General features: G+C 50.1%; 2 protein-coding genes across 4 annotated transcripts; both read right to left on the bottom strand.

Moving 5' to 3' along the window:
* Positions 1-491: 491 nt before the first annotated feature.
* Positions 492-71,732, bottom strand: CAMK2A (calcium/calmodulin dependent protein kinase II alpha). Of its 2 annotated transcripts, XM_074960300.1 has the most exons (19): positions 71,419-71,732; positions 56,552-56,646; positions 40,191-40,250; positions 32,288-32,342; positions 30,555-30,620; positions 28,792-28,864; positions 26,765-26,867; positions 24,987-25,070; positions 23,853-23,947; positions 22,909-23,031; positions 20,739-20,822; positions 18,860-18,902; positions 14,865-14,905; positions 9,289-9,321; positions 8,158-8,206; positions 6,065-6,140; positions 4,446-4,540; positions 3,762-3,990; positions 492-2,466 (listed from the first exon to the last, which is right to left on the bottom strand). In XM_074960300.1, the coding sequence occupies exons 1-19, from the start codon at positions 71,478-71,480 to the stop codon at positions 2,463-2,465; spliced, it is 1,470 nt and encodes a 489-aa protein (XP_074816401.1). In that variant the 5' UTR covers positions 71,481-71,732; the 3' UTR covers positions 492-2,462. The 2 variants fall into 2 exon arrangements, with proteins under 2 accessions (XP_074816401.1, XP_074816402.1); XM_074960301.1 differs by lacking the exon at positions 9,289-9,321 and having other exon boundaries at positions 71,419-71,723.
* A 12,575-nt stretch (positions 71,733-84,307) lies between these two features.
* On the bottom strand, positions 84,308-94,161 carry ARSI (arylsulfatase family member I). 2 transcript variants are annotated; one of them, XM_074960299.1, is made up of 3 exons: positions 92,957-94,161; positions 89,181-90,619; positions 84,308-87,486 (listed from the first exon to the last, which is right to left on the bottom strand). In XM_074960299.1, the coding sequence occupies exons 1-2, from the start codon at positions 93,274-93,276 to the stop codon at positions 89,218-89,220; spliced, it is 1,722 nt and encodes a 573-aa protein (XP_074816400.1). In that variant the 5' UTR covers positions 93,277-94,161; the 3' UTR covers positions 84,308-87,486; positions 89,181-89,217. The 2 variants fall into 2 exon arrangements, with proteins under 2 accessions (XP_074816400.1, XP_074816399.1); XM_074960298.1 differs by having other exon boundaries at positions 84,308-90,619.
* Between the last annotated feature and the right edge of the window lie 27,735 nt (positions 94,162-121,896).

Raw genomic sequence — 121,896 nt, 5'->3', positions numbered from 1 at the left:
CAGCAGGCGGTCGTCCTGCTTTGATGGTGAGCTAAGCACTTGAAACCACGGAAAAGGCAAAATACACCATTTAGAATTTACATTGAGAATACACTGGTTTTTTTTGTCCAAAACAAGCATTTTTGTTTGTTTGTTTCTAAATACACGCACCGTCTATAAAGTTAAACGTCATGCAAATGAAGAAAGTGCAGTTAGAAAGTCCCCTGCAACGCAAGTGCACTGCAGTAACCTCACATCAAAGAGTAAAGAAGTTGCAGTTGGAAAAAAGAGAACAGGAAATGGAAGGATTACCAAAAAATAACCAGATCACACCTCTCATACCTCTACCAAAAATAGACGTCTTGCCAGCCCCTCCCGATGTCATGAGACTGACATAACGGTGGCGCCGGAAGAACCACTGGATGGTTGTTTATCGTTCAAGAAAATGCACAGGCTCAGAAATGACCCATGCCTGCTGTATTCCTGCCAGCTGGCTCAGATGTCCCTTGGAGATGACCACTCTCCCTGCAGAACCTGCAACTTCAGTCCAGGGATGCCTCACTGTCCAGTTGTCTCCATTCAAATGGGCACTTCTGACATTCAAACATTTCCATTGCAAATAGAAACGACCACGTGTCCCATGTGTCTCAAGGGGCCTAGCGTGGTTCACAGGAAAACCAGCTATGGACCTTTCCCCACCCTGCCTTCTTGGGGCCACCTTCACTATGACCATTGCTTTGTTGCCAAGCCACTCCCACACGTAAACAAAACAAAAACAACCTCCCCAAAATCCAACAACTCCCAAAAAATTCCCCACCCCCCCCAAAAACGTTCAATATTTCTAGTTATTACATAAAGATCCATTTCAGCAAATACTCAAAATCAATTTACGAAATACACGGTAGGTTTCTTTTTCCTATAAAAAGGCATGCGCTCAAAGTAGAAGAGATAGCTAAAGGCTTGTTTGTTTCTTCGAAGCATAATCAGATTCCTCAAAGTTTTATTACTAAAGTTTACATTCGCCATCTTTGCTGGAAGGTATTGTGTGGTCGGTTTATTTTTCTCTCTCAAATGAACAGCCGGCTCTATTTCCTTAAGCACCAGTGTTGTCAATTCTGTGAATTTCCTGAAGCTGATTAATGGGGAAGGGTTTTGGTTCCTCGTTTTGGGTGGCCTTTAAAAATGAAGAGAAAATTGAGTCTTGGAGGGCAGATTGGAAGAGGAATGTGGGGGGCAAAGGGGTAGATTCAACACTAGATGTTTGGAGCTGGTCTCTTAAATTGGCCGAGGGTAAAGAAGACCACCTGCAAGGTGTTGGATGATGGCAGGTTGCCTAAGAGTGAAACAGTTCCTATCACTGAGTCAGGAATGGATAAATAATGCTTGCGGAAGAAGAGCCAGCTACCACACCCAACCTCTAACCCTGGCTATGACTGCCCTCTGCACAGAGAGCTGCTCTCTCAACTTTAGTTGCACTTGGATACCTTATTGTGCCGATAAAGCACTTGAAATTGTTTTCTTAATCTCTCACTCTCTTTTCCCAGCATCTCTAAGCCCCGCTCCAAAGGGAGAAGGGAGAAAGAAAGGAAAATGTTCACATTTGACCAGCATGGTCAAAATTAGCGTGAGAACTCACTGGGCCATGCATACGATCCTGCCGAGTCCAGTGAGTTCGCATGCTAATTGCCCACCCAGCCATTTCTAGAAAGAGAAACAAAGGATATATTTTACTCACCCATCACAATAAAACCCTACTCGCCCTAGAGTAGCAAGTGAGTAGGATATTGAAAGAGTTTAAGCAGATGTCCTTCAGCTGTCGCTGCAAAGAACTGGGAGGGCAGGAGCCCTGAGGGGGAGTGGTGTGGGGAACATGCCAAGGTCAAGGGCATCAGATCGGGTACCTAGACACCAATAAGGCAAAACCCATTGGTGCTGAGAGGACGTGGCCACAGACCTTGGTCAGCCCAAAGTAGCTTGACACTCCGCTCATGCTCCACCCTTTTGCCTTGGTCCCCAGAGACTCCCAGGCAGAGGTGAAGATGGAGGTGGAATAGGAGTCCTACCCCGTCCTATGAGAAATGCACTGAGCCGTGAGGGAGGATGCGTGGAGATCTGAGAGTTCTGGTGAGGCAGCGGGTGGAGGTCTTCGCCTCAGACACGTTCTGTGCGTTGGCCACTTGTTTTTAATTGTCTTACCGCAGATGGTTTCATGCAGAAGCAGTGGGAGCTGCGCACGGGCCCCTGACAGCGCTTGCTGTGCCCAAAGGTGACAGTATGGGGGGAGAGAGAGAGAGAAGTCAATTCGAAGCTCGTTCGGGCCTTGTTGTCCTTTGTTTGTTTTTGGTGAGGAGCCAGGTGGGCAGGAGGAATTCCAGCAAGAGCCAAGCAGTAGACCCAGCAGCCAAGTTCTATAGGTGAAGGATGGGGGTGGGTATTCCCTTCGCAGTGAGGCAGTGACAAACCTGGCCCGAGCGGCCAACGTTTCAGCTGGAAAACACAAGTCGGGGGGGGGGGGGGAGACTTTTCATTCCGTTTGTCCTTCTGAAGGGCCTCTTGGGCACGTCTCTTGTGTCTGCCTGTGCCCTCCCCTTCCGCAGGAGCTAACCAGCAACCCCCCGCAGATCAGTCACCTAACCTGTGTTTGATTTTTCCTGCAGCCGTACACTGGGCCACATTGACTCCGATTTTGCTAACTGAGAATCTAGCCCATGCACATGATCAGGAGGGGACACAGTGCCTGCATCTCCCAGCAGAGAGAGGACATGAGACACTTGACTGCAGTGGGAGTTTGCAGGGGCCAGGCACCATCAGGATCAGGCCCTAATGCTTGTGACTGGGTCATGCACAGAATCCAGACAGAATTTCATCCCACTTCCAAGCTGGATTTTCCTGCCCCTTCCCTCCCTCCCCCCAGATGCCCCCGCTCCAATGCAGAATGGATCTAGCAGGCAGAAGCCACAAGCTGGATGTGGAAAAAGAGCTTAGCAGGCTGGAGGGGGAAAAAAGCATGAGGCATTTAACAAATATGCAGGACCAGATCAGATAACACTTCCAAACCTGCAGTCACAGGGAGACCCTGGGTCATGCTGCAGTGCTGCGGGGGATGGAGTGTGAGCTGTGTGGTGTTGCCAGAGCTCTGTGCTCAGAACCAGAGTCCCCTGGGTAGTCAGGAAGTCTCCTCCCCACCCCCATCACAGCTCCGCCCAGGGCAGGGGCAGGTTCTCCACACCTCTCTTGATCAACGAGGGGGACTGCTAGGTTTTCCCCTAACTCCCTCCATGGGCACACACTGCAGTTCTGGACCTATTTCTCTTCCCACCCTTCTCCATCTGGCCTGGCACAAGAGTTTGGGGCAGATCACACACTGTACCTTGGACCTGGCTGGCGAACCCAACTGAATGGCTCCGCGCGGGGGTGGGGGGCAAATTTGCTTGAATTAGCCCTGACACTATCTAGGATAAAATTACACTGGTGTCAGTCCTAGAGCTTCAAGGCACGAGCTAGCCCCAGCTGGGGCCAGGACAAAAGTGAACTTCCCTCCCCAAGGTGGAGCTCTGCACAGGTAGTTGCATTCTGTGAAGCCTATTAAGCTTCTCTAAAGCATCAGGCGTCAGCCACTGTTAAGAGACAAGGACCCGGAATGACTTGGTCCATTCAGCTCCCTTAGTGGGCCCTTTATCTCTTCACCCCTAATCTCCTCTCCCATTCTAGTCTCCGTGCCTGGCGAACAGGAGTCAATGGGGCTGGTGGAAAGGGCCAGCTATAGTTTCTCATTGGCTTACTGTGGTAGAACGGAAGGTGCTCCAGATCTGTGGAAGTGAACAATTTGCCATTTGCCATCCCGGCGGTGCCAGATGCGGGTCTCCTCAGACTGGGCAGTGCGTGGGATGCCGCCTGCATCAATGTACTGTGTGATGCGGATATAGGCAATGCAGGCCGACTCGTCTCCCATCAGGTGGATGTGCGGGTTCAGGATGGTAGTGTGCACCGGCTTGCTGTTCCTGGACCACACTGGACATGGGGGAAGGCAGGTGGAATTACACAGAGGCAGGGGTCCCGTGTGAGTGGGGAATCTCCTCTCTGCTTGACTAACCACCACAGGCTGTAGCCATATAGAAAGGGGAGATACTTAGCAAGCAGACTTCCTGCCAGTGCCATGGAGCATTGGATCATTTCTGCACCAACACAGCTCAGACTGGGAAGGGGTCGCTCTATAAAAAATTTACGAACCAACAACTAACCAAAACACCACTCCATGAGCCAGCCGCTCCCCATTTCAAATTATTTAACAGATTTGATTTGCTTCCCGCCTAGATCTTTTGGGATGGCCAGGAGACAGCAGTGAGAACATCCCATCCGCAGAGATCCAGAGACGCCCCAGCCCCGCCGCCCTGCTCTTCCAAGCGACATAAAAGCATATCAACACGAGAGGTCAACAGCCTATTGGGGGGAAAGGAGCTGCTTACAGTTTTCAAAGTAGAATCGATGGAACTCCAGTCCTTCCACCAGGTTCCCCAAGGCCTCGGGCTCAAAAGCAGTCATTCCAGGATCACACATCTTCCTGAGGAAGCCAAAGCACAGAGAGAGGGGGGAGATTATCTCATTGTTTCAAACTGGAAGGTCTCCGGGAATGTTGCCACATAACAATAAATTCATCCCAGCTCTGTGGGTCTCTTCTGGAATATAGAGCACAGCATCCCCTCTCTCTGTCCCAGCTCTCTCTCACTTCACCTAAGATCTGCTCCTGCTGAGAATGACAGTTCTCTGATAGCAGGAACAATGTACCCCACTGTTTCATCTGCATGGCACAAGGGCTACACAGATGCATGCATCACCTAGCAACCTTTTAAAAGACATAGTTAAAGATCCCCAAATACTCCTCTGGATTATCCTCACATTTCCAGGATGAGAGTTAATGGCAGGAGCTGCTGGAATAAAGCATCAAGAACTTTAGGGAGACATGAGCCTGTTTCTCATAGTGTTAGCTTCAGAGTCCCTGGCACAACTGTACAGAAAAGCAGCAGGGCAATATGCCAGTCATAATTCATCCCTGTGAAATGGACATAAAATGTTACCTGGGAGATAGCTTGTGGCTGGCACCAAAACCAAGCAGTGGGAAGTTCCATCATGCAGATGGGCCCAAGTCAGATCCATTTACCCAAATCCCCCTGAGCTGCGAAGGGTTCAGATAAAGGGCGCCAGATCTGCATTATGAATGTGCAGAACAACAAGGTTTTGCAACACCCAAAGCACTTGTACTGAAGCTGCTAGCTGGCCCCCCCATCTGGACCCAAGCTGGCTTTTGCACATCCCCCTTAATGAGGGATAGAAGGACTTAGCTGAAAAATCGTGTGCTCTGAGCTAATCCCAAGAATTCAGGGAGAGAATTACGGTACCTCGCTCACCATGTGGAATTGGATCTTTGTGATACACTACCTAAGCTTTTGCAGAGCTAGAATAGGCTTCTGACCTCTTTTCTGAGACAAAATAAAACCCAAATAAAAACCTAACCCTGCTCCATACCAATAAACCCCTGCTCTTGGTCTCTGAGGCAGGAACTGAAATCTGTGTGAGCTCGGCAGTACCTCTTAAATAGGCTTTGGACGCAGGAGCTTGTAGGAGGGAATGTCTTTGAGTAGTACTTGCTCAGCTAGTAGAAACTTGCTACGTTTCAAAGTACCACAAGGCAATTCTGCGTAATAATGTGTGGAAATAACATTCCTCCCTCCATTATAAATCACAATTACAATTATTCATCCTTTAGCAATCCATAAGATGCACCCATCCATTATAATGAGGGGAGAGCGGCATGGTACAGTGGTTTGGTTTGAGTATGGGACTGGGAAATCAGATCTCCTCTGGAGATCAGACCTCTGGAGTCTTGAAATAGTTACTTACCTTTTCAGGGTCTCACCATCTTAGCAATCTGACATTTCCCACCAAATGGCCACACAAACCAGCCGACTCCTTTCTCACAGCCGAGAGCACTTGGCAGTGTTGCGGCTAACTGAACCCCACTTAGCTCGCTGAGCCAAACTCCCCCTCTCCCCATTGTACAGTCAGAACCCACCCCAGATACACTCACGTGTAGGACTCAAAGTCTCCGTTGCTTATTGCTTCGATCAGTTGCTCTGTTACTTTAATAATTTCTTGTTTTCGTACTGTTGGTTTTAAAAAAAACAAAAGCACAAATTTCAGAGGGGTCGCTGTGTGAGTCTGTATCAGCCAAAAAACCGAGGAGTCCTTGTGGCCCCTTAGAGACTAACACATTTATTTGGGCATAAGCTTTTGTGGGCTAAAACCCACGTCATCCGACGAAGTGCCAAAATTGTGCCAAAAGCACAAATGTTGAGGTCCCCATGAGAAAAAGGGCATCCCCATTCACCCATTCGCTTGAGAAAACTTGTCGGGGGAGAGGGGCCCAGAGGATGGAAAGCACGGATTCCTGCCTGGATGGATGGGAGCAGGAAAGGGCCTGGGAACGATGAGATAGAAAAGTTCTAACAATAGCAGGTGAGGAAGCTCCTTCAGAATCAGGGACACTTACAGGAATTCTTAATGTTCATCTCTTGTTACAAAAGTAGAGGGTTAGTGACCGATCTGTGGTATAAAATGGTGGTATGGAGTCTTGAGTGACCTCAGCATCACCATCTGGCCAGTAAATCTCCACCAGTTTAACCATCTCTAAGCAAGTGAACTTTGCTCGACTCTCCCAAGACTTTTTATCCTGCTCACTAGCCGGAATGTTGTGCTGCAGACCCCTAGCCAAACACTAGGGTGTATGGAACCAGCTAACAGGTCCCTCATCTGGTGGCTGGGTGTCCATCTTGCTTGTGATCACAGCTGAGACTTAAATGGGGATCATCCTAGTCTGTGGGTGGCACTTCTCCCACGCGAGCCAAAAAAACACCCCTTGCCTCTGCCCCACGGTAGGAGGAGGTGGGGTTCTCCTTGCATGTCTCAGAGGGAGGTCTGACCTCGGAATCCCACCTCCATTCCATCGCCCACAGAAAACTCCAGGAGAGAACCAGCAAATGTAACTCTCAGGGGGGCCAGGCTGATGATTTGCATCTCCACGCCTGTTCCCAGCTGGATCTGGGATAAGCCTAAACCTACTTGGGACGAGTCCAGTGATACTCGCTGGCACTTCCAAAGGAGCCTGTCTGAGCTACCCCCGGTGCTTATTAATGAAGTCCAGTTCAGATGCAGACCAGGGGTCTGTGTGACTCACAAAGTAGAGTTAATTTTTTATTATGCCAAAGGGGGAAGAGAGAGAGAAGGTCATTAATAAAAATGAATATCTAGCTCTGGGCCTTTCTTGCATGCTCGGCCTGAAGTGTTTCCACCCTTTGAAATGTTAATTTCCATTCCCTGTCTCCTGGGATTTGTTCCCTGTGAGGACGAATTTTCAATTAATTTTAATGTCAGGCCAGAGTCCACATCACTTGCTGCTGGGTTCACTTCATTGGAGAGACTTTACAAATTAGCGCTGAACAATTATTCCCCAGGCTATTCTTGGCAAGCCAGCCCTGACAGGGCGGGAGAGAGGTATTTCCTCCCTAGGCTCTTCCCAAAGGCTGATTAACTTTTCAGACTGTCTCCAGCGGCAGGGACAGGATCAGAAGGGACAGGAACGAAAAGGAGCTAAGCGGGGAGGGCGGCGCTTGCAGAATGGGGCAAGGGATTGCTGAGCTCAAGCACTTGCAAAGACTAGGAAGATCCCTGGTGAAGTGCTGGGATGGATTCTGGCAGGGTCAGACTAACGCAAGGGCTAATTGTGTATCGCCGCATAAAGAATGGCATGCTGCAGTGACGTTCTGGAGTAAAACACTGTGCACTAAAGAGGGACCAAAACTGAGGCCAGTCATCTGCCTCTCCTACAGTGATCCCTCGGGTGTGCAGATAAAACGGGCCAAATTTCTCCCTAGTGTAAGCCCAATATGTTCACAGAGACTTGGGTACCCTAGTAATAATAACACCTAACTCTGATCTAGTGCTTTTCATCTCGAAGCACTTTCAGAATCATTATCCCCATTTTACAGATGGGGAAACTGAGGCACAAGGCACAAATGAGTTTATACTGCATGGACAGTAACTATGTCTGACTTGGGAGGGTCCAGTGACAAGGGTAGGATCTCTGCACCTCTCTCCCTGACGCCTGAAGGCCATCCACTGTACCTTTGGTGTCTTCATCTTCAATGGTGGTGTTAGTGCTCTCCGAAGATTCCTGAGCAAAGAACAGAAAGGAGAGAGGAAAAGTAAGACCCACTCTACGCTGTTTGTTTGAAGGCTCCTGTGCACTCAGCAATCCGTCACACAGGTTCTACCCAACTCTGCAAATGGACCAAAACCAGGTAAAACACCAGCTGACCGAGCCAGCCATCAACCACCACTCTAGCTTAGCAACTGCAGTGTCCTCCCTGACTTCCAACCTGGTAGCCAAAGAGAAGGGGGTTGGTGTCTGTAGGAGTGGACACGCCTTTCCTGCAACCATCTACAGTGACATACAAGGGGCGGATCTGGGGGAAGGGGGGGGAGTGTCAAAGGTTCCTAGGACTGCAGCCAGAAAGGGCGGGGAGAGGCTGTGCAGGGGTGAAAGACATCATGTGGACTGTACAATAGGAAAAGAAATGTACAAATTAACAAAGAGAGGTAACTGCGATGAGAGAGCAAGGGGACTGTGCAGGAGTGAGAGAGACCACATTGACTGCATAATAGGGAGAGAAATGGACAGTAAAACAGAGAGGGCTTCTGAGACCCACATGGACTACCAAAGGCTGAGACAAACCGCCGACCGAGACACAGATTTGTACGGGGAGGCGCCGGGGCCGCTGAACCCATCCGCTCTCCGAATGTCCCAGGAAAGATGAGACTGCCAGGTGAGCTAGAGCAACCACTCCACTAGCTCATCCCAGCCAAGGTGTATTTACGTATTACCCATAATCCACTAGAGCAGGCTGGCAAGGGCTGCCATTGCTGTTATGGCTCCCGTGACCACACAGTTCCAGCAAAGCCAAATGAGGTGTTTTTTCAAGGCTCTTTGGACTGATGCAGGCTGCAGACAGGAGGACTGGGAGAAATGTGTGATAACCTGCCAGCAGGAAGCAAAGCTGGCTTCCCCTTGGCCTTGGGCACCACCAACTCTGTTCAAGGGATCTGGGGGTGATACTGCTTTGAAAATGTTCCCTCCAACCCAGTGTCCCCTCTTCCCTACCCCCCGTGTCAAAGGTAAGCTCCAAGAATGGGGTAGGCTGGCACACGTGGAGAGGCCCAGCATTAGCGGCATTGAGGAAGACGAAGGACACTCACCATTAACTGAACGCTGGAACTGGACTTTCTTTTCTGGAAAAACAAGGAGAAGAGATGGGACAGGGAGAGACACAGAGTGAGAAAGGCAGAGAGCAGCACATGGGAGACAGCAGCTCCTGAGCCACCCTTCACAGTCCTTTTGCAGGGGGGAATTTGGGGGTAAATTTGGCACTCCAGGTGAGAAACCGATGCCACTAGCTAAGGTGAAACAGTGCAGCCAATGCTATGTGAGGTCCCCAACACAGCTCCGCCAATGCCTCTCAGCCCTGATCTGCCGCAACATCTGCTCCTCCAGTTCTGGATCCATGCACACCTCTGCCTATGCAACTCAGTCCTCGCCTTGCTATTGAAAAACGGAGCCTCTCTGAGCAATGACAGCCAATCATGCCAAACTGTGCAGTGGTTTCACAGTGTGGACAAACATCCACTCGGAACTAGCATGAGACCACTAAACTCATTCTACTTGTGACTACACAAGGATCTGAAACCAGGTGAGATGCTACTATTCTAATCCTCTTCACCAACTAAATTTCCCTCTGCCCTGATCCTGCATGTGAGCAAGTTGTGGTTCTAAACACTGGAATTGCTCAGTTGCAGGTCCTCTATGGAGTAATTTTTACATCCAGGAGTCTGCTTCAGAGTGCTTCTTGAACAAACCACGTCAAGGTGTCCTGGATATAAATCTAGCACCTAGGCTATCTCCTTAGAACACAGCTGAGCTCCTCAAAAAAGACCTTATGCATATACTTTGATTCCTACCCAAGAATGCTCTGGACTCCTTGGATAAAAAGACCCCTTGAACAGATTCCTGCCTATCACCCCAAAATACTCCTGCAGATTCTTGGCTTATGCACTCAGCTTCTTTTCACCTTCTATTTGGTTTGGAGACTTCTTCAAAGGGATGGGCAAGATGACCTACCGCCTTTTTCTATCTCTAACTTCTAGGATGTACACCAGGGTTATCAATTCTCTAAGAACACATTCCACTTTGACTTCCATGATGCGAAGTGGTGGTGGTAAAGATGGCAGGAACTGGGAATTCCCACAACAGTAAAGGCCAATGCAAAACGCATCAGATTTGGGAGGTGCCATGCCAAGGTAACAGGCTTGGTGCCAGCACATTGAATTAGGCATAGACATACCTCCCACTGCCAACAGGGCAATGGGCAAAAGCTATGCATGCCCCTTGTGAGATGAAACTCAGTGTCCCATCAGAGCTCACGATAGGCTGTGTTATAAAGAGCCATCCGAATCCACTAATGCTCATTACCACTTGTTCCTCCCTTTGCATCCTAAATGATTGCAGCCATTTCATGAGGTTCCATCCTACATTAGCATAGATACCACCACCCTGTTGGCATCACCTAAATTAGTCTCCCGGCACAAATATACATCCTCAAATATGATGTAAGGCCAGATGGTTGCGACCGCTGTATTTAGGGTGAAACCTGATGAGAAAGTGTAGTGACAGCTACCTTGATTCAGGACATAGGAAGATGCAAGGAGGGTCAAGAGCTTTCATTAATTCAGTCTGGGAGACGAGGCAGTCAGGGTAGAAATTTCAGACGGAACATGATGCAACACAAAGCAGTGACCGCATTAATTTAGGACATACAGTAACAGGATGCAACATGGGGCAGTGACTTCATTAATTTAGGACGTAACAGGATGGGACATGGGGCAGTGATTGCATTCATTTACAATGTAACAGGATGTGACACCACAAAGGGCAGTGATTGTATCGTATCCTCCAGGAAAAGGAGGACCAAAAATGGCCTCCATGCATTGCAGGTAGGGAAATTCTGGCCCTGTGAAAACTGTTTCATGGGTAAAGAACCTCTGGGGGTCGCAGGTTTCCAAGTCCACAGGGCCACACTGCTGGATGTCTCCACTAGCGGGACGGGGGGGTAGCAGAAGTGGGGGAACCCTGCTTTCAACCATTTGCAAGATAATGTGATGGTTGCATTAACTCAGGGATGGGACAGTAACTCAGGAATGGTGGGTCTGCTGCCTGGGACTAGTGTGTTGTCATGGGATGGTGAACCCCCTGGGTTCCCCCAAATGAGGACACAACCCATCCAGCACCATACCAGACCACATGGCCTGAGTTACAGTGATGTTCACTGATAAACAGCACTCCCCCTCCCCACTTAGAGGGGGAAAGGGTACTCACACTCCTGTCCCCAAAGACCCCATGGAGTTTTCAAGACACTGTCCCACTTTTGCAGCTAAGTTAAAACCACAAACCAAAGAAATGAACACATCCAGCACGTGCCCTGATTTCTGCAGATTGCTCACAGTCTGTCACGCCAGCTTCGCCCCAGGGCATGTCCAGCTGCCAGCCTGAACATTTCACTCCTCTGTGCCCCGGAGGCTGCTGGGATGGAAGCCACACCCCTGAGAGAGAACCGTGCCTCCAGGCTGGCCAGGGCAGCGAGGTGTGAGGAATGGTGCAACTGAACGGTCCATTGGGAAAGGACTAACACCTGTGTCATTTCAGCAGGAGCCCTTCCTCTGCTCTGCCTCCCACCTCTACCCCTCCCACGAAGGTAGTACTTCTCCCATCTTCCTGTCAAGTTGTATCATGGCACGGGGCCAGGGAGGAGAGGCTTCCCGCCACCTACCCAGGCTGTCCCTCCTTGGTGCCCAGAAAATGCAGTCATGGCAATCCAAAATCATTAAGAACTCTTCCCCAGGTTCACATGCTCTCAAGAGCTGGATGATAACGTGGGGCAGACGAGCCCATTCACAGGGCCCTCGAGACAAGGTTCAGAATTGAAGGATACAAACCTAAGTGACTGATGCGGTACTGGAAATCTAAACCCTTCCCTCTTGATGGTTCCGAAGATTTAGTTGGTGTTGGTCCTGCTTTGAGCCGGAGATTGGACTAGATGACCTCCTGAGGTCTCTTCCAACCCTGATATTCTATGATTGTTTTCCTAACAATCTACCCACAATTACCCTCGAGCTCTGCTGCATACCTAGGACCGCGTTCACCCTTATGGCCACCACAAAACCAACATGAATAACCTTTATCAAAGAGGTTTCCCACCAGCACAGCCACCTTTGTGAAGTGACAGGTCTAATTCAACACTGCCCCTTAGGGATGGCTAAGGCCCTTTGTTTTCAGTTTTTAATGAATTTTAACAAAACATTCCCAGCTTTTACAAAAGCCATTATTTTGTAATTATTTTACCACTTTTCACCCAAATTTCGGACCACTCAAGTACATGGAAATATTGATAACATTAAGCAAATCCAATGCATTACATTATGCAGATGTGTTTAGGTTAATCAAAAGTTAGTCTAAGGGTAAATGTGAGGCTGTCTGTTAGAGTAAGGCAATGTAGTGGAAGATACACACACGCGTGTTAATATGTGTACACACTGTTAAGGTATAGTTCATGAAATAAACCACAGCATTAAACTGCTTTTACTTTCAATACTCTTACTTTTCTCTATTTGTTGCTTTACATCTGTTCCCCCATCTCCCAATATTAACCCAAATATTTACCCAGAAAACGTTAACGTTATTTTTTGAACCGATTTTCATCTGTTTTCAAATGTTTGTAATAAACACCAATAAATTCCCAGCAAATTTTAAACAAACTAAATCCCAAACATGAAGGCCTTGTCCATGGGCAATCCAACCGAGGAACGCCACTACACAGGCTTCCCGGTCCATCGCCCTCTCTTTCCACAGCTTTAGAAAGCATCTTTCAGTTTGTCTTACCTCTCCCCCAGCCCCTTGCACTGCATCAGCAATGCCTGTCGGGGGATTATTTCCCCTGGGGACCATCATAAGCTGCTGGCAGCTCTGGCAGTGCCAGGGTAGCAGAGGAGAGGCACCGGCTGACAGTGAGGTGCCCATGGTACAATCATGACTCTCCTGGTCCGGGGCCTTACTGTGTCACATCCCACAAGACTAGTGTGCAGGACGTTAACAGAGAGAGTTCTGACCTAGGGCACCCCTACATGTGTCGTGACCTCATGACACAGTGCGGCGTCTTCACGTCATGAAGCAACATTACCTCCTGATGGCAGCAGACCAAGATACAATATTCTCTGGCCTGCAGGTGAATCTCAGGAGTTAGGGAGAGAGGCTGGCAGCAGAGGTAGAATGAGCTGATCTCGTATACAGCATTTCTGTGGTTATAAATGCTCTTAACATTTGGGCTTGGCCTCCTCCAACAGTACCAGGGAGAGAGGAAGCAATCCATTGCCAGAGCTCCTTAGCCCATCCAGCAACTGGGTCACAGCGGGAGGAAGGCCGGCCTGATTCTCTGGCCCTCCCAGAATCCTGGGGCCCTGCACAGCTCGTAAGTTTGCCCCCAGAGAAAGCCCCGGAGAGAAGAGGTCTCCATGGCGTCTGGTCCCAAGCTCTGGTGAAATCAGTGGAAAGACTCCCAATGCATCAGGCAGAGAGACCTTCCCACAGATCACACGCCCTCCTCTGGGGAGGAAGGATGACGAAGGCCCCTCTCCCCCGCCCCCATGCACACACACCAGAGGCCATTAGAACAGGCGATTAATGGAGAGAGCTGATTTCCACTGGGCTCTCACCCCAGGAGACTGCCTGGCTCCGGACGCGGGATTGAGCTCAGTAGGTACCACAAGCACATGGGGCCCCGTCGCTCCCCCTGACACGTCCATACTCTTTTTAAGTAAAATGGGATTTTTTTCTTATTATTTCTAACTCTTGAATTTGGGGCGGGAGGGGGAGGGGTGTGCCCCCCCCCCCAATCCCCTGGGACCAGTGCCACCTGCTGGGGAAGTGAGAGGAATGAAATTGGCAGGCTGTGAAACTCTCTGCAGAGAGCCGGCTCATGCTGCTCATTTATTCCTTTGAATACAGGCAGCCCCTTCCAGGTTCTTGCGCTCAGCCTCCCTTGGGTGACCCTGAATTTGCATGGGCTCTCCTGCTAATGAGCGGGGGAGATTCTGGAATGCCTCTGCTTTGAATTCCTGCTGCTTGCCTGAACCCTCGGCTCTCCCCACCAGGCATAAATTGCAAGCCTGTCTTTCCCCTTCCCCTCTTCCTTTCCTGATCCCTTCTCTCCCCTTCCCATTCATTCGACTCCTCTCCTTTCCCCATCCCTCCTGCCCTCATGGGGAGAGAGTGGTGGGGGCGTGTGGAGAGGCCTGCAGGCAGCTGAGCAGCCGTAAAATCCTCGGAAGGAGGCGAATTTCGGAGTTCTCCTCATGTCACCTTCCTGCTGGGGTGTTGGAGGGGTGCATTATTCAAGCATGAGCCTGTGCATCCATTCTCTTCGCTCACGGATCTGCAAGCTGCCAAGCTTTTCCCTAGAGAGCTTTGCACATTTTACAGTTTTTCCCTTTTGCTCTTGTTGCAGCTCTGCTGACTGACAGCGGGGATTGCGGGGGACAGGGGAGGAAGGGCCCTCTGACCTAAGGACAAGGGGATGGTGGCCAAGGAGCCGGGCCAGCAATGCCTGGCTACCAACCGCACTTTCAAACAGAGGAAGGCCACGGCGGGGCCCTCAGCAGAGCCGAATCCACTGCAGCCCCAAGGAGTGGCCCCCGGGGTGCTGTCCCGGCCGGGAGGGAGCGCTTACCTTCACGCCGTCATTCTTCTTGTTGCCTCCGCTTTTCCCTCCTGCGGAGACAAGATAGGAGGTTAGCAGGGCCAGGCAAGGCGCCAAGGCCAGCAGAGTGAGGATCAGTAGCATGAGGGATGATGGAGTCAGACAAAAGAGGGGTGGGGTTCAGGAGTCCTTCTGGGTTGGCGCGCTCCGGACCCAGAGCAGAACAGCCCCAGGTGCCGCCTCTCTCCACAGCCCCTTGAGCTGCAAGGTGAACGCCTCAACTCCAGCCCTTCCTTCTCCTGCACAGAGACAAAGGCCCTGGCCGCCAGCTCCGTGGAGGAACCTGAGCAAGGGGCAGTGTTGGAAACAGCAGAGGCCTGGGCAGTTTTCTTCCTGCCGGGACTCAAGGGTCATGCAGTAGTATGGCCAGTGAGGATCCAGCGTCCTCCACGGCAGAGCATGAGCCTCAGTCCAGCCCCAGGGCTTCCCCTCCTGCCTTTGCCTTGGGGAGCTGAGTATGAAGCTCTAAGCAGTGCGCCGTGGCACTGCCTGCCTGCCTCTCTCTCTCTCTCTAATTTTAGCCCCATGCTGCCGGGGTCATGTGCTACGATTCCCTGGACCTGACAGCTGCAGCCCACATTTTGACTATGATGAAAAGCAGACGGCCTCCCTTGAGCCCACCTATCACCGCAGGCCTGGCCCCATCCCCCAGGGCCACTCCGGCGCTCTCCCAGCTCGCTGCCCTTGGCAAACAGATAATGAACTTCCAGCAGCCGCCCTCCCACGCGGTAGGGTCAGATGAGTGCGCTGAGGGGAGGAGACCCCTGTGAATTCCCGGGCAGAATGCGGGAAGGGAAGTGGCTATGGGGTGTAGCTTTGAACATCCTGGCCTTAGATGCTCAAGGACAGCCTCTTCACCCTTAGTAGGGCCTGACAGAATATCCTCCCTGGGTGTTTAACTCTTCCAACTCCAGCACGTATTCCCACAACTGCCACATGTCCGCAAAACCCTAACTACCCCCATGACAAATGCCCGGGGCTGACCCTGACCCCCAGCCGCTGGACAATCCCAATGCCCCTTGCAGGCCCCAGCGGTCTTCGACCTGACTTTCCTCCCAGCTCACCTCCTGCTCCCTCTTACCCACCCGACAAGCACCCTGCTCTGACTGTCTGCAGCTACTTCACAAACTCCCTGTGCCAACCATCCTCTGTCCAGCTCCTGAGACTTCCCATAAGGCCCTGCCCCAAGCAAGCTTAATCACTCCTCCATCCTCTTTCAATCCCACCCTAACAGTGCCCTGTCCCAGCCCCCATCACTCCACCTGTTCAGAGAATCACAGGTTCCCAGGCCAGAAGGGACCATTGTGATCATGTACTCTGACCTCCGGTACAACCCAGGCCAGAGAACTGCCCCAGAATAGACACTGGCTCCCCCCATCCCTTAGGTGAACACCTCACAGTTCCTCCGCCCTAGACCAGTGTCCGGATTCCTCCTCCCCTCCCCCACAACTTCCCCGGTTCTCCAGCTCTCCTCCGATATGCACAATCCCTTTGGCACCTGCACACCCTCCGTCCTCCCTGCCTCTCCCCGCCCAGAGGAACTGGCATCCAGCTAACCCCCTCCCAGGCTTGAGACATCCTGGCCTCGATTCACCCTTTGCCCTGCACCTTGTGTCAGCATTTACACCAGTGCAAAGTGTAAAACGGACGGGCAGCATTTTGCACTGGTGCAAACGACTGTGCAAGGAGGAGGTGTTGCAAGCAGCTGGGGCAGGGGCACACTTTGTTAGGACTTTAAAAAAGAAAGTTAAAATGCCCCCTGGCCACTCCCAGCAGCTGCAGAGGCTGGGACTCAGCATTACGCCCCAGGGGCTTTCACAGCCCACATCATGTTCATGCAATTGCCCCTTCACAGGCCTTCAAAAACACAGATTAGCTCCAGGTATGTTTTTAGGGTCTTCCCAGAACACAGGTGATTAGCGAAAGCTAATCTGCAATGCTATTTAGATTGTCAAGACTTTGGGGCAGGAGCTGTGTCTTCTAATTGCCTTTAAAGCCCCAAGCATGCTTTGGGTGCTATGTAGCTAAAAAATGATCAAACAAGAACACTAATAGATCAGAAAACTCTTTGTGATCCCTACCCAACCATTAGCAATTTTCCAAAATTAAGTGTCTTTTCAAATGACAATCCTGCTAATAATCAGCTACAATGACCTCCGCACTGTCTGAGATGGAGAATGAAGAGGTCCCTTGCCTGGAAGAGTTTACAGTCTAGCACGGAGAAGTGGTCACCTGGTTTACCGTCACCAATACGTTGTTTTCCTAACAGAGATTTTTTTTTTTTTTTGCTTCATATTGAATGAGTGTGGAACAAACCTGAGACTGGTCCAGGTCAAAACACACCTGTGGCCACAACAAATCTCACCAATCCCTTTTCTAGGCTGGCTGGGCCCCTGAGGTCAGAGACTCGCCCCACTCTGGGGGACACAGCCAGGCCAGGCCTACAGTCCCGCACATTAAGTACCAGTGCCCTCCTCCGCCTTTTCCGCTCGGGCTCTGAGCAGGTTGCAACAGGGAGCTGCAGGGGCCTGTGTTGGAGAGGGGATGCTTTCAATCCCAGTTTGAGGGTCGAGGTTCAGACTCGTGAGAGATCTCGTTGGGTACCAGGCTCAGGAATCATCTGGGAATTCATGATTCCTTTATGTGAATTCTCACCTGTAGGGTTTGCTTTAAGTCTGCTAAATACCCCACGAGACAGGCGCTTTGAGAGAAGATGCTAGCTAGTTATGTCTGTGCATCCCACAGGAGTAGACAGTGGGCTACAAAAACCCCTCCCCAACTCCCTTCTTGTCTGCTTGTGTGTGCTAGCTGTGTTGTAACACCTGGGAGTAAGGGAAGGAGGTGGAGCCTTTGGGCACAGACCAGACTTCCCAGTAGCTTGAACCCTTCTTGAAACTCTGACCACAGGACTCTCCCCTAGAGAGGGAGAGAAGAAAAGGCAGAAAAAGAAAGGAGGGAAACAGACAGAGACTCCAGCCTCCGGGGGCTGCTGCGGTCTAGTTCTGACCGTACCTGGACGGCTTCCAAAGGGCTTCAAGGCAATTTTTCCATGACTCTCTAACACCCTCCCCCACACAGAGCGGGGTAGGGCTGCACTCCAAGATCAGCCTTCAGGGAAAACAACCTAATAGCTCGCATGCCATGATGGGTAGAGTGGTGTTCTCCCCTCACCGCAGGGCCCTCTCTTTCAGGGCCAGCCATTCGCACCTGAGGCCCTTGGGATTGCAGTTCCCATCCCAGAGGACCCTCGATGGAAGGGGAACTTACTGGGGGCACTTTACATGATTAGGTTCCACGTCTTTGTATTGATGTCTGCAGAGAGGCCCACATGACTTGGGCAATATCTGCCTCTCATTATTCACAACAAAGATAGAGGCTGAACCTAGGACCCTTCCCAAAGGCTTTTTCTCTTTCCTTCTGCTCTCCTTGGGGCCCGTCCTGGCATGGCCGCGGGAGGGGTTATTACAGTGACAGGAGCTTTCCCCTCTGGGCTGAATCTGAGCACCAGCCACTCGCCACAGAACTGTGAAACGAGAGGCTGCACATTCTCCGCCCCAGCACCTCTCCAGGATGTGAACATGGCTGCCCGGTAACTGTGATTAAGCAAATGCATAGAAAGCCCTTCAGGACCAAATCTCCAGGAACTATGATTTTCCACGCCCTCAATTCCACTCCCCTTGGACATACATCTCTCCCGCTTCCCTTCTCCAGGTCACCTTCCCCACTGCCAGCCTGGTGGTGCTTCCCAGAATGACATCTATTACGAACACGCAGCATGTGTGTTCAGCTCCCACAAGGACATGGACGGTGTAAATGCAGAGGGGCCAGTCTTTACCAGTAAGGTTTCTGGGTTTGGCTGGCTTTTGTGAGTACAAATCAGCTCCCACCTAGCACCCGAAACCCAGTGTATACAATAAATGCAAAGCAACCGAGTAAAGAGCGTGAGGTGCCAAGACAACACCTACCAGAGAAATTCCGGGTTGCCAGCATCGTAGTGAGAATAGCTCCCTGAAATACACAAAAGGCAGAAAGGAAAGAGAGATCACTGTGCTCAGAGTCAGGTCCGTCTGTTTGTCCTTCTATTCAAAGGTATCCGGTGGAAAACAGAACCAGGTGGAGCTGGTGGGAGATTGCATGAATGGAGTCCAGAGATGATATTAACAGAAACAGAAACCAGTTTGTAGAAACAGGTCCTGGGTAGGGGTCCTACAATCCGAGTCTCTGGATGGTAATGGGAGGGACAGGATGATTTACAACCTTCTTGCGAAGACCATCTAGATCTCTCCCCTGGGGCTTTTTATGTGCCATGCAATGGCATCATTTCTCTGGCCCTGTGTTCCAAAGGCATCGAGACCAGACCAGCAGAGAGATTTCTATTGGGAGTTTCTGGGAAGTTTCCTTATCTTGAGATTTCTCTCAGAAATTCCCCCCACATCATCTGCCTTTCTGAGATTCTGCCAGAGTGAAAATGGCCAAAACGCCAGAACTCTGCTCACTCCAGTTACACACACTTTTACTTCTCAATAACAGCTTATTCTCCTGTACCTGCCTCCCTAACCACAGTCCCAGGGTTTCCACTGCAGGCCACTAAACTGCCTATACCCGTGAGATTAAAAGGAGTATCAGACAAGCAGGGCCATACTCTGATTTCAGATTAGTCTGTGTAAATTGTAACAAGTGGAATTACTCCAGATTGAAATGGGTGTAGCAGAGGTCAGAATCAGGTTCAATGCTATTAAAGTAACTTCTTATACTAATTACAGCTGGGGGAGGGAATTGCCATCAAAACTAAACTTTGACCAAAAACAGGAAAAAAAAGTACTGCAAAAATGTTCACCAGAAATGTTTTCCGTTTTCCAGTCAACTCCTCTAGCTAGTCAAGTAGCATATAATGAGATTTGAGTAATTAGTTACAGTAACGGATTACTACTTAGAAGTGTAGACCTGAACTAATCTGATTACTTGCTGAGATGAACAGTAAATATAGATTATTGCCGGTTTCTTTTCTTGCCAATCTTGTTACCAGTCTGGAGCCACCTACTTTGTGCTGCAAAGGCATCAGCCCTCCCAGGATAATGCTTAGATTGGAGACCCCCATGAAACAGACGCCTGTCTTGGCAAAGCCCTGGCTGGGATGATTTAGTTGGGGTTGGTCCTGCTTTGAGCAGGGGGTTGGACTAGATGACCTCCTGAGGTCTCTTCCAACCCTGATCTTCTCTGATTCTATGAACAGTAATACGCTGCTGGAAGTTGGTCTTAATGACTCACTATTGTTCCCAGTATGGAAAATCAAGTTCTGACTCCTTCCGATCCCTCGAGATCCAATAGCACTTTTTGTAAGTATATTGAGGTGTTAGCCCCAACCACTGGGTGACATCTTTACTTCAGTATTTGCCTACCTATAATTCCCCCGCTGTGGTGGGTAGCACTGCCATACACCATTAAAAGGGCTGCCCCCTAGTGGCAGATGTAGACACCCTGGAGCACTGTTCAGCTTTGGCATCCCTGTGGCTGAAAGGTGCTCTATATATGCCTATCACCATTCCTACCCCAGGTGGGAATACGGATTTCCCAACTTGCTTGCAACACACCCAACAGACGACTTCCTCAAAATAACTAGCAACCCTGGTCAGACATCCTTTTGTGCCTGGTTTTTAATGTTCAGCCCCTCAGCTCAGCCTCTCCTTTCCCTGGCCAGTCTGGCTCCCCTGAAATCCAAACTCACAGAATAACACAGACTCCCACCCGGTGACACATCTCCTGTTCAGGAAAACAAACTCATCGTGCATTTCCCAACTGGTTCCCAAAGGTACCTGGGTGGCGGGGATGGGCCCTGCGAATTACCTTTAGCTTTCTTCTGGCGTTGAACTTCTTCAGGCAGTCCACTGTCTCTTGTCTGTGCATGCATGACGCCACGGTGGAGCGGTGCTAGAAGAGAGAAGGAGAGCCCGCTCAGTAGTGGAGGGAAGGAGGGAGGGGAGAAACCTGGAGACCCGAGGACCTGGGGAAGGGCACACATGTATACACACACTCTGTTGCTCTCACATGCACACATGCATGCAGTCTGGCTCTCCTGGCTGAGGCAGACGGCCATTGCTGCATGCAGCTGCGTGGGCCTCTCTGGGAGCAGCAGATAAAACTTTAATGGGTAGCGTGAGTTAGCCCCCCTCTTTGTTCATTTGTTCCTCGTTCTGCTGTGCAGTGGGCTGTAAATTAGCTTGCAGAGAGTTTAGCTATGCCCTGGGCTGACTGATTTGTCTGGATGATTAACACTGCAACCCCTTGCTGTGGAGGGATGTGATGAGAGGTCTCAGGCATGGACTATATACATGGCAGTGAGGCTAAGTTCACGGACGATTTATCACTTTGGTCGTTGATTAGACTTTTATGGGATGAAAGGTGTGTCAGTGAGTCTCAGGCTTTGGTACAATCTCTGCCATGGAAAGGAGCTCTGTTACTGGCCCCTGCCTGGGGGACTTTCCTGTTTCTAAGGCCTGGTCTACACTACACAGTTAGGTCAACGTAAGGCAGCTTACGCTGACGTAATTAGGTCAGCGTACGCACTATAGCCTTGTCCCGCTGATGTAAGTGCCCTGCTACACTGACATAATAACTCCACCTCCATGAGAGGTGTAGGGCTTATGTCGGTGTAGTTAGGGCGAGGCAGTGTCTGTGTAGACACTGCGTTACTTACATCTACTTACAGGCTGTTGGCTGTCTTATCAGTTTCAGGGTTCCATGCTGGAGCTGTGAAATCGACAAGAAAGCTGGGCAGCTAGAGCCTGGCTGCCCCCACTCTCGGCGGGGACAGGGGAGGCGAGAAGCCTGGGCAGCTGCCCCCAGCTCCCGGCTGGGAGGTGAGAAGCCCAGGTGGCTGCCCCCCACTCTCAGCTGGGTGTGGGGAGCTGAGAGACCGGGGGGCAGCTGGGCTCCCAGCGAGGAGCTGCACAGAGCTGAGCACCCTGGCTCTCAGCCCCCCACACTACCCCTTCAGTTGGTGGAAGCACTCCTGGTGAGGACACACACCACTGACAAGAGGGTAGTGTGGACGTCAGCCACCACTGGCTGTAAGTTGACCTAACATAGGTCAACTTACGTTCGTCTGTAGACATTCCCTAACTGTTGTTACAGCCCACACAATAGGGCCCTGTAGCCGAGAAGTAAGGGAGCATGTTGCAGATCTGAGGTGAAGCATTAAAGATCCAGAAGACACTAGAGAAAGAGTATTTTTGCCATGTGAAGACAATATTATGACGATCAGAAACCTAGCTGTAAACAGAAGACAGCAGAGGAGAGTGCAGGGCATGCTGGGGTTTGCATTTACACCAGAAGGTGCAGTGCAGGGAGGAAGAGGAGCAGCAGCGGGAGGAGGAGGAGGAAGGCATGGCACAGCCAGCAGCAATGGCAGAGCAGAGCTTAGAGATGATCTCTATGGTCAACGGTCTCAGGGAGCTGGGCAGGTGAGTCTGACATAGCCCCCCTCAAAGAGAGAAGGAATTCCCACCACCCTCCTGCAAAGGAGCCAAGAGCAGCAGGGCTCCAGCTGCCTGAGGCTCCTATGGGGGAGCGGGGGCTGAGACATTAATGAATTCACAGCATTTTTCTTGGTTTGGCTAAGATGGCACATTTCCTCCCATCACCAGGCTGTCTGGGCTCAAGCATTTAATGTGAGTTCGTATTAATGCTTCACTTGCCCTAAGGCTTAACGACACCTAAATGTCTGGTGCTGATTTAGAGAAACGCCTGTCGCTGTATCAGAGGAGCGAGGCCTGGGAGGAGGATTTCATTACACATCAGATAGACAGGCCACACCCAAGGCGATGCCTATTCACCAATATGCAAAGTGAGGTGCCTCATCATTTTCATAAAACTTCCCGGTTTCTGGACCTTCATCCTTAACAGAAATGTTCCCGCAGCACAGAACAGGCCACATCTCCCAACTGCATGATAAGCTGCCTGTCCTTCGGGTGTCTGGCTAGCACCCTGAGTAGCCCACCCTGTACGCCATGCTTACCGATATCCAGGGATGCTTCAGAGCCTCTGCTGCCGTGATACGCTTGGATGGGTTGATCGTTAACATCTTGTTGATGAGGTCTTTTGCTTCAGGAGTGACAGTATCCCACTCGGGCGAAGGGAACTGCAAAGGCAAAGGGGCCGGACGTGAGCGTGCTATCAGCAATGGCATCGGGGCATTTCTGCTGCTGCCCAGCCCCCCAGATAAAGTTTGGCTCATTCCCGCACACTCCTCTTACAAAAGGATGAGCCTCTTCTCATGCTGGGAGGCTGTGGTGGGTTTTGGCCAAAGGGAGAGTGAATGGTTATTTCTGCCAGCTCAGGGAGAGCGACGCCTGGAACAGTGGACACTAGGAGAAAGTCTATCCTCTACTGGAGAGGATCAGACCCACTGTTGTTTTCCCCACTGTAGTCTGGAGTAGCAGCTTACAAAGAGAATATCAACTCTAACGCTGCTCTGTCGCATGGGAATTCTCCTTTGGCTCAGGTGGGGAGGGCTGAGGCAGAAAAGACTCCGAACTTTGAGCTGATGACCCCAGTGTCAGCTAGAGTGTCCGTAACTGTCCCCAACAGACACTTCAGGAGCAGCAACGGCTCCAAGAAGGACTCCGGAGGAAGATCTGTCCAAGCTGCCCCACAGCTGCCCTAGCCTTTTGGTGTTGTGCTGTTTCCTCAGGGGAAACCAAACCGCACACCTTCCTCCCCACGGCCTTGAAATAGGTGTGTTGGTGATTGGTGGATATGGTTTTCCCCATGGCCACTCACAAGCACAGAAGGAACGGTGCTGTTGGTTTCCTTCAAGCCAGCAACTGGTCTCAGCTACTGGTCCTATTTGTATAAAGAGTCAAAGTGATGACTTGGAGGCCAGATGGGTGCCGGAGAGAGGAGGAGGAGAAGAGTGTGAGAGAGACGAGTGGAGAGGAGAGAAAAAACAAAGCTACTCACATCATAGGCCCCGGCTTTGATCTGCTGGTAGAGTCGGTGCTGATCCTCATCCCAAAAGGGAGGATACCCAACCAACAGAATATAGAGAATGACTCCTGTACAAGAGAGGGATAGGAGCATATTATTATCAACCTCCATCAGGCGGAGGTGGGAGAGAGTTTAAATCACTGACTTAGGAGATCTGTATGGGCCCAAGTTCTGTGTTGGTCTAAATCAGGGAAAAGAAGTTAGAGGTGAGGGTAGATTTTTATTAAGTAGGGCTCAGTCGCCTACCCAATTTCAGGCTGACATTCACTCACACACACACACACACAGAGTCATGATGCCTGTGCATGCAAATGACTGGTTAGATGCCATGTATGCGTGCAGCTCTCCGATCTGTGCACGCAGCCACAGCAACTGTGCACAAAGATGTAGGCCCACACTGTGCACAGGCCTCCTTGAAAAGAAGAGAAATCTGTTTCAATCTGCGCCATGCGACATTCTGGAAGCCCAGACGGAGAGCAGTGCCTCTCCACGTGCCCGCGCCGTGAAATCAATTTGAAGGTGAAACTTTGAATTAACTGGGTCACTGGCGCATTGTGCTCCAGATACATGAGGCCCACTGGGTTTGGCCTCACAGGCCACTGGTACGTCCCAGGGAGAGCGCTGGCTTTTCACGAAGTGCTGGCATTATGGAGAAAACTGCCACCCAGCGGCATTTTCAGAGTTGGTCTGCAAGGAAAGGAGTCACTGCTAGAGAGCAGCCTATTCCTGAGCAGTGGTCTCTCTCGTGACATGGGTGGCCTGGAAAGCCAGCATCACACGTTGCTAACACAGGGCCGCTCTAGCTTCACTCGTGGTTTAATGTTCAGAAGAACGTAGCTGTTCGAGACTTAAACTAACCGTACAGCGGTGCCGTCGGGTGCTAGGAGCGATGGCTCATGGGCAGGGAAGATGTGGCTTACAGAATGGCAGGGGCGCACTCTGATAGCGGCCGCCCTGGCCCCCGCAGCTTCAGAATGAGCATGCTGAAATATACACGTCTCTGATACGCTGGTGGGTGTGGCACAGAATGTGGGAAATGAGACGCTTGGCTGCTTCTTCCTTCTCCCAGATGTATCTGTCCTGTTTGCTCACCTCAGTCTGACTTACCACACGCCCACAGGTCCACAGCTTTGCCATAGGGATCCTTCCGGAGCACTTCTGGAGAAAGGTACCCTGGTGTGCCTGCAAAACCTAACAAACCAAACAAAGGCGCCGACTTTCTCAGTCCCCAGGGGGTGCTCGACCCCCCGCTCCCCTCCCCGCCCCGCCCCCACTCCATCCCTTCCCCCAAGCCCCCACCCCCGCCCCACCCTCACTCCATCCCAGCCCCATCCCCACTCCATCCCTTCCCCCAAGCCTCCACCCTGCCTCTTCCCGCCCCCGCCCTGCCCCACCACTTCCCACCCTGTTCCACACGCTGTCCGCCACTCCTCCCGCTTCCCCCCAGCACCTCCTGCACGCCGCTGAACAGCTGATCGGCAGCGGGCGGGCGGTGCTGGGGGGGGGAGATCTGCGGGGCTGCTGGTGGGTGCTGAGCATCCTTTTTTTTCCCCCGTGGGTGCTCCAGCCCCGGAGCACCCATGGAGTCGGCGCCCCAGCCCCGGAGCACCCACGGAGTCGGCACCTATGGAACCAAACCCAGACCACACCCAGTGATGTCAGAACTCGCCAGGAAGTACGGAGCTCCCAAGAGCCGACTGCGAGACAAACGTGTGACTTGGTCTTCTGCCGCAGTTAGTCCATTGAGAATGGCCGTAACAAAGATAATTGGCCATCCAGAGGTCCCACGCTCGCATGATCTGATTACAGGTCCTCAGAGTTCAGTGCCTGTTCATGCGGGGCTGTGAGTGCACTGGGTCAGATTCTGCTTTAAGTTATATGGGTGTCAATCCAATGAGTCAACTGCATTGACGTGGGCGCAGTTACGCCAGATTGACACTGGTGTAACTGAAAAACCAATCTGTCCTGTGGTTAGGAAGTCCTGGCCTATTAGCAGCTAATCAGATGGGTTAAGGAAGGATAGGAAAATGAGTCATGCAAGGCACGGAGCCAGCCTGCTGAGCCGGATGCTGGCACAGCATTAGGAAAGAAGTCTTGGGTTGGCATCCTACACCTGCCTTCTCCCTTTATATTCATCTCTACATTGGCAGGTTTGCTTATGAAGATGTATGTGACACCCTCTCCTGGTGAGCATGTAGCCCACCCCTATTACTGAGGCCTCATTGGGTTTCAAGCGTTGTCCAGAAGACCAGTTTTACACATCCTTTTCCAATTGTCCTGGAAGACGGAAGTATACGGGGACTGCAGCAGTGCAGCGAAGAGGCACTCAGCGACTTCAACATGGTGTAAGCCCCTAGTGGACTGGGAGCACAGCGGAGGGGACACTGGCTGTGTACCCATCATGGAGTCATCATACCCTTATAGCAGCTCCATGACTCAAGTTCCAGCTCTTCACATCCATTCATTGAATCCCCATTCAGTTACTTGGCTTATATCTTGCCTGAGCACCTCTGGGACCCAAGGGTGTATTTTCCCAATGGAATAAAATGGGTTATCCCAAGTGCACAGTAGGATGGTTTCACCTTGGAGCCTTGAAGGCTGCCAAAACAGCTGCTTTGCAAGAAACTAGTTGCCATGTAGCTGTTGTCAAGGTTCCACACCCTCCCCCATCCCTGCTGGCCCAGCTTTGCCTTGGGAGCTCAGTGGAAATTTTTTAACCCTTTGGTTAGATTCAGGGATAAATATTCTAGGTACCCGCGTTGCTCGTGACATTAATAAAACATTCCTGGACAGTGGGGGGGAGGGGAGCTGTTTAGCCACACACATAGAAACAGGAAATGCAGAATGATCCCTCCTCAATCCCCCACCCAACCACTTCCACTCACCAAACCAAGCCTGCTGATCCGCTTCCACCTCAATGGCTAGGCCGAAGTCTGCCAGCTTGACCGCAGCTCCCTTCAGTTTGGATGCCAGCAGCAGGTTCTCTGGCTACAGGAGGAAGCAAGGGATAGAGAGCAAAAGAAAAAAAAAACCTCCTGACACTGTATTCAAACAACGGGGGCCCAAGCAGGACCCCTTTCCTAGGGCTCTCTCTGACTGGCCCTGGGAATGGCTATGGCCAGCAGAACTCCCAGTCCGGATTCAGGGTATGGGACTGTCCCCCATCAGACGCCAGCTGGGAGACACTTAACTGAGAAGCCCAGGGGGTTGCTGTGTTATACTTAGACAGTCCTAGACACAGTGAGATTCCCTTAAAACTATTCCGCCCCACTGTGTGACATAGAAGGGAGCAGACCTGGAGGAGCTGGAAGAAGATGTAAGTTAGAATAAGTGGGTAGCCTGCCACCATTTCCTTCTGACAGCCTCCCTTTAATTGCTTTTCCTGCTGCGTTCCTCTCTTCCGGCCCCTGGGCCTGTGAGTTACAGGTACACTAGCTTACATTGCCTTACACAGACTCAGTGGGCCAAATTCAGGGGTCATGTGTACATGGGGAGGTTACGTTACCAGTGGTAAGTGGATGTGAGTCTAAGAGAGTCTAAGGGAGTGGAACATTCAAGTCTGCATGGCTGAAAGGAGGAGTAACCTAGACCAGCTTAGGCTCCCTCGGACTACTTGCTGAATTTGGCCCCTTGCTTCTTCAGGGAAGGGGAAACAATCACGGACAGCTCGCCCTGATCTCTTTTTCTCTCATAGAAACAAGAGGTATCTTGGCCAGTAAAGCCCTCAGTGCTTATGTCCTTATTAATAGGGTTGGTGGCTGCTGTTCGGGCTCCATGACTCCCTATGTTAGGGCTGATGAAGACACATGAATCCGGTTTCCACCTCCGCTGAGGCGCCCGACTCCGGGCTCCCATTCAGTGGCAATGTTATTACATCTATTAGGGAGAGTGATAGTCTAGTTCTGCTCTTTCGACTGCATTAGCCAGCCTGGAATCAGGGCAGCTGGCTCAATAATCCCCAGACAAAGTGCGGGTGAACAAACTGATGACAGCACTGATTGATTCCCAGGTACTACCAGAGTTATTGGTGTCTTTGTAGGGAGAGACGACACTGGTTCAGACTTGGGCGTCACACTCCTCCAGCATTTGGGCCTGAATTAGGGAGGCATTTTGAGAGGAAGAGGTGGGATGAGCTTCCCCTTACAGGAGAGGCTGCTGGGCCGATCTGAGAAGAGCTCTCTCCAGTGAGAGAACATTATAGACCAGCATGTATTAAGCCAGAGCCTTAAAATCCCTCCTGGCCTGCAGGAAGGGAGGGTCTCTGCTGCAGGAGCTCAGTGTTACTGAATTGAATTCCCTCTATGGGACAGCTGGGGTTTTCGGGCTCCAAGACTATACCAGGATAATCAAGCCCTAAAGAACTTCCTGTTTCAGATGACATGAGACCATGGGTCATTTTTCTCCCCTGAACTGGAGGACGGGTTTGAGGAGGCCCAGGTGGGGACCTGAAGCCTCACAGTCACTTACCAATCTTCCAGCCACAGGGGACTGAATAGGTCTCCACGGAGCCCCCACCAATCGCCACCATGAAGCACTCCCTCGAAACCTACCCATGTCTTCCTCTGGGGCTGATCTTGCTCCCTCCAGAGCAGGAGAAAGGCTTTTTTAAGCAGACCAGCTGCATCCTTCTGGAAGGAAAAGTTGGCCTGACAAGGGACATCCTCATTGTTCCCTTCACCCTTGAAAGTCATGAAGTCAGTGATGCCTCCTGAAGGCCTGACTTTGCTTTGTATCCTTGGCTTTTGGTAGCTCCCACAAGTCATTCTTCTCACAATGTTACAGGGGCACCAGACCTCCGCAGAGAAGGTTACAGCACAAGGGTTCTAGGGCCATCTCTCTCTTTATGATGTTATATCCTGGAAGCACTGGCCATTACATGTATACGTGTAGGGAGTCTCACCACAGCTCTTACCTTTAGGTCCCGGTGCACCACACCCATCTGGTGGCAATGCAGGACAGCTTCCAGGATCTGCTGAATGCAGTGGCTGGAGAGAGAAATCATACAAGTCACATCTGTGCTCTGGGAGAGCGGCAGAGATAGGGCTTCCTTAGGAGTTTCCCTTCACTTTTATCTCTTTTCATCACTTCCCACACTCCACATCCCTTTTCCCACTTGCAGCCATACAGCATGGCTAGGAATCTCGCTCTACAGAGTCCCAGGTAAGTGCTGCATGGAGAAAGGTAGAACAATCAAAACCTGATTGCCAATAAAACTCCCAGTTGGGGGTCATTGAATCATTCAGCCAGACAGTGAACAACACAAAAGGAGCACACAGGTTACCTTAGGAACTCTCATGGTTGTCAGAGGTAATGAGCTAAAACAATCCAAACAATTCCCATAGAAACAACGTGAGCGGCTGCATGGAGAACTTGATAATGGCAGTTGGTGAAATCAGGACGCCAGCCTGAGTTTGTGCGATAACATCAAGCAGAGCAGAAGAACTCATAAGACATAAAGCTTATGGTAATTCCAGCCCCATTTCCCTAGTCCTGACTTATGCTTGTAGGTCTCATCAGATCCATTTGTTATATACAGCTCATTAAATCACGCACACTCTGTTGTATGCATGAGAAAGAAAGAAAAAGAATTCCAGGTGCCAAGAGGGGATTATAACTTTGATCACAAAGCATTTGTCTGCAAAACGAAAGGTCTTGATTTACATTTTTTGCAGGGTATTAATAGGTGGATTGGTTATAAGCGTATTCAGTGCACGCAGAACACTCAATAAAAAGCTCATTCCAAACAAGGAAATAAAGAGAATGTTTTCATGCAGGAGCCTTGAATCGGAAGTTTACTGCATGGCTATGTTTACCTGAAGCTCAGTATTATTCCCAGTGTTTGGGATGGGTTAGACACCGGTAAAGAGAGGAAGGATTGTTTGGTGGTTAACGGCACCGGAGACATGGGTTCTATTCAAAGATCTACCACAGACTTCCTGTGGGGCCTTGAGCAAGTCACCTCATCTTTCCATGCCTGAGTAAAATGAAGCTAATGTTTCCCTTCCTCTCAGGGCTGCTCTGAGGTTTAATTCATTAATATTTGCAAGGTGCTCCGATACACCAGTGATGAATGCCATCAATACACCTTTAAATACATAAAAATAACTATTGCAACTGGTAAATGTCAAGAATTTAATTATCTCTACCATATCTTCCTAGGACTCCACAACGTACTGGCACCCAGACCTCCTTGACTGGGATGCCAGCATGCTACTGGCCTCTCCTATCCCACACATTGGTGACTGAGGAGCGGGGCAGTCCAGCGGCTACCAGTCAGGCAGGTAGGTCGGACACTAACTGCATTATAATCTGGGGCAAGGGGAGTGCCTCTCTGTATTCACTTACAGCGGCCCGGGTTTGACTTTGGAGAATCGGCAGTGTGGTTACACACAGAATCCTTGGCATGGAAAATGAGTTGGCTAGAATAAGCCACTTGCAGTGTCACATCGCGTGGAAAAGCAAGAGCAGCAGATCTCGGAGCGCTGCTATAAAATCAGTATACAGTGTGGAGGAAACTGATGTTCTGATACTGTAAATAAAATAAATACAGGAGTCCTTGGCTGAGGACAGACTTCAAGCTCTTGGTGAGGGCTGGGCATCTCTGCCCTTCCCTTGCCTGTCTGGATACAGCTGCCAAGCCTTGCAGGATCATATTTGATATGTTTCCATCCTCACCTGGCATCTGCTTCACTGTAGTATTCTCTGGCCACAATGTCCTCGAACAGCTCCCCACCCGTGACACTGTGAATGAAACAGACAAAGGAGAATGTCAGCTCGGGAAGCTCTACATGCCACTGAGCTGCGCGGATGTATACCAGCTGGCAATCTGGCCCCTGGAAAGAATCGAAACACAACTGGACAAGCAGCTCAGCAGAGAGTGAGCCGGGGCGAGTGTGGCTGGGGATGAAGGGGTGCATGGAACTGGTAGGTGACAGGCCTTAGGCACCTGGTAATTTTTTTTCCAGGCAACAAGAGAACTGAATTCCCATTTTAACCCCTGTCCCAAGGGTGGATCCTGGGTTCAGGAGCCGGTGTGCTAGTCTCTAAGGTGCCACAAGTCCTCCTTTTCTTTTTGCAAATACAGACTAACACGGCTGCTGCTCTGAAACCTGTGCTGATATGTTTGAGCTTGGAGGGACTGGGGAGAGAAAGATGGAGGAATGGCTGCCGCTAATTCATTTCTCCCAGCTGATCAGTGCTTTCTTCCCACCTATGGGGGGAGAGCAGTATCCAAGAAATGGATCCTGTGACTGGAGGAGAGCGTGCTGGGAAATTGAACCAGTTCCATGCCACCAAAAGTACTAGACTCATCTAACCCACATGCATCTGCTGTGCTCCTGTACATAGCAGGATGTCCTGAAGTTCCAGCGATTTCAGCATAACACCACTTAAACCTGGCAGCACATTCCATCCTTGAAGGGCTAACGGGTTCCCAAAGACCAGGGCTCTCTTTGCCTGATGTTACGTCCTTTCAAGCCGTCTGCAAGGGTGGGAGGGAGGTTCGTTTCCCATTGCAACGCAGCTCTCAGCCAGGCACCTGGAACGGCCAGCGAGAGCCCAGCAGTCTGGCGGAGCTGGACAGAGCTCACCAGTTCCTTTCTCAGAGGAGGCCACCAAGCAACCATCAGACGGGCTGTCTCGGATCTGCTGATTCGGAGCGGGAAAGGGCTGGCCTCTGAGCCATCCTGTCCCCCACCCCAGAAGGATCAGAGAGTGAAGGGGGTCTTTGGGAAGAGATCAGATCAGATGATCACAATGGTCCCACCTGGCCCTAAAATCTGTGCATTCACACACGCTTCCGGACAGGCCCAGATCTTTATACCCTTCCAGCTCTCATTAAATTACGCTCTGCACTTTCCGCATGCTCTGGAAAGGACCCGCCCCCTGCTTCCAGCAAACCCATCAGAGTTCCAGTCCTTCCCTGGACTGCAAGGGAGGGGAACAGCCAAGAGCAACCAGGCAGGGGAGAGGAGGGCAAGGGGTGGGGGGGATGCACCACGCAAAGTAGAGCTTCTTAGCGATTACTTGGATGCAAAGCTCCTCTGTCTTCAAGGGGAAGGAACCAAAGCTGCCGCACAAGGTAGGGTCACTGACACAAGCAGGGAGCAGCGGTAGCATCTGGACCTCTAGGGAGGCTGCATTAAATATGCTAATTGTTGCTCTGAGAAGCCTGAAGGGCTGATCTGCATAGGACACAGAGCTAATTCGACTACAGCTGGAAGCAGGCGCAAAAGGGCCTCTCCAGCCTGCCCCGTTACTCTGTGCCTTCCCCTCTCCGTGGCAGTGGCTTCAGGCCCCGCAGAGAGGTCCCTCCTGGGCAGGAGTCAGGGGCGCGATGGCTTTGCATGGTGGCGGAATAACCTGGCCCTTGGGGCGGAGGATGAAACGCAACGATCACCATTACTTACAGGTCAAATATCAGGTAGTGGTGGCCCTCCTCGGAGATGCTGTCATGAAGCCTCACTGCCGTGGAGACAAAAGGACAGTTATCAACCACAACGTCCTTCATACTCACAGACTTCTCTCATTCCCGTATGCTCCCGTTTCCCTTTAGCAGCAAGAGCTCCCCAGGGGATGGCAGAGGAACAGCAGGGGAGCCCCATAACCCGGAGCGTTTTCCTCTGACAGCCTTCCACTGCCTCATGCTGCTCACTATTGCAACAGCTAAGCGGTGCTCTCACAGCCTTACCAGTGTCCCTCACACAACAGTGATTCTCCCAGCCCCAGGAGGTGCACAGGTTCAGGGTCATTTGCAAAGCAAGGAGCTGTCTGTGGACAGCACATAGTGCTCATCCTTGGTTAAGGCCCTGTGCAGCTGCTTGGTTATCTCGGGCATCGAGCAGTATTTCAGCCACACACGCACTCACACACGCTTCTCTAATTCCCAGGATTAGGGTGGTTTAATCAAGAGGAATGCTGGACTGCAAAGAGAGCCCTGCCAAGGCAGCATTCTTGCAGACAGGGTTTCTCTGCTGCTGGGAATATAATGTTTTTCCTCTGTGACTTCCCTTTCTCCTGGGGGGCCCAGGTGGACCATATGGTGGGGTTGTCTAGGAGCAGCCATGGGAACCCTTTCTTATTAAACATCCCCCCTCTCCTCACCAGTACTGTTCTTTGACCAGAGACCTGGAATGGAAAGAGCAGCACCCTGTTGTAATGTCCAAAGAATAGCCTCTCCCGTCTGCTTCCAGGAGCTTGGGCTCTGGGCTAGTGGCTGTTCCTGAGGAATCCATTCCAAGTGCTACACACGAGTCAGGGTGTGTAGGGACACAATGCTTTTGTAGCAGTGCTTAATTTGTGCCAGGGCTTGTCAGGGCTGAGCCCCGGCACCTCTTGCATTATAAATTAAGCTCTGTTTTGTAATATTGTTCTGTGCAGAACTCTAGTCAGACTGAATGCAGTCAAGAAACGGCTCACCTCTTCCTTAATTCAGAGTCTTGAGGGTCAATTCTGCTCTCAGTTACAAAGTTTGGCATTCCAATACTACGTTGATGGAGATGGCACAGAAATAAGGCGATTAGATAGATAGATAGAATTAGAAGCAACCCCAATACAGTTGCACCAGTGAAAATACGAGCGTAATTTGGCCCTGGTTGTTTTGATTCACAGTCCCCTATGTCCCAGGACCCTACACCTTATTCTAGTGACATTTAGACTGTACATACAATACGTTTAACCCTTTCTGCCTGTGTGTCTGTCACCTGGTCTCAGTACGATCAGGTAAGTCTCAATACTTTTGAAAATGATCTTTAGAAACTGGGGGTAAAAAGAAAAAAATTATACAAAAATGTGGGTTTTTTAAAATCCCATTTCTTGTTAAAATTGAGTGGAGTTTTAGCTACTCGCACTTTGATCACAGCTAATTTGGCCTCGGCCCATATGGAAATTTTCTTCATACTTTATGTTTACTGTCCTCGGTCTAATGGGATAGTGGGAGATAATACGCCCTAAGGCGATATCCAGCTCTGATTTTGAATGCAGATTCTTTGCATTCCTAGTGTTATTTTCCAGATTCAGTAAAATGCTCAGTTGTTAATATCACCCCCAATACACCAACGTGAAGAAAAGCTCAGCAGGCAGATCCAACAACTGATGGTGATTGCAGCTTGTGAACCAGGGTCCTGCTGGGAATGGGGAGCATGCATTGGAGGGTGTAGAATTTGGAGCAAAAGGGGATTTAAGCACCATTTTGTAATGGAAACAATATAAAGAAAGGCTAGGAAGGAATTGCTAGAGTTAAGAAAGCACATGTTCCCATGACCAGTGCTCAGACAACTCAGCTCCTCCAATGACCTTGTGCCCCAGTGCAGATGTATACAGTCATAGTCATCAAACCCACCAAGACCATGCTCCCCAATGGACACCCTCCAATTTGGGCAGTCAGGTGACATCCCCAATGAACAGTCACATCACTAGTGCTCACACCATCCTGTGCCCCAAGGCATGTAGAGAGCCACTTCCAAGACCTCCGATGGAGAACAGTCAGGGGGTTCTTGGAACAGCGACTGGGTTTGCTTTGCCTGCAGTCATGTATTTATTAGTCCAGTTCTTTAGATGCTCATTGCACAGAGCTGCAATTCAGAAGCCACTACCTACTTGTTCTCTTTGTCGTTTTTTGCCTGTGTTCAGAAGAAGGCTGTCACCTGCTTCGACATCCTTTCACCTTCAGTCTCCTCTCAAAGGGACGACTTGAGTCACCACTATCATCACTGCCCAGGAAGACAATGACCCACCAATGCTGATGTCTCGCTGCGAGGCAGAGTCCTCCAGGAGGTTTATTGTTGTATTTTCATTAATAATTATGAAGAGAAAGGAAAAGGCTTGTCATGCCTGAGTGGGTCTTTGTTCTCAGTCCCTTTTGTGGAGCTGATTTGAGCTGTGGCTGTTAGTCTAATTTATTAGTATTTCCCCCTTTCACATTGCTGGTTTATATACTCATCCTCCGATGCTCAGAGACCTGCAGTCATCCAGTTATTCTCACGCTCAGTTACGACTTTTCTGTCTTCCTGTGATGGCCATGTGGGTCAAGAGAGAAACATCAAGTACATAAAAGGTTGTTACGAGGAGGAGAGAGAAAAAATGTTCTCCTTAGCCTCTGAGGATAGGACAAGAAGCAATGGGCTTAAATTGCAGCAAGGGCAGTTTAGGTTTGACATTAGGAAAAACTTCCTAACTGTCAGGTTGGTTAAGCACTGGAATAAATTGCTTAGGGAGGTTATGGAAACTCCATCACTGGAGATTTTTATGAGCAGGTTAGACAAACACCTGTCAGGGATGGTCTAGATAATACTTAGTTCTGCCATGAGTGCAGGGGACTGGACTAGATGACCTCTCAAGATCCCAGCCAGTCCTATGATTCTATGATCCCCTCCTGTTCCATGAAGAAGGTATCCGATTCCTGTGAGGATCCTCGACGCATGTCTTGGGGAAACAGTCAGTGACAGGAGCCATGCCAAGGAATCTGTACAGCCGGAGGGCTGGACGGCAACAGAGGCCTGGAGTTTCACACAGGGCCTCAGAACTGAATGAATTCAAAACCTGAAAGTGAAATTCAACTGACACTGCCCTGGTTTGCTCAGCGTGGGGGTCACTGCCACGTGAAACCCCCAGGTTCCTCCAGGATTCCATCCCAAACCAGAAATTCACCCAGTGTCACTCAAACCTAGGCCCAGGCCACTCCGAACTGCTCCAAATCTGTGGGTTTGGTTACGGAAGTACTGCACAAAGCTTTGCCCTCAGGGATGTTCAGCAGCCATGCTGGGGGTCATGAAGGCTTAAAGCCTCCCATGCCCACCTACATACCACAGCCTCCTTCAAGCCTCCATCCTAGTCTCGGCCACCCCTAGCCACAATGGTTCGAACTGGTATAGCTCGCCACCTGGGAATGCTTTATGTGCCTGGATATTGACCACCACCAGTAACTGCAGAGTCTGCCGTGTCCATGGGGGATGATGTCAGTGAGAAGTTGCCACAGGGAATGAATAAGAACCCTGCTAAGGGGCCCACATCTCATCAAGAAGGATTTTCCGCCTCTCTCTCTTCCTGTGGGATCCAAAAGAATTACACGTTATGGGTGTGGCCCCTGAGGACTAACGACTGTTAGAATTATTCAGGGGTACGGGAGGATCTGACCTGTTATTTACGAAGGAGCTCCAACATCTACCAGAATTAGAGATGGGTCAGATAAAATCCTCAAATCTGGACTCCCCTGAGCAGTAGGGAAGCTGAGATCTGGATCCATGTCATGCAGCTGGTTCCCATCTCTAGAATGGGCCAAAGCAACATGCTAGACCTAAACAGCTTCAAACGTTGGACCTTTGGATCCATCTCTAATTAAAACAGGAGGGGATAGTCCAACCCAGTGGAAACGCCCCAGTCCCTCCTGCGGTGCATCGCTCCTGGAGAGGTAGTAGTGTCCCGCAGCCCATGGCTCTGGCTTCTGCCAGGAATCTGGGCTCCACTGCAGACTGGCTTTCCTTGCATTCCTGATGGCATTGATTCTTCTTTCTCCTCTTTAATTCCAGTCGGCAGCATTCTAGTTCATTCCAGATCATCGGTGGGTAATTAGCCTGTTTGTGCTGCAGTCAGGGGAAGCTGTGCTCCCAAGTTTCCAGGCAGCAGTGAACAGTGGGGGTGCGAGGGGCGGGGAGAGAAGTGCCTTGTGGGTATAAATAGCAACCAGATTGGTTTCATTAGCATCTTGCTCTGTTAACCCTTTCCAGCCCAGCGCATCCTGCACCAAGGCCAGCGGTGCGCGTCAGGAGTGCACACCAAGGATGAGTGGTGAATAAAAAGGAGGCAAGACTTGTGAAGACCAATCTGCAGCATACACTGCCCTCAAAATGCAGGGGGCCTGGAAGACCTGTGAAGCTAATGCTAAAACTCCCATTCACTTCAGTGGGAGTGGGGCCTGGCCCAGAGAGTGTATGGCACAGCAGCTCTACGCCGCTCGAGCTTATGCTGTTGAGAGGCTGATTCAACTGATTGGCCCATCCAGTTACTGATTATCTGTGCTATGGGGTGCTGGCAAGAGGGGAAGGAGAGACCAGCCCCCTCTTGCACCCTTCCCCCTTTCGCTTGCTTGCCATCCTTGCCACTTTGCAACAGTCACCTGCTGCCATGATGGGCACTCGTGTTTCCCATCGGAGGAAGCTTCCCGGAGTTCTGTTGCTGTCCACTGGGGAGTGCACCATGTGCTCTGACTTGGACTGTTTCTTACTCCCGTGACTGGGCTGATCCCTGCACGTGGAGCCTGTTACAGGAAGGTTCCCGTGCCCTGACATCAGCAAACGACATGCCTGCAGGTGCTCCCCCTCCCCCGCTGAGCAGTGGGCAGCCTGCAGGTGTTGGGGTGGGCTGCTAGGGATGCCTGGTCTCAGGGCAGCTTTTGACAGAACTTTCCCCCCCTGCTAACGGGGCGTGGATCTGAACTAGAGAAGAGGAGGAGGAGGAGGAGGAGAAGATGAAGATGATGACTGGCCAGAGATGAGGACTCACGGGCCTGCCATAACTAATGCCCCCTGCCGGGCAGTGGCTTGTGGAGATAAGGGAATCTGCATCTGTTAGCAGGAGAAATGCTGTGTTTCCTGTATGAACTTATACCTGCCTGGCCATCTTCTTACAAATGCCCATGGGGTCATTTTAGTTTTCAGAAGGTAGGTGCTCAGCACAGAATGCCGGCTAGCTGTGCCCAGGACAGAGTAGCAAACCTTTGGCAAGGGGAGACTTCCCTTCCTCTGTGGTCTGTCCTGTTCAAAGGGGCCAGGAAAATGCTCTCTTTGTCCTAGGGTTGCCAACCCTCCAGGATTGTCCTGGGGTCTCCAGGAATTAAAGATTAATTTTTAATTAAAGATTATGTCGTGTGATGAAATCTTCAGAGATTCATCCAACCAAAGTTGGCAACCCGACTTTGTCCCCGCCCCCAGATTAATTGCGTGAATGACACTTTGCACGCCTCGGGCGCTTGCCACTGGAGGACCTCAAAGTACTCTAATGAATCCAGCCTCCCAGCATCCCTGGGAGGGAGGCAGATATTGTCATCCCCATTGTACAGGTCAGGAGTGAGGAGGCATGAAGAAGCACAGGTCACTTGCTCTGTGACTAAAGCTGGGAAGCGAATCTAGTGGCAATCACCTGTTCTAACTACTTACACGCAGGAGCCCTGATCTGTTCCATTATGTGCTGAGTCCAGCTATGTAATAACTGTGATGGCTTTGTCTTCTCTGTCCTGCACCTTTCATCTTTCCTGGAAGTGGAGAGAGCAGCCTGTGTGTCCTGCAAGCTCCATGCAGGGAGCAGACAGTTCACCGCGCTCTTGCCGGCAGACTTTACTTTTGTTCTTTCTTGTGTGGTTTCCCATACGATACTCCTTTCTTTGAGCAGGGAAAAGCACAGCACCCTCCACCTCTGGGGGCTGCGCTCTCTCTCATTTCTAGCCCCAGAGAGCCTGGGAGAGATTTGGAGGCTGTGTCGCTTGGGAGATGCCAGGGTGGCAAAGATTAGTTGTTAAGGAGCGAAATGCCAGGGAAATCGGCAGCATTGCTGCGACGGCCATCACCTTTCCCTCCCTCCCTCTCTCTGCTCTGCCCCCCAGATTCTCGCACTGCTTGGCTGACGCCCCTTCTCATCCCTCTCCCGTTTGCCTTCCCTTTGCCCAGGAGCGTTGTTCCAGCTGGAATGAGGGGAAGCAAATGCCTCTGTTGTCACGGCAACAGCTTGGTCCAGCGTGGTCTGTGACTCGAGCTGATGCAGAGATGACCTGACGCTGCTGCACTGGCTATTTGCCTGAGACAGATTGAAGCTGACAGGCTCTTTATGAGCTGAAATATTTATGAAGCAGGCACCGTGTGTGTGTGCATGGGGGGGGGGGGGGGCGAGGGGGGGGCAGTTCCAGGCAGAGCAGACAGCGCAGGGCAGATGGAATCTGGTCAGCGTGGGCTCACCCACGGGACTGACTTTCTGCGGCCACTTACTGTCTCCCCCTCACCGTGGTGTGCCACAGAACTGCGGTGGGCACTGCATGACGATGTGATTTGCCAGACAGGTGCCTTGGGAGGCACTGGGGAGGGGGAGGACAGGTGAGCGCGCGAACCCAGACCGGCCACGGCTTGCAGCGCTCCGCATTCTGTGGCCAACGCCTCAGTGCGTGGCTTGTTCCAGCGGCCCTCCCCGCCCGGACAGCGGCCGACTTCACCTCGGCCCGGACAGGGAAAGCCAGGCAGTAGCTAGACACGCGGGGGAAGCCCCAGTTCGGAAGGAAGCTGGCTCCATCTCAGCACGGTGGGCCGCTCTGGGGGGGATACCCGTTGCGGAGCGCCTGCTCCCGGCGTCGCAAGCCATTTCCTTTTCAACATGGTGCAAAAACCCACCGACGCTCCTGCCTGGGGGCAGAGTCCCCGTGGGAGGGAAGGCTTTCCCTAGCTCCCGCCCTGAGAGCCACAGGCCTTGCTCACCACATTCCCCGCTGAGTGGGGATCTTCCTCTGGCACAGCCAGCATCAGCTCGGGCTCTGCGAGAATGGGGAGAGCGACAGATTGAATCAGCATCACTGGCAGGGCTTGGGGCTGGGTTTTTTTCCCCTCTCTCTCTCTCTTCTCCTGGCCTATTTCTGTCTTTCCCAGAGGCTCAGGAGTTTTCCTGGAACAGCTTTTCTGAAGGAGGCTACCATCAGATGGACGTTTGATGGGAAAGCCCCCACCCCCTGTTTCATGTCACCCGCCTCCACAGCCCCCCCCCCCCTTCGCTGGTCCCTGATGGGATCTGCTCTCCCTTTGGAGAGCCCTGAGGAAAGGAGCACCTGGGCAGTGGGAGGTGGGGAGGGGTAAAAATGGAAGCACTGCCCACTTAATGGCATGCTCCTGCTTCTCCTTATGTGGCCAAGTGCTATGCACAGGGTCTGATCCAAAGTCAATGGGAAGCTGTCCGTTGATTTCAGTGGACTTTGATCACACCCTTAGACCTCATTGGAGGAAGTCACCCCACCGAGCCAGCCACTGAACGTTCATGTCCCATAGGGAGCGACTGCTGGCCTCTGGGAATTAAGGCCCTTGGCAACTTGTTCTCTTGTCACTTACAAAGGTCTCCTACTCCAGTTGCACCGACCTCGGGGGAGCCATTCCTGACCGGCACAGCATGAGTGGGAGGAGAACAGGCTTCTGCCCCTCAGGTACGCCTTTCAATACCGACAGAGGCCTCAGCTTGTCCAGCCTCTCTCAATGGGAAGTGGAGGTGGGTGCAGGGTGGAAGGAAAGGAATGCAGAGGGGCTCCCGCTCCCCACACACACATGTCCCCAGCATGGAGAAAGACCCTACCTATGTTTGGATGCTTCAGAAGACGGCAGATCCGAGCTTCTCGCTCCAGCTTCTGGTGATCTGGAAAGAAACAAGTCACAAGTCAAGGTTGAGGGAAAGGCCATGCAGGTTCCCTTCATCAGGAAACATGGCTATGGCCAAACTCCCCTCCACTTCCTCTCAGGCTCTAGAAAATACAAAGGCTCCTGGTGGGACTTGATGCTGCCCATGCAGGGGACCCCAGCGGCATTCTAGGAGGCTGTTGGGGGGAACCAGTCACTTTTACCCTTTAGGAACAGGGTTGAGGATATTCTTCAACACCAAGAGGATCTGACATATGTATATTTCAGCCAGGATATCCTTGAGGAGCACACCCCCAGGCTAACCTCACAAGACCCTGTATCACTTTTAAATGAGATACAGGGCCTACCATGCCTCCTCATGGACAGCCTTCTGCCTCTGTCCCCACCAGCCTGTCTCTGCCCCAGGCTCCTTGCCCCAGTCTCTCCTCATGGCTTCTCATCCCAGTTTCCTTTCCTAGCTAATCCCAGTCTCACACACTGAGCTCCTTGTCCACCCATCATGGTTACCCGTCTCCGCCCAGGTCCTCAGGTTCCTCGTCCCTCTCTCCTTCCCCAGCCAGCCCCAGTCGTCCCCATTCCAGGCTCCCCAACAGATCTCAGTTTTGCATTCACCCCATTCCCAGTTCCGGTATCCTCACCAGTCTCAGTCCCAGCTTCTCATCTGATCTAAGTCCCACCCCATCCCCAAGACTGGCTCCGAGTCCCCCCCCCACGCCATTTCCCACCCTGGCTTCCAGTCCCAGTCTCCTTGCTGAGACCATCCCAGCCCCCACCCAACTCCCAGACCCCGCCTCCCTCCCCATCCAGCTCTTGTCCCCCCTGCATTTGAATCAGGCTGCCTCCTCCTTCCCCTCCTCACTGCCTGGGTGCCAGCATAGGTGAGACTCTCTGCTCTCAGTTCTGGAGCCCAGCACCACAGCAGCCTGCAGCAGCCCGGAGGAGCAATTGCAGGGAAAGTCCTGCTTTGGTCCTGCAGCCCCAGGCTGGTGCATCCTTGGTAGCTCTGTGAGGCTGGCAGTCCGGTCAGCAGGTAGGAGCTGGGTGGGGATGGAGCGTGCTCAGGGCAGATAGAATCTTCAGAGAATTTAGCTGCGAAGCTCTAACAAGTCTCTACTGAGCATGTGCAATCTGAGATTTTGCAACAGTTTATAACTTGTTCCGATTTGGCCAGTTTCCCCCTTGATAACAGCAAAAGGCACATTCTTGATATCAGGGTGACCTCTCTGCCCAATCTCAAGCCCTCTCTCCACAGCATGGAGACGCTAGTGCTTTTCACCTAAACGGCTGTAAGAACTTTTTAATATGGGCAACGCGATGTATTTTCCCTTAAACTAGTTCTTGAAAATGGCTGAACCATTTCCACGAAGCCCCCACCCCCAAAGATCAGCCTAAGGCAGACACACACCATCAAAAATGTCAGCGCTAATGATTAGAATTTGGCAAAGTTACAAAGCAACAGGAAATGGGCTCTTATAATGGGAAATGACAGACAATCTGCCTCTCTCTTTTTTCAGCCTCTCTTTTTTGTTTGTTTTTTTGTCCTGCCCATTCTCTGCTCCTCTTTTCACTGGATTTGTTTCTTCTTCTCTCCTATAACCCCTGGTGCGTGCGTGCGTGTGTGTCTCTCTCTCTCACTCAGGAAAAACACAAACCTCATAAGGTGGAATTTTGGAATGCAAGATGTACAGAATTAGGCAGCCTGCATTCTCCCATCCCTAGCTGACAGAGTGTGTTTTGATGTGACAAGAAGATCAGGGACAACAGTCTCACACTGCACCAGAGGTGCCATAACATCAGATTCTTAAGCTCCAGCAGACCATTTATTGCTGTGTGCTTGTGAGCACAGGACCAGCCTCTCCCTATCTCTCCAACATCTCTTTCAATCTCTCTCCAACACGTGCATGTTGACACAAACTGCAATCTAATTCTCCTCTAGCGTCCTTCGGCCCTGATAGTGCTCTGCAGTAACACTGTTGAGGAGCATGACTCAGGCACTAACATAGACACACATGAACCACCGCGAGAACATCTCACCCCGTAAGGTTACCCTGTGTTCAGCGAGCATCTCATTCCACCCAGGCTGCTGCATACGGCTTCCCTTTCCCAACTTCTCTTCCTTTCTCAACACCACTTCAAATATACCTGGTTCAGGAATTCCTGGCCTCACAGTCATCCCTGAACTTTGCAGTTCTTTGAAATCCAGTACAGGGAACCAGATCCAAATGGCTCCTGCGTTCCGTTCTGGGATGTTCTGAAGTGATTTTGTGTTTGTTCCTCTGCATTTTACTGCCTTCTCAGTCCATGAAATGGACTTCCTGGGAAGAGACACGTTCCCACAGCAACCATTTGTGAATGTATTTCATGGTATCAGGCACTAAGCAGCAGCAAGAAGAAACAGGGTTATTATTAGAGCTGGGCAAACCTCAGCCATGACTATTGCTATGATCCATCCTGGTTCACCCCCTGGAGTTTAACTTTTGAGTTTCAGTGAATCCTGCCTGTCAGACTCCCATGCAAGATCCTCACCAATTCCTCTCCGCTCCTGGTGTTTATACCCTTCCAATATTTGTAGACTATTATATGTCTCCCCTTTAGCCATTGCTTTACTAAACTATACAAGTTTAGTTCTCGGAGTCTTCGCTCAGAATTCCTCCCCGATAGGCCCCCTGTACTTGTTGCTTATCTCTCAACTCTTAGACTCAAAGACTTCAAGGCCAGAAGGGTCCATCACGATCATTTAGTTTGACCTCCTGCATGTTGTAGGCCACAGAACCTTGCCCACCCACTCCTGTAATAGACCCGTAACCTCTGGCTGAGTTACCGAACTCCTAAAATCTCTCCATTTCATCAACTTCTTTCCAATTATGTGGTGGCCAGACAGTAATGCATAGTCACATCACTTAACGCACTGCAGGAATGGGCTCATATACTCTGGTGATATGCACAATATAAAAATCTACACAGAATAGAGCAGAACAGAGCATTCCAGGTGCAGTCACAGAAGGCCTGTACAGAGACAATCCATACCACTCCCTGGGATACTTTTGAATGTACAGTCCAGAGCCACAGCAAACTTTTTCATGGTCTTTTTCAGCACAGCCAGTGAATTGCCCTGAGAAGCACATTCCCACTGGCTTTTCATAGATTCATAGATTTTTAAGGCCAAAGGGAAACATTACAGTCATCCTTGTCTGATCTCCTGTACAACACAGGCCAGAGAAGTTCACACTGTTATTGTTTGGGTCAGTCTGAGCTAGTTCCTCTTCCCTCTGTCCACCTGGGCTCTCCGTTATCAGGCATCACTCATTGAGGGTGTCTGCCACGCCATGTCACGGAGGAAGTAGCCAGCACTTCCCCTGGCACACGTGGCAAGAGAGGGCCTGCGATGGGCTACATGGAGAACATTGCAAAAGCCAAGGACTGGGCAGGGATGCCACTTTGCTCAGATAACATAATCACGGGCATGGTATAAGAAGCAGACAGGACACAATTTGCTCTGACACGTGGCCTGCAGTGGGCCCCAGTAATATTCCCACCTCCCTTTATTTGTTTAAGGAAGAAAGGAGCGGCAAAGCCCTGCAGAACACAACAAGCCCTAGCACACCAGAGGGCTCCTCCCAGCCAAAGGCAATTCACCAAGCACAGCTGCTTTCCCTGCCGTGAGCTGCTCAGCTCCAGGCCTGCTGCACGTGCCGAGGAGTACTGAGAAAGCTGCATGCATGAGCGGAGCAGCCCTGGGGGCATTCCCCTAGCAGGATGGAGGCCCCGGGCTAACTCACAGGAGGGTACAGTTCCACCCGTCACAGCGAAAGTCAAAGGCTGCGAAGAGCGAGAGTCACCTCCAATCACAGGGCTGCACAGAGGGGGGCTCGGTTCCTCTCCTCCAGCTGGCAGGTGACATGAGCTTCACTTCTCAAAGTCTGTGCTCTCACTGCCTTGTAATGCCCGAACAGCAGGTCAACAGCACTGATGGGAGTAGCGCATGGGTCACACTCAATTCCGTCTTTCCCCAGCACATCCTCCAGCTACAACACAAATTCTTCCTCGGGTCCAGGCAGCCTCTCACCGTGCACACTGTACTAGTGAGACAGATTTCACCTCTTGGATTCCCGCACACTCCCAGCAGAAGATGAATGTGCTGGGACAGCTCAGGCACTTTCTCACTCAGTGTTTGATCCTGTGTTTGTACTTTGGGATGGGGAGGTAGCGGGGAGTGAGGCAGGAATAAAGGAAAAGGGATTGGATAGAGCACGGGACTGGGCACAGGAGAGCTGGGTTCTGTTCCTGTCTCTGCTGGGTGGCCTTGGCCAAGTCATGTCACTGCTCTGTGCCTCAGTTTCCCCATCTGTAAAATGGGGATAATATGATACTGACCTCCTTTGTAAAGTGCTTTCAGATTTACTGATGAAAAACACCATAGAAGAGCTAGATACCATTATTATTTTGGTAAAGGCCCTTGCTTATTGAGAAGAATTCTTTTGGGAGGCATGGAGTGCCCTTGAAAGGAGAAATGATTAATGCAAACAGCAGTTGACTTGACTGGTCATTTTCTATGTTTCCCTTAGCTAGGGTCCTAAAGCAGGATAGCACAGGAGTGGGAGGCAGGACACCTGGGCTACCTTTCTGGCTCTGCCTCCAGTCTTCCTGTGTCTTTTGACCTGTCGTGCCTCAGTTTCCCCATCTGTGAAATGAAGATGCTAATACTTCCCTATCCCTCATAGGGCTAACTTCATTAATGCTTGCAGAGCGCTTTGAGATCCTGAGAGAGACGGCTGTGCAAAGCATTATTAGAAGTGAGACAAAATGGTAACTATTTATCTGAGCTCTGAGGCCATTAATAAATGGGATGTAGACCCAAACAAACCAGGTTTGGATCACTTGACTTATGAGATTTTGCAAAGCAAAACCCCCAGCCCTGCTCCTGCCCATCCCTGTCATTCTGAGATTCAGAATAAATGTCTCTCCCCTCACCCCCAGCTTTTCCTTCTGCCTGGTCCTGCATTTGTACCATCACAATCTGTCACCATTGAAATGACTGCAAGGTCACAACTCAGGCGTTTGACAGCAGAGGCGGCCAGGAGGGGATTGGCGCTAACTAAAACACAAAAGGTACCGAGAATAAATAGTGAGAAACAAGTGCAATGGATCCGAGATGGCGAGAGGAGATAAAGCAGCAGCCCTGGAGCCTGGCTGGCACTGGACAGAAGAGTTACATCAGCAGTCTGGTTTCCCCCGGGCCACCCCAATCTTGGCACAGAAAGACCAACTGTGGGGGAGGGAAGGGGAGTTAAATCTTCATGTCCCATTCAGTCCGTGGCCTCCCTCTAAGACTGTAACCAAAGGCATCAAGCACTCCTGTTGTTTTGCCACCAGGAACGGGACTAAAACAACAATTGAGTCCACATATAGTAGCCACCGAAGGGTCCAGCTATTACTAACCTGGGTACATTTGATCCAGTAGCCTAAAGGTTAAAAGTTTGTTAGTCCAGTAGGAACCCTCCAGTCCAACTATTCACCACTAATGGAATTGTGTGGAAACCTTGAGATGCTTGAACTGTTTACCCCAGTCTGTTTGACTGACCCCGCACAGGGGAAAAGTAAGTACAGCCTTTCCTACCAATCCTGCAGTCATGCATGTGTTGGGATGGGCGCTCGCAGAAAAGCGCCCCGAAGTTATAACAGAAAATCTTTTTATACACACCACAAAATATGCAGCATCAAAACGAAAGGTGCATAACTGAGAAATGGCTGTGTCTGTTGAAATGAGGCACCACCAGCCGTCAGGTGCCTGGGGGAGTGAATTTATCATTTGCCTTCTGAGCTTCTGATGTTGTCAAGCTATATCCTGCTGTCCTTACTCAGGCAAAGCTTCCAGTGAAGTCACTGAGTAAGGAGAACTGATTAAAAGTGGAGCAAAGACTTCAGAATTTGGCTACTGGCTCCTCTGATATTTACCAAAGAGATACAGACTAAAATGTGGTGGTTTTAGAATAACCTTACTTGGGCCCGTAGCAGGATTTTAAGTGATGATCTTCAGCATTAAAAGTAGAATCTCAATTACCTGAATAATAGGGTAGCTAAAAGAGTAGCTCCATTAGCTGTCGGCTGTAATGGACTCTTATCCTCCCTCACTAGAGGGAGACAAAGATGCAACTTCTCCTAGTATGGGTTGCCCATTCTTTGCTATTCAAATCCACATGTGCTGGACAGTGAGGTCAGGAGACAGAGGGTGGATTCTACGGAGATCAGCCCTCAATCACAAGGCAGCCTAGCACTGGGACAGTACATCCAGGTTGATGGCAAGCACTGAATCCCAGACCATCCGACACTGGATAATATTTCAGGACGTGCATATCAGGGAGATTAACTCTCAGTCCTTGAGTCCGGCACTGGGATGTTGATTGCAGGGAAACAGAACAGATCTGGATTTGCAATTAACATAGTTGTAATCCCTGGCTGGAGAATAAGAAGGGAATGGTTTCCGCAAATTCTTGCCAGCTACATTCCAGTGGCTCCTGGGATTCATGGGGCAGACAGGCTGTGGGAAGATTAGTGATATACGGAGTTTTAGCAAGGGGCCTGGCCCCTGCATGAAAGGAAGCAGTGGTGATTCACTCCATCCAGTCCCTCAGGGAGAAGAAGTGGTCCTCACAGCCAGCCGCAATGACGGTTCAGTTTGGATAAACCCCGTAAGAGCTGGATGCTTATCTGCTCCTTACGGGGCTTTTGGAGCCACAAATGCAGGTTGGAAATCTCAGGAGGATAGATATTTTCTGCCTGCTGTTGAGAACAACCTGAATAAGGGTGGGAGATTTTGACAGACATGGCCCCTGTCCCAGCTGAAACCTGGGGCTGGGATTTTCAAATGGACCTAAGTGAGGAAGGAGCACAAATCCTATTGACTTTCATTGAGACTTGAGCTGCTAAGTCACGCAGGTCTTCTTAAAATCCCACCCTAGGAGGGCGAGGTGCATGAAAAGGAAATCTAGCGGGCGGTGAAAGGTAGTCAAACTTCTCCAGGGCCCCCCAGCGGCGTCATCTGAATTTGGAGTTCTGTTCCACCATCTCTCCAGGTCTCACTCTTCGCTGCTCCTCTCACGCTACATCTCAAAGCTTCTCCTCCCAGCGCTGGCAGCTTTCCGACTCTGGATACTCCCTGAGCCAAACCTAGCCCCATTCTCCGCACCTGCAGAAGCGTCAGGATGAAAACACGAGTGGTCTTTGGATGAATGAAAAGGCAAGAAGAACAAGCCACTTCCCCTCCTTGGGCCTCGCATTCTGCAGCTATCCACCACTGACCTGCCTCCCAAGGGTGCCCAGAGGCTTGTTTTTATTAGTGGTTTAAAAGGGCTTTGAGATGCTCAGGGCAGAGGTGCTGCAGAAGGACAGAGAGTTCAGATCAAGTGGGGAAGACTGTGTTTAGCTCAGGAAGGCTAAGCAAGCGGTCTGTAACACACACGCAATATACGGCACCCACTCACCTTTCCAGATACCTGCACAGAAACACCGCCACATACACCTAACCAGCAGCAGAGAGATACACCCAGACACTTGCCTGTCTCACACAACTACCTGCATGCACTCACAGCCCTGCAGGTGCCCTTACACATCCATGAACACACCTGCTTGCAGGTGTGCACTCTCACAAAATCACTTGTCATGCACACCCCTGCAAGCCTGCATAAAGTCTCCTCCTCACAGCTGTGGAGACACCTGTACACTGAGGAATGCATGTCTCCACACTCATCTACATGCATCCCTGCAGACCCAGCCTACATGTACATAGATATCCACTCCTGGCCGGGCTGCTGCTTGCACACACTGGCACCCACACCTATGCAACAGACACACAGCTCAGTCTTTGCTTCCTTCCTCCCTCACAGGCCACAACCCTCCAGGAATGTAGCAGAGAATTGGCAGATTTCCTGTTCTGGTTTGTTCAGGTTCTTAGAGTGCATCCAGCACCGTGGCATTCGATACCTGACAGTGATGCATTAACCAACACAACTAGCTTGGCCTTGGGTAGGAACTTTGGGTTCAGAGACACACAGGGAGCTGAGAGGGCTCTGGAATTGAGCCGGGGGCATGAGAAGGAAGCACGGGAGAGATGAAAAGCAAAGGGAGTTTCAGTGCAGTTAAGCACAGCATGGGTGCCGTGCTTTCACGTGAGCTGCAGAGGCCAGGAAGGGGGAATCCCTCCTCCTACTCCCAACAAAAGCCGGTGGCACTGAAACATGGCAAGGAGCAGGGAACCTTTGCAAGTGATTTCTGTGTATGGCTGGAGGGGATCTGGATTTTAATCAAAGTCATTGCTTTCAAAGGCCATTGGCTCTTGGGGGTTTCACCTGAATTGTGCGCCCAGAAACCCCCGATCAGGACACCCCTTGGACGTGGAGAGAGAGAGGCCAGATTTGGGGCTAAAACGTCTCCTGACTCAAGAAGCAATGGCTGAAGACACACAGCCACACAACTCACACTCAGTGTCTAGGGACACTGGGCCTCTGGTATTGCCCCCACCCTTCTGTACCTCAGCAGCAACGTGGGGGGGCTTTGAAGAGGAGCATTCATCAATTCTCATCCCCTTTTCCTTTTGCATTTGATCATGACCCCGGGGCTCTAACAGTTAGCAGCTATGCTGCTCCTCCACCTATCCCAGGTATGCTTTGCTCCTGGTAGAGGTCTTGCTGGAAGGATCAAAACTAGCTTCCTGACACTGGTGAAATAGTAGCACTATCAAGACTCTGCTGGGTGGATGGCTGACAAAAGATGCTGGTGACTTGATCCAGGTCAGACGGCAGAGTAAGGCTGCAGGCTCCTCTGTGTATTTAAGGATGAAGATGCTGGGCTACTGCTGGAGGGGTAGACCAACAGAAGCCTGAGAAGAGGACAAAGAGGGAACCAATGAAGACACAAAAGTGGGCGGGGAGGAGGGAAGAGAAAGAAAGTAATTCAATCTGGTCTTTCAGGAAGCCCTGAAATCTGCGATGCTTCCTGCCTGGTGGCTTCTCTGCTGCCAACTTTGATCTGCATGGAGAAGCCAAGCATTCAGCCCTCCAGAAGAATCCGACCATCTGCTCTTGATGGACAGTGGCTTGCTTATTTATTGTCCAAAGGATAAAAATTCTGTTGGGGGGTGGGGTAATTAATGCACTAGCCTTCCACCTCCTTTAAATGAGGCTTGTATGAGACAACAAGATGGGTGAGTTTCCCCTAGACCCTACTGGGTGGTTGTCCATTTCATAAACCCAACCAGCAGCTCCACCTGGTTGGTGGCCTCAATTCAGGGAAAGCCACCTAGGACTGGAGCAGCAGTGGAAGTTGACAAGTCAGGAACAAGGGGCACTGGCAGAGCTGTGCAACGCTCCAGTCTGGTCTATAATGGTGCGCTGCAGATTAAGGTACGCCAGTAGATTTGTATGAGAGTCCAGGTCCGGAGTAGCAGGGGTGCTGTAGGTCGAGACTGAGGAGACTTGGTAGAGCTGGGGCTGGGGGGTCTGGGACTGAAATATTAGGAGGTGCTGCAGATTAGGAAAGAGGTGCATTGGCAGAACTCTGTGGGAGATCGAGCCTGGAATAGCTGTGATTCTTCAGGTCGCGATTGTGGTATATTGGCAGAGCTATGAGTGGGAAGCCTGCGAAATGCTGGTCTATTTTAAGATTTGAAAGGAGATGATTGGGGTTGGGTTTTTTTTACCTTGAGAGAGATGAATAATGGTGCCAGGTAGAAACAACGTGAGAGTTTTGCCCATTTTCAGGGCTCTCATTCAGACTAATTCAAAATCACACAGATCGAGGGCTCTGCTACAGGTGACGACGCCCTCCGAAATGCCAGTCAAGAAGAATTCAAAGGCAACTTGATCAGTACTGCGCATTCCCATCCCATCATCTCCCTTTGTCCAACACAGTGCACGCTGCGCCCAGAGCTGATGCGAGGAATGGCTGCCTGAGCGCACACAGCAGCCAAAATGAAAACACAAATTCCCTTTTTCGGCAGCTCAGAGAGAGGGACACATCTGAGGAGAGGGAGAACACTGCTGCCAGCTGCAGAACTCGATTGCCTTGCGCAGGCTGAGGTGGCACCTGGCCAAACCAAGGCAACTCCCCCAGCCCCTGGTTTCAGATTTGGTGAGGTTGTCTCAGTCAGAGAGAGGGAGCTTTGCTAACCAGCCCAGGACCTGAGCGCTGCATCCCCCGGGCTGGCATCTCAGTGTAGTACCAGATCAGTGCCCTCCTTTGGAAGGGATACTGAACCAAGGTTTCCCACCTCTGGCTGTCCAGGGGGGGCGTTAATGATCCCTTGGCACTTACTGGAAAGAGTAAGGGGTAACCTAGGTGTCCTGGCAAACACTCCCTCTCACAGCCAAACAAGTCCTCGTGTCCAAGGCTGAGCGCGAGCTATAGCTGAGTGCACAATGGCTGCTGTGTTTGCCTACACACGCACTGCACCTACACACTGCTTTATAAAGTGGTTTAGCACTTTGAGTACAAATTACATTACATAAAACCAATTCTATTTTCTTTACAGTATGTGAATGCCATCCAGTTATAAAATATAATACAGCGTTCCCACTTGGATCAAGTGCTTGGCAATAAATCTTCCCTTGCTATACGCCTTTTGTCCTCTGCCTCCCAGCTCCATCAATAACGCATTATAGACTTTTCCTTTATAACACACAGCTCAGTACATACACATCCGAACATCAGACTAGGCCCCTGGTAGAGAGGTCTGTGAAAGGAACATCACCGGTGTAGCTCTCAGAGGCTATGGTAGCAGATTAAACCTTCAGCTTTTAAGAACCCACAGATGGAAATCATGCATCGACCCTAGTGGGAATGAAAATATAGCCAGCTCATGCTCTGTTGTTCTGCATTATGTATAGAGAACCATAGGGATGCATGCCACTCTGCAGATATAATATAAACCAAATTCGTGCCCCAAGGAGCTTACAGTTTTATTTATGCAGCTAACTCGACTAAAGAAATCATCAGCCCTTGAGAGGGGGTGTCGGGGAGAGGGGACTGGTAGGTGGCAACACAAGGGAAAGGGGGAATAAAAGCTCTCGAGAAAACTTTCTTGTCGTTTAAAAGCTTCAGGGGGGCGGGTTGCAGTCATTTGAGTCATCATGTCACTTTTAGTAACCCTACTACAGGAGGCATGTGAGAGGGGAACTCCAGAGAGGAGGGTACTGGAGAAAGGTCAGGCCAAGAAGCACGGCAGAGGAGTGCCTGAAGGAGAGTGAAGTCACTAGGCTGTTCCAGGGTGGGTGGGGTGGCAGTGTTGAAGAAGGTGGTGAAGTCTGCGTGGGAGGAGATGATGGGAACATGGTGGAGTTAGCGGGGGAAGGCCCATGGGGGGGAGCAGTAAGAAATGGGAGAGGAGATGCAGGAGAGCTTTGAAGGTGAGCACAAAGGAGTATGAATATGATACAGGAATTGCAGCAAGACTGGAGGAGGGGGAAAAGCCATGGCACTGCATTGGGAGAAGAAGGGGACTTTTGCAATGGAGTCGTCGTAGGTCGGCAGGGAACAAAGTGAGGTTTGGAGGGCAACCAGAGGTCATTAGCTTAAAGCCAGACCGGCCTGGTGGCCCCTCGGAAATAATTTGGAAATCTCAGTCTAGTCCCCCTCACAGAAACCATCACCCCCTTTGGGACTTGGTTGGCATCAGGGCCGTCCTTACCCCATAGGCAAAGTAGGCAGCTGCGTAGGGCACCAGATTTCCTGGTGCCTTGCGCAGTTGCGTGCTGCTCCGGCCCTTGCTCCGGCTCTTACCCATGCCCCTGCCCGTGCTCCGCCCTGCCTGTTCCTGCCCTGCCCCTTCCCCACCCCTGCTCCGCCCCAGCCCTGTCCCCACTCCCCTGAAGACTGCAGCCAGCCCCGACCCTGCACTCACCACGTGGTAAGTGGAGTGACCCAGCCCCAGCCTGCTCCGCTCCTTTGGCTCCCAGCCGCGCCACCGGCGAATGATGGGGGGCAGTTTCCCCCTCCCCCCAAGCCTGGGAGCCAGGAGAGCAGAGCAGGCTGGGGCCGGGTCACTCTACTTCCTGCAGGAAGTGGCCAGCCCCCGTCCACCGCGGAGGCCTGGGACCAGCCTGCTCCTGCCCGTGGAGGCCTGGTGCCCCACACAGCCCCCCCACAGCGGGGGGGGCTGCCTAGGGCACCAAAATAGCTAGGGACGGCCCTGGTTGGCATAGCGACAACAGGGAGCAGTGTCGGAAGGGGCATGGAGAGCTAACCTCTCTCCCTTCTAGGGGTGTTTGCTCCCAGAGGCTGTTCTGCCATCGGGGCAGCTGGACCATCAGAAAAATGGAAACCAATGAGTCAAAGCTGAGCAGATTTCCCTTCATCCCATCTCCATGGATCATTCACAGCTGCTGTGGTGACAGGAACACGGCTTCCATTACCAGGTGTGAGATCCAGGTCACAGCACCCCTGCCAATGCCTGCACCCCCAGACTGTACAGTGCACCTTCCACTATACAGTGTGACCAGCTCTCCCGTCCATCACTGCTTAGTCCAGGCTAGGGCTTTGGGTGATCAGGGCCAAGATTTTCACAAGAGGCCAGTGATTTGAGCTGTCCTAGTGTTTGGCTACTCAACCTGAAAGGGGCCTGATTTTTATAATTGCTGCATGCCTGGCCCCTGGTGAACAAGTCCTGTTAAGGCATCTCAAAAATTTGAGCACCTAAAAATAGAGACACCCAAAATTATTAGCCCCTTTAGAAAATCTCAGCCCCTCTGTGTAGTGACACTAGGCAGCGCAGATTGGCTTTAGGCAGCCTGGAAGCCAGAGAGAACCACGGGGGCTGTCTGCATCCAGCAGCTTCACTAACAAATCCCTTCCATTCGTTACTGCTGAACCTGGCCTCGTGACTCCCAGGAAGGACGCTGAACCCTGCAAAGCGCAGGGCTTCAGAGAAGGCGCTCGCTCTTCTGTGAACAGCTCGCCAGCCACAGAAGAGGACTGAGGGGTACTTTCAAAAGAGCGAGTGTCGCCACGGAGAGTTCTAGCACCCTGCCTAAAACATTTGGGGATGTCTGCAGTGCAGCTCCAATAGCTATATCCCAGCTAGCTTTCACCTGGCTAGCTCGGGCACCGGTAGCCGTGGCGCAGGCTGCCGGAGCACCATCAGACCACTGGGTACTTGCTCGGGGGCTAGCCTGCATGGAAGCTCGTGCTGCCCTGGCTTCACCGTTCCAGCACCAGATTAAAGCCAGCTCAGGGTGTGTCTGTGTGAGCTTCACCCACCCGCTGTGATTGCAGAGCGGACACATCCTTGGCCTGTAGCGAGCCCGGCCCCTCCAGGTCAAAGCTGAGTCACAGGTTATGTTGACCCTGGAGCTGACGTTGTCACTTCCAGCTCTCGTAGACATACATGCGCTAGATCTCATCGAGCTAGCGGGCTGAACGTAGAAGCACAGCTGTGACACAAGCCGCAGCAGGGGCTAGCTGCCCGGAGGACGTACCTACAGGATCGTCCTCGGGATGGCTAGCTGCTGCGGCTACACTTCTCTTTGGACCGTGCTAGCTCAGTCGGGGCTAGCGCGGGTATGTCTGCTCCAGCTGCAAGTTACACTTCCCAGCCCCAGTGCCGCCATGCCCACGGTCACAGTCGCCATACGGATACATACACTATGTCAGTCGCGAATGCTTTCAGTCCCACACCTTTAAAAGTGACAGCGGGCCACTACATGCCATGGAAGAGCTGGCTCCATGGCATGGCCCCATTCAGCTTGGGGCAGGCAAAAGCAAAAGATGAAAACGGATGAAAACCTTTTAATACAGCTGGTCAGTAGCAGGGCAAAACATTCCAGGGCAGGGAAGCTGCCAGGCTCACCCAGGTGGAAGGTCTGCTCTCAATCTGCTTTCAGGGCCAGAGAGCCATGCAGAGCAGCAGGAGATTGTCAGGGACTCACAAGTTGTTATAGCTGTGAAGAAAAATGGTTCCTACATCGTTCTTGACAGTTTTGGGTCTCGGAGACCCTGACGATCCCTTGCGTAGCCAGTTCCACCAAGAACAGCAACAATCAATTATGCAACTTTTTGCAGGCAATGTGCACCCGTGTGTGTGGCTGCGGACAAGGGAGGGGCGGGGGGAGGAGGAAAGGCGGAGGGGACTGCATGGAACAGCAGCTGGGACCAAATGCAATGAGCCACGCTCTTCTGTGGAAGAGGTTTTCCGCTCTGCAAAGCACAGCCGTTGCCCATGGCAGGCTACAGGGGCTAAGCAGCAAGGCGGCTGTGACAGGCACCTCTGAAGAGAACTGGGAAAGAGGACATGGGTGGAAAATAAAATAAGTTCTTTTCCCATTGCTGGCGGGCCATGTTTCTCAGGGCTTTTTGGATAGAGAGGACAGAGGGGCTCGGGGGTGGGGGAATTATTGAAGGGTTTGATCTCTCCTGCTAATATTTTCACTCTATTTATCATTGGCAGCAGCCTGTGGCACCTGTCTGAGGTCAGTGCATGGTCACTGCTCCCCTGGGTCTGATTCACTTGGGGCAGCCAGACACAGGCTGGTTGGGGGTTGTAGCAGAGTCCCCAGGTGGAAGAGCAAAGCATGATTGGAGCCCTTTGAAAAGAGAGGGTACCCTTAGGGTGCTGGCTAGAAAATAAGAATGGCCATACTGGGTCAGACCAATGGTCCAGCTAGCCCAGGAGCCTGTCTTCCAACAAAAAAGAACAGGAGTACTTGTGGCACCTTAGAGACTAACAAATTTTTTTATTTATTTGTTAGTCTCTAAGGTGCCACAAGTACTCCTGTTCATTTTTGCGGATATAGACTAACACAGCTGCTACTCTGAAACCCATCTTCCAACAGTGGCTGGTGCCAGATGCTTCAGACAGAATGAAGAGAACAGAGCGATTATCAAGTGATCCGTCCCCAGTTGTCCAGTCCCAGCTTCTGGCAGTCAGAGGTTCAGGGATACCCAGAGCATGGAGTTGCATCCCTGGCCATCTTGGCTAAAAGCCATTGATGGACCTAGCCTCCATGAACTTATCTAGTTCTTTTTTGAACCCAGTTATATTTTGGCCTTCACAACACCCCCTGGCAATGAGTTCCACAGGCTGATTGTGTGCTGTGTGAAAGAAGTACTTCCTTACGTTTGTTTTAAACCTGCCGGCTAGTAATTTCATTGCGGGAGCCCTGCTTCCTGCGTTATGGCAAGGGGTAAATAATACTTCCCTAGTCACTTTCTCCACCCCCTTCATAGTCGTGACTACTCCTTAATATGGAGGTTCGCTAATGAGCACCTCCCTGCCTACGGCCACCACAGCCCCCAGTGACATGGAAAAGGCATCTTGGGACAGCACTGAGGAATGAAGGTTAAAGTCTACCTCTGTTCGGTTATAGCTCTCCTGTTTGTATCTGTGCTCTGTGTCTCCTTCTCTCATTACTACTGAATCTCCCTTGGCCACACTCCCTGCTCTCACCTGTCCAGGCCCTTTTGCTCTTTGGTACTCTCCTGTGTTTGCTACTTCCCCAGCGCGGCCTGTGTGTGTGAACGAGGTTACCTGGCAAAGACTGACATGGAGCAGCCCCGCTGGGTGCAGAGAGGGGCTTAGTTTCTGAGTTCAGCTGGCTAAAATAACCATCTAGAAACGCCACCAGACTCCTGGCCCAAGCTGCAGCGAACAGGAAGCATCACTGCTCAAGGCCTGATGGCTGCTTCACCACCGGGAAGGAAACAGCTCCACAGGCTGGGAACCACACTTCAGAGAAACTGAAGTGAGAAGACGATTGCAGAGGTGGGGAGAATTCCCACGCGGGACAAAAGCCATCACCACCACTCAACATGAGGCTCCAGAATTAGCTCCACATAGAAGGCCCAATCCTGGCTGGCGCTGAATGCTCCCCATTCCCACTGAAGTCAAGGGGAGCTGTGGGCGCTCAGCCCCTCGCAGGCCCAAGCCCACAGAGCTGGAGTGTTAGTAGGCCAGGGGGGCTACCTCAGGGTATGTTTTTCATGCAGGTAAAAACTTAGCTTGGCTAACTGGCTTTTCTGTGCTCTGCCTCTCTTCTCTGCAACTCCCCATTAACCAAATACAGGCTGGGTCCCCCCTCGCATCATGGCCCCGGTTCCATGCTGATAAAGGGGATTCAACTGTTCAGGAAAACATGCCCATCTCTCTTCCTTCCTTCCTGCATTCCCACCCACAGAGCAGAATCAGCAGAAGGTATTAAAGGTTAAGGCTCACCTTGGTCCAAGCAGAGGAGGCGTGAGGTGGGCAAGGGCAGTGGAATCAGTGGAAAGGCACCTGCTCCCAGGAGGTATGCCACAAGACTTCAGCGCACTTACCTCTGGCAGTGAGCTTCTTGGTGTTTATGATCTTGGCTGCGTACTCCTGTCCCGCCAGCACCTTCACGCATCTCCGGACGATTGAGAAGGCACCTCTGGGGGAGACAAGAGCGCAGAAAGAAAGTGAAAGGGGTTGGACTCAAAAGGAAAAGCAGGAGCGCCACACGGCACCTGCCAACATTAGAGACTTGAAGACAGAAACACATGTATGAACTCTGGACAAGGAGGAGAGTTCTGGAGGGACAGACTCAATAGTGGTAATTAGCATGATTGGAAAGATAGGGATTATCCTGTCCAAACTGAGCTAGATGGCATGGGCAAGACTGTAAGGAAAACGTTCCCATCCTGAGAGCTGATTCTGGGAGGGCAGGGACAAGGGCTCTGGCAAGGCTGCATCCCCTCTCTGTCACTCTGAGTACAGAAGGTGGGGGCCCGCAGGGATTCTAAAAATTAGTACTTGCCGCTGCAGGCTTCTATTACACTTCCAAGGTTACAGCTTTTCTCTGACCTTGGCTTGGTAAATGCTGCCACCACCCAAATGAAAAAAAAAACAACCTTGGACCCAGGCAGGAACACTTGGGAATTCCTCCCTGTGAGGTACCCTCAAGCCCTTTCACCCACCTCCAGGGAAGAGCTGAGAAGGAAAACAAAGGAAATTAGCTGTGCTACCAGCTAATCAAACAGCATATGCACAAACCACTTAGGACACCAAAAATCCAATCCTGTTCTTAAAAAAGGTAAATTTTATTAAAAACAAAAAGAAAGAAAATACATCTGGAACTTACGCTTTTGCTAGATTTTAAAAGAGCAATTCCAAAAATCAAGCACTCAAAATAGCTTTCTTGGGGGTTCAGCTTAAAAGGTTATAAGAAAACAAAAGCATTTGGGGTTAGCACAGAGGTGATCCACAAGCCAAAATAAAAAATCAACCTGATTGTGCCTAACTAAACATTCCCTATCCAAATAATTCCTTCTAGGTATGGAAGATGAATTTTCATACCTGGTTCAAGCCTTACATAGCATTGCTGCTCCATCCCTGCAGCCCAGAGAACAACAGACAAAGGGAAAGTTTCTTTCCCAATTTTAAAAGTTCTAGCCTTCCCATTGGCTCTTTTGGTCGGGTGCCCACTCCTTTTCTTTTACCTGTGGGTTTGTTAACCATTTACAGGTATAGCAAGCAGAGAACAGACACCAAGAGGGATTTTACAGCTAACTGGCTGGCTGGGTGTCCATCAAAGGGAGCTACTCCCCCCATCCCCTTCATGTATCACAGGCTCTGAGACAAGCAATTCAGTATTAGAAAAAAGACCAGTTTATCTCCCCTCTTTTACTTGGTTTGCTGGAAAGCTCAAAATCAAGTACATTTACGGACTTTTTTCACATTTTCTTCTCTCCCAAAAAGGCCAGTCTTTGATTGGTGGAAACCACTTTCTGTCTTATCAAACATCTTGCACTACAGGTTGCAACCTTTGTCAAAAATATTGACTTAGGAAGGGGTAACAGAAACGAAAGTGGCTTTTATTCACAAACTAATTGTGGCTGCTTTTTAGTCTTTTGATTGTGCTTTCTACTGTAAAATTACTGTAATAATACACATAGGCAGATGCAAACATGGTATCAAAAACCCAGATCAGCAACAGGGAATTTATGGCACAAGAAGCCCCTTCTACTAGCAAACACTCAGAATCCACTCACGGAGAAGTATCTATTACAAGCAGCAGCTCACAGGGTATTTTAAGATGATGGATGAATGAGTAAATGTGTCTTGGGATCACTTCTTGAGTGAGTGTGTCTTGGAATCACATGTGCATTTCAGGGCCAGGTGGAGGAATCTACGTATGGCATCTTGGGAACACATGGGCAGGTTGGTGTGTGTGCATCTCACTTGGGCACACGTGGGAACCTCAGCTTGGTGAATGCATGTCTGGGGTGAATTGTGGGTCATAGATCTTCAGATCACAATTGAGTGAATGAACATGTGTGTTTCTTGGGTGCATGCAGGTGACTAGTGAGCACATGCATCTCACGATCGTGCACGTGTATTGTGGGGGATCATACGAGTGGGTGACTGAGCATATATCAGGTATTTCAACCTTAGGTGCCGTCCATCACACTTGGTCTGCCCTGCAGCATCCTCTACCGTTCCCGCCCTTGGTCTCTCCAGAGCGGAGGCCGTGTAGCATGTTGAGCAGTGCCAGACTGCATGGTACTTTTATGATGTGTATCTATGTCCACTTGGCAACAGAATGAAACCTGCCAATTTCATTGCACTTGTGGTCCAAGCGGATTCTGAACCCAGATCTTAGCTGGGAGCTGCAACAACTCGTACGCTCTGTGAATTGGCACAGAGGGGACCTGCCACACACACTCACCAGTGGGTTACAAAAGGTTAATCAACTCGTTCCCAGCATCACTGAGCCCCGCCTCCTCCAGTGAAAAGCCCATCTGTAAACAGGGGGACCCCCGTAAATTTGGAACATAGTGAATGGAAGCCACCAGCGTGGAGAAGTGCTGAAGAGTTTGACAAATGACTCTCTTACCCTGGCTGCCACAGTTCACTAACAGCTTGGACAGTGCTCTACACCCAAGGAGGTGATAGGTGAGCAGAGTTCCCTCTCCTTTGCCAAGAAGGGGACAGATCCACATGGCATTCTCCCCTTCCTGCCTCCACCCAAAGGGACCACAGAGCTCAGCACTCAAAGAGCTTTTCCAAGACACTGACCTCACTGTCCCTTGAAGCAATGAGCAAAGCAATATTGGAAACCGAAGTCCATCAGAAAACTGAAACAGCATCTCCCTGAACCATCACCTGAGCAGCCTCCCCTCCGTGTGGGATGCAACGACCAGCATCCTCCCTAACAGCTCAATCCTGAGTCTCTGCACCAGATTCTGCAGTGTGGTTTTGGAACACTGACCCAGCTAGATCAACAAACTCACTGCACTTTAGGAATACAGTTTGGATTTGAGCACCGTCTTTCCAAGCTGCAAGGCAAGGCACAACCCCACCCACACCAGGCCTGCTAAATAGGAGCTAGGACTCTGCATTCAGTGATCTTTCTGCCAGATCCATTCAAATCAGTCAATAATCAAAAGCAATCCCCCCTCCTGCCCCCCTCCCTTCCCTCCATCTCCCCGCATAAACGGGAAAGGAATAAAATCAGGAAACAGGCTCTCTGCTGAGCAATGATGACCAATTGATTTTCCCGGTGGGGGAAGGAGGAGGTAGGCAATTTGGGTTTGAATATGAATCTTTAGTGAAATGGGGAAGCAACGGGGTGCGAGAAGCTGCAGTAAAGAACTTATTGAAATCCCAGTGGAGAAGCCAACCTATGCACCCGGAGCCACAGCTGGAAAGTACTGCTCAGGGTCACGTGGCTGCGGCCAGCAGGGCTAGCCACAGGAGACTCTTCTGGAGGGGTTTGAAAGACGAGAAAGCCAAACGGGAACTTTTCCTGCCTCTCTGTCTTGTGGGAGCCTGAGATTTATTCTTGGCCTCTGTAAGATCTAATTTCAGAGTAACAGCCGTGTTAGTCTGTATTCACAAAAAGAAAAGGAGTACTTGTGGCACCTTAGAGACTAACCAATTTATTTGAGCATAAGCTTTCGTGAGCTACAGCTCACTTCATCGGATGCATACTGTGGAAAACACAGAAGATGTTCTTATACATACAAACCATGAAAAAATGGGTGTTTACCACTACAGAAGGTTTTCTCTCCCCCCACCCCACTCTCCTGCTGGTAATAGCCCATCCAAAGTGATCACTCTCCTTACAATGTGTATGATAATCAAGTTGGGCCATTTCCAGCACAAATCCGGGGGTGGGGGAGAAGAAAACCTGGATTTGTGCTGGAAATGGCCCACCCTGATTATCATACACATTGTAAGGAGAGGGATCACTTTACATAAGCTATTACCAACAGGAGAGTGGGTTTGTGGGGGGAGGGGTGGGGAGAAAACCTGGATTTGTGCTGGAAATGGCCCAACTTGATTATCATACACATTGTAAGAAGAGTGATCACTTTGGATGGGCTATTACCAGCAGGAGAGTGGGGTGGGGGGAGAGAAAACCTTCTGTAGTGGTAAACACCCATTTTTTCATGGTTTGTATGTATAAGAACATCTTCTGTATTTTCCACAGTATGCATCCGATGAAGTGAGCTGTAGCGCACGAAAGCTTATGCTCAAATAAACTGGTTAGTCTCTAAGGTGCCACAAGTCCTCCTTTTCTTTTTGTAAGATCTGAACTATTCTTATCCCCGGAGCCTGGAGGGCAAGGGGTTTAACTGGAATGTGGGGGGCAGAGGAGAGAGAGAGAGGAGTAAATGCTGCATTTCATTCCTGTTTCTCCACTGAGGGGCCGCCCATCCATTCTGGGTCCTTGAGGCTCCCTGTGTGCATTTGTCTTCATCACGCCTGCCTTCCTGGAAGTGGGGGATTTGGGCACCGTTTGCTGCGCCTATCTCCACATCAGAACCCCATGCTCTGGTACCTGGATGGAAAGAAATCAGTGCTCCCATGCCTGGGAAAACCTCCCTAGCTTGCACACAGAGCTAGTCTACAAAACCGTCCATCTGTCATTGTCACCCACATCCTCCCTCCTCCTCTGCTGCTCTTTGGTAGTTACACCTGCGGAACATGTCTTACCTTAATTTAGATGGTGAACACTTTGGGGCGGGGGTTGTCTCTTCCTAGGTGTTTGCCCAACACCCAACCCCACGGACTAGTGCCATGCAAATAGGGCTAAGGGTGCCATCCACTGCTGCTGACGCTCGTGATTTTATTGGGAATCTTATATTTGGGGGGTTTCTGAAAGCCCCGATTCTGGATTTGGGCTCATTCCTGGAAATCTCAGCTTTCCTTTGAAAACAATAAGGAAGTGTCTAGCCCTTGTGGGTGTGGAGAATAGCCTGAAAATGTGGCCTGAGTGCAACGTAAAGGCTCATACACCCAGAAGGCAAATGCCCAAGATTGCTTGGGGTTTTTTCAATCTCCTGCTTGTTCAGGTCCAATGATTTTTGGCCCAACTAACTGGGGTTGGCGCTAGTGAGAGTGCCCCCAACTCCCACTGCTTTCAGTTCTTGCTAAGGGAATTGAGATCATGCCCTGATATCTAAGTATGGACAGAAAGCCCATGCTCTGAAATCTGTGGGAGACAGAGTTCTCACACTGATACCTGGCCCTCTTCTATACCCTGGGAGCAGCCAGAGATCCCCCATGGTTCCTGAATGGCTCAGCAGGAAGCTGCCAATACATCATGGACTGGATTGCTATAAATCCTGTAACTTTCCACTGTCTAAATAAATAAAGGAATTAATTCATTTCAATTCAAGTAAACAATCCAGAAAGAGGAAGTGTCGAAACCTCAGAAGACCACAATGCAGGAAGCTGGAAATGTATCCGTCTGGTTCACTGGGGCAGGAACATTCCGCCAACACACTTGATGTTCAGCTCTTCCTTGTCTTTGTAATAGATCACAGAAATACCATGTGATGAAATAAGAAGAGTCCAGAGAGTGCAGCAGGAGGAACAAGGCACTGGCCTTTCATCACAGGAACAGAGAGTTTCAATTTGGCTTAAGTAATAAGTGAAATGAGTCTGCAGGGCTCAGCTGAGTCCTTAGTGAATCTTTATCAATGTCACAAAACTGCCACATTACAGAGTGTCTCTCTGCTTAAGAGAATCTGGGACTGAGGGTAGGAAGGGAGGAATTGCTATAGTGGATCAGACTTGAGGTAGAGATGCCTCAGGAGACAACTTAAGAACCCTGGCAATGAGTTCCACAGTCTACTTATACATTTTGTGAAAAATATTACCTTTGATTAGTTTTTAATTTCTCATCTTTTAATTTCATTGAATGGCCCCTTATTCTTGTCAGGGAGAACAGAAGTTTCTGCTCTACCATCGCTGGACCATTCATTATTAGATATACTTTTATCACATCCCCTTTTCTTCATCTCCTTTGTAAGGTAAACAATCCCAATCTTTTCAATCTCTCTTTCTCAGAGAGTTTTCTCTGCCTTGATCATTCTTGTCTCCCTTCTCTGAAATCCCTTAGTTATGCAATATCCTTTTTGAGATGGTATGACCAGGACTGCATCCCGAAAGAGGCCATACCATTGTTTTCTATAAGGGCATTACAATATTCTTCATATTACTCTCCATCCCATCCCTTATGCAGCCTAATGTCTTGTTTGCTTTTTGACCATAGCTGCATACTGAGAAATTGTCCCCACTGAGCTGTCTGCAGTGATGCCCAGGTCCCTTTCTTGTGTTGATATGGTCAATTCAGAACCTTGGAATAGACTGGACGAGCAGGGGGTGGTGCAGGTCACACTTTAGGTGCACTAGGAGAGCTTGGTGAGGAGCCTGGGACTGGAGTATCAGTTGGGGCTGTTGCGGGTCAGCACCGAGGTGCATTAACAGAGCTTTGCGGAGACTGTTCGAAAAGCAGCAAGTGCCACAGCTGTGGATGGAGCCGTGTGGGACAGCCTTGCATAAAGGTGTGGCTATGTGTAGGTCAACATTTGTCTAGACTAACAGTGCCTGTGTGTATGGCACAGGGAGCAGGTGTGCGTGTGTGTTTCAGTTGGATGGGTGCTTTACAGGGTGCGTGCATGTGTTTGCACATGTGTGAGAGTCGAAATGACGTATTATGGGCAATATCCAGGTTGGCTCTGCATGCACGCTGCACAAGGCACTCATGTGGTCAGCATGCAGTTGCTCAGAGGGAATCAGAGTGCATGTTGCATGATATTTTCACAGGTCTTGGCTGCAGCAGGAAGGTTACCCATTGCTGGCACCGGAGCTTTAAATTGAACTGTAAGCGTAGACAGCACCCAGCTGCTGAACTCAAGAACTCAGCTGCACAGAGTGCTGATGCCCATTAACGATGGGGAGATTTGCTAGTTTCAGGACTGCGCATTGTGAGGTGTTCAGAGGGCCTGTGTGCGCACATGCTGCATGGAGCATTCTTAAGGACAGCATGCGTTGTCCGGTATTCAGAGGGTCCTTTGTGCAAAGGCTGCAGGGGAGGTTTGCAATGTGCTAGTGCTGGAGGAAATATACAGAGGACCTCTGTGTGCATGCTGCAGGGAGCATTCACCGTCTGCGTGCTGCAGGGGGATTGAGAGTGGCAATATTTCAGTCTGTGTGTGGGTGGGTGAGTGGGTGCATGGATCCGTACATGCATTGAAACATGTGCACAGCTAGAGAGGAAGCATGTATTTACTTTTCAGTGCTTCCCTTCCTTGTATTTACGAGCCCAGCCCTGCTCACAGCCCACTGCCTTCTGGGCTCCTGCTGATCACACACAACCTTTAAGCACAGGACAGTGAACCAAGCCAGGGCCAATGCTGGCTGCTCGCTGGGCAGCAAACTCGGCAGAGTTTAGGCATCAGGCCGAGCCCTGAAGCAGAACAACCACCTGTTGCCGCAGGACAGAGGCAAAATTCCAGCCGTGGCAGAACGTGGTGCTGAGCTGGGAGAGCCTCTCTCCTGCCACTTGTTGGCTGCTTGAGAGACAGGCTGGTTGCAGCAAATAGCTCCCAGGGAAGCAATGCTCAGGTCCCTTGGCCTGACCCCTCAGGGCAGCCCCTCTCACAATGCGATTCCATCTGAACTGCCTTCCCCAGCTCCCACGGACCTGGGGTGTCCCCCTGCCAACTTATAGTGTGCTGTACTGCCTGGACACACTCCAGCTCCCACAGCCAGAGGCCAGCACTCCCTGCTCCCCACAAATACAGAATGCCCCTCCCTGCCCAGCTCCCACAACTGGGGGACATTCACTCTCAGTCCCGCCCAGCCAACCACAAACAGGGGTCACACCCATCCGTTCCCCACTCACAGCACACATCATTCCCAGCTGCTCCCCTCGCCACAGCTGCCCACACACAGGGGATACCTTGCCCCTGCTGTTTCCCTCACACAGACTCAAGCAGCTGGGGGGGAGGATTTGGGGGGTGGAGGGTGGGTGAGCAGCTCAACAATACCAGGAACACAGCCCTGCACACATGCTCCTAGCAAAAAAAACCCTTCCTAGAGCCACAGCTAGCCAGGAAGGGGGACAGATTGCAGCATAGGGAGGGAAATCTCCACCTGTGAGCAGCCAGTTCTCCCACCTTGCTCCAAAGCACAGTCCACACCTGCTGACAAGGGTCAGTGCTCCCTCCCTTCCTGACATTAGGTTTTATTAACAAAGTAACTCAAAATGAGTCCCAGCCCAAGCTTCCTCCCACAGCTGGGCAGCTACTGCTGCTAGGGCTCCTCCCTAAGGACTGTTCAGCCCAGCCCCTCCATTCCCAACAAACCGCTTCCACCTCCCTTATATCAAGGGTGGAGTTAACAAGTCACCTGCAGCAGTGAGTCAGCCGGATTCACTTAGCATCTCCCAGCAGACAGCTCAACAACTCAGACCACTGCGAGCACGGCCCACCACCCTCGCCCCCAGGTCACCATGCACCCCCCTTGATCTGTGATGCCCCCATCTTGATACGTTTGGTGGTGCTGGCACCAACCCTTCAGGTCTTGAATAGACATGGGAGTAAGCAAGGTGACGGTAGAAGGGGAGGACGGTGCAGTTATCTTTGCCAAATCTGTTAGGGCAGGTTTTGGTTCTAATAAATAAACACAGGGTGAGGTTTGGATCTGGGCCCTGTTTGAGGGAGGGTGGAGAAACTGTTCCAAGTTAGCGTCAGGAGGCAAGAACTGCTCCAGTTTCATGAATTCATCTTCACGGAGGTATGAGATTCAGGCTGAAATTGGCACAAAGGATCCTGCTTCAACAAAAATGGTTCTTAATCCAGAATCTCTCTCCAAGTAGCTGGTAACCTACCATCTTCTCTCCTCTCAGTCCAAGCAGCAGCTGGCCAGCTCTCCCTTGTGTAGCAACTCATGCACGTTCATGGGTTCAGTCCCTCTGGTGGAGGAGGGGAAAGTGTCACCATCTCCCCCTTGCAGCCTGTCTATATTTGATGGGTGGCATGTCCTTGGCCCCGGGATTTTGAGGCGGCAGCTGGAACCCATCACCTGGGGGGTCACGGACACAAATGCACTCCCGTTTCCCCTCGCTTCAGCCAGAGTTGGGTCTTTCTGTAGGAGCCCCTCCACTGAGAGGTCACCAACACACATCCCCTCTGTTCTGCCCTGTATCTGCTACCCCAGCCTCGCAGACAATGTTTAGGGTCAGCTTTAAGTGTAAGCAAAGCAGGAGGCCACACACGGCCCTGCACCCCACACAAACTCGGCAACACTAAGGCCCGCCCTGGGCGCCAATTGCCATTAGACCATCCCTGTGGCAGCAGACGGCAGGCAACTCGTGGCCTCCTCTGCCCTGGCAGCTTGCAGGACCTGGCTTCATGAGCAGTCACTCTGACACAAGGACACTCTGCATCTCCGTGTTTCACACCTTCCCTGCCAGCACCAGCCTGCGATGCTGCCTCCCTTCTGCACCTCCTCCTCCTCCCAGTCCGTTAAAGGATTTCTCTCCTTTCTAGAAAGAAGAGGGTGGGTGGTGGGGGGGGGTGCTTTTTTTTTTTTTTTTTAATAAAGTCATCTTCTCCTGCTGCTCTGGGAGTGAAGGGGCTGATTATACAGTGCTGCATGATCATTTCCTCCAGCCCCTCCCGTCACCTGCCATGGGGGCGGACTCAAAGAGTTGAGAGGAGCCCGGAGCCAGAAGGAGACATTCCTTCTATTTGTCTCACTTCAGTTCCCTCCCTCGCCAACTGCCTCCCCCCCACCCTGCAACTGTGTGCTCCCCTTGTTCTTCAGCCGCTTGTTTTGTTCCCCAGCCTCCTCGGGGAAGATAGAGTTAGCGATCCCTACGGTGACCCGCAGATGGAGAATGCAAGGTTCTCGTTTCTCCAGTCAAGGTGGCAAGGCTGCCCCGGAGTTTAGTTCTTCCAGAAGGAGCCGGGTTTTGTCTTTCACTCCTGGGAGGGAGGCTGGGAGCTCAGCCATGCTGGGAGGAAGACAGACTCTGGAAATGCTTCCTCCTCCCTCTGGGAGATCTTGGGATGGTGCAAATGGACTGATCCAGCAGCACCAGAAAATGCCCCAGAGACAAGGATGTCTTTGTCAAGCCAATTTCCACCTTCTGCCCCTCTCTACTCCTGGCCATGCCCATCCCTCAGACCCCAAAGTCTCTCTGAGCCTCACATGAACCGTGCTTCAGCTTTCCCTTGGGTGGCGCTCTCCTATACAAATAATGGCTCACCTGGCTGGCAGGAGACGTGCTCAGGACATGAACTCTACAGCCAAGGCTGAGTGGAGAGATGAAAGTGCAAAGACACACCAGTGCACTGTTTAAGATGAGACATCCAAATAAGAGCCAGGGTCCTTCACCTCTGTTATCTCGATGATCAATGCTTGATACTTCTCAGGGAGATGGGAAAACCCCCATAATGCACTTAGGCAACAGTGTAATATTTTCCATGGAGAAGGGGAATTCCTTCTCAACTCCAATGGTGATCCTCTTACACCCTAGATTTGGTTACCACTCCCTTAGCAGGAACAACTGCTGTTCTTGGCCATCAAATTAACCACCTACCATGATCTGGCCCCCTGCATAGAGGGCTCCCTTCAACACCATTACCCTTGGGCTGCTAGGGAAGGGCATCAGTGTTTTGTTATCGGTCCTCTTCACTAGTCAGTCCAAAGGAACGCCACCCCCATCCTCTGACTTATCTCCCCACAGCCTGGTTCAGGCCCGGCTCAGGCCCGGCTCCCTGCGCTTGGGGAGTGGGAGACCAAGCCCCAGACAGCAGCATAACCTATCGCTCTCACAGTGCACTGTCATCTCTGCATCATCATTCAGCAGCTTCAGGACAATGACATGAAACTGAAGATGTGACCCAGGAAATCCAAGCTTTTTAGCTCCTTGGAGGCCTTTGAGTCCTTCCTGGATTCTGCCCCCCATCCCCACAAGAAGGGAGCTGCACATAAAGGACCGTTGCTCCGGATGTAGCTCCCGCCAGAGTCTGTCATGATCGTGGGATGGAAGACCACGTGAAGAGATTCCTTCTCCTTCCTCTAGAGGCAGCGCTCACATCTCCAGAGCTCCAAGCCAGGATAAGAGATGAATGCAGCTCTCCCAGAGTCAGCACTGAAGCTGAGCAAAATTCAGAATTTCCATCCCGCATGTCCCATATTTGAACATTTGTTTTCGTCTCAAATCGGGACAAAAATTAATTGTGATTCAGAAACGTTGAAACGTTTCCCTTTGGTGTTCCTGAAACTGAAATATTCATTTTGGTTTGTTGAACTGACTCAAAATGAAGCATTATGGGTCAGTTCAACATTAAACTGGTTTACTCCATTGTAGAAGTGGTAGTTCTGGACCTGGATGCTCTAATTCTCCCCTATCGGCCAGGCTCCCTGGCAAGACTCCATCTCCCATGATGCACCATGCGGCAGGAACCAAGAGGAGTTCATGCTGCATTATGGGAGATGTAATATCCAGGGAGCCCAGCCATAGGAGAGAATGGGGGCATGAATTACAAGTCCCAGAAGACGATGCACTGATAGGGAAATGCAGTTTAATGTTCTGTTGAACTGAATCAAAATGAAACATGTCAGGTCAGTTCAACAAAATTAAACATTCTGATTTGGGTTGAACTGACCTGACTTCATTTCGATTTTCCCAACAGACAAATGTAACCAGCAAAATTGTAATTTTCCCAACAGAAAAATTTGATTTTTGCAGGAACTCCAATTTCCACTGGAAAACCATTCCAATGGAAAAGTCCCCATAGCTCTAGTCTGCATGTTGTGACTTACTGGGCTGACAAGACGGCAAGGCCCACAATGCACTTAGGAGCATACCCCAGAGATGCAGCTGCGCTCCAACCTCCACCCCCTTCGAGCTCACACACAAGTTATAATCCTTCTGGAGTAAACTAGATCTCTTCAACACAGGCAAACAAAGAACACTGTGGGTGAGTGAAGAATAGGGTCCAGGCTGCCTCTGAACTACCTCCCTTCAGTCGGCTCAATTCTCAACATGAGCAGTACCAAGGGGGAACCTTCCCATCTACTCAGTGAAAGGACAGTCTGGGGTGCAGGCAGGAACATGGCCTTCTTAGAACCATGGGTTCAGATCCTAGCAGGGCTGGCTCAGCCTGTCATCTATCCAACGCAAAGAGACTTGGAGGTGCCATGAAAAGCCAAGGTCCTATCTGCCGCATGTGAATGTTATTGGTTTATTTTTGGATTTGGGAAAACGCATCCATTGAAAATGCCTCTGGTCTAGCGTTACAGCAGAGCACAAAACCAGCTAACTCAGGCTTGGATCCCAACAGATGTTCACATCTGAAGATCAAGCCTAAAAGATATTAATGATCCACTAGTCCTTTCCATGAAGGGAGGGGCTTGCCATAGTGTCCTAGGCTACAGTCTCTCCTGTACACACGGCTATGCTGGGTTTCTGCCTGTGCAATGTTTGGCTGCTGCCTACCCTTTCCCAGAAGCAGCTGCTGTGCAGCAGTGTTGTGTGAATCTGAAGAGCTTTGGGATCCATCAGGACGGAGGGCGATACACAAACAAAAAATGTTAATACCATTAAATAATAAAACAAAACATTCTCCGGGTAACACTAGAAAATGTGCCTTGTTTACTCGAGAGACTGTGGAGGAAACACACTCTCCGGCTTGTGCAAAGGCATGTGCCCATGCAGAGTTGTATCCCATCCTGCCTGTGCCTCACCCTATTATCCTCACATTTCCTATGTCGCACCCCATCCCTACCTTTTCTGTGCACCCCCCCTGCCATTTAGAACCATCCTGGCTGTGCCATGTACCCAGTTTTATTCCTTGTCCCCTCCAGCCATGTTCGCAGCACCTGAGAACACTTCACACGGTTGCAGTCCCTCCCGCCCCGCTCCGCGCAGCAACCACGCAGCAGCGTGAGCGAAGAGATGAGAAGCCTCTGGAAGAAACAGGTTCAAAGCAGGTGTCTGAGGAGAAAGAATAGCTTGCCCCTCTCGGGCCAACCCACCAGCTTTATCTCCATTTATCGCACAGACCTGGTCACCGACTCAGTACTTCACTTCAGTCTGAATCACAGTGGCCCAGGAGTGACGCAGTCACCAAACATTGGTGAAAAATAAATACAGTGTGCTGTGCGCTTCACAAGCCATCTAGGTACACACGCACATCCCAGAGCCAGCTGGACACGGACTTCCTTGGAGTTGCACCTGCTTCAGTGAGCAGCAAATTTGGCCCATTCCGTCCTCCCCTCTCTTTTGCACAGGAAATACTAGTCACTTTCAGTCCAGAAGAAAGCACCCTCCGCTTTCTCTCGATTTCTCCATCCTCGCCCCCAGTTTTGTATCCCCACCTGCCTGCACATAGTCATAGACAAACCCAACACCTGTGCACACACACATTTAATGCTATACAAAATACACATGTGCATGCAGGCCATGACGTATGTACTGGAACAAATAGGCACTCCTACAAATAGGCACAACTTCACATTCAAAACAGATGCACACAATCGTACATAAGATGCCCATGCAGACTCAAACAGCCAAACAAAACCATATGCACATGTATACATCCAAAGATGCCCGTAACTGTGTGCACAAAATTCAAATGGATGTACACAAACATGTGAAAAATTCACTCAGAAAGATGCACCCCCTTATATATATACACACACACACACACACACACACACAGAGATGGATGCATGCACGAGGGCACTCACACACAAAATGCACACCAACGGGCAGTCACACCCCAGCATAGACACATAAGGCTCCATCCTGCCAGGTGCTAAGCTCTCTGAATTCCCACAGATTTCAATGGGAGCAGAAGACATTCTGTACCTCACTGGAATGCTCAGCACCCTGCAGGATCAATCCTACAATGCACACACGATGCACACTAATACAGACCTACGTGTGCATGCATGACAAGTCAAGACAGACATCTACACATATGCACGCAAAGAAATACCCAGACATGCAAAACCAGACACAGCCCACCCTATACATGACAGTCTCATGAAACCCAACTGTCAGCCTCGCTCTCTTGGGCTCCTGGGCACACAGGTTCCTGTCCAAGGAATCAGGAGCAGCGCTACCCATAAGAGGTGTCTAACTACTCCGAGCTAATCAGGGCAGCACAGAAGATGGATGAGGGGGTGGCTGCTGTCCTGGATTCTTCCATGAATTTCTAAACCCCAGTTCTCCTGGGAGACAGTCATCACCAGGCAAGTTGTTTCCTGCTGGCAAGCAAAGCCCTGTGAAATCCAGCACAGAGCATCTCCCAATAAAAAAAACTTAGTGCAACATACAAACGGAACAAGAACTCAGACAGCTGCCCAGATCAGATCCTTCATCTCCCTTGACGCAGCCGGACAAGTTCCCAGGCAGAATTAGCAGCATCGCTTTGGGGGTTTGCTTTCTTAAGCGAGGGTCATTTCACAATTGCCCCCTTTTGCAGAGGCAGCAGCCCCCAAAGCGCGCACAATGCAAGCCATTCACACACCCAGCCCTGGATGCTTGAGCCACTCTTAGCCTTTCCCAGGCTGATCCCCTTTCCTTACAAAAGCGGAGGGCAAGGGAACCTGGTTTTATGTGCCACTGCGTTCATTCTAGGGGAACAAAGCAGGGAAGGTCAGGGGCTGTTTCCCTGGTCTCTGGCTCTGCGATCCTACCCTAGTGCGACCCCTTTCACTCTTGACAGTTTGCGTGACCCCGCTCCCTTGCGAGTTTGATTTTTATGGTTCACTCCGTTGCCTTTTCTTTCCTCCAGAATCCCAGCTGTTCCCATGTCAGTTAATTTCCCCCCACCCCTGCTGCCAAAGCCTCTCTCGCTGCCGATGCGGCACCACCACATTCCGAGCCCTGCTGTCTCCAACTTACTTGCCCAGTTCTTCAAAGAGCTGATATTCCTCGCTGAACCGGGTGCAGGTGATGGTTGCCATCCTGGATGGTGATGCTCCCTCACCAGCGTGGAGTTTTGGACAAGCGCCTCTCCTCTCGTTCCCTCAGTCTCTTTTTGCTCCTAGTGCTCTCTCCTCTCCGAGGTAAATAAGGGAACGTGTTTGATTGACAAGCCCGAAGATAATGATGAGGGCAATTTGTCTTCTCAGCCTCACAAGCCTTCGTCAGCATCCAAATCCCCATAGCAACCACCTCTGGAACGCCCTGTTTCTGTTGCCCAGGCAACTGCTTCCCAAACACCTTCCTCTGCTGCTACTTGCAACTCTCTAACGCCCTGACTCTGCAGCTCTAGAAACTGCAGCCCAGTGGAAAACAGCACGCCACTTGCTAAGAGGGTCCCCAAAGTCTAAAATATAAATATTAAAAGCAAATTAAGCCAGACAACATGGTTAGAATTAACTGGGGCAAAAAAGGGTTACCCTGGAAACTGCAGTTTCCATGTTGCAGGACAGTCCCTGGAAAGACAGGATGATGTTGCCATGGCAACTGCATCTCATTCTCCAGAAAGACAGGTATTGCAGAATTGCCCTGGCAACAGCATAGTTCCAAGGTTTAGAGAGAGGATGCCTCATTCAGCCAGACCTAATTTTTTTAGGTGCCTGCTTTATTAGGCTGCTGCGCATCATTTGTGGATAGAAGACAAGCAAAGCGGGTGCACTTGGAGGACCAAACCTCCTTTAAAAATGAATAAATAGGTCAAATAATGCAAACTAAATGGGTTCAGTTCCTCAATGATTCCTCCTGGGAGAGCTTCCCAAAACCACCCTGGTAGAAAGAAGCCACTGAGCTTTATTCCCAGAAGACCATCTGGCCCAGATTCCACTGCAGTGGGGAGCAGTGTGTTTGCCCTTGGAATTTGTGTTTGTTTAAATCTCATGAGAGATAGGGACTGCATCTCGACAGCCATGCGATGGAGCCAGTATGCGTATGTGCCGTTGAGGAGAAAGGACAGGACAGAGGGGCAGCAGTCGCTTTATAGCACTGAATGGCAGTGCTAGAAGAGGCAGTTTATCCATAGCATCAGCGCAAGCCTTGGATCATGCTGCTGACTCTGAATCCTGCCTCTCAGGTGGCTGGGAGTTTGAGGCTGTCATTTCTCTGATGGGGGACTGTCTTTCCCTTAAAGGTCAGCAACCAAGGGAAAAGTTTGTGCCTCCCCACTATGATTTATAAAGAAGGCTTAAAAGGGGGGAGATTTCAAGGGATGTGTGGTTTATCTTACGAATATCAGAAGTAAAGTGTTATCTTCACTGATGTGCTGGAGGACTCTTTGGAGGAGCTGAGAACTGGAGTGGGAGCTTTCTCAGCCCTTAGCTGAAAAGGCAGAGTGCTGATCCTTTCACCAAGAGCATATTTCTCCCAAGAGTTTCTAAAATGTTTGAGTTAAACAGGTATTTTTTAAAATACAGATTTTTAATCTGGCTGGCTAGAAACCTTTTCCCTGCTCAGATCTGTAAATCTTTCTACAGCTTGCCCTTAGGGACTACTGTTGAAGTAGTAATAAAATTTGGGGGGAGGGATAGCTCAGTGGTTTAAGCATTGGCCTGCTAAACCCAGGGTTGTGAGTTCAATCCTTGAGGGGGCCATTTAGGGATCTGGGCCAAAAATTGGGGATTGGTCCTGCTTTGAGCAGGGGGTTGGACTAGATGACCTCCTGAGGTCCCGTCCAACCCTGATATTCTATGATGTTACAAATCCATCTGTTCTAAAGTCCTCCAATGCTTCTTCCACAAAAAAACAAGTCATGACTGCTCTAACAAAACAAGCAGGAAGAAAAATAAAAACACTTTTTTTTGCGGGGGGGAACCTTTGAGGTCTTGGCTTGATGGTTCCACTTTTGATCCAATTCTGCTCTTTACCCCATGAATTAAATAGTGTGGCCCTGCTCTGACATGATGCTGAGCACTCTCAACCCCCACTGCCTGCAGCTCTTTGCAGGAGGTTCTCTGTCCCTATAGCCTCACGGTACAAACGGTAAGAGGCTCCGCAACTTGCTTCAGGTCACAGGAAGAGAACCCGGGTCTCCCCTCTGCCAGGGCTGTGCTTTGGCCTCCTTCCCTCTGTGCCAGTCTTTGAATTTCAGCAGCTTTATCATCTAGATAAAGGGGGGGCAGGAGAGGGAGGGTTGTCACAGCCTGAAATATTTTCAAAGGAGGGCCCAGCACAAAAAAGTTTGAGCCCCCAATCTAGAGCACTTAAAAAGCAGCCTCAATGAGTTGCATGGACACCAAGAAAGGAGGAAATCAGGGACTGAACTGGGGCTCAGAGAGTCTTGCAAAGCCTGCTGAGAAAGGGTCAGTTTAGGCAGATGGGAATAATTTCCCCTTGTGGTTGACACAGAAGGGTTAAAAGGGAAAGAAAGATGATTTAACCATGCAAAAATACCAAGCAATCTTAAGACACAGCTGCTTCTTCAGAAGCAAACGAGGGAGAAGGAGGAGCAGAGAGAGGGAGAAGGAAAGGAGGTGGAAGTGGAGGAGGACAGCGAGCGAGGAAGGGGAGGGGGAGGAGAAGGAGAGCTCTAATGGCTTTTCAATTAATTGTGCTATTACCACCTTCATAAAAGCCACTCCACTTGATTCCCTCGCACGCTGTACTTCAACTCCCCACTCCCGCGTCCCCAATTGGATTCAAATCAGAGCGGCATAAATTACAGCCCTGCCAAGCTGCGAGCTCCTGCTCTCCTCCCAGGGAGGGGAGCGTTTCTCATGCAGGGAGTCTAGAACGCAAGTGCCTGGGGAGGCAGAAGAGGCACCCAGAGGTGGGAGAAAGGGTGGGCAAGGGCAGCTCAGCACCAGGCACATCCCACCATGTGTGTTCTTGGCAGGCTTTTAGCTCCGAGCTGACTAACAAGTGAGGTTTGTTTAAATGGCAGTGCAGATAATGCAGAGAGCGGTTTGTCTGCCCACACTGCTGCCTGGCTCCTGCTCTCTGGCCCTAGGATGTCTCAAGGAGGGAGGAATCCATGCAGGGCGGGAAGGGAGTGCCAGATGTCCAACACAACAAAAGCCATGTTGCTGGCCCGCCAGAGGGGACCCCAGGGCTTTATTTGCCTTGTATCCTGGGTCACTGTGGTGCAAAGCTGCTCCCTCTCCCAAATTCCTGATCACTTGTACGAGCTCCATCCTAGGCAGATGCAGAGCTCTGTTCAATAGACTGAAAAGCCAGAAGGGACCATGACAACAGCTAGCCTGACCTCCTGCACACAAGGCCAGAGAATGCCACGCAATGGTTTCTGCCCAAGCTCATTCCCCTCCTCCGCTTTATCTCCGCTCCTGAATAATCCAGGCTGAGAGCCCTTCCAGAGCTACGCTGGGCGCCCACTCAGCCTCCACTCCCGAACTCTAACGGAGAGTGCTGGTGTAGAACAAAATGTGCTGATGAGGGCGTGACAGCAGCCCCTTCTTTGCGTATGCCCCTGGGGGACCAAGGGTTTGAGAGAAGCAATTTTCTTCACCTTGGAGCAGTTTGTTGTAGCGTGTACTTTACTGCTTATAGACTTCTCCATGGAACTGGAGCCCCCCACAGAGACATTGTCTGCTTGCCATCAGCAGTCACTCTAAACTAAAGGGCTTTATCAGTGCCTGCCGCAAGACACTGACGTTTGAGCACCTGCCATGGTGATACGATAGGAGGATCCTGCAATGCAGGAGCCAGTCTCTTGTGGAATTCGATCCTCATGCATGAGGACACCCGTGGACATGCTTGAACAAACATGCCAGTATCAACGTGTACAGTCCCTCACACCAAGCTGTAAGTGGGAAGAGTTGCCATATACATCCCCTGCAGCAGTTGTATTTCCAGAGCACAGCTGGGTTGACACCCAAGTAATGTTAAAGGACACAAACCCCATTCTGGGGGCAGCCCCTTTGAAAAGGGAGATGGCTGGAGCGTTGGAGCCTGGAGGTTCCAGAGCAGCTGGCTTGGCACCGAAACAGCAAAGCAGGTTACAGACAGCCTAGCTGGCCTCTGGAGTGACTCGATGAGTACTCAGGCGCTGGAGTATTGCCCTGCTATGTTAAGACTGAGGAGAAGCATTCCCCCAGCCTGCACTGAAAGTGTGGCTAACGAAGAAAGAATGGTGCCCTAGAGAGCGGGATTTGATGAACCACAAAAAAGGCTCTGTGGTGGACAGAGGGAAACAGGAGCAAGATCAGAAACAGTTTCCAGCAATGGATGTCCGAGAGCAGTGTTTCTCCTGTTATTGCACTGGCCCCTAGCAATCAAGGGAGTAACCCACACGGCCTCCCCTGCCCCCCCCCCAGCTGCTTGCTGTCTTTGCAGCTGGCCCAGAAGCCCCGCACAGAGATTTGGGCTCACTCCTGGAAGCTGGGCTGACCCTCAGAACTGGAGTTGGCCTGCCAGAAAGGCCAGCTTCTAGCTGTCAAATTGAAGCCCCTTCATGCCCATCTCGGAGAGCTGCCAGGCTGGACATTAGAGCCCCGGTGACCGTTTTCAGACAGAGTCAGAGATGAGCCCGGTGTCCCAGCCAGCCAGCGTTCCCTCTTTCCATAAGACGGAGTTTAATGGCCAAGGCTGCATGTGAGTTACTGCTGAGCACATAATGGCTTCTGTGTTTGCCTACATAGTCCCTGCACCATCTGGATCTCCCTTGCTGCTGTGTGATGTGTCAGAGCACTGTGCTAGCAGGACGCTGCTGTCAGGGAGGAAGAGCACAACTCATCCCACAGAAAGCAGGTAACGGCAAGGGGAGAGCGAAGCATCTACCACAGCTGAGCTTTAACGATCACTGACCTCCGGAAGGCCGTGAGTCACTGGACAACACCTGGCTCCAAGCAGGGGCTGGATAAAGCTAGGAGCCATAGCGACACGTTTGTACATGGCTCTACCAGCTAAAATAGGGGTAATCGATCAGCCAGCTGTCTCAGGCAGGGCAGAGTCTTACCTGACACCCCCACCCCCCCCATACAGGATTACACAGCTGAGCCTATGCCAAATACTCACAGGTTTCTTCTGCTTTCCTGCAAGGGGTCGGCAATGAAGCTGGTGGGAAAAGGAGGTGCTGCCCTCCCCCATGAAAAATATTGACCACCCCACCCCCTCCCCAAAAAAGAATGCTCATTGTTAACATTTCTCCCCGGAATGGTTTTGGTTTTCAGCAACTGAAAAAATTTTGGATTTTCAATGAAAGTAGAAAAAAAAACCCACCCGAATGTTTCCTGCAGGAATTTCTTCAACAAAACTCCGCCATTTTCTGTCAAAGAGACTTTAATGGAAAGTGTCCAGCTTGCTCTGTTCTGCAGTAATCTACGGCTCCGGTCAGGACAGACTTGCTGGCATGATAAACCCAGCACTTCCACTCAGATTCCTCACAGCAGTGTCCCTTAATCCTCACTAGCCCTTCTCTACACAAGACAGCTGACCAGCTGGGAACTGACCCAATGGGGGTAATCCTGGTGTAAGAGCCAGAGCTAGCAGTACAGCGGGCCAAAACGAAGTGAGGGGCAGTTTTCCCCCAGGTCCGCACCCTACCACACTGCTGCAGCTCCACTGCCCAGCAGGTCCCCGGTTTTCAAAGGGCCTTCTCAGAGCCTAGTAGAATGGCAGGAGAAGTCGAGCTCCCAGCACGTCCCGGGACACTGGGAAGAGTCCCCAGGCACTGGCACTCTTTCCAAGACCTTTTCTCAAAATGGAGGCCGGATGAGAGTTCAGCTCACGCTCCTTGCTCACCGTGAAATGTTTCTGCTGGAGCTTTAGAAGAGCAGTTGCAAGGCAAATCCAGTCACTTCTCCTGTTTTGCTGCTGTGCTGTCATCTGGCCCCCTGATGGAGACTTTCAGCCTGTAGTTCTCTTTAGCACCATGGTTGTACCTCCCAAAATCCATTTTGCCTTTTCCCGGCTGCTCTCTTGCAGGCCTGTCTAGTTTTCTGCATCCGGGCTATAGTGTCTCATGCACAGATGGCGCAGCTCCTTTGTTCAGTTGAGTCCACACAAAACAGCTCTGTAAATATCACCAGTGCTACAGTACCATGGCTCCTCAGCCAGTATCCGTGCCCCCTTTGCTGCTATCTCTGCCCCTTGGAATTTGGGAGAGAGGCAGACACCAGCTCCCCCTGAGTTTTATCTCATCTCAGTTTGTCTCAAGGAATGATCCCAAAGTGGGTGTGATGCTTGGGAGGACGAGGTAGTGGGTGTCGCTGGGGAGCAGAGCCGGATATGGAGTGGTGACATGAGAGCATGTGACAATCATGGCCTGGATAATATAGTTTGTATATGGCCCATCTTCCCATATACAACCCAACTCAACCAATGCTGTCTGGTCTCACTCCTTGAATCCAGAGCTTCCTATTCTGGTGGCAGAAGCATTAGAGATACGTGTGAAAGCAGCAGCAGCAGGAGGATTCATGGAAGGGTCTCAGCACTTAGGACAAGCCTCATCTCCCCTCTGCCTGGAAGGCACCAGCAAGGTCAGAGGGGGATTTCTGTCCAGCCCGGTGTCCTCCCAGCCTGATGGTCACAGTTACTGATGCAGATGATAGGGACACGCTGCCATCTAGTGGCTAGCATTAGAGGGAGGTGAGACTGCAGAGCGCATTGGTGTTTCTTACCTAGTTAAACCCAGCGAGCTTTGCAGTGTATATAATTAGCACACAGTAACTACAAGGCCAGGGCAGATGGCCTGAGTGATAAGAACCTGGAGATATGTGGCCCAAGGCCTTAGGAGCAGTAAGGTCAAGGCAGATGGTGAGAGACCAGGGCAAGGGAAGTTGACCGTAGTAATGCCAGGTCTGGATCACAAAAACACCACACTGCCAGGGTGGGACAGCAAGCAGAGGTAGCAGCATCATGATCCTCAAGAACAGGTTCCAAACCTAACAGGTTCAGCTTCCAGAGGGACACAGTGAGCCTAGGAACAGCATCATTGACTTGGCCAGAAGAAAACACGATTCCTCCAGGGCAGGTCCATCACACTCCCACAGAGGTCAGCAACAGATACAGACCCCATAGAATAAGAGCTATTTATAAGATGCATAGCTTAAATGCAAGTTATAGATTCCATGCGTTGCCAACCCATGGAAAATAATTATAGGGGAAGTTTCCACAATAAGCTGGGGCCTATGAGATGCTCAGTCCCTGTCCCACAGAGGCCTGCGTGTCCGTTATGATTTGTAGATTATTTTCATCGGATGATCAGAATGATCATAAAACTGACCTCACGATGTTCTTAAAGTTCTTTCCCTCCAGACGCCAACTCCACTCACACACCGCCTTCTCTACCTCACCTAGCACACAGTGACTCTGCAGTCAGTCATGAGAACCCTTTGTCACAATACAACCCTGAAGAGATGTACAAGGAGTTCCTCAAACTCCACTGTCCACGTTGCATGGGGGCATATAAAAACCCAGGGTCACAATCCAGGCCTGGTTCAGGGACATCTCTCAAAGGCAGGATGCTTATCGTAACATGTGGAAGCCCCTGCCAGGGCCAGTGGCCCTCCACCACACAAGCACCTCTCTGCCCAGTAGGCTCTGGATCTCCTCTACTTTGGAGCGATCTTCCTGAGAGAAACCTACAAGCTCCTTGGTGTGTATTAGGGGCACCACCCTCAAGCACACCCCCCTGTGAGTGCATTGCCCTTAGCTCCCTCTGAATTCTGTCAATCGTTTACTCAGACCCAGAGCCATCCCTTGGGTATGGCGAATCAGGGCAACCACTCCGGGCCCCGCGCTTTGGGGGGCCCCACGCTTCAGTGTGCATTGGTTGTGCGGGGGGTGCTAGGCCAGCCCAGGAGGGTGTGGGGTTAGGGCTGCCGGGGGGCCAGGCCAGCCCAGGGAGTTAGAGGGGGGCCTGGCACCGGGGGTTGGGCCTGCACTCACCGGCAGGGAGCGTACGTTGTATTTCTTTTTCTTGTTTGCCCGTCGCCACACCAGCCGCCAGCATCCTATCGCCACCAGAACACGCCAGCGCCAGGCTGACCCCATCTGTTGCCCTTCTGCCCCGGACCACTCCCTTTTCCGGGACCCGCCAGCCCATGCGGCCCCCTCACCCTTAGCACAGGGCTGCCACCCTGTGACTCTCCATCATCCCTCGCCCCCCAGCACTGGTGTCCCCTCCCCACACCAGATTTCACCTGTATAAAAAATGGTTATGGGGGGGCCCCTACAGGCTGATTCCTCCCAGGCCCCACACCCTCCTATGGACAGCCCTGCTCAGACCCAAATACTTCAAACCAACACCCCCTTTTGTGTGGGGGGTCTGATTTGTTAGCTCTTTTACAGAGGGCACTCGCCTCTTCTTTAGCCCCTCAAGTCCAAGCCCATCTAAGGTCTGTGTGAGGGTTCAGATGGGCTTCCTCTCCCTCGCCCAGGAGTCCCCAGCCCTCCTTTTCCCACTCAGCCATTTCATCCCTGGGGAGAGTCACAGGCAACCAGCCACCTCCTGGTGGCTTCTCTAGGTGCCCTCTCTCTAGAAGCACTGTCCTCCAACTGTGCTTTGGTATCCTTTATCAGGCCCAGGGCTCATTAGTCAATTAGCTGCTAACCAGCCACCTGGGGAGTTAATTACTTACTGGTGAGCCAAGATGGGCCCTGATGCCTTTAAATGGGCCAGCCACCTGGGACAAGGTGCTCCTCTCTCATGTGAGGCATGTCCTCCTCCTCCTCAATAATCATCATGATTGATGATGGTCCTGTTCTCCCCCTGGGGTGCCCCCACTTCAGGTAGCTACACCCTGCTCGTCCCAGCCAGGCCGGAGCCATGCACGCAGTGGTGCATGGAAGTAAGTGAGTGTCAGCATCCATGGCAACTGCCCCACTGCCCCTGGATGCAGGTGCTGCTGAAGCCCCACCTGTCAGAGCCGGGGGGGTGCCTACTGCTCAGTGGGCTCTCCTGGCTGGACTAGCCTGAGCACATTCAGTACAGGCTGCAGTGCAGAGTGAGATCCCAGGAGCCTCACCTGAAAACCCACAGCCCCCAGATGCCTCTGGGGCAAACACACCCTGGGCCATCCCACATGTCTCGAGGGCTGAGGCCTTCCGCCCACCCCCAGGCAAGAGGCCAGGCTCCAGGAGCTCCAGGACCAGAGCGCCGCCACCTCCGGCTTCCCTGCATGCCTCCCACCTCTAGCGCTACCCCCTGAAGTGATCTGACCAGCTGAGGAGGAAGAAGGCCTCATCTCTCCATCAAATCATCAGTCTCTGGCCAGTCCCAAAGCTGCAGGAGCTGCGGCCCTGCTGGCCTTAGCTCACTACATGCCTGGCCCTCCTCCCAGGGTGTCTGCTGGTTCCTTGCTTCCCTCCCGCCATGGTGAGGCACCTTGGCAGAGATGTCTGTCTTTGCTTGCCTCTCCTCTGGGGGAAGATCTCTCCCTCCTCCCACCCCACCCTGGTACCCCTCTGGGGGTGCGGGACGGGGAGAGACTGTGCTCCCATTGCTGAGATCTGGTAGGGGTTAGGGGATACAGTTGCCTCTTCCCCTTCCCTGCACACCCTGCCTTTACCCAGTGCCTCTGACTGCTCAGCAGCAGTGAGACCAGCAGCCTCTGGCCTTCACAGCTGAAAACTGCACCCAAAGCTATTTGCCGCTCAGACCTAGCCGCTTGGGGCAGCAAGGCAGGAAAACTCACGACTTTCCTGTCCCACGTGGGGCAGTTGGCAAGTATGAGAGGGAGGCCAGCTCTCCTGCTACTGAAATGCGGCTGCCTCTGGGGTGGGAGACAGCAGCCGTTTGTAGTGCACCCAGCAACAATTTAGGGAAGAAGGTGAAAGAAAATCTTATAACCAAGTCAAATGGCAAAACAGAGAGAATGTGTCTGCATGAAGAGTTGTGGCCTATTCCAGTATATGTCACATCTCTCTATCTATCCAGGCCAATTCCTCACAGAGCAGAAAATCCTCATGTATCCATTCATTCTAGGTGGATTGGGCCAGGATCCCTTTGGCTAGACAATACCAGAGTACTGCCTTCTGCCTCAGTTAAGCAGAGGTCACATAGAGGGGAACTCCTCCCCACCTAGACCTATTCCAACCTTCTCCAGCAAACTGTCCTCACACACCCCTGCCCTACACAGTCATTCAGTACAATCTGGTGCAAGTTAAACTGGTTTGTCTGGTGTTTTGCTGACAGGACAAGGCCACCAGCTGCTATTTGCCTGTAAGCCCGGGCCAAGGATGCATCCCTCTATAAATGCCTCCTAGGCCTCTGGACAAAAAGTCAAATGTGAAACCACCGCATGTCGGTGACATGCTGAAAGGTATATTTTATACCAGGAGCCACTAGGGGGCACTGCAACCCTCACTAAACAAAACAGGCGGAAAAGAGCATTGATAAATATGTGTGTGGCTGTTATGTGTGTGTGATGAAATGCAAAGCCCGTGCTCTGACAGTGCCTGGGATGCTGCCTTGTAGATGCTTATAACTCTCATGATATTTCATCTGTATGGGAAGGCACAATGGGCCCCATTCCCGCTTGCCCTGCCCCTCGTGCAGTCCCGTACACCGGTGCACAGAAGGCGTGAAACGCTTCCACTCTGAATTGCTAGCATTTCGCACTCACTTGGCCCTTGCTTTGCGCTGGCATAAATCACTGCATGATTCCAGGAGAAACTGGATCCACTGTATGCTAAATATATAAATACAGCTCCCAAGCACACTTGTGTTCCTGTGTGCTTCTAGCAGCTAGTCGTAAGCAAGGAGGGAAGTCAGGAGTGTGGAGGCCTTTCTTATGGTAGCAGGCAGCAAGGAGGGGTGAGTCTGAGCAGCTGCAGGGGAAAATCTAGAGTGTGTAACTGCAGCAGGTTCTGGCTGCAAGCGTGGGCAAGTCATTTTGCCTCGCTGTGCCTCAGTTTCCCCATCTGTAAAATGGGGATAAGGACACTTACCTCCCTCACCGGGGATTGTGAGACATAATGCTTTAATATGTAAAGTGCTTTGAGATTCCAGTATGGAGAGCTCTGTGTAAGCACTAAACATAAAGAAATATTATTGGATATTATTATTATTACCCAGACAAAGGAGGGGCTACTGGCTGCCACCCTAGACACTTCTCAGTCCCTCTGCCCTCCCCTCAAAAGGCAAGTTGCACTGAATTGACCAGCCACACCTGGGAAAAGTGGGAGGGGAAATCAGGCAAACGGTCTAGCGCTCGCCTTTTGATACTTGACACCTAGCCTGTATCTGGAATTCCAGCCACTATCCCAGTGTCCACATCCTGCGCTGGGCTTCCGGGGGCTGAGGTTATGATGGAGGGGGGGTGAGGGCAGGAGGTTAAGTGCTGGAGGCTGAGGGGTGAGGCCTTACACCTGTGTGATAAATCGGGCAATGGAGACGTGTTCAGAAGCATTATAGACCATGGAGCCTAGTAGAGTGAGGCTACGGGCATGGAGGGGGTGACTTGTTTCCATCCCGTGCATCCCCTTTTGGATATCCCATACTTCCTTCCTTTCCCTTTGTGCTCCAGCCTGAAGTTCCCAGGTTTCTGGCCGAGCCGCATGGGACGTGAATTCTTCTGGAGCCCATGGGCAACCTGAAATCAGGCAGACAATGCCTAGAGGTGGCTCAGAGGGAGGGACTGATACAGGCCTATACGGGTTGCAGGGGGATGGGGCTGATGCAGACCCATAGGAGACCAAAGGCATGTTGTCTGCTCCATGGCTTCACAGGGCACCTCTACACAATAGCTGGGACATACATGTACTAGCTCTGATTGCACTAAAATAGCAACATGGCAGTAGAGTGCAGACAGCAGCTCAGTCTAGCCACCCGCATACAGCCCTGTCTGAGAGCCTAGGTACGTACTGAGGCAACCAGCCCAAGCTGCTGCCCATGTGGCTGTGGCTACAGCACTATATTTAGCATGTAGCTTGATCAGAGCTAGTCCATGTCCATCTACCTGAGCTGGGACTTGATCCTCCAGCTGCAGTGTACATGTACCTTATGTGAAGTGACTGTGGTGGACTCAGTTCACTTAGAAGCATAGAATCATAGACTATCAGGGTTGGAAGGGACCTCAGGAGGTCATCTAGTCCAAACCCCTGCTCAAAGCAGGACCGAATCCCCGACTAAATCATCCCAGCCAGGGCTTTGTCAAGCATGACCTTAAAAACTTCTAGGGAAGGAGATTCCACCACCTCCCTAGGAAACGCATTCCAGTGTTTCACCACCCTCATAGTGAAAAAGTTTTTCCTAATATCCAACCTAAACCTCCCCCACTGCAACTTCAGACCATTACTCCTTGTTCTGTCATCTGCTACCACTGAGAACAGTCTAGATCCATCCTCTTTGGAACCCCCTTTCAGGTAGTTGAAAGCAGCTATCAAATCCCCACTCATTCTTCTCTTCTGAAGACTCAACATCCCCAGTTCCCTCAGCCTCTCCTCACAAGTCATGTGTTCCAGTCCCCTAATCATTTTTGTTGCCCTCCTAGGGGACACTTCCTAGGGGACACATCCCCAAAGCCATCCCACCAGTAGCCTGCCCTGGCCCCCCTGTCGGTAGTCTCCGCGCAGGCTGAGAGCCGATCTGAAATGGAGGTTGGCTTGTCCTCTCCCCACTGGAGGTCAGCCCCTCCAAGGTAGGGCTGAGCAGAGCAGACACGTGCAGCAAGGCGCTGTCACTCACACTGCTGCTCCCCTAGCCCCATGGATGAAGAGAGGCCACCCCAGGGCCATTCATCTGTCCCCTTGCACCGCTCCCGTTGGAGAGGAAACCGAGAGAGGGGAATTAATGAAGGAGTGACGAGCGTGTCTGAGTGTGCCAAGGTCGCTCACACAGTCCGCCTCATCCTCGCCATCCCAGAACATAACCACAAAGTGCATAAAATTAATAGTTTATTAATCAACTGATGGCATCATAGAACAAAATGGAGAACGAGTAAGAGACAGGCCGGGCAGGGGGCTGGGCCCAGCTGGAGACAAAGGGTGCTAGCAACACTGGCAATTCCAGACGTGGCAAACAACGGCGACAGCATCACCAACACTAATGCTAAGGACAAATAGGTGACTTGGCTGCTGCAGTGCATCCTGGGTAATGCTGGAGGTAATTGTCATGTGGAACAAACAGGCCCATTTTGCTTTGAAACCCTGTATTTTGCAAACTCCTCTCTAACCTCCTAGCAATTTCCCAACCAAGCAGCCTTTATGGAGTAACAGCACGGGAGCAGAAGAGGGGGAGAAAGGAGCAGCGCTTAGAGACAGCTGTCTCCCAAGTCTCATCTTTGCAGGCTTCCAGATCCCTGCTTCAGCGACAGAGAGAACAGGCAGGCCAAAAAGGAGGGCTGCTGGCCTGGGTCTCAGCAGGAACGTCAGCGAGAGAGAGAGGGAGACTTGGCCAAGGAGAGGCAGATGCTGTAATGCTGGGCTCTCCCTTCCCAGCACTCCAGTCCTCCTGTGCCAAAGCTTGTGCCTGCCGAGACGCTGCTCACTGACCGGCTTCCTCCATGGGAACCTGGCTGTCGCTCGGCTCCTAGGGCTTGATGTTGTAAATATACTTTGGCTTCTGCAACTTTACAAGAGAGTGATCTTAGCATATCTGTGCAAATAGATCTCCTTGGTGTGTGGGCAGCTCCTCATGGCCACTATTGCCAAGGCAGAAGTAGAACGGCTGTGGGCTTAGCTAAAGCTCACCCACAGACTTTCTTAGAGCTAGAGCCAGACAGGGGAGGAGATGGAGTGTGACAAGCACTCCTTGGGGCCTATCTTTGCAGGTTGAGACCCCTCCTTTCTTCCAGTGTTTTTTGCAGGTTGTTTTGTTTCCGCTGAGCTATCCTCCAGCAGTTTGCACTGGCCTTTCTCATCACACCTGGAAGCAGAGCACGGAGCAAGGAAACTGAGCCAGCGTGTCTCAGTACAGGGATGGTACAACAGTGCATCTCTGGGAGTGACAGAGGATTAGCTGAGAAGGCAGGACAAAGTGGTCACTGGTTCAAAATTGAGAAACACGTAGAAAATAAGATGTAGCTTGCACCAGCTGCTGTCACCAGGAACCAATGTTCCCATTCCCAGAATCAGTTGTCCCTTTCTCTCATGCCGCTCAGATTTGGTCTCATGGAATTAAGCATGCTCAAAGATGGCACATGCAATCATTGTGAAGTCACCACTAGAGCTAACCAACCATTACAAAAAAAGTTACAATGCTTTAAAAATTTTCCAATAAAGTTTCATTCATTTCATTGGGTTGTGAAACAAACTCATTTTCTGCTTTTAGAGACTTTTTGGTTCGACCTTTTTTTTTCCTTTCAAAAATTGAAAATTGTCTAAAATGAGTTTTCTGTTTCAGAATCACTTCCAAAAGCTTTGCATTAGACTGATCGCTCCAATTGGCAACAGAAAAGAAAGGGAAAAAAATTTAAAACAAAGAAACAAAACAAAGAAAATCATCAAAACATGGAAAAAATTGAAAAAAATCAAAAATGTTTTCATGGAAACTTCCATTTTTGAAAAAATGGCGAAATTTGGTTAAAAATTTTCAGAGATTTTATGACCAACTCTTGTCACACCACACACCCCCAATCATGAATTTGGTTATAACAGTTACCCACGTCCAACTTCCCATTAAAGCTGTTTTCTCAAATGATCAATAATGATTTGTTTTTGCATAGCATCCCCCTTTGCTTTGATTCCAAGTCTGATCTTTATTTTAGCTCTTTTTTACCTTTTCTCTTGCTCTGTATGGATTCTTCCCAAAGGCCCTGATTCAGCAAAGGGTTTAAAATATATTGAACTTTAAGCATGTACTTAAATCTGTCCTTATTCAGCAAAGCATTTACGTGTGTGATTATGTGTTTGGCTGGATATGGACACACTTAAGCGCATGCTTAAAGTTAAGCACCTGCTGAAGTGCTCTGCTAAATGGGGCCCATAAGTGAAATCTCACTTACTTATTCATTAAACGAAGCATAATGCATAAGGGGATGGAATGCTCCACTCTATTGCTGTGATGCTAGTTATAAGTGGCTTGTTAGAACACATAGTCTCTCCCCTGGGTCATCTGAGCCGGTAGGCGATTTTAGGTCTGTTATGGTAAGTGGCTCTCTGTGTCTGCTTTGTAACTGGTCATAACCCTGCCAATGTACCAGGGAGATGGGTCCAAGCTAGAACTATTGATCTGTCCCTGGCCCTGCACTGGGTGGGGTGATGGCAGAGTGAATAAACTGAACTTCAATCTCAGCCACCACTGCCCCTGCGGCCTTTGGTGTTGGAAAACCAATTCTGATGCTAGTTTTGTCCACCACCGTTTGACACAGAGATGCCCCAAAACCGGAACCATTCCCAGGGTCAGAATACTTCCCTCCCAAATGGAACAGAGTGCAGCTCAACAGGACCCAGATTTCAACCAGGGGATGAGGAGAGAGAAACAACCATCCCTATCAGTGAGTTTGATAGGAGACTCTGCACAGTGCTCAGATGTACTCTAATCCTGCAAACTGTTCCACCTGGCCAGGCCCTGGAGCCCATGCTGCGCCCCAGTGAACTCCGGGGTCGGGGGGGGAGGGGGAGGGGAGGGTGTCCACACGGAACAACTTGCAGGATCAGGACCATAGTGCAGTGATGGGTACTGTATAGACAGGTAGATTGATCCATGTCCTGCTGGTGGGTAATGCAAAAGCTCCCATTTTTGCCCATCTCTAGGGTAACACGGCCTCCCATTTCTCTTCCTCTTGTTGTTGGGGTTTTTTTTTCCCTCTTTCTATATAAAATCACAATCCTCCAAATAATCTAAATAATAATAGAAAAACACAGATGTCATTGTATTCCTCTCCCGTCCCCAGCCTTGTCTCTGTCTCTTTCCTCGCACACACATACGGAGCCGATGGGAAAGCACTCCGCAAGGTACCCAGTGAAAATGCTGTCAGTTGTCACGTCCTTCAGGGACAGATGTAAAATGAATGTTATTTTGCAAAAAAAAAGGCCCGCCCTCTCATCCAAAAGCTGACAAGCCCTAACAGGCCTCATTTTCCAGAGACAAAAATAACTATTTTCAAAATTCACAGCAGGGCCGTCGCCTACACACGCTGCACCAAGAGAAACCTGTGGGGAGAAATGTAAAACGCGTTGTGTAAATGTAAATGCACCACACGTTAAAAATGCTTTTAAAGCTGTTTACCCCCTTTCTTCCTGGCCAGCCCCCTTCTGTGGCACATGCGGGCGCACACTCTCTCTCACGCATGCCACAGGAAGGTCAGCAGTAAAAGGAAGCAGAAGTGGAGGACCAGCAATTTGCACTCTGTCGCGCTCAGAGAGGACTGGCCTCAGATGATCTCCTCAGTTAAATTCCCAAGGAAGGAGGGCGGTATGGTATCCCCCCTTTGCTGGCAGGACTGAGCAAGCATGGAGATTCACTCGGCAGCCAGGGAAGCAGTGGGTGCCTGTTTGGTGCAAACACATCATCAGAGTGTTTTGAGTAAGGAACAGCTCTGGGAACAAACAAAAGAGATGCCTGCAGTTTGCAGCCCAGCAAGGTGTTACTACACACTGATCCCACACCTGCATTCCTCCCTACATCCCCATCGTCAAGCTGCACTACATTTGCCACCAGCTCCTTGTGGATCCCCTGGGAATCCACGCACACCCTGGAAAATAGACCGAACAGAGCAAGTGTCCGAGAGACCTGGTCCTCTGTTCCAGAGCTGGCATCAACATGGCAGCAAGGCCATGAGGCAAGCTGCTCTGCTGTCACTGCAAAGGTGTGTGTGGGGTGGGGGTGGGGGGGCTGTCTGGCAGAGGACACCCCTGGGAGTTGAGAATCAGGGAGCTGCCTTCTTTCAAACCCATTGTGCTGGTGGTGGTGGAGGGGGGGTAAGTGAATCCACACATATCTGTCCACGTGGGTGTACATGCATGAGTCTGTACAATAGATGAATGTAAACTGGGGTTGTTCTATACTGAAACAGCTGACGCCCCATAAGTTCTCAGTGCAAACGCGTCTCCAATACACCACAGGGCCATGCTGATCCAGGCCCATATACAGTCTGTTTGCCTTTGTGTCCATTAGGGATAGTATTCTCTTGCCGCCCCCAGGCTGTGCCTGGTCTCTGAGCCAGGGACCATCAACATAAAACTAAGTGTGCCTCGCCTTCACTGTGCTGCCACCTGCCGTAAAGCCTTCAGGAGGGAAAAGCTGTCGTCGGGGCTAAGTGAGAAAGGACAGGCAGGGTTCCCAGAGCAGGGGCACATGGGGCGACACACTCACTAGGGTTCCATAAGGTGACAGCACATTTTATAGAGCCAGGCAGTCAGGGAAACCTGCCCTGAGAGCAGCCTTCAGCAGGCCAGCCTCCCTCGTATGAACCACTTGAGAACATCCTCATGCAGCTTCAAGTACCGTGGGTTTGATCTGCGTCTAAAGCTTTGCTCCCAGGATGGTGCGTTTGAACTGGTCCCTGGGTTGATCGCTTACGGCAAGTTTCATTCTTTTGCACTGGAACGGGCTAGACAGCTTGACAACCAGCGACCGATGTAACGTGCACTGAACAGGATTGCAGGACCCCCGTCGCTCTCCCTCGCCCACCCTAACCTGGGCACCTGCTCCTTGCAGACCGGATGGCTATCCCTACAGGTTGCTCAATTTGGGGGAGTCCGGAGGGAAAGACATCGGGGGGCTTTTGTGACTGGCTGGCCTTGTGCGCGGGTCCACTGGTGCAAGGGAAAGTGAGAGTGCGCTGCTGTCTCTGTGGCCATCTGCCTCTCTCCCTCCCATTGTCCTGGCCATTTGGAACACCCACCTTGAGCGGCTGCGTCTGGAGTTCTGTGGAAGCCCCATCAGATGCGGTTTGACATCAGCCTGGTGTTCAGCTTCCGGAAAAAGGAGCGCAGTTTGCAGATCTTGCACTTCTTCTTCTTGTTTTTATTTCTCAGCGGCCCACCACCTCCCTCCCAATCCTCCGCTTCCTCCTCGCTGGCCCACGGCCCCCAGGCACCGCCGTTGAAGTCCGGGTGGGCCCGGGGGTTCTCGGCCGGGTACCTAACTGGGATCGCAGTCCGGTTGTAGTGGACGAGCCTCTTCAAGAGAGCCCTGACCACGTCTGGGCGCTGGTCCGACAGGTCGTCGCGCTCGTAGGGGTCAGCCGAGATGTTGAAGAGCCAGACGGATTTGCGCACGCTATCCGTCAGCCGCTCCAGGTTCCACCAACTCCCTGGGAAGTTGGTCAGCATCTGCGGAGGGATCCAGTCGCTGTAGCCAGGGTCACCAGTCAGAAGCTTCCATTCCCTCACCCGTATGGAGGCCTGCACAGCTGTGTTCCATATGCCAAAGCCGCCCTCCAGGGAGCCGTGCTTGGCGTGGTTGTAGAGGGGGTCGATGTTGTGTAGGATTTCAGTGCGCGGGGACTCCTTGCCCTCGCTGATGGCCGGCCACACATTGTACCCATCCAGGCCCTTGGCTTCAGACACGTTGCCCCCAGCCAGGGTCACCAGCGTAGGGTACCAGTCTGTGATGTGGACCAGCGCCCAGCTGGTCCTACGCTTGCGTTTGATCAGGGGGCTGTGGACAAAGCCGATGCCGCGGACCCCGCCTTCCCAGTAGGTCCCTTTGCGGCCTCGCAGAGGCCAGTTGCTTCCCCCGGAAAACGTCTGCCCGCCGTTGTCCGTGGAGAACACAATCACACTGTTGTCATAGTAACCGTACTTCTTGAGTGCCCAGGTGATGTTCCTCACGGCCTCATCCATGCACGTCACCATCGCGGCGTATTTGCGCCGAGCCACGTTGCCCATGGAGCGGTAGCGGTAGATGTACTCTTTGGGGGACTGCAGGGGCGTGTGCACGGCTTGGAACGCCACATAGATAAAGATGGGCTCCTTGGGGTTGTGGGTGGCCAGGATCTTGTTCACTCGCTGGGCATAGAGGAAGGTTGAGTACTTCCCACTCTGGTCCCACGCTACGTTCTCCCCTTCGTGCAGGTCGTAGCCACAGACGCCGGGTCCGTCGCAGGTGTCGTAGGTGTAGTAATCCACGTTGCCTGTCAGGGAGCCCAGAAAGGTGTCGAAGCCTCGCCGGGTGGGCAGGCATTCCTTTTTGTAGAAGCCAAGGTGCCACTTGCCCACCATGTGCGTCGAGTAGCCGGCTTCCTGCAGCTTTTGGGGCAGCGTGACCTGATCCAGGGGCAGACAGTTGGGCTGCCGGGGCCGGATGATGGAGTGCTGAAGGCCCGTGTGGATCTGGTACCTGCGAGGGGAATGAAGAAAAACAAAAGAGAGAAATTAGTTCTGATCCAGAAAAGCTCTGAGCCTCCATTCCTTAGTGGAGCCTGCCTGTGTGCCTGGGAGAGGAAACACATTGCACTAGGTTTGACAAGGCAGACCCCTATTTAACAGCTGTCCCAACCACACACTCCTGTCCAAGTTGCTCTATCTAAATCCATTGCATCCACTATCATTTGGAAAGCCGGTTATGTATCCTACAGGAACAAACTGTGCAAAATCAGTTCAGTAAATGCCCCTCCAGCCAGCAGTGCAGGATGGTCATTGGGCTGCTCTCCTGTAAAAAGCTAGATTACTTGTGTTGCATGAGTCATCCCGTTGAGGTCAGTGGGGCTACTTGTGTGAGCAAGGGCTCAACAAGATGAGTAAGGCTTGCACAATCTAGCAGTTTGCTGTGTGTCCATAGGGTGACTAAGTCAGTCCTGGGAATATTAGCTTCCTTCCTCCCATTCCCAAATTCAGGTAGTTTCTCTCTTCTAGTAGCACTCAGGTGGCATCTGTTCTATCCAGACCCTTAGCACCAAGAGACTGAGATGAGCCAGGCTTCATACAATGAACACTGATCTCCAAGTGCTGTCATAGGTTTCCTGTAGACATGCAGCATACCCTAGAGACATGCAGCCATGGGCTGCCATCACAAGATGCATCTACAGTGAAAGCACTATATGGCTCATCAGAGAGTCAGCCTGCACCCTCTACAGGAGAAGACTATGGACTTAGAGGTGGTTGCACATACCTCCCTCACAGTGCCATTGTGAGAATCCAGCAATTAATGGCTGTAAAGCCAAGCAAGTAGGAAAAGCACTAAAAACATGTCAAGTATTGTTATTACTACTATGAGAGGAAAGCCTCCTACGGCCTCATGGTCAAAGCAAACACCACATGGACGATGCCACTCTATGACCCCATGAGTCAGTGTAAAGGGAAGAAAGGATCATATAATGCACAGCCACAGAGACTATCACGTTAACACCATGGCCATGCAGATACCAGCTCTTTCTTTCCCAGTTGTTCACAAAGGTTGCAGCTGTCTCCCTCCATTTTGGGGGTCTGATGGAGGAGCTGGAGGTTCTCCCTTTTCAGGTGGTTATTGATTTGTGTTATAGCCATCAGTTTCCAAAGGCTCTGCAGACATGGGCATGCACCATTTGAGCCGCTTTACAGATGGGAAGCCTGAGGTACAGGTACAGGCTACGACTGTCAAATACAGCCAGTGATTTTGGTTGCCTACCCGAAGGCACCTTTAAAACTTTTGGCCTAAGTGACTTGCCCAGCACTCACACAGCAAGTCAGGAATAGATCCTCATGTTTCCGGACTCCCAGCCTGATGCCTGGTCGCCTAGATCAGTGGTTTTCAACCAGGGGTCCAGGGCCCCTTGGGGGGCCACGAGCAGGTTTCAGGGGGTCTGCCAAGCAGGGCCAGTGGTAGACTCGCTGAGGCTCAGGGCAGAAAGCTGAAGCCCCACCTCATGGGGCTGAAGCCTGGATCCCTGAGCCCTGCCACCCGGGGCTGAAGCCAAAGCCTGAGCAACTTAGCTTTGCGGGGGCCCCTGTGGCATGGGGCCCTGGGCAATTGCCCTGCTTGCTACCCCCTAACGCCAACCCAGGCTTTTATATGCAGAAAACCAGTTGTTGTGGCACAGGTGGGCCGTGGAGTTTTTATAGCATGTTGGGGGGAAACAGGACTCAGAAACAAAAAAGTCGAGAACCCCTGACCTAGATCATGCTATATCTCTTTAAGTACTTATCTGGACCCGCATTCCCACAGTGTCTGAACACTCACAATCTTTATTATTTATCCTCACGCATCCACGTGGGGCAGGGCAGGGCTTTTATCCCCATTGTACAGGTGGGAAATGGAGACACAGAGAGATTAAATGACTTGCCTGAGGTCACACAAGTCCATGGTGGAGCAAGGGCATGGATCCCTCTCTCCCAAGTTCTAGGCTAGCACCCTAACCACTGAACCACCAGGGCTAACGGACCACATTTAGCCCTGGCATAATATCATTTGACTTCAATGGGAGTTGTGCCTGCTTACACAGTGCTCAGTTTGGTTCAAGATCCCTGCCCCATGGAGTCTACAGTGTAAAGTTTCAAGCAATTTATTACACAATACACAAAACAATTCTTTTCCAAGGGATTCTTCCTAAGAGAGCCTCAAGGTTTTACTACTTGGGTATTTTCCATAGGGCTATCTCATAAACACCTGCCCACAGTAACCTGGGGTTAACTGGTCAGAAGAGAAGGGAAGAAACTGTTAAGTTTCCCAGGACAGTGACAGGTGAAGTTGTTGTCTTACCTGCCCGTTATAAGTTGGCTCCTGGATGGGGTACAGATGGGCTGGATGTAATAATTCTCCAGTTTAACTCCTTCGGCTGCTAGCCGGTCTAGCATTGGTGTCTGTATGTCTGAGCCATGGTACCCAATATCATGGTACCCCTGGTCATCAGTCAGAATGAAGATGATGTGAGGTGGTCTGGAGAAGGCAGGAGGGAGCGATTTCTCCATTGGGTCCATGGAAAAGTCCCTTACCAAACTGGGTTTCATCCAGTCCCAGGACAAGTAGCCAAAACTAAGCAGGCTGACTAGTGAGAAACCTGTGAGAGCATAAACAGCCATGCTGGACCAAGCATTCAGACTTCTAAGGGTGGTTATTGTCCAAGCATCTTCCACTGAGAAAGAGGAATAGGAGACCTCTTCCTCCTCCAAAAAAAATCACAATCTACCCTCCCACCCTAGGGTCTATTCTTTCAAATTCCTTTGGCAAGTTTTATAGAAACAACTCTCTCTCTCTCTCTCTTTAAAAAAAGAAGAAGAAGAAGTAATTAAATCCACCAGTGCCGTAGAGCTGTTTCCAGTAAAAAGAAAATAATCTTCAAGCTGATACAGTCAAAGACACATGCACCATAAAGTTAATTTCCTCTGGGATGTTATTTAGTTTCCAAAAGTGCTGCAATGGCTCGTTTTTAATACAACTACCCAAAACCCAGCTAGAGACCACGCTGGATTCTTGTCCCGTTCAGCTGTTGGAACGCCGGGCTAGCCAAATGGCTCGTTAAGCCCTGTCTCAGCAGAATATATTCTTTTTATGTAAACCCCAGTGCAAGATGGAGCCAAAGTTCAAGCCCACAGCTGTTGAGTCCTCTTCCTCACCCCACGGTGATGAACCAGGCTCTCCCTTCTTCACAGTTTGCACCGAAAAGATTTCTTGGCAAGACCAGATCACCATTATTCTCCTTTCTTCCTTCCCTTGTTTTGCTTTGTTTTTCCTTTCCCCTTTCCCCTTCTTCCAAATGAGCTCCCTCAAGAATCCCTGAAGTTTTTCAAAACTGGACAAAGAGCTCTGGAAGCTCCCTGCTTAGCTTTGCTCAAACTGCAACCCGAGTGATGAGAGCAGAGCCAGAGGGGGAAAGAGAGAAAGTTCCCTCCTGAAAAGACTAGCGAGGAAGGCAGAAAGTTATAACATCTGCCCAGGAGACAGGCTAAGCAGCCAGGTTTAAGGGGAGTCTGAGCTTCAGCCCCTCCCAGTTCTTTCACTGACTTCAAGGAAAAAGGCTGGGAAGCCCAGAGCCCTGCAGGGTCCTAACACTGGTTCTGTTCCCCTGCTTTATAGCTGCAGCGTGGATGTCTCCTTCTCTGATGTGTGCAGGGAACTAATTCCAGGAGCAGCACACAGAGGTTTCTTGCCCACATTCCTGGAGGCATTTTCATTTTTCTGAACCTGAAGGTTTTAAACAGGATGCTTCACCCTCCAGATGCATCAAGGCTCCTGGTAGGCCTGTCTGGCATTCCTCACCATGACCCCCAGCCAGACAAATATGTTCTTCTGGAGTCACTGCAGGGTAAATTCCTGAGACTGCAGAAAAACCTTCCCCCACCGCTACCCCTTTCTCGCCCTTGCAGAGATGTGTCCAGATGATATAAAGAGCTGGTGGCAGAGGTAGGCCTGGAATGGTGATGGATAAATAGTGGAGCCCACCCTCAGTGCTACAGTAATATAAATAAATAAATAACAGTTGAAAGATTCCCTGTTCAGGGGAAATGGCAATGATTAGTTATAGATCTTGGAAAATTAATAACACAGGACTATCTAATGGTACTCAGGACTCTTCAACTGTAGATCTCAAAGCACTTTCCAAAGTTGAGTTAGCATTATTATTCCCATTTTACAGATGGGGAAACTGAGGCAGGGAGCGGTTAAATGTCTTGTCCAAGGTTGCATGGCAAGTGAGGAGCAATAGAATCAATGTCTCTTCCAGCATAGGTACTTAAATGGTCTGCATTATAGCAGTCCCCAAGAATTAGTTTAGTGTCCTATACAACCCTTCAGGTAGATGTCAATGTAGATATATAGGTGTTACTCCCATGTAGGTGTAGGTATATAGATGTGGCTCCTCTATAGATCTGAATATAGAATAGTTCAAAGCAGTTTTAGGAATACCTGTCATTGTTTCAATAGCTACTTAAGTGCCAGTGGTGCTGGTGTATGTCAATGAAAAGGGCCATTTTCTTGCTACATCCTATCACCAAGTCCAGGCTGATGCCCAGTCGTGCTCACCTTACTCACAAGAGTCTTCTCCTCTCGACTTTAATGAGCAGGATTTGGCTTGTAATGGGAAAACCTCAAATTCAGAATACGTTGTTCTAATAAAAAACGGTTGCACGTTTGCTATAGCCTAGTGAGAGCCCAGGGACCCTGGGAAAGTCAAACGTTTGTTCAAGGCACCTGGGTTGTCATTCACTCAGCAGAGAGGAGGTTGCACTGCAGATTTCTCGGGCTCTAAGGAGGTGGTAATTGTCTCAAATTCTCTGACACGACAGCATCAATTATCTATATGTATGTACATGCATAATGATGAGGTATTCTGATTTCACTTTCTCCGGTTTACACCAGCAACTTGAGTGGAACAACTCCTGATTTCACCTGGGGCAAGGTAGATCAGAATCAGGCCCCAGACATTTCCCTCTCCACTGTCCTGATCTTTAAAGGGGGATTCGGGAGGGTACTGTAACCCTCTTCACCCCTCACTAGAACTAAAAAATGCATGTGACAACATGGGCTGGGCAGTGGGGCTCATCTCCTGCCTCCGAGATCCCATTCACCAGTTTCATCCCCTAGGCCTGTGGTTCTCAACTACGCATACCCTGGGGGTGTGCAGAGGTCTTCCGGGGCTACATCAACTCCTCTAGATATTTGCCTGGTTTTACAACAGGCTACACTAAAAGCACTAGTGAAAGCAGTACAAACTAAAATTTCATACAGACAAACACTTACTTGTTTATACTGCTCTTTATACTATACACTGAAATGTAAGTACAATCTTTATGTTCCAATTGATTTATTTTATAATGATATGGTAATGATGAGAAAGGCAGCCATTTTCCAGTAATTGTGTGCTGCGATACTTTTGTATTTTTATGGCGGATTTTCATAAGCAAGTAGTTTTTAAGCGAGGTGAACCTTGGGCTATGCAAGACAAATCAGACTCCTGAAAGGGGGACTGTCATCTGGAAAGGCTAAGAGCCACTGGGCTAGGTTTACAAGCAAAATGGGGCAGCTGCACTTTCGAGGGAGCTGTCGGTCTTTAGGACCGCAGAGGCAGGTGCTTCAGTTCAGCTTCTTGGACAAGTCCCCCTGTGAGGCTCTTGTAGTTCTGTTGACTCAGTCGAGCAGCTGGGTGAGTTTATTCAGCACTACTCTTCTCTCTTGCTATCTCACTCTCTCCTCCAGTTGTGGGAAGCCATGACTGGAACTGTGGCTCCCATGACAAGTTAAAGCTTTGTCTATTTCCCCTACAGTCCCCAAGCCACAGCTTGTAACTCTTCCCCATGAAGACCCCAGGCGCAGCCCCAGAAGAAAGATTCAGCAGGCTACGGAATGCTTCTCACTTAAAGGAGGTTGGAGTCTTGGAAGAAAATGCAACGGTTCTGTCCGGTCTGGGTGCTTTTCACACAGCAGTTTCTGGATGGGAGACGGCACCGACAGACTGAGAGTGGAAGAGGAAGAGGTTGTGTCCCTGGAAACTCACTGGGATTGTGATGGCAGAAAGAATTAGAGAGTCACCGGTACCCCAGGGAGTTTTCCACCTGTCTTCCCAAGTACAAAACGTTTAAAGGAAGGGGTGGAAATTAACTCAGTCCCTGCCCCAGCAGCGCTGCACATTACCCAAGACACTATATGGTTATATCTACATATGTTGGTGCACATTAGCTGTTATCATCTGTTTAGTAATTTAGTAGAGACTAAGGTGATGGGGTGCTATAGAAAAACCAAAAATAGATACACAGATTAGAGAGATAGATCTATCTTCTGGACAGCAGCCTTGTGTCTTTTCACATTGGCAAACATTCATGCACGCGTAGGGAAGTACAGTGGTGTGATGTAGTGGGTGGAAAGGGGGTTGAAGCCAGGACTCTTGGGCTCTGTTTTTTATTCTGCCACAACTTGTTGCTTAATAACAGGCATGTCACTTAACCTATCTGTGCCTCATTTGATCCGTCCATAAAAACAGGGATTCCTGCCGGACCTTCCAGGAAGCATGTTAATGTTAGTAAAACATTCTTGAGATCCTCAGGCCAGAGGCAGTGAGTTATTTCCAAGTCTAATCCTGGCACTTTCTAAATAATAAATAGCAGTTGGTTTTGGTAAATGTCTCCTAGAAACACGAACATAATGGCCTTTCCCTTTCTGATTTTGTCTTTTACCATGTAAAAACAATGCTATTTTATTCCCTTTGTTTATAACAGAACTTGACGTTAACAGGAGATTTTTCTTAATGTTCTTCTTTGTCTGTGCCCTGGTACCACTGATCACATCAAAATTGCTCTGGGAATAGTATTTTTTAAGTTACCTGCTGCTGCACAGACACCACATAATTTTATAGGTCCTATACACATTGTGTCTATTTTTTCTTCTTGCTTATTTTCTTTGTTGCAGAGGGGCAGTTTGGGTTTTAGAAGGCCGTCATATTCAGAATCCGTTAGACATGGGTTGTAAACAATGATTAGAACAATTTTAAGATGCAGCACATTTTGGGACTAAACTACTTACCAGCAACCCCCTAAACCAGATTATCATCCTCAACAGGAGAGCAAAAATATCAGCAGGCAGCAGACTTGGCAAAGTTTGATTTCTCTGTGCTGTCTGAGCAGCAGTGCCAGACCAAGTTGGAAGGGAAAGAGGAGAGGGCCCGGGAGGAGGAGCAGAGAGATTAGGCTGGAGCAGTCTGGAGGATGTCAGGACTGAGGCACATTGACAAGGCTTTGGGGGTGGGGAAGGGAAGTACTGGAATAGCAAGGTCAGGACTGAGGTGGGTTGGCAGAGCTGCGGGGCGGGGGGGGGCAGGAATGGACTAGAAGGGAGTGATGCAAGTCTGTGCATAACATCCTGCTGGATACCGAGGGTGTAAACAAGAAGAGCTGCACAACTGTAAGCAGCATGGAACATGCTTTTAACCCCAGCGCAGGCAAAATAATGAGCTACTTCTGCTCCTGGGTGCTGAGTGAGCTCAGTACACATGGTACCAGAGAGGGAAGGCAGTGAAGGGCTGCGGGGGCTGAAGAGTGGAACATGCTGGGAAGGAAACGCAGTGGTATAAGATAGCGAGTGTGATTGGGAGTACAGGGTGGGGAGGCAACAACTGGAGCGAGAGGGCCAGAGACTCCAGAGCTAGAGGCAGAGAGATGAGAGAGGGCGTCATGGTCTTGGGGAAGGAAAGCCACCGCTGGACAGAGCGTCCATGTCTGCTGCAGGCCCTAGAGAGAAAGAAGGAAGAAATCATAGCCGGAGGCAGGAAGAACGGACACAGCTTTGGGATGGGTTGTGTTCCAGGAGCTCAGGCACAGGGACCAAATGTAGGAGGTTGATGCGCCACCGTCAGCAAACGGTGACTCACTGCAGAGCAGCGAGGAACTCCTAACTGCGCCATGTCAAAGTACAGAACACTGAGGCCCAGATCTTGCTCTCAGTTACCCTGGTGTAAACTAAAGCCAATGGAATTATTCTGGATTTACACCTATGTCAGTGAATGCAGAATCTGTTCCAAAGTGTTCAATCTAAACAGCTGGCCTAACATGGCAGAGACGCTGGCACAGATTGTAAACATAAGGCAAAGTTCTGCTCTTAGTTATACCTGTGTCAGTGACAGGTTTGGACGGGCCTCAGATGGGACTTAGAGAGATCCAGGACATGTAGGTTTTCCAAGAGCCAAGACTCCTCCATGCAGTGACAGGTTTAGCACAGAAAGCATGGAGCTGTACATCCAAGTCCTGGCTGCCCGGAGATCAAGGACCCAAGAGAACTTCAATCTACTGATCTATTTGGGAGGGGGCCCCCACCACTAGAAAAGATTGGGTCCAGAAAAAGCAGGAGGGTATGTAGGCGGGGGTATGGGCTGGCTCTGACTGCCCTCTGTTGCCCCTTGTGCTTTAATTTAGCATGCTACCATATCATGCATAATAGGGCATGCTCGGAGAAACCCCACAATGCCGTGTGCACAAGTCGAGCACCAGAGACAGCAAACAGCAGGAGGGCAGCACGCATAGGAAGCCAAGCCGTGAGGCAGCTGCGCCCCCAGACAGTCACCAAACGAAGTTATAGCTGCAGAGCTTTCAAGCCCCTTCTCTGAGGGGAGCAAAGACTATGGCCATGGCCTTGGGCCATAACAGCTGTGCTAGGCCCGTGAGTCATCATTGCCTGAGCTGACCTCTGGGACAGATTCCCAGGGCCCCTACTCGTCCAGAGCTGCCGTGCGTACAATTAGAGGCGCTTTCTCAGTGATGCACGTGGACTCCTCCAGACACTCACCAGTTTTAGGCTGAGACATAATCACTGTAGAGGTCAAGGTTTGAGGTTTGAGGTCCAGACACACTGGACCGCGATCACTTCAACGGGAAGCGATGGAGCAATGTGGGGAACACCGAGGGTCCTGTCCATTCAGGTCATAATTCATTATCTTTCTGCCAGTCAGTAAAATGGCCTGACCTCCTTGAGCTGGTTTGTGGGTCGGTTCGGCTCCGACCTCATGTTGCGTCTCTGGCAGTTGTTGCTAGGTAACAAGCGACCTGCCTTCCCTCTACGCTCAGCCAGCGAGGCTGTGTTGTGATGGTGTGACACTTGTTATGACTGATGTAATGGAATCCAGCCCTCTGCCCAGGTGGAACAGCACAGGCCGGATCTAATTTCTAGTGTGTGTTTCATCACGGATAAATATTAATACACCAGGAGTGAGTCGGTTTTGAAGGTTCTAGACGGCAGCTGGCGCGCAGGGTAGACATGTCCACCTGGCGAGGGAAGGGCGTGAAATGGGTTCTCCCCTGAGCAAGAGTAAGAAGGCGGGGAAATGGGAGGTAAGAGGAAGAATCGATAAGCTGAACTTAGTAACCAGTGGAGAAACCAGTGTAAAAAGCGGGCCCCTAAACGGCCTATTTGAAAGAGTGCAGGAGGGAGCCACGTGCAGGTTGAAGAAGAGGTAGGAGCTGGTGGGGGAAGCGGGTTGAAGCAGCAAAATGTGGGGGGAAAGGAGACATAATTAATGACAGTTATTATAAGAAGGGGCTTGACGCTGAGCCGTGCCAGCTCATGCTTGGCGTCCCCAAGGGGAAGGGGATAAAATGGCTCCAGGCCTTACTTTTATCTCCCTCAATCCTGCTGCACAGCTCCAATGGGAGGCAGTGGGAGGTGAGTGGGGGATCTGGGTTCCAGGTTGCCATGAGAACTGAGTGGCTCACTGGGGGATCCCTCTGCTCTCCCCACAATCTCTTTGAGTGGGGCATTTTAGCTCAGTTATCTCATTTCTTCTGTCTGCCTTATCTCTCTGAAACAGCCAGGGTCACTGTCTTGGACTCTGTGGCCCGTTCACTCTCCCTGATTCTCATTCAGCTGGAGAGGAAGCTGGCCCTATCTGCAGGGCACTGGGCAGGCATTGCCATCCCTCGCATTACACTAGTGTACAGCTGTCCCAAGCGGCAGTAGAGCAGGACAGAGTCACAGACCCAGTCCTTGGAGTGAGGGAGGGACTGGAGCTACGCAGCAGCCCTGGAAGCAGTTGTTATATGCAGCTCTGCACATAGCTGCTGCTAAGGCCAGGATCTGGCTCACTGGGGCAGTGGCAGGTGGCGATGCAGCCACACAGGAGATGCAGGCCTTGGGTAATTGCAACACTCGTCCCCGGAGCTGGTGAAGTCACAAATGACATGTTGGCGTTTCGGGATCAGGAGAGTTTCTGCCAACTGTGAGTGCCACTCAGTGGACGATTTATGCCTCATAGAGTTTAGAGGTAAAAAAAAAACAAAAAAACACTTTGTTTTTGGCTTTCTAGTGCATCCTGCCTGCTAATGCGAGAATATTGCGTGTCGGTATGTTTTGTAGTGCTTTGTCCAATTTGATTTTAAACGTCTCAAGAGGGGAGTTTCACAGCTTCCCTGGAGAGACCAGGCACTGCATTCTTAGGAAGTTCCCCCCGATAATCATCTTTAGTGATCCTTTCTTTAATTTCTTCCCATCCCTTCTAGTTGTGCCCTCCAATACCACCCCAAAACCACCTTCTTATCTCCCCAGTGCCTCACTTGTGGGCACTTTTTCTTATGGCCTCCCTTAGGGCCTGATCTGAATAGACTAGAAAGAGTCTATTCAGATCAGGGGATTATGGGACTTAAGTGAGCTTTGGATTAAGGCTTTAGAGACTGATTAGCCAATTCAGCCGTCCATATTTAGGATGAGCTCCTGCAATCCTTACTCATTCCAAGCTCCCACTGAAGTTACTCACAGGGCAGAGCGATGATAGACCCTGACTCTGGGGCACTAGTGAGACTGTGGGTGGAATAATGTGTCCAGTATTGGAGACTTCAATACCAGAAAGACTGAGGCAAACTGGAGGGAATTCAGAAGTCATGAAAGGTCCTTAGAGGCTGGCAGGAATGAGGAGAGGCTAAAAGAACTGCTGGTCAAATCCTGCAGTCCTTAGGCAAAACTGTGTTGGCTTTTTCCTTGACTTTCTCCAACATGTGTTCCTATTGCTTCTGGTTATACCTCCCATCACTATCCACAGCAGTCCTCTGTCTCCTTGACATTTATAACTGCCATCACTTGTGCCCAGTGCAGCTGATTGGCCCCTACATTATGCGAGTTTTATGGGTGTAATGTTATTAAAATCCCCAGCTGAGACTGGGAACCTTAAGAGCTCAGCTGGACTCTCCTTCAAGTCAGGGTCAAGTACTTTAATTGCGGGGGCAGGTAAATCTTACACTGGGAGAAGCCGGCTGGCGGGTGAGGAGCAACATTTCAGACAAAGCCAAGTGACATTTTTTAGCTTAGTGAGCTAGACAGAAGCCACGTGCTTGGTGCCCTCCTGCTGCTGTATTAATTGTGCAGAGATGAACCTTGGCCTAGCTCTAGGTGAGTTCTCTCCGCAGGGCCGCACTTGGCACACTGCCTCCCATTCGCTCAGCTGTTTCTCTAATTTGAAAATTAGCTTTCTTTTTTTAAAAAAAAAGAATTGTTACGTGGCCTGGAGCAAGAATGAAAATAATCAAGGTTCTTCCTGCACTGGCTGCCACTACCCCCTAGTCCCAATCTCTGCACACTAGTGTTTTGACTGACAAAACCTCTGAGGCAAATGGGTTACACACACAGGCTTTGCATATTTTTTGCAGCCATGCTTTACCGTAAGGGCCACAGAGTGAAGTTTAAAACCAAGCATCAACCCCCCCCCCTTTTTTTTTTCAAACCCTTCTTGGGGACCTAGCCCCTCAGCGTTTCAATACTGCCTTTCTCTCAGCACTCAATGGGGCATTATTAACAGCAGGATTATTGAAAGCAGAACTCCCTGGCTTTTCAATGGGAGCTCTGTGCAGGGCAAAATATTGCACAATCTGTTTGCATGGGCTGCTGGTTCCCTTTCCTCCTCCACCCCCATGCCCTCCCCACACACACACCTAATCTCCCATCCCCCAAATGAAAATATGAAAGGAGTTTAATAAGTCCCATTTCTCCTTCTTCATAGCAAGACTTTTGACCTAAAAGGGCATCGGGGTCTAGACCAGGCCTAAAATGTAGAACGTGTTGCTCTCCTTGCCTTAGATGTTTAAGGGCTTCCGTTCTCCCTAGCCACTGTTTGATTTTTATTTTTCTTTATTGGGCTTTTGATGAAAGAGCCTAGTCTGGAAAAGAAAAAAACAGTACAGAGGTTGGTGGGAGCTTGTCGACGGGAGCAAAACCCAAGCAGAGAATCTCAGAGCTACATGGCAATGAAGTTTGCTTCAGTTTGTCACTGTGATGATCGTGTGGAACTTTCCCTGTGATGGCGTGCGCTTGCTGCTGTAGATAAAGGCATCTCAGCATTTCCATGATATCAGCCCTGATTTACAGGATTTAGAACTTGGCTGTAAAAACTCCCTCCAGGTGGAAACTTGGCAACAAGCTCTTACTCAAAGAGAGAAATTTCTTGTTAGCAATTTTGCGATAAAAAAAAAAAAAGCTTTGACTTTTAAAAATTATGTAAATAATGGGTCAAATCTCAAGTTGTCCTAGAAATGAACCAGGTGTTCGTTTAAAGTAATCATCATTGCAAATGTAGCCCCTTTCCTGCTTAGTCCATCCTTTGTGAACCAACTCCAGTTTTTCCAAATGGAATCCTTATTTAACAGAGTTGGGTCAGGATCCATTACCCACTGAACCCAGCAGGAGTTCAAGTTCCTTTGACTTCAGTGAGCTTTGGAGCAGACCTTTAATGAATCAGGGCTTGTCCACACAAGTTACTGTGCTTATTGTGCTCTGTAGATTCACACCCTGGTTTAACACGCAGTAGCTCACCTTGTAGATGAGCCCTTGGTCTTAGCTTATGGGTTGTTTGTGACCTGTTCACGTTGATTATTCCTTATTTATCTTGCAGTTGGTCACCTAAGTCACATGGTATTGTTTCTGTTCCCTCACTGGACAACTGTTAGATGACATAAAAAAAAATCACCATTTACCTCACGTTAATAACCAGCAGTGCCCTAGACCATGTGGTTTTCTACTCCAAGTAAAAGCATGGGAGGGAAGTGTGGTTGTTTCTCAGGTGCCTGGGGATGGTAGCTGTGGGTAAACGCTTACTTTTTGACGGCAACCACCATAAAACGGTTGATCTAAAGCCTGACAAAATTATACGGCTCAGGACCAATTTGTATGTCTGTGGAAGAGTCAGAGGTTTCCAGGCCACAGTGACTCATTCTCACTGAGCTGTGGCCAGGGGAAGAATAATGAGCAAGTTCGCATGATCTTCCTCTTTCACAATCATGGTCATTGCCACACCCTGTGATGTCAGACCCTGAAGCAATAAGAGGTGATGCATTTTCTACGCAGAGTGGAGTCACAGCACAGGCTGTGTCCCCGCTGCATGGTTTCTATCTGCCCTATATGAGAGATCAACTCTGTCGAGCATTCCAGCCATTGGATGACTTTCTGGAACTCACTGGACCTTTCTGAAGCCCTGTGCCACATGCATCTCATTTGTGCAGTTGAAAATAATCATCATCATAATCAATATGCACTTACAAGTTGTAGGGCAATATTATAGCACTTTTCTAATGTAAACCACAGCGCCTGCTAACACATGTTGGACTTGGCTTGGACACACTCGGAATCAAAGCACCGCAGTTCTCCTTTCCCCGCCATTAGAAAAATAAAAAATAAAATACCTAAATCAAAGATATTTCCTTTCCTATGCTGAGGAATTTTTCTTCCATGTTTGGTCACTGATGGTACATCTCAATTACTCTGCAAATTGCTTTCATTATATGACTTATAAATATTCCTTCACTGGTTTGTTTTCTTTCTTCCTCCTTTCACTTTGACAGATTTCATTCCATCATCTACAGTTCCTCTATTTAATATTTCGGTCCACCCGATCCCTTGGTAAACTACAGCTCAGCTTCTCTCCTTAATGACCAGTGTATTTTCTTTGAAGAGCTGACAAGCTGGAGAAGAGCCTGTGGGTTTGGCTCTGCTCCTTTCTTCACATGTCTGATGCTTTCCACATGGCTTCGGCACACTCCATTCTCACTCTAACTTGGACCCAAGTTTCCAGCATTGGACCTGAAATGCATCCATGCTTGAGGTAGCATGCTGGGGACTGCTGCTCCCATGGAGAGACTGGAGGGCAGCAGGACGGCTTGTATTCTTCCTAAGGTTTCTAGCCATATGCAATTTGGTGGAAGTGGTTAGACAACAGTGCCCAGAAGGATCCTGTGGAGAGGATTAGTGGGGAAGACCTGAATTCTGGCCAGGCTGAAATGCTATGGACTGTTAGGCGGTACAGGGAGGAATCTTAACCTTTCCTACGCAGGGTAACTTTTGAATATATGAGACTGACGCTTAAATTCGTTCACCTTAGAGAAGTTTTTCACGTTGTCTCACAGGGTTTTCTAACCATCAAAGCTGTTTTTGTGCATGTGTCCCTCACTGGTCAGGCTCTATGGACAAAGGGGCTGACCCTTTCAGTAAAGAGTAAGTGGCTACTGTTGCCTGCAGGCCCCTCTTTGAACTGGAGGAGTAGGTCCAAAGGTGACAGAAGGAAGGAATTTAAGCCTTTAGGCTGGTTGGTTCCTGGCAGTGCTTTCCATAGCCCATGATGACCCTGACACTTGGCTGCAAGGGCTTATTGATTCTGGACTATTCTAACTCCATTCCTGACATGATTATTCATGGGACAAACAGTAACATCTCACTGCTCAGAGTATGTAAGATGTTGGTGTGACCTCCAGCCTCGTCTTGGCTGAGCACGAAAGAACAATTCTTCCCAGCACCAGCCTGGCAAATTTCCCTCTGCTACAGGTAGAGGGGCTAAGAGCCGCCTGTCATTGACTTCAGATGGGCTTTGGATAAGCCCCAATATGTGCTAACGTTCTTCTCCCAGTTGCCTGCTCACACCCTCTTTGTGGACTTCTTGCCCATATTACCAGACAAGACACGCTCTGCAGATTCACCCGTTGCACCATCCGGACCCTCTATTGCTCAGGCACCCTCAATAGCTGTGCTCTGGGATAAAGACTTGATGCTAAGTGGTTTTTCCCTTCTCCTGCAATTTTATTCTTAAGTAACACTGATGCTAGCAGGCAGCCCAGCCACAGAGCCAGGGCTTAAATGGTATGTACACATTATTGATGCATAAGGGACGCATGCCACCTTGAGTGCTTTGGCACTTAACTTGCCCAGTGTATTAGATTTTTCTCTCTCCAGGCTGGAAAAAGAAAGGGCTCACTTTATGTTTAGTGCTGTTTCAGGACTGAGCACAAACACTCTATAGTTCACTCTGGCTACCATCAATCTTATGCTATGTACATCCAGGCTGGGCACCAAATTCTCTTCCTACGCCTGGTGAAGCAAGGGGGCCAGCCCACCCATTTCTTCTGGCTCAGCAGCCTGCAGGCTCCTTAGAGCTCTCTCCTTTGCCAGTTTCCGTCTCCCCTTTCAGATGGGACTACTCCAAAAGCAGTCTTTGGGTTTTGCCTGACAGGAGACCTGAAGATTCCAGAGCACGTGTGGATCTCAGGAGCTCTGCCTTGCAGTGAGGTCTGCAGCTCCCTGTAGGTGCAGTCAAGGCACAAAGCGTTAAAAAAACAACCCCCCTCAGCTTGGCTCGCACCCCTGCCTGAAACAAGGAGTGCTTTCTCGCTTGGGGACCACTCGACGGGGTATGGCAGAGGCAACAGAATCAACTGATCTCTCTGTTTATTTATAAGCCAAGTCCAGTTCCCAGAAAGGAAAACACACCTGTCTGCATTGGGCCCATGCTAGCACCTGTAATGTATTAACAGGAGCCTGTTTCTCCACAACATGTTTCCCTTGTGTCCCTGGTAGCTTTTGCTGGGGGTGGGAGGTCATTTCCAGAGATAGGAGTGGGCATTGTTTCCCTTTGGTGGAGCAGGATGGGAAGGCCCCAGCATGCCCTTTTTAACTTGATCTTGGAAAGTCGGTATCTAGGACAGAGAGATTGGAGGATGGGGTACAGACTCCCTGCTGGCATGGAGAGACCCCATTCTGAACCCCCTGACTAGTGGTGGAAACACTGGACCATCTGCACCACTTCTTTATCCAGCTGCAATGAGAGGACATAGTAAATGATGCAAAATCCTCCTCTTGGAGAAAGCCTTTCCACCATTAGTAATGTTCACAATACAAACACCCCTTTCTAGTCCCCCCAAAAAAGTCAAACAAAACCCTACCCCCAAGCAGAGTTCTGGCCCGGAAAAGGGAAAAGTGCCACAGACTCCATGAAGTCTGCTAGAGACTTTTTGTGGAGGGTGCTAGGATACTCTGGTGATAGATAGATAGATAGATAGATAGAGTGGGGGAGGTTATGGAGGAGGGTCAGACTGGGAGGAATGAGACGCATTCATGCATCTTCTAACTTCCAAGTCTGATTGTGATTAGACATGAAAAACAACCTGAAGATGGGCCAAAACCAGCTGATCCAACTGAAAGGCCCCAGGCTCTATTTCCCCATGGCAGTTACAAGGAAATCCCAATAACACCAGTATTCTGAGGCAGGAGAGCAGAGGGCTTGGACTTGAGGAAGAAAAAGGCTTGTGTGTGATGACTCCCGGCAGGTTAACATCCCCGCCCCTCCCTTCCCTCGGCGTTCTGCCCGTCAAAAGCTACTTCATGCTGATCAGAATGAGTTGAAGGTTTGACTAGTAACTAGTCCATGTGACCCCCCCGGCTACCATCAGGTCCTGCACTTTAATTAGCGGGACTGTATCTACAATGTGTAGGCTAGCTGTGCTGTAGGGTTTTCATTCTTTTCAATAAGAGTTTCAATCTCAGGGTCCTCGACTTGGATGGAGTGGAGTGCATGTGAGGAAACGAGAAAGGGGCTAAGCCACTGACATCTTCTTGAAGGGTCACTGGTCCACGGATTACTGGTAGGGAAGTATTTTAGAATACACAAATAGCCAATTCAAAAGTTGTATTGCTTAACGTGCAAGGTATTAATAACCCAACTACAGCGATGAGCTCTTTCCCCACTGAGAATACCAGGAGCACAAATTGCCTTCTTGTAAGAGAACAGCTTAATTTCCGTGGAGCATGACAGATTAAAGGGAGAGTGGGCGGGTCTGGTGTATTATTCATCCTTCTACATTTCTAAAAGGAGAGGAGTGGTGACAGCAGCACACAGGATTCTTTGAAGTCTCTTCTGAGCCCCAGAATGCCCAGGGCCATTGTACTGGAGGGAGAGAAGGAGAGAGAGAGATGGAGTTTTCACTGGTTATGCTTGTACTCCCTGCTGTCCTGATTTTATAAGAAACTGGCCTTGCTGCTTCTGTTACATCCTCACTGTGGGTCAAATCCTGAGGTCCTCACGTACGGCCCAACTCTCCGTCCCACAGCAGAAACCACAGGTGGGGCCTAAAGAGGTGGAAGCCTCTATGAGGTTCCCAGTTGGGAGAATTCTCCCCAGTTGGGAGGGGTGGGAGGAGGATCCAGCCCCATTATGGAACAAATCGAAGGGCCAGCCACTGCCCCTCTCACACCAGATCCTTAGTGGAGGCCAGAGCCATGGGTGTGGAGTCATGGAGTATAATTCCACTACTACTGCCAATTCATAATGACACCTCCCCCCCCATACTGTTGGAGCATCACTTGGAATCTGTGCAGTGAACCCTTCCAGCAACTAAATCTGGATTAATGTATGGAGATTGGATTCTTCACTCCTGAGTGGGAAATGGACCAACACCTCCCTCCCGAAAAATCAGTTTCCATCAGATGAATTTAGCAGAACAGGTTAGAATACTTTGCTTAAATGGAAAACTCTAATAATAATTCTTCAGGGGCAATATATTTCATTTGCAGCTAAACCCTCCAGTATGAGAGATATCCAGGGAAATGTTTTATGCAGAGCAACTAAGAGTCTGGAACAGCATCATAACTGGACAGGCAAATCAGGGTAAACTTTATTTAGTAAACTGCAGGCAGCCAGAGGCTGTCTGGCAAAGATAGAAACTGCTGATCTAGAAAAGAAATATGGCTCTCCACAAGAAAAGTGTGGAGTTAGAGGAGCCAAAGTGAGAAAAGTACCCACCAGAACAAAACCAAATAAGAGAGAAATTTTGGAAATTAAAAATCAAAATGGTCCCTTAGAAAAAATCTTTTTAGATACCTTTCTAAAGTCCTTGCTGCCATTTACCTGGGTACCAAACTCTAAAGGTAAATGAGATTTCACTCTCTTGGAGTGTTTGTCCATGCCCTGAAACCAGGACTCCTTGTGCTTTAAATTGGAATCATACTCATAGACCATGTGACCACTGTACTTAAGCCAAGTATTAGCTGTTGGGTTTTTTTTTCAACTTGCAGGTAATGGGTATAGGGAATAAAATGGATGCATTCTTAAAGGACTTACGAACTGAACTGCTCCCATTGAAGTCAATTGCAAAGCTCCCATCAACTTCGGAGGCTAGCTCTACATCCTCCTTCACTAAGTGGTGCAGGCAGCACGAAGCCTGTAGGTGGGGAAAAGCCTCTGGCCCCCTTGGGTGTTCTACAGAATGCTTTCACAGAGCATAAATGTCTCCACTTGAGGCATGCTTATAGTGATGTTCAGAATACTAGTCCTCCTTCCACCAGAACTGAAACGTCCATTGCTGTTAAAAGATCCTTCACCCGTCGGTACAAATGGCAGAACAATTATGACTGATCAGACTGGATTACTCTGGGGAGATTGCGGCAAATCAGACACCTGGGCCAAAATTTTCAAAAATGGCCTCTGGTTTTGAACTTGAAACTTAAAACACCTAAAGAAGTCTCTGTCTGCATTGAGTGGGGGTATTGGCTTATGGTGCTTTAGAGGTTGGCTTTGGAGAAATATATCTGCCTTGGATTAGGGCTTTACATGCAAACCGGAAAGCTAAGGCTAGTGGCAAATTGTGTCTCCTCTGTTTTCCTGGGGTGAAATCCTGGCTCCATTGAGGTAAATGGCAAAACTCCCTCTACATTTCACTGCAGGTGTGTTCAATATCCGCTGCGTAGATGAACTCCTTGGCTAAGCTACAAGCCAGTCTAATTTGATTCAAAGCCATCCAGTGGTTGCCTGTCAACAAGAGAGCTCTCTCTACCTAGAAGACAATGTGCTATATTTAGTGTCTCTGGAAATTTCAGTTCCCTTTCTTTCACATGTCTTGAAGCTCATGTGGAAATATCAGGACGTATATGAGAGAGCTGTGGGGGGCACTTAGTTTTGTTCTCCATCCAGGTTTGCCTTTTTAAGTCACTACAAAAGAGCTTTTATTTAGGATTAAAGGTTACTCCTACTGTTTGATTTATAGAAGAATAATTACCTTGAGGTTTTGGAAGGTGTTGGGAATGATGTCACTTCATGGTCTCAAGCTGCCAGTTTCTTGGGTGGAGGGAGAAGAACTGGCTTCTTATAGATGGAAATAACACAAGACTTCTTACCTTTTTCAACACCTGCCTGTAACAATGCTGGAGAGAGCTTTTAGAATGGTCAATAAGTACTCCTCCAGATGCACTGGGGTGAGTTACAGGACTCAGATTTGTCTCACTCATTAAGACATGGATTCAAGCACTATCAAGTGTATTGCTGAGAAGATCTGAAGTTGAGTCAGTGTGTATGCACTGGGGACTCCTGTTTGGGATTTCCCATTTATCTGCTGTCAATATGTGTCTCTGGAACAGGCTTGAGCTAAGCACAGCAGTGAAACATACTTTCCAGATGTGGGATCTGTTTTCCAGGTATATAATACTAACAATTCCTAGCACTTATATAGCACCAACCAGGGGTTTGGACTAGATGACCTCCTGAGGTCCCTTCCAACCCTGATATTCAATGATTCTATGATTCTTTCATCCAGATATCTCAAAGTGCTTTGCAAAGGTCAGTTTAATTTTTCCCATTTTACACAAGGGCAAACTGTAGGCGCACTATAAACCCATTTTAATTCCATCTGAGGTTTTCTCCACCTAAGTCCAAAGCACAGTTTAAAGTTTGGTTGTTAGCAGGTTTAAAGTCCCTGTATCAATAGTGCAGAAGGTGATTCATTATCATCTGCAGCTTTACAGAGGTGATATAAATTTGCTAATAATAGGTCCTCGAATCCGACATTTTATTCGAGATAAAAAATTAGCGGAACAAAATCCAATCACGCTTCTGACAATTATAAATGGAAGGATATAACCCATGTTCATATCTCATAAATACTGTTATATAAATGAAGGCATGAGTTCTGGTTTATCCCACACAGGGACCCGTGGAAAAATGGAAACCATATCGTTAGTTAGAAAATAGTGAAGGGAGTGCGGGGGTGGGGGGGGGGAACCTTTGGTTAAGTGTTAAATTGATTTCTCTCTTCCAGAAAGCAAAAATGGATGTATAAATTCCCAAATTAGAGAGACAAGGTGGATAAGGTAATATCTTTTATTGGACCAACTTCTGTTGGTGAGAGAGACAAGCTTTGGAGCTTACACAGAATAGAGCTCTGTCTCTCTCACCAACAGAGGCTGGTCCAATAAAAGATATTTCCTCACCCACCTTGTCTCTCTAATATCCTGGGACCGACATGGCTGCAAGAACACTAACTTCCCATATAACACACTTATCTCCTGTATTGTGGGGGGATAAAGGGATCCAGGAGTGGGGATGTGCATCTGGACATGGGTTTTGTGGTACTTGTCTCCATACCTGGTAGTTAAGCTATTCCGGTTACCCATGAATGCCCAAAGACTGATAATTGCAGAATAGTCAAATCCTGGATTCACTCTCTGGGGTGTTGGGTTTGTGATTATTTGCCCTGTTAGGTACAGTTTGCTTAATCATCTCATGCAATAAGACGTGGTTGCTAATATTCACCATGGATCCAACCATATTCAGGATATTGGTAAAACTGAGCCCTCTCTAGCAAAGTGTGACACTGATTCATTGCCGAGAAGATGGGGTACTTTTCTCAATAGACTAATGGTCTAACTGAACTATTTTGTTCAGGTGTTGAGTATAAAGATTGTGTGTCTGTGTCTGTGTGTGTGTGTGAGAGAGAGAGAGAAACAGAGAGACAGAGAGAGATTTAAAGGAGTTAGATATGGTTTGTTTCTATCCCTATATCCGTTCATGGCACACCCATCACCCTGGTATCTGAACAGCCTCTGGTCACTGCATGCCCTCCAGCATTCTGTTCTGTTTAATAAGCCCCAGACTGTATGTACTGTGTAATTTCCACTGGATGAGGGGACAGTGTGCACTCCCCTGCACACATCTCGCCCACCTCCTCTCTCCCCAGCCAATCCAGTCCTCAAGCCCTTCCTATGCACTGGTCTCAGACAAGTGGAGAGAATACCTAGGTCTGAAAAAAAGGGGAAAGGTGCCCTGGAGATAGCTGGCCCCATGCCCTTTCTGAGCATATGGGAAGAGATCCAGGTGTGGAGTGTTTCCCCTATGCACGGATCTTGGGGCACAATCCCTCCCTTTGAGAGGAACTGTGCTGGCTGCCACTGTGTTTCCCTGACCACTGCAGACAGGGGGTTTTGTGAGGCCCATGCTAGGTACCAGTGAGACTGCTCCAGGTAAGAGCATGGGAGGCTGGAGTATGGTCTTAGAGCATGGCTCTGACACAGCACTCCGACACAGTGCTCAGGGAAAACATCCATGATCTGTGTGAACAACACTCGGGATTAAACATGGTTGCAGCTAGCAGGGCACTGCTCCTAGCATGAGCAGGGTTTAACAGTAACACAAAGTCCTCAGGCCCAGCCCTGATCGAGATGAGGGAACCAGGAAGTGAATTCAGAGGCAACTCCTGTAAACATCCCTTGTAAAGTCATCTGCCTCGGGATCTGACCCGGTGCCAAGCCCACACTCGAAGAGAGACAAGATTTCACTTTCCACCCATTTGAAATGGAAGGCTTCCGCCCTTTCTGGTACATTTGCTTCTTCTTTGGCAATCCCAACAATAACACAAGGGAGGCAGAGTGTCTTTCACAAAATCAAGCCCTACTCACTGGCCTCTTTCAAGCTTCAGACACATGAGTCTGGCCCAGGCTGTTCTGCCTGGGCTTTCCAAACTTCCAGCATTATTTCCTCCCATCGATTCCCCCCACCAGAATCCTCTTACCCAAGCAGGAAATATTCCTCATCTCTGATGTTCAGCGTTTCATCTGCTGACGTACCGCTTACGCCGATAAAATCTGCTGACTACACCAAATGGAATCTGTTCCTGCCACGCTTTCCCTGCCAGATGCTCATCCAAACCAGCCACTCCATGGCTAAGGACTTGAAAATCTCCTGGCCATTAACTCTGTGGGGTGTAGCAGAGTGAAGCATTTCAACTGCCAGAGTCAACAAGAAATTTGCTGAGATTTTTTTGCAGCATTAGGGCAACTTACTGCTGAACCCAGAGCAAGTTTTACTGGCGTTATTTTCACTAACCATTGTAAAATTCAGGGGTTCACTGCTCAATCACTAAGCTTTCAGACTTCCCAGGGTTTGGCTCAGGAATTCGGAGTGAATTTTCATTCACACATTGATTTTGTAGTGTGTTGTAAATACAAATGAAGCCATTCCCCATTGTCCCATAAGCCTTACCCAGCCTCCTTGTCCTGCCCAGAGGAGGATGACCATCTCTGCTTCCTCAAGGCCCTGTGCCTTGACAGGCCATTGGGCTGAGGAGACTGTACCACAGGGTTCATGGCTGAGGGCTGAATCCCTTGAAGTGCTCTCTCCATCCCAAGGGAAATCTCTGCAGCAGCCCCAGCCCAGGGCATGAGCCGGGAGTCTGAATCTTCCCAGGAGTGAGGGGCTTAAAACTGTCCCCACCCTCCCTCCCCATAGGGCACCATGACAGGCTTGGAGTGGAGTGCTTGTAACAGATCTGGAGACATTTCACTTTGGACCATTTTAAAGTTAAATTAAACAGCAGCCGTTGTCTTAGAAAACGCCAAGTGCAGCATCTAATCGCTGCTTATATTTAAAGAGTAAGTGACCTCTTGAGCCTCCCCTGAGGAAAAGGTTCCCCTCGCTGGCAAACGCCTCACATAGTATTCCACAGGCACTCACCCCACACACGTCTCTCTGCACGCACATACAGATCACACCGAATACCAGCACACCTACCAACACAACGCACACACACACTAGCCAATACACATTCCACATACACCCTCTAAATTCACACAGTACGACACTCGCGGATACTGCTACGACAGCAAACATACCTCACCACGCTCACCAAACAATACGTGCACCGTTCTACATGTGCACACACGCCAGGTGTGCCCTCAGTACACTACACACGCGCCCAGCAACAAACACACCCACTGCACACAACCCCTCACGCACACAATAGTGGACGCACATAACGAGCGATGTTACGACATACTTTCCAAGCAGTGTTCTACCTGGGGGCGGATGTGATGGTACAACCCAAATGACGGTACGAACCCTCCCCAACAAGTAATGTTACGCTGCTACATTTTCTCAAGTGTTTGTCCTTTAATCAGCCAACGGTATGGGAAAGGGGCAGGTGGATGGAAATTGGCAAATCTACATTCCTGAATACCCATATCACTATACATCAGACACACTCACACTCACTCGCACACACAGGAGCGATCATTAAAACAGGACACTCCAAGATTTCACAGTAAAGTCTCAGTTTCCACCCCGATTCACACACTGTGCCATTCCCATCCAAACAACAAAGCCAGACCCCAACCCTACAGCTTTTGGTCAGATGCTAAGATGATGGCTTTGACATTGGCGGCATTACTTCTGTTTTCATCCAAGTGACACATGAAGTTATAACAGAGCTGGCTGAAGCTGTTGCAGGAGATCCCGTCAGAGCCCACACCCACTGGCCTGGCCCCTGGGAAAGGAGGAGGAGGAGTGAAACTTAGTCCTGGAAACTTCCCAAGCTCTTTAATCTTCGGATGGCGCCTCTGGCTGTTGTTTAGAATCGCTGTGTTGTCCCCTATGAAACAAAATAAAAAACATCAGTTGGCAACAGTCTTTCATTCCCCGCGAGTGTCCGCAGTGTGTGTGGTGATGCTCCAGCCTGGGAAGCACAATGGAAAAGCAGCAAGAGACAGACACACCACAGATCTTTGTGTTCCCCAAAGAAAGACCAAGGCTGGATTTGACAGCAGTGAGGAATATGCGGTTCACGAGCTCCTGGACTCCAAACATAAATGGGGCAGGCTCTGGTATCTTGTCGACTGGGAGGAACCCACCTGGGAGCCTGCGGAAAATGTACACACTCCCACACTTGTGCAGGCATTCCATAAGAATCCCCCCCAAAAGCCTAGTCCTGCATCGCCCTGAGGGGACCTCTTGGGAAGCGGGGATATCAGGGACTTCAGGTCTTGAATGCTGGGCCACAGGACTCTTGGAAGCTAGTACGCTCCAACCTGCCATCCAGAAGCTGAACCCTAACAGAGGACTACAGTCCTGGGACCCGATTGGCAGGCTGCTGGGGGTCCTGATTGGTCCACAGCTACTATATAAACCCAGAACAGGTACAAGAAGTTGTCTGTGCAGCTGGGATTCACCCTGCATTGGACTGTGTGCCTGGTAGCTCCCGTGACTTGACTTCCTGCTGTTCGACTTGAGGTTCTGATCTTCTCTTTGACGCCTGTGTCTGACCCCCTGGTATCCCAGCCTGGCCTGACTCTGGTTACCAATTCGTGGTTGTGCTCTCATGTTTGTCCCCCACTTCTAGTCGCCCGGTATCCTGACCCAGCTGACTCTTGACTCTGTCCCATGACTGTGGACCCTGGCTCTCACCACTAGGTCTGGCTGGTTTCAGAATAGCAGCCGTGTTAGTCTGTATCCGCAAAAAGAACAGGAGGACTTGTGGCACCTTCGAGACTAACAAATTTATTTGAGCATAAGCTTTCATGAGCTAAAACCCACTTCAACGGATGCATGCAGTGGAAAATACAGTAGGAAGATGTATATATACACAGAGAACATGAAACAATGGATGTTATCATACACACTATAATAAGAGTGATCAGTGACTCCTCCTCTCTTGCTTTCTGGTTCTTTTCCACCCTTCCTCTCTCTTCTTCTCTCCTGTTAGGCGCATTTACAGGGATCCATATTCCCCCAGATACCTCTTTCTTCTAGAGCCCAGCTTGCGATGCAGAACCAGTTGCATCAAGTTTTGAGAAAACTGACAGCTGCAATAAATTAGCTTTTTCCGTTTAAAAAAAAAAAAACTTCAGCAAAATCATAAAACAAAGCCCAGTCTGGATGGTGACAGGTATCAAAGCTCCCAGCCTGAGCCAAACGCTGCAGCAAGGGAGCAAGCCGATCCTGCTTCCATGCCAGCAGGAATTAAGAACAGACCAGGGGAGTGAGAAATCGCAACACGCAGGGCAGGACTATCTCCTCTGTCAAGGGCTAAGCACAGAAATCCCAAATTCTACCTGCATCGCTTCATGCTAACCCTCCAGATCTCAGGCCAGGGCTACACTAGAGAAGCTCTCTAGTGAGCCACTCGAAGCCGATGGGAGAGAGCTCTCCTGCAGATATAATGAATCCACCCCCAACAAGCGACAGTAGTTACATCAGTGGGAGACACTCTCCCACTGACATAGCACAGTCCACACCGGCGCTTAAGTCGGCCTAAGTTATGTCGCTCAGAAGGGTGGCTAATTCACACTCCTGAGTGACAACATGTATGTCAACTTAAGCTGCAGTGTAGCCATAGTCGTTCTCCTAGAAGTCATGGCAGCCTGCGCCCAGCTCCCTGCTGAGCTGATGGGCACTGTGCATCCTGATTGCTCTTTTCCAGTTGGTTTTGCCTGTCAGCTGTCCTTTTCTCTAAAGAAATGCTGCAGGATCTGCCCCTGTGTTGGTATCCACCAGCACCTGACCTTTTATTTGCAAATGACTCAAGACCCAATGTTGTTTGCAGTGGTGGTGTAGAAGTGTCAGTCCCAGGATTTTAGAAAGACAAGGTGGGTGAGGTAACATCTTATATTGGACCAACTTCCAATGAAACATATTGCCTCCCCCTCCCTTGTCCCTCAAGATCCAATGTCAAACAGCTGGTGGGTAAAGGTCTGCTCCATATCAGCAGGCACCTAGACACCTCTAGGAGGCTCTTTCCTTGCCCCTTTCCATCTGCTGAGCCTGGGTGACTTTGCACACAACTCATATCCCAGTTCCACTCATTTCCCCTTTTTCCTTCTCTGTATAGTGGCCTGCCCAGAGCAGAGTCCCAGGGAGTACACAGTACAGTATTCGCCCTACAAGTACAAAGGACGCTTACTGATTAACTATTCTTGTTCTTACTGATTACTGTGCAATATGGCTATCACGTTATACCATCCCTGGAGGGTGAGAATGAGTCTCTTTCTCTGACTGCTACAGCAATCTTTGGGAGTTTTCATCCTTCTACTCTTTTGGCAAAAAGGCAGATTTTGCTGAGGCCGGTTCTGGCATTAACTAGAGCCAGGAGAGATAAAGACAAGTCCTAAAGATTTAAATAAAAGAATTCTGGTTCCAACTAGTGCTCTCCCAGAGCCATGACTCCAGCCAGGATTTTCCAAACTCCTCAGTTATCCAGACAAGCTCAAATACTGCGGAAGCATTCTTGTAGGGGTTTGTGTGAGAGTGATTGCTTCAGCTGGTCTATTCAGTGTGGTGCTGATGAGTATATATTTGGGCATGATATTGCTTGTCATAAACATGAGACCCAAGCCAACAGTGTGGGTATTTGTCCCCCTCTTGTGGCCATACCATGTATAGAGGTTTGAGAGTCTACTACTGCCTTGGAGCTAATGATTCTCGCCTTTTATTTCAAGCAATCGAGGCTCATGCTTTGAGACCCAGAGATCCCAGGTTCAATCCCTGAAGACTACCCAGCCATGGGTGTCATTACACTGACACTCTCCCTCCCTGACTCCTCCAGTGAACGTAGTGATAGGTATCCACCTATTGACATGCTGAGAGAATAAAGTTTGCTCTCTGTTCAATGCACAGGCATTGGCAGCAGTAAATTAATTACCAGGTTCCTGCCAATATGTCTTACTCCTGATCCATTCCAGTCCCTTAAGAGCAGAGGCGGATCACTCTCTACATCCACTCTGGCCTTGGCCTTGCCAACGAGACGGCTCAACATTCCTTTGGATTTGGTTCTTTTGAAATGCCACCTTCTTCTCAGCTCAGGTTGCTGTGTAGCACCCAGCCCCAAACCTCACTCCATCAAAAGCTGACATTCTTCAGCCGGGAAATCTGGCCCCAGAGGTCTGACTACTAACATAGGTCAACAGACAGAGTCAATCACTGTTACCCTAAAATCCTTTTAAAGTATGTCCATGTTTTAATGAAACTTGGAAAAAACCCACAGATTAATAACAGGGGAGGGGAGGGGTTGGACTCTCAAAAGTTTCTTGCTTTTTCCAGATAAATATATATATGATTTGATGGAATGTTTGTGTGTGTTTGTTGGCAAAAGGCAATAAATCCCATGACTGCTATGTCCCTTGAGCAAAACAAAGCAAGAATCTGAGTGCAATTCCCTTTTATTAATGTCCTACGTAGATAAGCAAGCTTATCCCCCTGTCCTGGGCTCTCCCAGCAGCAAGACAGAGAGGAAACTTTTTGCTTTGTCTCAGATGCCGAATCTCTTCCATGGCAATCTTGAATGATGACAGAGCATAACAGTCCTCTCCTTTAAAAGTTAACCCTGTGTTTCTCCATTAGCTCCAGCTAGTTGGGAGGGAGCTGGAAGTGCTGAGGCAGCAGAGACAGTATGGATCTTGCTGCCACTCTAAGAAGGCCCCTTTGTATGTCTTGCTCCTGTATGAAACCTGAACCCGAAGGCTTCACCAGGGCCGAACAATGAGGTTGGATCTGGTTACCGCAGCAGGTGTCTGTATCACACCTGAACGTAGAGCGATAGTAAAGAAACACTCCCCAGCAAACGGTGAATCTACAAAGCAGCTACCTAACCTCTTTGCCTTATTTTTGGGTCCCACCAACCCTTCTGCAGCAACTTCCGGCCAGCCAGTGATAGCAGTGGTTAGACAAAGGAATAATAAAGGACCATGTGCAATGAGTTCTGTTATGAAACAGTAGGTCCACCCATTCAGCGGTGTCCCCTTTCTACTATGATAAAGAGGAATTGGCACCACAACCGCACAGGGTACTGCGAGCAGCCTTTGGCCCTGATGGCCCAGCATCCCTGCAGTAGGATTGTCAACCTGTCACTTGGGGATGCCAGGGGAGGTTTCAAAAATTGCCTCCAAATGAATCCAGAGTGAGGGAGCCTCCTTCCAGAGGAGTGAGGGTTGGCCCAGGCCAGCTTCTCCCAGTCACACAGGGAGAAGCAGAGCGTTAGAGGATGGCTAGCTCAGACTGTCTGTCTGAATAACAACAGCTCTCCTGGAACGTGGAGGATAAGAGTCCCGGAGTAACAGCCGTGTTAGTCTGTATTAGCAAAAAGAAAAGGAGTACTTGTGGCACCTTAGAGACTAACCAATTTATTTGAGCATAATAAATTGATTAGTCTCTAAGGTGCCACAAGTACTCCTTTTCTTTCTGAGGATAAGAGTGTTGGCTATGTGATAAAAATGGATTTCAGGTCGCACAAAACCCATTTGGCTGAAGGGAATCCAAGATCAAACCATGCCGGGGGAACTGGCTGGCCCGGGGAAGCTGGTAATGGGATGTGGAGGTCACTGGGATGAGGTGGCCTGTGTGAAATGAGCCGGTGATCACAGCCCAGTCCCTAGTGGATAAACATCCACGCCACAAAAAAAGAAACCTAGCACTTGCCATCATCACCTTCACAGACAGCCTCCGGGAAGTCAGCCATGTGGAGGATGAACAGCCCTCTCCGACCTACGGGTGGTTCCCGCAGGTTAGAGATGAGGCACATGGCAGGGCAATGGGAGCAAAGCCCATTCTGCACCTGTTCTGTAGCCAGGGGCTTTGGTCACCAGCCGTGTCAGACCAGGTCTGACCTCACTACGGTCACTCCAATAGCAACAGCCATAAGCCATAGCTGGGGATCCAAGCAGGGGCAAGCATCTCCAAACCCATGGCTGACTTCACAGGCCCCGGCTTTGCTCTCGGGCACTGGGGAGAAGACAAGGGAGCAAGACAAGGCCTAGTCTGGGCCCAATCTTGTTCCCACCCAAGTCAGTAGTAAAACAACCTTGTGTTAAATGTGCCCCATGTAGATTCTCCAAAGTGTGAATGCGTCCAAATTCTCTCCCTCAATCTCTGCCCGCAGTCTCCCTTTAATGATCATGTTTTGTTTCTTTCTCATTAAATAAAGGGAAAGCAATAATCATCGTTAATGAATCACTGTCTTTATAAAGATCCCTCCGTGGCACCTAGGACGCCCCAAAACAGAGTAAACACACGTCAAGAGTCCATTAAAAATTACTTTTATCATTCAAGTAGCTAAAAGCAAACGGGAGGCTCCAGTGGAAAGAGGAGAGAAGGAGCAGGAAGGAATGGAAAGACACAGAGCCAGCCGTGCTCATTCTAACAAACTCCTTTGGAAGGGAGGCCCAGCTTTTGATCTCCGTTGCACCAGTGTAATTCTGGAGGAGCTCCATTGGACCGCTAGGTCCTTTGACTTCAATGCAGCTTCTCTGGATTTGCATCAGTGCAACAGAGATCAGAATCTAGACCAAGCGTGTTCTGAAAAGCCGCTAGAGATGGACTGGGCCACATTTCAGAGTATGGTGAGCCCCTTGCCCTACCATACAGCACAGCCATGGCAGGTGTGAGGGCAGGAGCCCTACGCATCCGGGGGCCTCAGGAAGATGCAGATGCAGCATTAATGACCTCTACAAAGCGCCTGCCCCAGACTCACTCTCTCCCACTCCCCGACCTGCCTTGAGGTATGTGTTTTCACTCTGTTCCTGCCAGCGCCTCTTCCTGCCACGCAGCGTTTGACAGAACTTAAATCAGCCAAGTAAGCGCTACAGGAAATGCACTTCTTGAACATGAACACCATTCGCCTTTGCAACCCTTCTCCCTTCCATCAACACCGAGCTTCAGAAATCTGTACAAACACGAAAGTGCTGTTGGAACTATTGGTGTTGGCCTGCGCTCGTCAGCAATGCTGCCAAGCCGTTTAATGAGGATATACTTACAAAACTAGCCCTGAGCGAGGGTGCTGTTGAAAGCAGAGGGGGTTTATTTTAGGGTAATTAATAATAATAATAGCCCGTGAGCTGGCAACAACAGAGGCTCAACACACATTAGATCTTAAAATAATGAAAAATTAAATGGCTTAATGCTGCTAACCTTTCGTTGCCTGTACTCCGTAATTGACACGAGCAAGACGTGCAGACATCTATGTATGTGCGGAGATATGTTTCTAATATAGATTATTAAAAACAGGCTGATGGCAGCTGAATTTTAATGTCACATCTTCTGTTAGTTTTAGTTTTCAAATCCACTCTCTCAGCCAAGTAAATTAAAAGAGTGCTTTATACTCTGCAAGCCTAGAGGGGACTTTTTTGCACAATTAATTAGTATGTAACTAATGGGACTGGATGGTTCATGGTTTTAGTAACAGGATATGGAGTTTTTTACTTCTAGGTTGCTGTTTCTAATCTGGCTGCAGGCCGGTAGTGACTGAGCCAATGCTATTTGACGGCTGTCTGGTGGCTTAAATGAAGTGACCTGAGGGACTCAGGCAGTCCCCGGTGGACAGGTGGCCACATCACAAAAACCACCAGCATACTTGGCAACAAAGGGCAGTCTCAACAGAGAGGCCAAGGAATGAGCAGGCGTGGTGGCAGATCTACACTCTCCAGAGCAGGAAAGGTTCAGCTGGAGACTGCAGGAAGATTTGCACAGTGCTGGAATCGTTTGAGAGAAATCTGGTTGCTTGTCAGGACCAAATTTTTGCACCCAGTGAGGAAATCATATCAATGCTGGAATTGAATTTAATACATAGCACACACACACACCCAGGCATTATGGAGCAGATGTTTAAAAGCTGGCCCTGGTTTTGCCACCAGTAACCTCTCGTGGGCTCCATTTTGACTGCCCAGTTGTATGCAGAATCATTCAATGTTACTTGAACCTCTGAGTACTGGTTTGCACTGGCAAATCAGCTATTTAGACAGCAAAATGACCTTAATTATACCTGCAAAACTGCAGGCATATAAATGAATGCCCAGATAAGGCTGGGCTGTAATATAGCTCTCTGTGACCAAAAAGATTAAACGGTTCACTCCCTGTTATTAGTATCCCATTGCATCTCATCATGATGCTCTGGCAT

The sequence above is a fragment of the Natator depressus genome, chromosome 8 (assembly GCF_965152275.1).
Source record: "Natator depressus isolate rNatDep1 chromosome 8, rNatDep2.hap1, whole genome shotgun sequence".
NCBI classification, from domain to species: domain Eukaryota; kingdom Metazoa; phylum Chordata; order Testudines; family Cheloniidae; genus Natator; species Natator depressus.
Note: the sequence above shows the minus strand (reverse complement) of the source record. Positions and strands in the feature narration are given on the sequence as shown.

What these genes read in the sequence shown, in the direction of transcription:
- ARSI (XM_074960298.1), bottom strand. Translation starts at nt 93,276, where the DNA reads ATGGCTGTTTATGCTCTCACAGGTTTCTCACTAGTCAGCCTGCTTAGT. An exon ending in AGCCAACTTATAACGGGCAG is followed by an intron (nt 90,620 to 92,956) that starts GTAAGACAACAA and finishes TTCCCCTCGCAG; the next exon opens with GTACCAGATCCACACGGGCC.
- CAMK2A (XM_074960300.1), bottom strand. Translation starts at nt 71,480, where the DNA reads ATGGCAACCATCACCTGCACCCGGTTCAGCGAGGAATATCAGCTCTTT. An exon ending in TCTGAAGCATCCAAACATAG is followed by an intron (nt 32,343 to 40,190) that starts GTAGGGTCTTTC and finishes TCTCCACGGCAG; the next exon opens with TGAGGCTTCATGACAGCATC. An exon ending in TGGTGCACCGGGACCTAAAG is followed by an intron (nt 26,868 to 28,791) that starts GTAAGAGCTGTG and finishes TTCCTCCTGTAG; the next exon opens with CCAGAGAACCTGCTGCTGGC.